This window comes from Mercurialis annua, linkage group LG6, assembly GCF_937616625.2.
Source record: "Mercurialis annua linkage group LG6, ddMerAnnu1.2, whole genome shotgun sequence".
Lineage (NCBI taxonomy): Eukaryota > Viridiplantae > Streptophyta > Magnoliopsida > Malpighiales > Euphorbiaceae > Mercurialis > Mercurialis annua.
Window position 1 is genome coordinate 12439527 of NC_065575.1, and position 143516 is coordinate 12583042.

At 33.9% G+C, this 143516-nt stretch overlaps 14 protein-coding genes across 18 annotated transcripts; 7 read left to right on the forward strand and 7 right to left on the reverse strand.

The window, feature by feature from the left end:
* Positions 1-14416: 14416 nt before the first annotated feature.
* On the reverse strand, positions 14417-19189 carry LOC126687393 (alpha-1,4 glucan phosphorylase L-2 isozyme, chloroplastic/amyloplastic-like). Its single transcript, XM_050381945.2, has 14 exons — positions 18632-19189; positions 18445-18546; positions 18032-18208; positions 17641-17916; positions 17248-17519; positions 17047-17164; positions 16564-16935; positions 16322-16474; positions 16105-16233; positions 15787-16023; positions 15621-15697; positions 15145-15331; positions 14855-15055; positions 14417-14713 (listed from the first exon to the last, which is right to left on the reverse strand). Exons 1-14 carry the CDS (start codon positions 19028-19030, stop codon positions 14597-14599), a joined length of 2817 nt encoding a protein of 938 aa, XP_050237902.1. The 5' UTR covers positions 19031-19189; the 3' UTR covers positions 14417-14596.
* Positions 19190-22292: 3103 nt separating this feature from the next.
* On the forward strand, positions 22293-24374 carry LOC126686300 (putative SNAP25 homologous protein SNAP30). 2 transcript variants are annotated; one of them, XM_050380339.2, is made up of 6 exons: positions 22293-22469; positions 22558-22973; positions 23285-23378; positions 23465-23592; positions 23849-23946; positions 24116-24374. In XM_050380339.2, the coding sequence occupies exons 2-6, from the start codon at positions 22593-22595 to the stop codon at positions 24213-24215; spliced, it is 801 nt and encodes a 266-aa protein (XP_050236296.1). In that variant the 5' UTR covers positions 22293-22469; positions 22558-22592; the 3' UTR covers positions 24216-24374. The 2 variants fall into 2 exon arrangements, with proteins under 2 accessions (XP_050236296.1, XP_050236297.1); XM_050380340.2 differs by lacking the exon at positions 22293-22469 and having other exon boundaries at positions 22505-22973.
* A 588-nt stretch (positions 24375-24962) lies between these two features.
* Positions 24963-27493, reverse strand: LOC126687247 (probable inactive purple acid phosphatase 2). Its single transcript, XM_050381729.2, has 2 exons — positions 26668-27493; positions 24963-26492 (listed from the first exon to the last, which is right to left on the reverse strand). The coding sequence occupies exons 1-2, from the start codon at positions 27352-27354 to the stop codon at positions 25224-25226; spliced, it is 1956 nt and encodes a 651-aa protein (XP_050237686.1). The 5' UTR covers positions 27355-27493; the 3' UTR covers positions 24963-25223.
* Positions 27494-34608: 7115 nt separating this feature from the next.
* LOC126688088 (CLAVATA3/ESR (CLE)-related protein 9) lies at positions 34609-35552 on the forward strand. The gene has a single exon (XM_050382661.2). It carries the CDS (start codon positions 34726-34728, stop codon positions 35101-35103), a length of 378 nt encoding a protein of 125 aa, XP_050238618.1. The 5' UTR covers positions 34609-34725; the 3' UTR covers positions 35104-35552.
* Positions 35553-53869: 18317 nt separating this feature from the next.
* On the reverse strand, positions 53870-72435 carry LOC126687596 (uncharacterized). The gene is made up of 6 exons (XM_050382153.1): positions 72359-72435; positions 72098-72272; positions 71471-72056; positions 71250-71410; positions 70442-70840; positions 53870-54217 (listed from the first exon to the last, which is right to left on the reverse strand). Exons 1-6 carry the CDS (start codon positions 72433-72435, stop codon positions 53870-53872), a joined length of 1746 nt encoding a protein of 581 aa, XP_050238110.1.
* A 1592-nt stretch (positions 72436-74027) lies between these two features.
* Positions 74028-77122, forward strand: LOC126687243 (probable leucine-rich repeat receptor-like protein kinase At1g35710). Its single transcript, XM_050381723.1, has 11 exons — positions 74028-74238; positions 74314-74461; positions 74539-74610; positions 74799-74870; positions 74972-75043; positions 75131-75274; positions 75363-75443; positions 75546-75617; positions 75806-75877; positions 76490-76561; positions 76651-77122. The coding sequence occupies exons 1-11, from the start codon at positions 74157-74159 to the stop codon at positions 76739-76741; spliced, it is 978 nt and encodes a 325-aa protein (XP_050237680.1). The 5' UTR covers positions 74028-74156; the 3' UTR covers positions 76742-77122.
* Positions 77123-77648: 526 nt separating this feature from the next.
* On the reverse strand, positions 77649-79346 carry LOC126687242 (pentatricopeptide repeat-containing protein At2g20540-like). Its single transcript, XM_050381722.2, has one exon. The coding sequence runs from the start codon at positions 79297-79299 to the stop codon at positions 77665-77667; it is 1635 nt and encodes a 544-aa protein (XP_050237679.1). The 5' UTR covers positions 79300-79346; the 3' UTR covers positions 77649-77664.
* A 1304-nt stretch (positions 79347-80650) lies between these two features.
* LOC126687597 (pentatricopeptide repeat-containing protein At1g08070, chloroplastic-like) lies at positions 80651-81321 on the reverse strand. Its single transcript, XM_050382154.2, has one exon. It carries the CDS (start codon positions 81263-81265, stop codon positions 80651-80653), a length of 615 nt encoding a protein of 204 aa, XP_050238111.1. The 5' UTR covers positions 81266-81321.
* Positions 81322-86904: 5583 nt separating this feature from the next.
* LOC126688247 (probable serine/threonine-protein kinase PBL24) lies at positions 86905-93354 on the forward strand. 2 transcript variants are annotated; one of them, XM_050382878.2, is made up of 10 exons: positions 86905-87553; positions 87666-87829; positions 87951-88048; positions 89333-89673; positions 90391-90846; positions 90965-91125; positions 91216-91286; positions 91596-91743; positions 91833-91982; positions 93182-93354. In XM_050382878.2, the coding sequence occupies exons 1-10, from the start codon at positions 87376-87378 to the stop codon at positions 93257-93259; spliced, it is 1845 nt and encodes a 614-aa protein (XP_050238835.1). In that variant the 5' UTR covers positions 86905-87375; the 3' UTR covers positions 93260-93354. The 2 variants fall into 2 exon arrangements, with proteins under 2 accessions (XP_050238835.1, XP_050238836.1); XM_050382879.2 differs by having other exon boundaries at positions 86906-87553; positions 87666-87799.
* A 12870-nt stretch (positions 93355-106224) lies between these two features.
* LOC126686236 (heparanase-like protein 2) lies at positions 106225-108728 on the forward strand. 2 transcript variants are annotated; one of them, XM_050380281.2, is made up of 6 exons: positions 106225-106461; positions 106546-106582; positions 106672-106861; positions 106983-107687; positions 107792-107891; positions 108292-108728. In XM_050380281.2, exons 1-6 carry the CDS (start codon positions 106249-106251, stop codon positions 108634-108636), a joined length of 1590 nt encoding a protein of 529 aa, XP_050236238.1. In that variant the 5' UTR covers positions 106225-106248; the 3' UTR covers positions 108637-108728. The 2 variants fall into 2 exon arrangements, with proteins under 2 accessions (XP_050236238.1, XP_050236239.1); XM_050380282.2 differs by having other exon boundaries at positions 108304-108728.
* A 662-nt stretch (positions 108729-109390) lies between these two features.
* LOC126687598 (heparanase-like protein 2) lies at positions 109391-111715 on the forward strand. The gene is made up of 7 exons (XM_050382156.2): positions 109391-109597; positions 109707-109743; positions 109941-110124; positions 110188-110579; positions 110672-110987; positions 111085-111184; positions 111369-111715. Exons 1-7 carry the CDS (start codon positions 109391-109393, stop codon positions 111672-111674), a joined length of 1542 nt encoding a protein of 513 aa, XP_050238113.1. The 3' UTR covers positions 111675-111715.
* Positions 111716-112187: 472 nt separating this feature from the next.
* LOC126653941 (remorin 1.4-like) lies at positions 112188-113985 on the forward strand. Of its 2 annotated transcripts, none has more exons than XM_050347946.2 (6): positions 112188-112315; positions 112392-112483; positions 112555-112776; positions 112854-113238; positions 113334-113415; positions 113573-113985. In XM_050347946.2, the coding sequence occupies exons 1-6, from the start codon at positions 112287-112289 to the stop codon at positions 113762-113764; spliced, it is 1002 nt and encodes a 333-aa protein (XP_050203903.1). In that variant the 5' UTR covers positions 112188-112286; the 3' UTR covers positions 113765-113985. The 2 variants fall into 2 exon arrangements, with proteins under 2 accessions (XP_050203903.1, XP_050203902.1); XM_050347945.2 differs by having other exon boundaries at positions 112191-112315; positions 112848-113238.
* Positions 113986-114033: 48 nt separating this feature from the next.
* On the reverse strand, positions 114034-114750 carry LOC126653943 (nodulin-related protein 1-like). Its single transcript, XM_050347947.2, has one exon. The coding sequence runs from the start codon at positions 114595-114597 to the stop codon at positions 114169-114171; it is 429 nt and encodes a 142-aa protein (XP_050203904.1). The 5' UTR covers positions 114598-114750; the 3' UTR covers positions 114034-114168.
* Positions 114751-129943: 15193 nt separating this feature from the next.
* Positions 129944-130657, reverse strand: LOC126685772 (nodulin-related protein 1-like). The gene has a single exon (XM_050379726.2). It carries the CDS (start codon positions 130492-130494, stop codon positions 130081-130083), a length of 414 nt encoding a protein of 137 aa, XP_050235683.1. The 5' UTR covers positions 130495-130657; the 3' UTR covers positions 129944-130080.
* Positions 130658-143516: the final 12859 nt, after the last annotated feature.

Genomic DNA, 143516 nt, shown 5'->3' on the forward strand with positions numbered 1-143516 from the left:
TTGTTGTGTTTAATGATCTTAATGCTTGGATTAAGTTAGCTCCTTAATTGATGATTTGTGTTTGATTAGTGAGGACGAGAGTTAAGCTAATTGAATAGACCTAGTTAAGCATAAGCTTAAGACCTAAATGCGCGAGAGTGATTTAGGGAATTAGCGGTTGTTTGAGTTTGCGGATTAATCGGATTGATTGTTGTAGTCGACATCCAATTGTGCGAGAGTGATTTGGATTTCGACTCATTAATCAATTGTCGGTTCGTCAACTTCCGGCTCGAGAGAGCGGATTTAGATACCTTAGAATGGCTCGACCCGAACCAATACCCGTATACCCGACCTATTACCTAGGAATCTCGTTGGCATGATTAGCAACCCTTAGGCGCTTTTAATTATTGTTTTTAATCCTTTAATCAATTAGTTGTTTAATTCTTAAATTGCTTCTTAGTCTAATCAGTGATTGCTTAATTTTAGTTTCGTTGTTATTAATTAAAAATCCAACTACTCTTTGCTTTCCGAATTGAATTTCAAGATCGATTTCGCTCACTTTAAACCTCTCATCCTTGTGGGTTCGACAACCCGGACTTAAAGTCCACTTTATTACGAGTTGGCATTTTTGCTAACAAATTTTTGGCGCCGTTGCCGGGGACTAGGTTGCGTTTAATTGATTGAAAGTATTTTGAAATTCGGTCGAGTTAGCGTTAATTTCTGTTTTTACTTTTATTGTTCGTTCTTGCGTTTTCGTGATTTACGCTCGGTTCGATTGTTGTTGTTTGTGTAGGAATTTACCCTTTGTGTATGCATAATACACGGCGTGCTAATCTCCCACTAGAACCTTTTCAAGAGGATCTCGGTAGTTACGAAAGAGGCGTGAGAAGAAGAGCCCGGATTCCTTTAGTTATGGAGGGTGACGGACATGATTATGAGGTAGAGGAAGGATTCCATCCTCTAGTGGATGAAGGGGAACAACAATATCCACCCCCTCCTCCACTTGAGAATGTGAATCAACAAAGGCAACAAGAGCGACCAAGGGAAGTTCGCCCTCGGGTGCAACCGCAAGTGCAAAATCAACCAAGGCAAACTTTGGGCGAATTCTTCTTGCCGGATGTGGATAATGCCACGTTTGGATGTTTTGCTATGCCGGTTCAAGCGGCGACTTTTGAGATCAAGCCGAGTACTATCCAACTCTTGGAGAACCGTTGTGCTTTCTTTGGGTTGAAGCATGAGGACCCAAATGCCCATATAGCCAAGTTCTTGGGGGTCCTTAACACGTTCAAGCTTCATGGGATAACCGCGGACCAAATCAAGCTCCGGATGTTCCCTTTTTCTTTGAGGGATAAAGCTAGTTTGTGGCTTCAATCTCTACCCAATGAATCGATCCATACTTGGCGGGAGTTGGCTCAAGCTTTCCTTAACAAGTACTTTCCACATGGCAAGACGACAAAGCTAACCAAAGACATTCTTGAGTTTGTGCAATTCGACGGGGAGTCGCTCTATGAAGCTTGGGAGCGTTTTAAGGATTTACAAAGGAGTGTTCCCCATCATAAGCTTAACAAGGAGCATGTGATTCAAATTTTCTATGATGCAACGAATGTCACCACTAGAGCCACTATTGATGCGGCTTCGGGGGGGTCTTTGATGCAAAAGACGTATGAAGAGGCTCTTGAGTTGGTAGAAAAGTTGGCCATGGTTAGTAGCACATGGGGGCCCACGGAAAGAAGGGCACCGGCTAGTCAAAAGTCGGTAATGACGCTTGACCAAGTTAGAGAGATGGAGGCCATCAAGGAAAAGAATGCTTCACTCCAAGCACAATTGGATGCTTTGAAAAAACAAGTTGCGCCTAGAAATGCTCCGGTGGCTTATGTTCAAGTCGGATGTGAGTTTTGTGGTGATTTCAACCATTCGGGGGGAGAATGTCTAGTTACGGGGCAAGCTTTGAGTGAGCAAGTAAACTATGTCGGGGGTCAAAGACAAGCAAATGATCCTTATTCCAACACCTACAATCCCGGGTGGAGGAATCATCCAAACTTCGGGTGGAGAAATCAAGAGGGGCAAGGCAATGCTCAAGGGTCTAATCAAGCGGGTTCAAGCTTTCAAAGCAATAATAGGCCTCCACAACAACAAGGTCACTATCAAGGAAACCCAAACCATGGGAACAATTACGGTGGTAGGCCACAACATCCTCCCGGTTTTCAACAACCACGGAATACGGATGAGGGAAATGTGTTTGCCAAGGTGCTTGAGAAATTAGAAAAAATGGAGCAAAGGGAGAAGAACCAAGCTTCCACTATTCACCATTTGGAAACTCAAATTTCTCAAATGGCTATCTCACTTCAAGGTAGAACTCAAGGAGGGTTGCCATCCACGACGGAAAATAATCCTAGAGAACATGTTAAGGCGGTAGAGCTCCGAAGTGGGAGAAACCTTGAGAAAGCAAATGGGAAGAAGCATGTTGTGGAGGAAGATGAACCCCAAATTGTGATTGATATAGCAAGCTCAAGCCAAGAAATACCAAAGGAGCGTGAGGAGGTGGCTATTGAGGTTGAAGAGCCATATGTGAGACCGCCACCGCCACCACCGTTTGTACCACCGGTTCCGTTTCCAAGCCGGTTAAGGAAAGCTCAAGGGAACGAAAAGTTTCATAAGTTCCTTGAGATTTTCAAGAAATTGCAAATTAACCTTAGCTTGGCGGATGCACTCCGAGAGATGCCGCAATATGCCAAATTCTTGAAGGATATCATTACCAACAAACGGAGTTGGGATAGTGGTGCAACGGTTCCCATTCCGGAAGTTTGTAGCTCAATCATTTTGAATGATCTACCGGCTAAGTTGAAGGACCCAGGGAGTTTTTCTATACCTTGCACTATTGGCACTATGAGTTCTATAAATTGCTTATGTGATCTTGGTGCTAGCATTAATCTTATGCCTCTAACTCTTTTCAGGGAATTATGTGGAGATCAAACCGTGAAGAGCACCTCGATGGTACTCCAACTAGCGGATCACTCATTGAAGAGGCCGTATGGGATTGTTGAGGATGTGCTTGTGAAAGTGGATAAGTTCATATTCCCGGTTGATTTTGTGATTTTGGATTATGCGGTGGATAAGGAATGCCCAATGATCTTAGGGCGGCCCTTTATGAACACCGGGAGAGCTTTGATTGATGTCCATGGTGGGAAATTGACCTTGCGAATCGATGAGGAAACGGTTGAGTTCGATATGAAGAAAGCAATGAGGAGTACCATCGAGGAAGAAGAGTGCATGAGGGTTGATTTGGTAGATGAAGTTGTGAGGGATCAAGTCGAGGAAAACGTGGAAGCATTCAACCGGGGAACGTTGGAAAAATTTGACAATTTCACCTATGCCCAGGAGCTTCTCGATCGAGAAGCACAATTACACCTTGCTTCTCGATCGAGAAGAAGAGGTGAAATTGGCAGAGTTTTCCAACCAAGAGCTTCTCGATCGAGAAGCAACTCCCAGTCCACTTCTCGATCGAGAAGCTCAGAAAGGGGGAAGATGACGCAAGTTTCAAAGGTTGTCTTCCATTCCGATGATCTTAGTGATGCATACACCGAAGATGATGAACCTAAGCCGGAGAATTTGAGCAAGAACGACGGTGTGACTCCTCCATCCTCCGAGTTACCACCAATTGTTGAAATGAAGCCACTTCCGGCTCATCTCCGGTATACTTTTGTGGGGGAGAATGAAACTTTACCGATAATCATCTCCAACAAGCTTTCTACGGAACAAGAGAAGAGGGTTGTGCAAGTAGTGAAAGAGCATGTGTTAGCCATGGGGTGGCAAATTTCCGACATTCGAGGCATAAGTCCTCAAGTGGTGATGCACAAGATCCACCTTGAGGATGAAGCCAAGAATTGTACTCAAAGGCAAAGAAGATTGAACCCTAATATGAAGGAGGTTGTGCACAAGGAAATAGTAAAGCTTCTAGATGCCGGGATCATTTATCCGATCTCCGATAGTGGTTGGGTTAGTCCGGTTCAATGTGTACCTAAGAAGGGAGGAATGACGGTAGTGGAGAACGAGAAAGGGGAACAAATCTCTACACGAACGGTTACCGGGTGGAGAGTTTGTATTGACTATCGAAGGTTGAACGCGGAGACTCGGAAGGACCACTACCCGCTACCATTCATCGATCAAATGCTTGAAAGGGTGGCGGGTCACAAGTACTATTGCTTTCTCGATGGATATTCCGGCTACAACCAAATCTTGATCTTTCCGGATGACCAAGAGAAAACAACGTTCACATGTCCCTATGGTACCTTTGCGTACCGACGAATGCCCTTCGGTTTATGCAACGCACCCGCCACATTTCAAAGATGCATGACCTCGATATTCAATGATATGGTGGAAGATATAATGGAGGTATTCATGGACGATTTTTCCGTTTTTGGTGACTCGTTTGATGGTTGTTTGGCAAATCTTGAGCGTGTTCTAGCACGGTGTGAGGAGACCAACTTGGTGCTTAATTGGGAGAAATGCCATTTCATGGTAGAAGAGGGAATTGTGCTCGGGCATAGAATCTCGGAAGCGGGTATTGAGGTAGATAGGGCAAAGACGGAGGTTATAGAGAAGTTGGTGGCTCCGGTGACGGTTAAAGGAGTCCGGGCATTTTTGGGCCATGCGGGTTTCTATCGCCGGTTCATCAAGGATTTCTCATCCATTGCGAGGCCATTAACGAGTTTGCTAGTAAAGGATGCCCCATTTGAGTTCACCAAGGAGTGTCAAGAGGCTTTTGAGAAATTGAAGGAGGCCCTTGTGACCGCTCCTATTATTTCATCTCCGGATTGGAACTTGCCTTTTGAGCTTATGTGTGATGCAAGCGATCAAGCCTTGGGATGTGTATTGGGTCAACGGAAGGACAAGAAAGTGCATGTGATCTATTATGCAAGCCGGACAATGGCGGGGGCCCAACTCAACTACACCACTACCGAAAAGGAAATGTTGGCGGTAGTTTTTGCTTTGGATAAATTTCGGCAATACTTGCTTGGGTCCAAGTGTATCATCTACACCGACCATGCCGCTTTGAAATACCTCTTTACCAAGCAAGATGCCAAGCCAAGACTAATCCGATGGATCCTCCTAATGCAAGAATTCGACATCGAGATTCGGGATAAAAAGGGCACGGAGAATGTGGTGGCGGACCATTTGTCAAGATTCGAAAATCCGGAGCCAATTCCTCTCGGTATGGAAATCAACGAGTGGTTTCCGGACGAAACGCTTATGGTGATCCGGGAAATGGAAACTCCATGGTATGCCGACATTGCTAACTTCCTTTCATCTAAGGTAATGCCTCCGGATTTGACGCACCATCAAAGGAAGAAGTTCCTTTCCGATGCTAAGAGGTTTCTTTGGGATGAGCCGTATTTGTTTAAGGAGTGTGGAGACGGAATGTTGCGGCGTTGTGTCGCTTTGAAGGAAATGATGCCCATCTTGGAGGCTTGTCATACATCCGATTACGCCGGTCATTATGGAGTGGCGAGGACCGCCGCCAAGGTGTTGGAGAGCGGATTCTTTTGGCCTACCTTATTCCGTGATGCTAAGGACTTTGTGAGCCATTGTGATAGGTGCCAACGGGTTGGGAACATTTCTAAAAGGGATGAGATGCCGTTGACTTCCGTGCAAGAAGTAGAGATCTTCGATGTTTGGGGGATTGACTTCATGGGTCCTTTTCCGATGTCGCATGGGAACTTATATATTTTAGTTGGCGTATGTTATGTATCGAAATGGGTGGAAGCGGAAGCTCTACCTACCAATGACGCCAAGGTAGTTTTGAAGTTCATCAAGAGGTTGATGAATCGGTTCGGCACCCCACGAGTTATTATTAGCGACGGTGGATCTCATTTTTGCAACCGGCAATTCGATGCATTAATGAAAAAGTACAATGTGTATCACCGGGTTGCTACCCCCTATCATCCGCAAACAAGTGGGCAAGTTGAGGTCTCTAACCGGGAGTTGAAGCGGATATTGGAGAAGACGGTGAATGGGACTCGCAAGGATTGGAGTTTGAAGCTTGACGATGCATTATGGGCATATCGCACGGCATTCAAAACGCCATTAGGTATGACCCCTTATCGCATTGTGTATGGGAAAGCATGTCATCTACCCTTGGAATTAGAGCACCGGGCCTATTGGGCGATTAAAAAGTTGAATTTTGATCTAAAAGCGGCGGGGGAAAAACGCTTGTTGCAATTGAATGAATTGGAGGAATTCCGGTTCTTGGCATATGAGAATGCGAAGCTTTACAAGGAGAAGACCAAGCGGTGGCACGATGCCCACATTTCCCCTAAAACTTTCGAAGTTGGAACGTATGTATTGGTGTATAATTCGAGGTTAAGATTGTTTCCGGGAAAGCTTAAGTCCCGATGGAGTGGACCATTTAAGATTCGGAGTGTGGCGAATCATGGTGCCATTGAGTTGGAGAATCAAGGAGATGAAACGTTTAAGGTCAACGGACACCGTTGCAAGCCTTACTTGGGGCCTTTAACGGATCAAAAGGGGGAACAATGTTATCTCGACCCCGCCTCATGAGTTCTACAAGCAAGAACGGTCGAGCTTTTGACTTAAAACAAGCGCACTTGGGAGGCATTCCCTAGCGGTTAGATTTTCTTTCTCTTCACTTATTTCTTTCGTTTTAGTTATTTACTTTGAGAAATTTTCATTTTTGAATTAGTTTAGTTTTGTTTATATCTTTTGTTCTCTTTAATGCCGGGGTGTTCATGTTGTTGATGTGTAGAAAATAGAAAAGCACGGAGCTCATTTGAGTTGGGAAGCATTGGACAAGACTTAATGAAGTTTTGAAAGAAGTTGTGCAGAAATCAGGGGCTTCTCGATCGAGAAGCCATTTTTGCCTATGCTTCTCGATCGAGAAGAGAAGGGAAAATTGGCAGGGAATTCCTTCAAGGAGCTTCTCGATCGAGAAGCCATTTTTGCCTATGCTTCTCGATCGAGAAGAGAAGGGAAAATTGGCAGGGAATTCCTTCAAGGAGCTTCTCGATCGAGAAGCCAGTTTAAATGGTGCTTCTCGATCGAGAAGCATGAAGAATCTGAATTTGAATTTCGAATTTTTTGCCAATTTTGTCTTCCCTAGGTCCAACATTTGCACATGGGGGTGTGAGGTGGGTCATTCTAGGCCCTTCGATACATCAAACACAAAGCACAAGAAAGGGAATGTCATTTTCAAGGAATATTCAAAATTCAAAGTTGAATTTCTATCTTTAAAAAAACCCAACACTTCATCTTCTTCCTTCATCTTTTCCATTTCAAGCAAAACACCATAACTTCTTCTCTCTTCAAGCAAAAATTCGGCCACCCCCTATCACCACCTAAACCACCACCAAACTTCAACCTAAACACATATTTACCCACCCTTTTGCCTATAGTTATCATGGCTGGAACCTCAAGGGCAAGCAAAGGAAAGTCCGCCGCCACCGCATCCGCCCCCGTTCCGAGACCTCTCTGAGGAAAGAAGAAGACCGCCTCCGGTGCATCAGTTGTGGGACCCAACACACCGGGTTCCCTCACAAGGAAATATGAAGCACCCTTCGAGATCCGCTCCGACGAGGAAGGCAAGCGTTTCCTAGAATTGAAGAGCCAAAAATTCGCCATTCCCTATCAAATTAATTGGGAAGATATGGGCCGTTTGGGGTTAATCGAAGAAGTGGAGCAATACTTGGAGCCGTTGGGTGTGCTCACACTCGCTAAAGCGCCGGAGGTAGGGTATGAGGAATTGACTTGGGAGTTTTTCACAAGTCTTAAAAAAGAGGAAGGGTACTCTAATTCGTTAATCGTAAGGTTGTTTGGAGTGGAATACGAATTAGGAGTATCCGCTCTAAAAAGGAAGCACGGAATGAAGGCGGATGGATTGCGCACCAACCCGAGGCAATTTGACTACAAAGGGGTGTGGAAAGAAGTATCGGATTTGGAGGGCTATCAAGCGAAGACGGCCAAGGTGAACGACATCAAGGACACCGCTCTTGTGGTGGCGGTGAAATGGCTTGGCCATACTTTTGGGGGGCGTCACGAGTACAACAAGGTGGGGGAAACCGAGGTTGTGATGTTGAATGCTATGATGCATCCCGAGGTGGCCGATTATCGGATTGACGTTGCCAACAGCCTAATTACCACTTTTCTCGATGTTCCGGAGGCGGGCACAAAGCTCGGTTTTGGATGGTTGGTCACCCGAATAGCCAAAGAATTTGGCGTCCCCAATGAGAAGTTCGAAGGACTCACACCGATACCGTCTCGCTCCATTGATATCAAGCATCTTGACAAGGCCGGGTATGTTCACAAAGGGCATGTTGTTCCCTATTTCAAAAGAGGCCCATGGCTAAAGGCGCACGGGCAAGAAGCGGCGAGACAAGCGGAATTTGGAGGTCAAGGTGGAGAAGAAGAGCATGACGAGGAGGGTGATCAAGAGCTTGATCAAGAACAACCGGCACCTAGAAGAGAAAAGGAGCCGGTAAGAAGAAGAGAGAAAGCACCGGAGGAACCGGAAGTTCAAGACGAAGGGGCCCAATGGGGCCAACCATGGGCCACTAGCTCACATGGGGGAAGTAGCTTTGAGGATGAACAACGCCAATTTATGGCGGAGCAAAGGAAAATTTGGAACGAAACTAGATATGAAATGAAGCGGCTCCGTCATAGGCAAAGAAGGGAAGCGGAAAAATTGCAAGCATACTTCAATGCCCAAGGAGGGCCCCACTACCCGTCACCTACTCCATCCCCCGAACCCCCGGCGTTCGACTAGCGAGATTTGCATTTTCTAACCCTATCTCTTACAATTTCTTGTTTTATTTTATTTCTTGCTTAAGGGACTAAGCTAGAAATAGTTTGAGGAGGGTAGTGAAATTGTATCTCGTTTCTATCTTTTATTGCTTTATGTTGTGTTTTATTTTTGTTAATTTTAGTTGCTAGAGTTTAGTTAGGTTGTTGTGTCGCCTCCACTAAAGCTCTTGTACTAAGCATGTGAAATGAATCGAAAATGAGAATTAGTCACTTGGCAACGTGTTGAACCATATCAATGAGTATTATCTCTTGTGCCTTATTGCCATAATGCATTTGTTTAGATTTAACAACTATGCTTAAATGCTTGCTTAATGGATGTAATTCGATATGACATGTGTGAAGGGATAGTGTTTAAATTGATCTTTAGTTATTAATCTTTGGATGTGATGGTTTAAACTTAATACGGTTGCATGATGTGCGAAATTGTGAAAAATTTGTGTGGCATAATTTGGGCATAATTGGCATGAAAACATAGGGATTGAACAATAGGCATAACACCACATTTTTCATATTGAGTTATTTCGAGCCTACTTGTCTTTGTGAGTGTTGCCTTGTCCGGAATTCCTAGAATTTGCTCGGTGTCCATTCAAAATTGCATTGTTGAGTGATTGATAATTAAATGACTATGGCATTAGGTGTAACCATTCTAGAGACCGCTTAAAAAGCCTACCTTTAACCTTTAGATAGCCAATTTTGAGCTTAGACCTTTGTTGATATTACCATGTTAACAACACAATCCCATTCTCAATCTTCCACTTTCATTCACCCAACTTGACTTGACAACTAGTGTGAGGAGGAGAGGGTAATAGCTTGATGAACATAAAGAAGAGTGAACTTGAACTAAAAGTGAAATTAGTGCCTAAGAAAAAAAAAATATAAAAATATGCAAGGGAAAGAAAAATCCAAAAAGAGAAAGATAGAAAAAAAAAAAAAATAAAGGCATGAGATTGAGTTAAGCGTTCAAAAAGAGTTCAAAAATGTAAAAAGTCCAAGCTAGCCCAAGTTCTTATTAATGTTTTAACTAGTTTCAAGTCAAGTTTTAGCCTAAAGTATCAACTTTGATCTACCCCGACCTTGGCCACGTTACAACCCGTGCAAGCCCATGAGATAATTGTTGATCACCGAGTTAAGTAGTGGAGTTTAGGACTATGAGCAAACCTATGGGAATTCCGTGTTTGTGTGCTTAATTTTCTTATCTAAACACTTGTGTGTTAGAGTGATACCTAGTGAGGATTTTGATGCCTAGGTTCAATTGTTTATGTTTGATTATTGCCATGACTTGCCCTACATTGTTGCTTAACCAAATAATTGCATGTCCCGTAAACGATGGTGATAGCTTGAGTGTCCAAGATTAATGTTAAATTAATGCAATTGTGTTCTCTTTGCCTTCGCATTATGTCATTACAAATTGCATTGCTCATTTGTTTGCATTGATTATAGTTGTTGACATTAGACATTTGCATTTGTACAATTTGGTAATAGGAGTATGAGTATTGATGTGTGTTCAACCTTGCCAATGTCACTAAGTTAGTTGTGGTTTAATGCATTTCTTGCTTGAGGACAAGCAAGGTTTAGTGTGAGGAGGTTTGATAGGAGTAAAATACTCCTATATTACGAGTCTCTTTCGCATCGCTTTGTATACTTTTGTTGCATGTTTCGAGTGATTATATCGCTTATTACGTGTTTTAGTGTTTCAGGATAAACGGAGCGTATGTGAAGGGTTTTGAGTCCAAAAGAGCAAAGAATCGATGATATGTGGAAGTCGAGAGATGGATTGAAGCGAGGGGTGAAGTAAAGATCAAAGAAGCCCTTCTCCTGCATGGTCTCGATCGAGAAGCACAATTACACCTTGCTTCTCGATCGAGAAGAAGAGCAAAAATCGGCAGAGTTTTTGGACATCAAGCTTCTCGATCGAGAAGCTGACTTTAATGAAGCTTCTCGATCGAGAAGGGCCAGAATTCAGCATTTCAAATCAGTTTTGGGTCTTGTGCTCTCTTGGCCCACTTCCACTTTTGGACAAACAAGCTTGTAATAGGATGTTTTTTATTTCCTTTTTTGGGCTTTACTATATTAGGACACCTTATGTCACATTTTAGGGTAAGCCTCTTTTTGGTAGCAACAATTATTACTCTAGCAATTATTCTCTTAGTTTTGTGTGACTTGTTCTTGGAGATTCCTCCATTGTTAAGGATTTGAAGCTTTTATTTCCAGATTTTGGGTTTTGAATTCATATTTAATACAAGCTTAGTTATTGAATCTTCATTATCTTGTTCATACTTTATTGTTCTTCATTGTTATTTGAGGTAAGCTTTCTCACTTTTATTATGTTGATTTACTATTGCTTAGTTGTTGTTTTTACTTTAATCATGAGTAGCTAAACTCCTAGTCTAGGGGTTGTTTATGATTGCTATGTATGGTTGTTAGATGATTGGTTAGGGTTGTATGGGTTAGGGTTTTGTTGTGTTTAATGATCTTAATGCTTGGATTAAGTTAGCTCCTTAATTGATGATTTGTGTTTGATTAGTGAGGACGAGAGTTAAGCTAATTGAATAGACCTAGTTAAGCATAAGCTTAAGACCTAAATGCGCGAGAGTGATTTAGGGAATTAGCGGTTGTTTGAGTTTGCGGATTAATCGGATTGATTGTTGTAGTCGACATCCAATTGTGCGAGAGTGATTTGGATTTCGACTCATTAATCAATTGTCGGTTCGTCAACTTCCGGCTCGAGAGAGCGGATTTAGATACCTTAGAATGGCTCGACCCGAACCAATACCCGTATACCCGACCTATTACCTAGGAATCTCGTTGGCATGATTAGCAACCCTTAGGCGCTTTTAATTATTGTTTTTAATCCTTTAATCAATTAGTTGTTTAATTCTTAAATTGCTTCTTAGTCTAATCAGTGATTGCTTAATTTTAGTTCCGTTGTTATTAATTAAAAATCCAACTACTCTTTGCTTTCCGAATTGAATTTCAAGATCGATTTCGCTCACTTTAAACCTCTCATCCTTGTGGGTTCGACAACCCGGACTTAAAGTCCACTTTATTACGAGTTGGCATTTTTGCTAACAATAAGTTACATAATAAAAGGTTAGGCTTAATTACTTAAAAAAACCTCCACCTTTAATCTTTATTTCGTTTATACCCTGACCTAGGAAAAATAACACATATACTATTGACGTTGTCTTTTTGTTTCACTTCTACCCCAAAATTCAAAAATAAGATGATTTATTCAAAACAACTAAATATAAAGATTATTTCATACTTTTTTCAATTTATAAGAATACAAACAAATCCTTCATCTTTAAAACGTTTAAATAAGTCCTAAAATTTCATTAATTTTTTTATTTAAAAAAAAACATCGAACCGCCATCCGACTTCTTCCGCCACCCGAATTTTTGAAACCCGCCGCCGGAATTTTTTAAAACCGCCGCCGCCGTCCTTCTTCCACGGAAGGAGGAAAATTTGTTTCTCCTTCCATGGAAGGAGGAACAGATCTGTTCCTCTTTTAGGAGGTCCTCCTTCCGTGAAGGAGGAACAACCTCCTTCCGGCGGTCGTCCGATAATTGAATTTTTTTTAATTTATTTTGTTTTGTTGAATAGCGGGTTTTTAAATCGGAGTATGGTGGTAGGTCGGAATTGAATTATGTTTTCAATTTTTTAACGGTTTTAAATTTTTTAAATTATTAATAATTAATATAAATTAAGTAAAAAGCATGAGGTGAATTTTTTTAAAGATGAAGGTGTTTTGGTATAGTTAATAAAATTAACTTGTAATTAGAATATATGTTGAAAATGAAGGATTATTTTACACTTTTTTTCAATAGAAAAAAGGTCAATTTAATACCTCGAAGGTAGAGGTGAAACAAAAAGACAGCATCGATAGTATATGTGTCATTTTTCCTAGGTCAGGATATAAATGAAATAAAGATTAAAGGTGAAGGTTTTTTAAGTAATTAAGCCAAAAAGTTAAAAGTATTATACAAATTTAAAAATGCCCAAAGCCTAAAATTGTGAAACTGTTTGCAAAAGAGGATTACAATCATTTAATCACACTTTACCATTGACTTCACTTTCTGCATGCTTGCCTGGAGTGGAAATTTTTTAAATGGAGTCGTACCTAACTTAGAACCAAAAACAAGAAATGAATGAATAAACTATATTGTTTAATCCATCTAACATCAAACAAGAAAAAATAATTAGAGTGGGACTAATACTATTATACTAATAGTCTAATAGTAATTACTTTTTATCTTTTTCAAAATAAAAAAAAATAATATTATCAATCAGGAACTGATTTGATTAAAAAATAGAGTATATCTAAAAACTTTTGAATCTTTAATGAATATAGAGTTTAAAAATCTATATTTTACGCTTTGAAATTCATATAACATTGTCTATTTTAATAGATTTATTGTCAATTTTATTTATTTAAAAAATCAATATAGGCCAGATTCTACAGAATTTACAAACTTAGTACAGTCTTTGTCCATTTTATAAATTTTTTTATAAATTTGGCACTGCTGATTGGTATTTTGGAGTAGCTACGATCATAATGTATCAAAAATAAATTAAAGTTGTTGTATTTATTCCAATTAAAAAGTTGTTAGGCCCGTTAATCACATTTCTTTTTATTCCATAAAGAGACTTTAGGGTGTAGGGTGAGTTCCCATATTCATGTCAATGTGACATTTGAGGAGATGGGATCGAAAGCAACTCGAATGAAAGGACTTATTTCAAATTTTGAAGTGAATGTTAGGCCCATTTCAATTCAGTTCAAAAATGATTAACTCAAATTCTAAATTCAAAAATTGTAAAAATAAGAGTTAAATGCAAATTAAGCTGAATCGTAAACTTTAGCGTTACTTACTATAAAACATGAATTTTAATACTTGATAATGTTTAGGCAAATTGAACCACTGAATTATTTTTGTTGGAAAAGGCTGGACACTAGAATGTACACCGTTCTAACAGTTATATCAACAATTTGTTTGTGTTTGAATTTTTTTTAAATAAAAGTTGGTGATTAATTTTATCAGATTTTAAAATTTGTGCTGTAATAACAAATTATGCTAAATGTAATGAATTTTCATTTTTTGCAATTAAGATATTAACTGTAATAAGGAAAGATACCCTTTAAATATTCAAATCTACAATGGTTCATAGGGGTGTATGCTAGTCTTTATGAAAAAGCAATCTTCTATTTCAGAATCATATTTATTAATTATAATTACTGGATTATTTAAACCAATCAATTCAGTGGAGTCTCTATCATGACTATTCTATCCCATAGATTCATTTTGATTATATAAAGTGAATTAATAGTTAAATCTATACAAAAAGTAAATCCTTATTATGAATAAAGAAAAACAAAAAGTAACTCGTTTATTAGCTAATTTGCTCACTAAGAGAGTAAATATTCATATCTTCAATGGTTCAGTTTTTATTGTTGTTGTTCTGAACTATTCGAGTTGTTAATTACTAAAATTTAACAATTGACAATAACTCTATCGGCAATTTTGTTATGGAGTTCTTCTACTTTAAAAGTTTAATTAGTTTTCAACAAAATATTACCAAACGAAAATGTGAATTGATTACTACCTTTTGGCATGCAGCTGGAGGATTTGAAAATCTAATAACAATGTGGTTAAATTTACTTAAAAGTACAATTTATTAAAATAATTGTGCTCAAAAGTAATAAAAAAATATGTATTTGAATATTACATTTTACACATGAACTAATATATAGGAATTTAATGTTGCATTTGCACCTCTTCCATGCATGTCGCATACACAGGCCAATTCAAGGCAGAATAAGAGGATCAATCTTCCATATGTCTTTTGCATATTCATGAATTGTTCTGTCACTGCTGAACTTGAACGATCCGGCCGTGTTCAAGATCGACATTCTTGTCCATCTCTGCTCCAATCAATAAAAATAAATAAATTATACGTTTCCGACGATCACTGAATCTACATATTAGTATATATAAATGTTGCATCTATGAAAAAGAATAAAAACTTAATGCCATGTTTGTTTAATCATATAATAAAGACTCACTTTCTGATCTTTATAAGCCTCATCAACCATCTCTTGGCATTCTAAGTAACTAGGAAAGTCTTTCCCAACTAGGAAATAATCCGCCCTGCCATACCCTTCGTTTCCTTCCAAAGATCCCATCAGTTCTTCGTAATTATACGGACCGAAAACACCACTTTTAACAAATGCCTTCACTTCTTCAAATCGCGGATCGGGCACAAACTGCACGTAAGATAAGAAAATGTGCATGCATTTGAGCTAATTTGCACTTTTTCGTGGAACGAAATTAAGATATAATGTGCGGGTTTAACCTTTCCCTCTGCTCTTTCCTTTCTAAGGCCAGCAATTTCATGAGCCTTGGCACCAAATAGAAAAAAGTTATCTTCTCCAACCTCTTCTCTGATTTCAACATTTGCACCATCTAAGGTTCCAATAATTAGGCAACCGTTCATTGCAAACTTCATGTTGCTTGTTCCACTTGCCTCCATTCCAGCAGTACTAATTTACCAGTTTAACAATGTTTGCCGATCAATTTCAATATGTAAAGAATGTAATATAAATTACGGTTATTTGCTATTAAATCCTAACCTTTTGTGTTTGTAGCGATTTAAACACATTGTTTAAAACGTTATATCACATATCTCATCCTTTTAAAAATTGGCATTTTATAGCATATTAACATTTTAAACTATGTGCTTAAATTGCTACAAACGCTAAGGGTCATGATTTAATATGCAAATAACCCTCTAAATTAAGCTGATCATATTGCAGATTTAAAACTAGATACCTGATATGCTGCGAAAGCTCACTTCCAGGAATTAGTACTTCTGCAACACTGACATTGTAATCAGGAACAAACACAACCTATAATAATAAGAACCAAAACAACAAATTAAAGAGATGAAATTAACAAATTAATTGATGATGAATATAAATGTATATGCATATGTTACCTTTAGAAGATCACCTATCTCTGGATCATGGTTAACAGTAGCTCCTACATCTGTTATAAATTTCACAATCCTCTTGGCTTGAACATATGTTGCAAATGCTTTGCCTCCAAATATACACACTCTGGGAACAAATTTTTCTTTTCTTTCCTCACTACTCATTTCTTTCATCTTCTTGTATCTGTAAACAATTCCCAGTATGTTCAACAACTGCCTCTTGTATTCGTGGATGCGCTTAATCTGGTAAACAGACAGAATATTATTCGTGAACGCGCTTAAGATGTCAATATTTTTTTAAGAAAGGAACCAAGTCCTAGATACCTGTACATCAAACATTGCATCTGGATTGACAGTGTACCCCGTTTTTTCCTTGAGGAAAGCGGCAACCTTCTTCTTGTTCGTTCTTTTTGCTTCCCTCCATTCAGTTTGGAGACCTTCATTATCTGCAAACTGTGTGAAACGATATATGTTTGTATCTGTTAAAAATGTGATTCATGCATAGTTGGTAATAATGGCAATTCAATTGTTTTAACACTACCTTTGTTAGGGTCTTGAGTTTCTCAGTGTTTAGCACCCAGTCATCTGTTCCAATCCATTTGGTTAGGATGTTACTCAGATCTGGATTGCAAAAGCGAATCCATCTCCTCGGTGTTACTCCATTCGTTTTATTCTGAAACTTCTCGGGCCATAACTGCACAAAAAGACTATGGATGTTATTGAAACAAAATCCCTCTGACATTTGCAAATATCAATATAAGAAGGCATTATATTAGTCATTACCTTATAAAAGTCATTGAAAACTTCATTTTTCACTATTTCACTATGAATCTCAGCTACACCATTTACTGCATGTCCACCAACAACACATAGATTTGCCATTCGGATGATCTTTGGCTGCGCTGGATCTACCTCAAATTTCACATCATTTTTCTCTTCTTCCTCTTCGGCAGTTGATTTAGTTTCTTTATCAGAATCTTCAGATTCAACATCTTCTACTACTGATTCAACAGCAGGACTTTCATCTGATTTAACTAGCAGTTGAGCAACCGAGTCTGGCAACTCAATATTATCAAGAATTCTCATTTCCTTCAGCTTTTGTTCCAACAAGTCAAGATTCTCCATGCCATACTCCGCAATTATGGTATGAATCAGCTGTTTAACATGTCTAATAGATGACATTAGAACTGCGTTGATGGCACAACAAATTCTGATATTACAGGACTGAGTCTGAAAATCTCAACAGTGATGGTTTCACAATCTTACCTCCTCATCTATCTTCTTAATGATCTCTATATGTCGTGGAAGAAGTTCCTGAAGTAAGTCCAAACTCCATTTTTCCAGAGCCTCAGGTAGGACAGTGTGGTTCGTGTAAGCGACAGTTCTGGCATGCATAAAACCGCAGAAGCAGAAACAATATCATTTCCTGCATGCAACTAATTCATTGCAATAACAATCATATTATACCTTCTAGTAATATTCCAAGCTTCATTCCAACTCAACCCCTTTACATCCATCAAAATTCTAATCAGTTCAGGTACGCAAAGAGTTGGGTGTGTATCATTCATTTGTACTGCAACTTTATCAGGAAAACTTTCCCAGTTAACAGGTTCCCCAGATCTTCTCTCGAAGTGAGTAATTATATCCTGTAGAGATGCAGAGCACAGAGTATATTGTTGCTTCAGCCTCAGTGTCTTGCCTTCTACTGATTCATCTCCAGGGTATAACACATAGCAAATCTGATCACAACAAAGCAACAGCAAAAACCACTACTTAGTTATCAGTGTTTGTACATGCAAAATTAACAGAATTCTAGGCATATTCCAACACTTTGACTAACTAGTACTGGAATTACCAGACCTTCTCAGCATTCTTTAGGGCAGCATATGCTTTGGCATGATCTCCAGCATTCAAAGCATTTAAATCAAATTCCTGAGGCGAAACTCTGGTGGACCATAACCGAAGGTTAATTGTAGTCTTTGTTTTATATCCTGGAATTGGGACATCATACGCAAACGCCGTTATATTTTCTCCTCCAGTCCATTCTTTACTTCCATCTGGCTTTAGAATAACTTTCCCATAGAATTTCACAGGATATGACACATCATTTCTTACAATTTCCCAAGGATTACCCATCTGCCATGAAATGTTCAATCAGTTAAGATAGATGAGTGCTTCTTAATCATGCATCAAAGCAGTTTAGTTGAGAGTTCTTGTCAGTCAAAGATTGTATTGAAGCATTATAGTGTACCTCCAGCCAACTTTCTGCAACTTCCTCCTGACCATCTTTAGTAATAAGCTGTTTGAATAAACCATATCTGTATCTAAGTCCATAACCCCATGCAGGGTAATTTAGTGTTGCCAAAGAATCAAGAAAGCAGGATGCTAGCCTCCCTAGGCCTCCATTTCCAAGTGCAGCATCTGGCTCCTGCCCATTTTAATATTGCAGATTTTAAACTAATATAAACGCAATATACGCAGAATCTTTCATTAATTAATCTAATACAATGCCTATATCGGACCATAAAACAAGACATTTTACAGCGAAACAGTGTTATTTTAATGTTTTCTCTGTATAATGAAGTTTCGTGTCCGAAATGTAACAGTTTGTGGAACGGAACATGTATGAAGTGTCTGTACTACCTAGGAAATATATAATCTGACCTGTCTAGCAATATCCTCTAAATTATGACCAAGCATTTTCAAGGCCTCTGCATATGCCCCTGTGAGCTCCAAGTTACCAATTGCATTTAGCAATGCTCTTCCCTGCAACAATATGAAAATAACAGTAAGTTTATTTGATTGCAGTAGTGATCAAACTTGATGGTAGAAACATAATTCCATAACTAACCTGTAGGAATTCCATTGAGAGATAATATGCCTGTTTAACATTCATCTTGGAGTAGTAGGCGTACGTAGCATTCCAGTTAATAATAAGCGAATCTCGAACACTCTCTGCAGTGGCCACATATGCTTTAGGGAGCTCAAAATGTTGCGGAGAGGAAGATGGAGTGTATTCTGCATGGTATTTGATGCTCGAAGCAATCGAGGCGGAGTCCGGAACGAATGTGTCCTGTAATTCCTGCCTTGAATAACTGGCAATGTTGTTTACAGACAGGTTTGTTCTACTTCTCGAGTGACTGTAACGCGGGATTGTAACAAAGAAAAGGTTTGAATGTGTGGTTCTGTAATTGAAAAATGTAATGAATTTGGAGTTTGATTGAGCTGTAGAGAATGGCAAAGCAGCCATTGTGTTATTGAGTGTGGATTTTTGAAGTGGAAGAAGATAAAATAAAAATGAGTGAATGAAAGGGACTGATTTTCTTATCTTCTTCTTTCATGTAACCTTCTCTTCTTCAATTATTTAATACTTCATGTTGAAAACCAGCTAATCGAATTTGTTTTTATTCTTATGAGGTTTTTTGAAACACAAATTCGAATATTTATGTATAAATATCTTGCTCAATGTTCATAATGGTCACATATGTTTGAAGGGAAAAAACAAACAGAACTGGGAATTTTGTTATTGCTGTTTTCAATACCTTCTTAAGATATTTTTCCATTAAAAAAATGTTAATTCTCCGAGCTCTTTCAACCACCAAGGCTCATATTCTATGTAGGGAAAACTATAGGATTAATTTACACGTTTTTCCAATTTAATTACTACTTTTAAATAGTCTTTTAAATATTTATGTACTACTTTCATGCCAGTTTATGCATTTCTATATTATTTTTAGTATTTATTTCCAGTTATTAATTATTTTAAGTTTTTCATATGGATTTGAGATCTATTGTGAGTGTATTGCATAATATGATGTGTAATAACGAGGTTATTATGATAACTTTTTTTTTTGATAATTTGGGAAGGGGGAGTGCTTGTGGGAGGAATCGAACCCACGACCTAGCAATTTTCTGCTTAGCGCTTATACCACTTGAGCTACCACTTAATAATAGCAAATTAAGAGCGAAACATGTTTCGGATTTAAAATATTTTAGTATGATATGATGTAAGCTATGTTAGGCTATCTCCAACAGCACACCAAATTGCCAATTTGGTGTGCAAATCCTCTCCAACAATACTCTATATCCAACTTTATTATAGTGTATCTTATTTTTTTACTCTATATATAGAATCACTCTATTATAGTGTACCTTAAAATAGAGTATTGTTGGAGAACTAAATAGAGTAACTCTATTTTATTTTTAGTTTTCTATTTTATTATAAATTTCATTATTAAATATTTGTTAGTTTTTGTTACAATATAGTCCAAATTAAGAATGTTCGATTTAATCGGAAATTTAAATATATAACATTAAGTAATTTTTTTGTATTAATTAATGGAACTCTTTATAAATAAAGTATATTTAATGTTTTTTATTATTTAATTAATATTTTTAAAATTAGCAAATATAATTAAAAATACATATATAAACATATTTAGTAAATATATTATTAAAATTAATAATATATTTTATTATAAATAAATATATAAATGTATTTTGTAAGTGTTGAATAGTTCATGGGTGTAAGTGTAAAATGTTTAAAATTTTATTATTTAGGAATATGCTGAGAATATTTTTTTAGAGTGAAAAATAGAGTTAATTGTTTGAGATGAAATACTGTAGCAGTGTAGTTTTAGTGTAAAAATCACACTATTTTGAGGGTTATTGTTGGAGATGCCCTTATGCATCAAAAATAAGGAATGATGTATATCGGTCATTATAAATAGTAGTCCTCGCACGATCAAATGACGCCTTCATCCCACTATAGGTTACCAGGTGCCGTAAGTCGGAGTGAACAAGCGGATTCCGACTGAGCGCCTCTTTTAGAAAAAATTAAAAAATAGAAAAACTTATAATTTTGATCTAAATTCGCGATCCTAATTATTCCTAAATTATTTTATTGGCTTTTTTAACATCAAATGTCAAGCTAAAATATTTAAAAAGATTACAAAAACGATATAAAAACAGTTAAATGTTGAATATGCACTTTTAAAAATAGTTCTCATTTTGCACCGGAAAGTTTCTCAATTTGCATTTAAAATATTTCATTTTGTGCGTTTTGTGTTAGAGATGTATCTTTAAACTATCTCATGTTTTTTTAGTTTGGAAGGTACTTTTATAATTTAAGTATTTCTTTTATGTTGACATATTTATGGCTTTCTCAAAATGTTTAACAATAGGTGCATTTCATGCTCATTTTTTTAGGATAGGGTACATGAAATGTTATGAACGAGTCTTAATTATGAACCCCATAACTATTGGTTCTTAACGGGTTATTTCTCAGTTTGTTCCTTATAGAAATAGTATTTTCCATTTTGTGCTTAATTTTTAACTAATTCCTACTTTATGCCTTTTTTATACCTGCTTGCCAAATGATTTGGCGAGCAGGTACAAAATTTAATGCTGCTCGCCAATTGGCGAGCAGCTCTTAATCACCACACATGTGGTGATTAAGAACAGATTAAGGCTGCTAGCCAAATCAGTCTTAATAAATGATTAAAAATTTAGTTGGTTGGTTTTTAATCGTTAGCTAATGATTTACAAATCATTAATATTTAATTATTATATTAAATATTTTAACCCATTCTAATTCTTACCTCTAAAACTTTAACCTCTAAATTGTAACTTAAAAATTTAACCACGAATTTCAAAGTTAAATTTCAAAATTAAATTTTTAAAGGTTATAATTTAGGAATTAAAATTTTAGAGGTTAAAATAAATAATATAATAATTAAATATTAACCATTATTTCAAAGTTAAATTTTTAAAGGTTAGAATTTTAAAGTCAAGTTATAACCCCTAAATTCTAACCTTAAATATTTAACTTTAAAATTCTAACCCTTAAAAATTTAATTTCAAAATTTAATTTTGGTTGGTTTTTAATCATTTGATTTTTTATTTATTTATTAAGGCTGCTAGCCAAATCATTTGTGGTGATTAAGAGCTGCTCGCCAAATGATTTGGCAAGCAGCATTAAATTTTGTACCTGCTAAAAAAAAGGCATAAAGTGGGAGTTAGTTAAAAATTGAGCAAAGGATCAACGCGCCCCCTAAACTTGTGACACGGGGTCATGTAACCCAATTTATACTTTTTTGAGCAACTAACCCCAAAACTCTTCATTTTTGGGTCAAATAACCCCATAATTTAAATTTTTATTTTAAAAAATAGATTTAGAATAATTATATCGCAACAATTAGGGAAATATCTAATTACCTTTTTGCATCCATCGCCTTCGATTTATATTTTACACATTTAAAAAATATAATTATGGGTTATTTGACCCAAAATTGAAGAGTTTTGGGGTTAGTTGCTCAAAAAAGTATAAATTGGGTTAGATGACCCCGTGTTACAAGTTTAGGGGGCGCGTTGACCCTTTGTTCGTTAAAAATTAGACATAAAATGGGAAATACTCTTCCTATAAGGAACAATCTGAGAAATAACCCGGTTCTTAACTCCAAACTTCTAGACCCATATATATGATCAGAAGTTCCGAACCCAACAACAAAAAAACCAAATTTACAAGAGAAAGGGGTGTCGTCTCGTCTCCTTTTCCGCGACACCTAACATCTGTTTGATTTCCTATTTCCTCTCTTCTCAAATTGCCTTCTACCCCTCTTCTTTCACTTTCCAAAAAAAAAACATTTCTTCCACATTCCAATACATCCCAACACCTACCCTTTTTTCTGGTATTATCATTTTACTCTACTCATGAATTATAATTAATCATTTCCTTTGTTTTTTATTGATTTCCTAATTGACATTGTTTATATTTAGGTACGCAATTGAAAGTTTCTTGAAAAATAATCAAAATGTTTGGTTTTTTGAGATCGCCCGGGAATAAACCAAATGATGAATCCAACGCCAAGCAAACGCATCAATCTACTGCGAAACGAGCTAATTCTGAACCCAATCTCAATATCCCCGATGACAATTTTGACGATTATGGTAGAGATAAATACAAGAATGGATTTCGTGACTCGGGAGGATTGGAAAACCAAAGTGTTCAAGAACTCGAGAATTATGCCAAGTATAAGGCGGAGGAGACGACAAGTTCTGTTAATAATTGTCTGAAAATTGCTGAAGATATCAGACAGGATGCTACCAAGACTCTGGATATGTTGCATAATCAGGGTGAGCAGATCAATAGAACCCACATGATGGCTGTCGATATGGAAAAGGATCTTACCAAGGTAAAGCTCGGTTTAAATATCATAGTATTCTTAAACTCTACGTTTCAGAAATGCTTTTAAAATTCCAAAACTTTATATTTTTAACCTATTCTCGGCGTTTCCTGTTTCGACGTTTCTATTTTCACGTTACATAGCAAGAAAGAATTTGTCCTGACAGAAGTTTGTGCCCTTGGATGACCACTAAAGAATTTGTCCTGACAAGAATTGTATCTGTCAGAAGTTTGTGCATTTTCCTGTTTCGGAGATTCCAATTATGTGATAAAATTTAAGGATACCTGACGAGTGCCGACTTTTATATTTATTAATATCAGGGAGAAAAGCTTTTAAACAATCTTGGAGGAATGTTCTCTAAGACTTGGAAACCTAAGAAGACCAAGCAAATAACAGGGCCAATGATTACAGCAGGTATTTTATCCTGACAGAAGTTTACTTTTTAATTTATTATATATACATATATCTTGAGTTACTGTAATGTACTCCGTTGGCTACAGATAATCCATCAAAGAAAAATGAAAAACACAAAGAACAAAGAGAGAAACTTGGTTTAGGAGGTAAACGGGGGCATTCAGCTCCAGTAACACCTCCTTCCGAACCAACATCTGCCATACAAATTGTAGAGGTTTGTTTTTGTCCTTAATTGGTGAATACTATGTTGCACGGAAACTTTTCAAGTCCATACTTTGGCATTCTATTTCCGTTTCCAAGAACTCTTATGAAACACCGAAACTCATTTATAACCTATTTTTATTAAAAAAATTGCTTCGGTGTTTTATGTTCTAGCGTTTTTGTTTCCGTACTACATATGCACATAGGAATTTGCACATTCTAGCAGTTTCAGTCTGTTGGTTGAACTTGAATATTTGCAAATTTTCCAGCAAGAGAAAGCAAAGCAGGACGATGCACTTTCAGATTTGAGTAATATACTGGGTGATTTGAAGGGTATGGCTGCTGACATGGGAAGTGAAATTGAAAGGTCAGTTATCTATCTTCTTATCAAATACAGTAAACTAAAATGATACAAATTCTGCATGTGTTCTTCATGCAATAGTTCATAAGTTGGCATTGTAGGAATATTAAACAGCATGGACTAGAAATCTAAATGCAGAACTCTCTTGTATTCTAATGAATTATGATAAATGCAGGCAAACCAAAGCCCTTGATTATCTTGGTGATGATGTGGATGAGCTGAACTCTCGAGTGAAAGGCGCCAATCAACGTGCACGCCATTTGGTTGGCAAGTGAGACTGTAAAGCTACGAATCACCAAAAATTTTCCCTCGTTGTCTATATAGACATACTATTATTTTGTCTGTTAACAGTATAATGCCTGTACAGTTGTGTAAAATTGGGCAAAGTTAGTTTACTCATTCTGAATTTACAATGGAATTTGTTTGCGTTGGAATTTACATTGAAACTAAAAGAAACAAAAAAACTAAAATGGTTTCTAGGTGTGTTGATGACGATGCCAGTTAGCGGTGTGCAAAAAAAAAAACTGAATCGATAAAACAGTTTGGTTCATTTGAAATTATAAATTTGATTCTTCAGTTTGATCTCAGAAAATAATTTCAGTTTACTTTTGATGCAAACCAAACAAATAAAATAGATCGAATAAAAAATTGAACGAGACAACCAGAACTAGAAGTTTGATGGCAAAACACACTGACAAATTCAGACATGAATCACTACAAAAGTGTGCAGACAAGCTGATTCAAATTAAAGAAAAATATTGAATTATTGTCCAAACATTAAAATATGGTCTAAAAGCTAAATTGCCTAATAGAAAGCAATGCTCGAGATGACAACAGTAGAATCTCAATATGCTGCAACTTCCTACTTAATTTATTTGCAAGAATGATTCTGCATTCTGCAAAGCACACCTGTTTCATCTATACTGAAAGGAAACACCGAAACGGAAAATACTGAAATAAAAAATGAAAACAAAATGCTCAAACGTAGGACTTGATAAGTTTTTGTGTAAAATAGATTACTATTAAGCAACAAAGAATTTCATTTTATTGTATTTTTTTTCCAACTATTTATACAAAGATTTGTTGTGGCTAAAAAGGGCAGAATCCAGTACACTTACAACTTCAACAAGATAAAGTACATTGAACTCATACTTTTTTAAGGTTCCTACTCGGCTTGCCCAAACAGGCAGGAACTTCGTGTAGAGTACAGAATCCATTATATCCATATGAACAGATTTTCAAATACATGGAAGAAAATTCTGAATCAATCACTAGTCCAAAGTTCAGACTGCTTCAACTTCATCACTTTTTACAGGACTCCAGTTGCCTCTTTCACCACTCTGCTTTCTGGCATGTGATATAAACCCCAGAATATAGCCTATGAAAGCCCCCAGCACCAAGACACTTGCACCCTTGACAAATGTCGAGAACGTCGAATCTGCAACCATCTCCAGTTTTGCACCCAAAACCTCATTACTACCACTACCACCACCGTTCCCACTATAAACTTCACCTGATGCAAACATCTCCACCATATCATGGACCTCCCCATCGTGGTTTCCGACATAAGAAAATGTCAGTTTATCCTTTGTGGCGACCAATCTAGTATATCCAAATTCACCTCCACGGTATATGGACCGCTCAGGTTGAGGAAAGATAGGATCATCTGGGTGGTCAACTCTTGGTTGCCATATAGGCTGCCAGTCTTGTCCTGCCATTCCAATTACAACATGGACTGGAAATCCCTTCCAAGTGCTTCCACATTTTAAGTTATTTACCGGACAAAACCTTTCGTATCTATGAACATGACCCCACAATGCAAGGGTGACATTATATTTAACCAATAAGGGTTCTAGGTGCTCAAGCATTTTGTTCCTCAGGGCAGTATCTCTGGTTTCATGGCTTGTGGTATACATTGGTCTGTGCCCTTGGACGACCACAAAAGGTGTCTTGCTTCGGTTTACCAATTCTAGATCTTGCTTTAGAAAGTTATGTTGGCTGCTCCCAACTAGGAAATTGGTTTCAGTTGATATGTACACAAAATGCACAGCCCCCATATCAAAAGAGTAGTAAAGGTTCCGAGTGGCAGGCGCTCGGGAACCAGTTGGCTCCGAAGAGTTTCCAGGCATATTAAATTTAAGACTGTAAGGAACCCCGCATTCCCCACCTCCATCAGTTCCATACGTAGCCCAATCAGGCTTCCAGGGTTGTAAAGGCCAATCATACTCATGGTTACCAATACACACATGGTAAGGTACTCTGGACGCAACTGGCTCAATCTGAGTAAAAAATTGATCCCAAATCCATGAGTAGCCTCTTGCATAGCTGATATCTCCTATATGTGAAACAAAAGAAGGCTTGTCACCAATAGCTTCCAAGTCACGAAGGATCCATTTCATTGTTGCTATGCTTTCGTCCTGTGTGCGAATAAAGGTGGAAAATGGAGTTGCAGTTCCCATATCTCCGAACAAGAACGCAACTGCTTCATCGGTGTCTCCATTCCGCGACACAAAGCTCCGAGTTAAACTCCAACCTCTAGAGTCACTTCCAACCTGTCATTAATAACAAAAGATTAACATAAAGGAACACAAGCATATAAGAAGGCTAATAGAGGTTTCGATTTCGAGTCTCAGTAGCGCCAGTTCTTTACGAATCTAACTACTAACAGCTAACATAATTAGATTCTACCAATGATATAAAAAAAGTTCAAATAGATTAAACTTTTACCTGATAATAATATCTAAAACCTTTCTTTAACTTATTCATTACAGCATCATGGATCCAACCAGGGTCTCTCCACCCAATACTTCCATTAGCAGGAGCATCACACATATCCTCTCGCTCATACCTAACCACACGTGCCACACTCACGTGACTCCACTCTCCATCAGCTTCTCCCCATTTCACAGCCCTCTCTTCTTTATCACCCGCCACATACATAACCCGCATCTCATCTTCAATATCCGTATACGTCAAATGGATCTGCTCCGGCCTATCCCCACCCGACACGAACCCGACCTCCTCCGATTCCGCCAACAAATGGGCCGTTCCCGGAAGCGGGTTGTGATCGTGGTCATGAAGTTTCGGGTTGATTTCTGATTCGGTCCAGCGGAAGATCCGGAAGGTGTAGTTGGATCTTAGATTGGTGATGGGTAGTGAAATGGAGCCCGACCCGGATTGCCAATTGGGCGATGAAGAGAGGAATTTGTAGCCGATGAAGTGATCGTGTGGTGAGTTAGGAGGTGAATAGAGACCCACCCAGTCGAGATTTGAAGGTAAATCGATGTTTGACCAGGTTATGGTGATAGTGTCACCGGAATTTTTGACGATGGCCGGAGTAACTGTGATTTTGGGTTTGGAGAAGCAAGGAGAAATTAAAAGACCAAAGAATAACAGAATAAAATGGATCTTCATGGTGATGGTAAGATTCTTGATAAAAATGGAGAATTTGGGTTCCCAATGTTATCATAGACATGCCATTGCTACTGATCTAAAGAGATCTAAGCATATTCTTTGCGGAAACCATACTAGTTCATCATTGTCAAAGAATAGGACTTATGAACGACAATAAGAAAAAAGGTGCAAAAATGAACCTAATGTTTTGCCCGTTCTCACCTGTGCCACTAATGTTTTTATTGGTCTCAAAGTGACCCTAACGTTATAAAAACGGAACAATTAAACACACCGTCTAACGGAAGCGTGTTGAACCGTTAACGTGACTTATGTGGCATTGAAAAAGCCAATTTAATTAATCTATGTGGCACTTAAACTTACCATATATCTTCACTAAAACCATTTAACTCTTCTTCATCTTCTCCAATAACTTTATTCTTCCTTAATTGCTATTTATACATAAATTAACTTATCTTATACTCCTCCGTCCCATTCTAATTGAGAAAATTTCAATTGCACATTATTTAAGAAATTTTAGTAACATTACTTTTATATGCTTATATTACATTAAATGCATCACAACTTTTCAAAAATATGCTTTCTAAATGCATTAATTGAAAAGGGTATAAAGAGAAAAGTAGTGTGAAAAGTACTCTATAAATAGAAAGTGTCAATTAGAATGAGACACCCAAAAAGGAAATAGTGTTCAATTAGAATGAGACGAGGGAGTATTTTCTTTCATGGCGGTTAACGTAACTATATATTTCAACAATAGCGGAGAAAACATCATCGGCTCGTATTTCAACAACGTCGGGGTCACTTTATGAAGATCTAGGGATTCATAATTAAGCTTAGATTTCTAATCACTAAGTTATATACAATTTTAATAAGTAAAATGAAAAGGGGCAATCGAAGAAGAGAAGTGGGTTATTTGAATTTCAGCGGTGGCAGTGTTGATGGTGATTACTGCTTTGTTTCATCCTCATCCAGGTTTGATTTCTAACACTCATCATTAAGGTTAGATTTCCTATCATTTATTTTATATACAATTTTTAATAATTATAGATAATTTTTACAATCATTAAGTCTATAAACCATCAAAAAATGAAGGGTCTTATAATGATTTAGGCATGCATAATTTAAGCAATTATTTACTTTTGCATACAAGAAACAAATTGCAATTTGCATCTATAAAAGAATTTGGGGGAAATGCAGAATATCACATAAATCAAACTATACATACATATTTTATTTTAACTTTAATATATTTTATTTTCTTTCTTTAGCAAGCAAATACTTATTTATATAAAACTTAGCGTGATTATATATCACATTATTGGCACTTTCCCTTTATAGCATCTTAAATGGAATTAGTTTTATTTAATATTTTATTTTATTACTTTTAAAAGTATATTTAAATAAATAAAGAGGTTTTAGTAATAAAAAGTGAAAATTAATTTTATTTAACATTTTTTAAATTTAATGATTATAATTTATAATTTTAAAATAAATAATTGAAAAAGTCATAAGAAAAAATATTTTTATTATATTTAAATAAAAAATTATTTCTAGTGTTTAAATAAAAATTTATTGACGCATCGTTTTATATTATATCTTTATATTAAAAAAAAATTATCTCATTAAAGACTCCATAATAGATGCTCTTAAAGGGTAAAGTTTATATATTTGGCAATATCTTTAATTTTAGATGGAATATGGAGTTATTCAACACCGAAAACAGGTACCTCAAAACATATGCTTAGTTAATTTGATTAATTCGTTGTGTTATAACTAATATAAAAAAGAAAATTCATATTTTATAAATATGGTATATATATCATGGTAGCATAATAGAATGTTTCAAGTGAATTGGTATTTATGGCAATAACATTATTTGATGGCTTTCTCTATGGTTTTTTTGTTGTATTTATTTTATTTATTTTTCTATTGGAAGAAAATTAGTAAAATTCATCCAATAGTCATAAATAAATTAAAATACCTTGTACAAACAAAGTAAACATAGACTTATATTTAATGGCTAATTTTATTTTATTTGGTTAATTTTTGGATTATTTAATTATGGCAAAGTTATCGAAATTTTAGACACCTATGAAAAAGTTGTTACTATAATATCATCTCATCTTTAAAGGAACAATCACATTTTTTCTTTATTGGTGCAGGGATTTGAAGTGATAATTAGTTTCAGTTTAATTTTTCGGTCACTTTATATATATATATATATTTGGGTGGCTCATTTTGTAGTTAAAAAGCCCTATTAAATGACTGTTTTACAGTATCATCATTTGATTTTGATATCACTCTCTTATTGTGATGAGGAGTTGTTATCTCTGTATATAAATACTTTCACTTCATTTATTGAAGTATAGCCTATGTTAAAAAAACTTACCTTATATTTTTCTTTTCTCTTCTTCTCTTAATCTCATGGAAAGGATCTAGCAGAAGAAAAAAATCTTCAAATAAGAAACGAACCAGAGCAGAACATAAAGTAATTATTTGTCTTCAATGTCATCCTCTTTCTTGAAAAAGTCATTTCTCATTTATAGAAATAAACGCACTAATCAACTAATCCATTCATCAGAAGAAGAAGAAAAAACACTTCTATAATTCCTTCCAACTGCTCAAAATCTTTAATCTTTTTACAATGTATGACGTCTTTATAGCCAACAAATTTCCATGATTACTTGTCTGTTGTGCCGAATCGGAAACTTTCTCAACAAGTTATGCAATGGGTCCAGTCCTTAGATGGATAAAGAAAAGGGATTGATCACTTTGAGAGCCTGAAAAGGAATTCAGCTGTGTTGGGTTTTGTAGAAATTGAATGTTGAGGATTTAAGGAGTATGGTAAAAGAAGATGATTTTGATAGGCATGGTGCTCTTAATCAAATGAAGTCTTGTGTTTTGATGTTTAGGTTGAGTCCTTAATTAATGAAGGAGTCTAGATTTCTGTTAGAGGAGGCTTTTCTTCAAGAGTTGAAGGATTGCTCTTATTGATCACTTTTTTTTAATTTGATGTAACAATTTTTAATGTTTATTTGATCATTCAAGTAATAGCATGGAATACTCGTACTGTGTGAAGCAAGATTGCATATGAATTCTAATTTTTCAATCAATAATTGGCTCGTTTACCTTAAATGACAAAAGTTATTTGATCGGTTGAATGACTAGTTCGATAATTTCAATTGTTGTTCATGTCAGCATACATGTGTTCTGTTTTCATATGAAACACTTGGGTTGTAAAAATTCCTAATTCTAAATTCAAGTCTCTAGCTTGTGTTGATCCAAAAGAAAACAGAATAGTCTAACATTATGTTTTTTTGGCAGATTTTAGACCTATTAATGTCATTTATAAATAGTGTCTAAATCTCTTGTTATTAGACTTAAAAGGGTCCTTGGTAGTTTGATTGATGTGTCTAAGAGTGCCTTTATTGAAGGAAGGCAAATTAATGATAGTGCCTTACTTGGGTTTAAATGTGTCCACCAAATAAAGAAGAGTAAAAAGAAAAAAGAATGCTCTATCAACTCTTGAGTTAGATATGTCTAAGGCTTTTCACATAGTTGAATGGGTTTTTATTGTAGTTATGATGATGAAATTTTGGTTTAATGATGGCCAGATTAGGAAAATTATGAACTGCGTTACTTCTGTGAGATTTTTTTTCTTCTATTGAATGGTTTTGTTAATGGGAACATTATTCCTAAGAGCTGAGACAAGGGACCCCCTATCCCTCTACATTTTCCTCATTTGTGGTAAGGGCCTCTCTATTTTAATCAACAAGGTTGTGGAGCTTAATAAAATCCAGGGTTTAATTTTTTGTGGAGAGTGTCTCCATATTTCTCACATATTTTTTGCAGATGATAGTCTTTTATTTGCAAGGGCTTCAGTGGAGAATTCTGTTGTATTAAAGAGATCCTGCAGGACTATGGTAGAGCCTCTAGCCAACTCATTAATTTTAGCAAATCAGCTCTAAGCTTTAGCAAATGTACTAATATGCCTACTCAACAAGCTATCCAGAATATTTGCAAATTCATGTTAAAGCTTGTCACGAAAAATATATGGATCTACCATCAACAGTGCGAAGAAGAAAATGAGCTAGGTTCAAATCCATTAAGGATAGAATGTAGCTAAAGCTTCAGATATGGAGGGAAGGAAGTGTTGATAAAGGCTATAATCCAATCAATTACAAATTATACAATGAACTATTTCATAATTCCTAAAGCCTTACTTTGTGAATTAGAGAGGCTATGCAACAGATTCCGGTGGGGAAGCATCGCAAGAAATAGAAACAAGATGGGAGTTGTTATGACAACCTAAAAAATTTAGTGGAATGGGATTCAAGGATTTTGAGTCTATTAACAAAAGTCTATTAGCAAAGAAATCTTGGAATATTCTAACCAAACCTCAAAGCCTTTTTAGTTAGGTTTGCAAGCACAAATACTTCATAAATTGTAGATTTATGAAAGTAGGGGTCCTTCGCATGGCTTCTTATACCTACAAGAGTATAATCGGAGCAAGGCATATCATTGCATTTGGAACCAGATGGAGAATAGGAAATGGCGAGAAAGTTAACATATATCAAGACATATGGATCCCTCGACAGCTCACCTTCAAAGTGTTGAGTCACAGAAACTCTCCTGTCATGATAGCATGCCTGGGAGCGGAGCGAGGTTTGGGAGCCGCTCGCCCAGACTTATGGCTGACTTTGGATATGGAAAGGTTTTGAAAAATGAAGTCGCCACCTAGCTAAGCTAGGAAATGGATTTTCTACCGACTAGACAACTCACGCTCTTATGGATGAGATCGTATTGCATCGGACCAAAAGACTGGGTTTGATGGACACTACCAAAACTCTTGTACTTGACTTATCGATTGCATTCATTTAATGGGCATATCTGGTATATCTCATCTTAATCATACATGTTGTCCATATAATACTGTAGACTGTCCTCGCTCTTCTCCCGAGAACAAGATGAACTCAAGGACTTTGTACCCCCTTGGAAAAGGATAAACTTAGCAACCCAACCGGGGTAGGCTTCATGTATAATGGCTAAGGCATCGGCCTGAGGTCTACACCCAACTTTTCCAATTCGTTGACCTGTTGCTCTCGGTTGTATATGTTTGGTTCACCCCCTCTATGGTTGTGTACTCGCCACAAGGAGTATTCTCATATAGGTTCTTAAAAGGCCCATTTGTCTGAGGTTTTTCTGCGCTCAGGGCCCCATTTTTGCCTTTGTTGATGGACACCCCTTCTGGCCTTGTCAATATCTTCACTGAGCTGTATGTGGATCCCATCTTGTTCGGCTTCTATACCTATTCGGCCGAACTTCCTTGATATATGAACCTATTCGGTGTCTGGTTTTGTTCGGCCCTTTTCTAACTTGCTCGACCGCGGAATGTCCGGCTAAGAGCTTGCCCATATTCTTCATCGCCGTATTCAAACTATCCAAATTGTTTCTAGTTTGTCTTTGGACCGTTGTTTTATCGGACATGGCATTCTTCATCACCTCAGACACCTGTTGCATCTCCATCAAACATTTACCGATTTTCTTGAGCAATTTCGTCTCTCATTGTCAAAAATCGGCTTGCGATAAAGATGGACGAGTCAACGGGAGATGGCGCGAATAGTTTTCTAATTCTTTCTCAATATCCAATTCGGTGTTCTTGGCCATGGAACTACTAACTACATCAACGGTGCGGCAGAGTCCCCTTTTGCAGCTGTTGTGTTTGTTTGTCTTTGGCCACGATTGTTGTGATATCTGAGTCTAAATCGTCCAAAACTTCGCCCTTCCTTCCCAGTTGAATTCGACGCCAAGACCGAGTTTGCCTCTAATCGTCTTTAGAAAGGTAGGTTTTTTTCTAACCATAAACAGATCCCCAGTGAAGTCGCCAAAAGATGTTCGCAGCGAAATAAATTCTTACTCGAATCTTTGAATTTATTAATGGGAACTGTTTAGGTTTGATGCTCTAACCGAACCGATGTTCAGATTCACACATGGCTTTGAGTTAACAAAAAATCTATAAGGATTAATCTGAAGGTTAAGAAAGCCAAGCGAGATTATATCAATTTACTCCTAAATTAAGAACAATCCAGGGATTGAGGGATTATGCTTTGATTTTTGATTGATTGATTGATATTGATTGAATGATAAAAAAAAAATAAAAAAAATGATGAGCTATTTATAGCCACCATAGTCTAAAGTCCTAATTCGATTTTAACTCCTATTATTAAGAAGAAAAACGACTCTGATAAGATTCAATCTCTTATTAAAATCTACACTAAAATAATGGCTTGCATGTGCCTTATTCTCTAAATAAACCCGTTTGATTTCTCTAGATTTCTGTTTTTGGACCGGTATAAACAATTTCAAATCAGTTTCTAACTCTCCCAACCTCTAAATCAAATTAGTCTGGTTTAAATTACTTTAAAAAGTTAATAACATGCTTAAGACATGAGTAATTACTATATTTAGATATTCAAAATTTCAAATTTAATCATGGTTTAATAATTTTTTTAAAAATTATTCAAATCTTTCAAAAGTTATATATTTATTCCACTACGGCCAGTTCGCTGAAAATCTATCTAAATTTTCAAGATCGATTGAATATTTTTTAAAATTGATTTATCCGAATTATATAACATCTCAATTGTCATCTTTTTTACTTTCCAAATTATTAAAAAAGTTCAATTACCAAATAGACATAATTAAATTAATTTTGAATTTTTTTTTTGATAATTTGGAGGGGGGGGATGAGGGGCGCTTGTGGGAAGAATCGAACCCACGACGTAGCAGTTTTCTATTTAATGCTTATACCATTTGCGTTAAAGCTCATTGGTAATTTTGAAAAATTAAATAGATTTTCAGCTAATTGTAAATCGATTGCTTTTGAAAGATTTCGATAAATTTCTAAAAAAATTGAAAAGGCTTGATTTTTTTGACAATGGTATTTTAGTTTATTTGAGAAAATTAACCTAACTGATATATTTAATTTTCTTTTGAGCAAAAAATAATGAATTAATGAAATAGAAATTGAAGATTTAAAAGAAAAAGCTATAAGTATGATGAAGTAGTGCATATGAATTGATGGCCATTCAGTTTTCATATTGTGCTATATCTTTAATTACATGTCGTTTAACGTCCCTACAAAAAATTAAATAGAAATGCACTTCTCTAACACCTACATATATTCGTGACTAATTTCATTATGACTTCAATTTTAATTATTTTTGAGGAAATTATATATATATATATTTGAAGTTCATGGGTCTCTTGCTTTGCATTTAAAACCCTTCTCTTCTATCTCCATCACCATCATCTTCACTCTCCAACTTACCATTTTTTCATCAAAAATTCATTTTCTTCTCAAAATCTTACACCATGAACGTTTCTTTTTCTTTAATCCTCATTTTTTTACTTCTCTGTTCATCACCCATCGCTGCTACACTTCCAAACCCTAACCCTAACCCTAACCCTACTGTTACAGCTTCTCTTGACGACGATCATAATCATGATCGTGATCTAATTGTTTCAAGAAACCGCCGCCGTTCTTTAACCCATAAACCACCTTCTTCTTGCAGTTCTTTCCCCCACAAGACTTCACGTTCTCTCTGCATTCAGTTTCAAAGAATGAATCCGCAGCAACAGTACCGCTTCATCACGCCTCCACCTCCGCCGTCGCCGCCGGGTCAGATTGATCCAAGATTCGGTGTAGAGAAGAGATTAGTCCCATCCGGACCAAACCCTCTTCATAATTAATCAAAATTTAGTGTTGAATACACATTTTCTTGCCTTTTAATGTCTTTAACTTAATATATTAACCAGTGTCCATATTACCATATATCTTCTTCTTCTTCTTTATTTGTTTACTGTTTCTTGATTAGCTTTCAAATCACGTCATGCTTTCTTCAGCAAATCTTCGATATGGAAGGGACAGTGACTACTACAACTACTGCTGCAAATTGGATAAAAACAGAAGCGATCGATCAATCTTTATTATACATTAATTAGTGAATTATATTGTGGTAGAAGCAATCAAGAAAATGAAGAAATTTCTATTTGCATGCTTGTTTTTGATTATATAAGCTATCAACTATAAATAGCATTATAATCTATATATGTAACGTGAAAGAGTAGAGAATTTTTTTCTGTTTAGTGTAGAAATGGAAAAAGAAATCTTAAACAAGCACGGAAATAGTTTGATATTATTGGGTTTGTTTTTCTTAAAATTTAACCATTTCTAGGCGGTGCTTTTAATTTTGATTCGATAGGTTGATGTTCAAGAGAAACCCATGAGTTTCATTAATTTCGAAACTGAAAAAAAAAAATGCTTTCAAGGGCAAAAAAGTCTTGAAATTTTGTAAGCTGATTTGTTGCGGCCTTGTGGGTAGGGGTGAGCACGGATCCTGGATATCTCCAAAACCGAACCGAAAACCGGACCGAAAATATCCAGGACCGAAAAATATCCGTTGACCATTGACTTTTCCCGAACCGAACCGTACCGAAAATTTTATTGGTACGGTTCTGGATCTTTTATAAATAACCGTACCGAGAACCGAACCGAACCGTACCGAACCGAAGTACCGAACTTATACCCGAAGAACCGAAATTATATACTCCCTCCGTCCCGTAAAGATAGAAAAAGTACATCTTTTACAAGAATTAAGAAAGTAGTTAATTATAGGTAATTTGTGATAATTTTCCTAAATTGTCCTTTTAATTTCTTGAAGTAAATCATAATAAATTAGTGATTCACAGAACTAACACTACTTTTTCTATCTCTGTGGACAAAAAAAGTAGCTATTTTTTCTGTTTTTACGGGACGAAGAGAGTATATATATATATATATATATATATATATATATATATATATATATATATATATATATATATATATATATAAAAATTATTAATTTACATAAAAATAAAATACTTATATATTTCAATGAAAATTATATGAATTTGTCAAGTATTTAATAATTATTAAAGTATTTTTTATAAATTAATATGAACAACACATATTCATTATTTTCTATCATTGACCAAATTACATAGTTTTAACAAAAATGATATAATTTTAGACTTGAGAATATTTAAAAGTACCCTTATCAAATAATCAAAAAATTAATATTAAATCGAACGATAATATACATGTTGTGCCTTTTTATATTATTGATGATTATTTACTTGTGATAGTTGAAAATATAAAAAATATGAATGAATGAGTAGCTAATTAATTTTAAAAGTCAAAATAATATATTATAATATAGTAGAGATCACATTTGAAATAAAATAATATCCGTGGTTTTAGTGATATCCGTACCGAACCGTACCGAACCATTAGGACCGAATCCCCGTACCGAACCGTACCGAAAAATAAAATCTCTGAACCGAACCGAACCGATTATTGGTACGGATCCGGATATCCAATTTTTGATATCCCCGACTTTTGGTTTGGTTCCGGAGATTTGTCAATCCCCGGATTCCCCCGAACCGTGCTCACCCCTACTTGTGGGTCTCTACTATTATTAACTGTATTCATGTAGACTATAGTATATCTTATGTGATTTATATTAAGGTTTCTATAATTGCTCCTCTATATTCTTGCTTGTGTTTTACTTTATTCTTAATTTGGTAGTTATTATAAAATATGTATACTATATATGCATAATATTTTTGATTTTGAAGAGTAACAAAGAAACAAATATTTGTTCATAAAAAGGACGAAATGGGTTTTTACATTCATAATTTTAACCATTTTGTCATCTATGTTCCTAAAACATAGTTTCGACATTTTAGTCCGCTAATTTAGCGAATAGAAAAAAATATATCAAACTATCAATCTAAACCTATTTTTAAGCACACAATTCTCATTCAAAATAAAAATAAAACTTTCTAAATATTGAAATAAAAATCAATTATATATAATAATAATTCATAGAATTAAAAATCCTAAAAATAATATAATTTGAGATTGAATATATATGTTTCAATTTATAAAATCACCGGATAAAAATATTAAAATTATACTTGATAAAATATAACTACTCCACTTTCTTATTTCTGAATTTTTCCCGAATTTCTTTTTCTCTCTTTTGTGGGTTCCGTGCGATTTTCTTCGTTTTCTCAATTTTTAAGTTCAAAGAACATCTGCAAGTAAGTCTCTATCTTAATTTATCTTTAAACTCGTATTTTTACATGTTGTTCTGCTTTTTAGGATATAGTTAATTTGATATTTGCTTTTCAATTTTGTGAATGCGTTAATCTGTCTTTTTTCTAGACTGTGTGCGTTTGTTTGATGAATTCTCATATTTGTTGGTTGAATAAGTTTCTCCAATTGAGAAAAATCTTCGATTGTAATTTTTTCAATATATTTTCCAATTTTGGATCATTTCTAGGTTATTCTTAGTGTTAAGGCTTAAGGTCTAAAAAACTACCGACCTTTTTCAAATTTTTTTCAATTGCATCCTCACCTTTTAATTTCTTCAATAGCACCCTATTTCGTATTTTTGGCTTTTAATAGCACTTCGACCTTGTAAAACAGTCAATTTTACCCTATTTTGTATTTTTGACTTTCAATAGCACCACAAATCATCAAATTAAACTCATTTATCGAGGACTTATTTGATTTTTTTTTAAAGTTAAAGGACTTGTTTAAAAGTGTCCAAGTAGAAAAAAGTATGATTTCACCTTTAAATTTAGTTTTTTTGAAAATTTTCATTTTTATAGTAATCAAATCATCTAATTTTTTTAATTTAGAGTGTTATTGAAAGCCGAAAATATAAAATACGGTGCTATTGAAATAATTAAAAGGTGAGGGTGCTATTGAAAAAAATTTAAAAAGTCGGTAGTTTTTCAGACCTTAAGCCTAGTGTTAACTATTAGTTCTTGGACTGTATAAATTCTCGATCGATGGCGTTTGCATTTTTTGTATTTTTTCTTTCGAGTTTCTTAGGTCTCTTCATGTTTTAGACCCGTTGATTTTCCCATGCTTGTCTTCTTTTTATGTCTTCCTTTTTCTTCTTTTGATCTCTTGAACTTGAAATTTCTACCGACAATCTTGTTTGTCCTTGGGTCCCATGTTTTGTACTATACACCTTTCTCATTTTCTTAGGTTTGTCGGAAGAGGACTCTTTGACTCAATAGGGCCTTGACTATGAGAACAAGTCAGGAGAGCGGAGTGAGGGGTTTGCCTCTAGGTCATCGGCTCATGAGGATGAACAGTCGACTTCTTCTATTCCTGAAAGTGAAACTTCTAAACCCATAACACGGGTGGACAAAAAATTAGACCACGATGTGATGAGTTGCCTCTCGCGAAGTTATCTCGGAGACAGAAAAACAAGAAGAAATTATCTGAGAAAACTTGGAATACGATTGAGGCTAATATTGTGGCCTCTCGGTGCACTCAAGGCTGCCTTGATACGGTCCGTGGGACTTTTGATATTCCTAAGGAATGTGGGCTCTTAATGGTCCCTAAAGATTCCCAGCTGAATGACATATCTCCGGATGGTCATATCATCATAACCCAGGAGAATCTCTAGCTCGGCCTTTGTTTTCATATCAACAAGGATTACGAGCGATTTAGCGAGTTCTACTTGATCCCTCTAGGACAATTTCACCCTAACGCTCTTCGACATTACAACTATTTCTTGGCTCAGTGTCGTAGTCTGGATATAGAACCTATGATGAAGCTTTTTCATGCTTGTACGGGATGTTTCTAGATGGGAGACATATGTGTGCTTCGGTTCGTTTCTGACCGGAGCAGTCAAAATATCATGTTGGGAGTTACCTTTTCCCTCAAATAATGGAAGTGGGATTACTTCTTGGTTTCACATCCTGAAGGCTTGAAGGATGTATACCATAACTGGGTATACACGGGTAAGACAATAACTGAATCCATTCGTACTCCAGCTCCCTCCCTGAGATTGAGGCCTTAGAAAAATTAGGGGTTGTAATTGCTGAATCGGGGGTGCCTCGTGCTGATGGCCTTAGCCCTTTGGTTCCTTTTGATTACTAGAAGAAGAACAAGTCGGTGAAGAAGCAGAGGGAGGTGGGAATAGCTCCACTAACAACTGGAGCTTTCCTCGGACTAAGTATTACAACATGTACAAGGGTGCAGTTCCCTTGCATTCAGATTATCAAGACAACGACCATTCCTGCCAAGCTGCGCAAGAGAGAAAACACCAAGAAATTCCACAACTCCAAGATTAAGTTCCCCTTAGTGTTCAAGAAGGCAACTATTCCAACAAAGATATGCAAGAGAGAGAGAGTGTTGAGTGCTTGAGTTTGGATGATGTTTGGGATTCTTTGAGCTTGTTTGGTCTTGTGTACCTAGCTGGAGACTTGTTTAGACTAGTATGTTCGAATATTTTTGTGGAATTCATTTTGTAATCATCTAGCGATATATTTTATATGTTACACTTGTTATCTTAATCTAATGTATCTTTTTCATTTTCTCTCGTATTTCATGATTTTTTAAAGTGTTTTGACTCATTTCCTTTTCTCATAGCTTTATACCTTGATTTGCTTCTACTTTTTTAAGGTTGCTTCTAGTTAATATCTGTTTTTGAAGAATGTTCTATGTTTAACCTTACTATGTGTCTTGTTTATTGTTTGACTTAAAATCTTACCTTTTGATTCAACTATGTTTTCAAGATCTCGATTATTCTGTATTATAAGTCGGCTTGATACCTTGTGTGGCATGACTGGATTCTGATTTGACTTGGCATGTAGCCCAGTGTAATCGCAAATTTTAACTTTGCTCTTTGCTTTCTTATCTCGTTTTTATATCTAGTAGTCTGGGTAGGAGCCATATATACTTCATTAGGTATTTATACTTGATCTGGTTTTTAACCTGGCTTAATGCCTTGTTTATCTCGGCATATTTGTTTGACTAACATGGATTATTGCCCTATTTAACCTGGCTTGTAGCCCTGTTTTAACTTGGCTTATTGCCTTGATTATCCTGACTTATTGTAACATTATTTTCCGGACAGATAAAAAGGTGATAAGGGACTGAAGCGTCCGATGATGATTTCCAGAGAAATTCGTTTGGGTGACGAGTTATCGATTCGTTTGTTTGAATTCAAATAGGCGTGATCAGTGCATAGCTGTGAACTTGAGAGATTTAAGCGTAATTAGTCGTATTAGCCTATAAAAAACCAAAAGTTTAAGTTTAGAAATTAGACTAATTATAATATCTTAGAAGTTTATGGGCCAATTTACAAGTTTGACGGACTAAAATTGACCATACTCAAACTTATAGGGTTTCAAAAGCCTTTTTTGATACTTCTAGACACCAAATAATACATTTAAACATAGTTATCACCTAATTAATTAATTAATTAATACGAATTTAACATGTAAAATACTCAAGTAAATGTATAAACGTAACTCTAATCCTAAAAGGTCATCACTTAACACTCTTTCACACTCCTAACTCTACCCTTCCACACTCTTTCAAAAACCTGACATAATTGAACCTCTTAAAAAACTCTAGGTCACCAACAACCTCTATAAATACACAATTAACACAACTTAGTTGGAGGTGGCACCATACGGTAATTAAATACCATAAACACATAACTGGATTCTAGAATTAGAGCTATAGCTGAATTATTGCATACCCACACACACAAAAATTAGTCGATTCCATTCCTGAAAATAAGCTTATACGCTTTAATTACTCAAGAACAAGCTATTACCACTAATCCGAAGTTGGATTTCACATCCGGATTACCGGAAAATGAGCCAAGGACTCAGAACGGTACTTCTGATGACCTAAAATTACCTCTCATCACTTTTTATGTCATCTTGATCATACTTCTTGTATTAGGATGCATGTTACTTTACTTTGTCGTTTTTTGCCACAATTGCTCTTTTAACATTTTTTCTATAATTGCCATGAAAAATTGATTAGGAGCATGTTTAGCGCTGTTTTATTATGTTTTATGCTATATATTCGAAATCCATTCAATTCCAATGTTTAGGATGCATATTAGGGTTAAATTGCCATATTATGTGTTCTTAATGTTCTTGCCATCTTACCTTCAAAATTACCTTAGAAAAAGCATGATTTAGGATGATTAATACATGTTTAATCCTCACATTTCAATTCTAGTATACTTTAGAATGTTTTTTTGTGCGTTTTGATATGTTTTGGAGTTGTTTTTGTATGTTCCCGATCCGAAAAAAGCTTCATGGACTCAGTAAGAACCGGCGTTGCCGTCGGTTCATAGTGGCGCAAAGATCATGGCTTCTACCTCCCACATAATCGATTTTAGATCCTTCCGGACATGGTGTTTCCGGGCTCTTTTCGGAATTAGGCACCATTTTGAACACACGTGTACTGTTTTAAATATAGTTTTATAATATCTGCTGTAAAGGGCATGTCCCTATTTAATTCGGGCGTCGAAGTCCAAACTTGTAACCCGTTAAGATAACCAGGCCCTAAAGCCCACGGTCGACGAAAAGCCAGCCAATTCCAGAAGGGATTTTTTGGTTCGTTTGAACTCGGAATCGACTTCGATTCAAACTATTGGAACCGTATCGACGAGACGAAGAACTTCTGTGTTCTACCTAATACCCAGTTCCAACCACTGTCGATTTATTTTGAATTGATAAATGAGAGATCTGAAATTTAATTGTAAATGTGAATTGCTGTCATGAAATCTGAAATTTCTAAATATTTTCTCAATTAGAACTAACTGTTGAAATGTTGACGGCAGCTGACGACGATGAAGGTGGCAAGACTGAAGCAGGGGAATAGGATAATTTTTAATTATATTTTTTGTATTTAGAATAGTTACTAAATTTTTAGTTAATATTAATAATTATTATTCAATTTTATATAGTTGATTGTGTGATAATATTATAACTGATTAATTAAAACAATAATTCATTATAATTTTGATTAATAAATTTATATATAAATAATTAATTTAATTTGTAATAATTTAATTTTTTATTTAATTATAAAATAATTAATTATTTTGAAACTAATTTGTCTAATTGTCATTTTATTTAAAAAAAATTGATGATTATGTTGAATCAATTTAAAAATTTAGGTATAAAAATTTTCAAAGAAAAAGTTTAAAGATTAATTTGCATCTTTTAATTAATGTTTGGCATACATGGCCAATAGGTAGTAGTCCACCTTAGCACCAAATCAGCTACAACACGTACCTTTTTCAATTTGGGACATTTTTGAGATAATGTAATGCGTTTTTGCACATTATTAAGACGTTTTAAAAGCTGGGACATAGTGCGAATTTTCGCTAAAAATTTAGCCTTTTTGAGTTATTAAGTCTAATACTTGTTTTAGTGCTACAATAAAGTCCTATATTGCTTCTAAAATAAAAATAATCAGGAGTGTGTAGAAAAGTTTAATTATTTTAGAAATCAATTAAAAAATTTCCTTAAATTAAACAATCCCTATTAAAATTACATTCAATTTTAAAATTTCCAACACTTTTCTATACAAAAACATACTTTGAATTTCTAATCATTTTTAAATATGGTGAATTTAATTTCTATAAATACACATAAATTGCATTAATAACTTAATAATTTGATTAACTTTCTCATTAGTTATTCTTTTCTAAATTCTCCTCTATAAGAGCTATAACTCAAACGGTATAAGCGCTTAACGGCAAACTGCTAGGTCGTGGGTTCGTTTTCTCCCACTAGCGCTCCCCCTTCCCTAATTATAAAAAAAATGAAAAATTATGAATCGCTCATTGGACTTCACCGTTTGCCGAACATTTGTTTGAAAGTAAGATTTTGAATATAAATTTATAGTTTTAATTTAAAATTAATTTAAATTGATTTATATAATGATGAATTAGTGTATGTAACAAACTATTATGTAAAGATCGTCAATATTTTAAAGAAAGGTCTAATTACTTAAAAAAAAACCATTTTATAACATTTTTTCATTTATACCTAGAACTAGGAAAAAGTTCATTTGTACCTTTTTTTTGAGTTTTCATTTTCATCTCTACCCTTTATTTAAAACATTTGACAATTTAATTAGTATAAGGATGAAAACGTTAAAAATAATTAAACAGAAGGGTTATATCATCTTTTTTTCTATTTGAAAAAATACAAATAAGTCCTTCAACTTTAAAAATGTTTAAATAAATCCTAAAAGTTAATTATATTTAAAACTTTATTAAAGAACTATATAAAATAAAAAATACTTCCGACCCATCATCGTATTCTTCAGTTTTATGAACCGCTACGAAATGGTTTTTAAAAAAAATAATTTTTTTTCGTCTTCCTCGAAAGGAGGAACCCGTGCTCCTCCTTCTGCAGGAGGAGCAGCAGGTAGGGGTGTGCACGGTTCGGGGGAATCCGGAGATCGACAAATCTCCGGAACCAAACCAAAAGTCGGGAATTTTAAAAATAGGATCTCCGGAACCGTACCAAAAATCGGTTCGGTTCGGTACGGGGATTTAATTTTTCGGTACGGTTCGGTACGGAGATTCGGTTCTAACAGTTCGGTACAGTTCGGTATGGATATCACTAGAACCATGGATATTTTTATTTTAGTTTTTATAACTGTTGATTTATTCAATTAAAATGTCATCCAAAGTATAACAATTAAAATTTATCAATTCTATTGCTTTTGGAATTTATCAATTCAGTGTCTAGTTATAAGCTTTATTTATAACTGTTGATTCATTCAACTAATATAATATTTTAACCAATTTAGTCTCATAAAGATATCAATTCTAACCAATCAATATTTTGAAATTGTTAAAGCTGAGAGTTAGAAAAAAATTGCTATTCAATCAAAACTGCAGTCTATGAATTTTCACTGTATCTTCAATTATTAATAGATAAAAACATCTTTACTGCAACAAGTAAATAAATATTGACGGTTAATAGAATTGAAGCATCAGAAAAGTGAAGCATTGACATCCAACCATTAACCAAATGTAATGAAACTATCAATTTTAGAACATGTACTCAGCTGAGTAGTGAAATACTTTGCTACATACAAACAAATGATGCTTCTGTTGATGTGATGCCTTATCAAAGATGGTATTCCATGACCTACAAAGAAATTGCAAGATATCAATTCAGGTTTGAAAAATTTATGATGGCTAAACTTCAATTATTTCAACTTAGAATGAAACCATATCAAAATTGACATAATTTTGCAAGATATTTACACTGAATTTAACAAAAATGCATGATCATTCATTTTTTTTAGTTTTTAATAACCTGATGTTCATTATTGGTATTCTAGCAACAAAAATTAATTACTCATTATATACAAATATTCATTATCAACTGATCTCATAAATTTGAAAATTATGTGAACAGTAGGGCTTCAAAAAAAGACACTAATATGAAAACACCAAAATCTATGCTCTCAGGACATGTACTCTCTAGGATATAAAAATAAATTAAAAAATGAAAAATATTGTTGGATGGATCAAAGCAAGATTACATGGCACTTTATCAACACAAGAATACGTGACACTATACCAACACATGTTGGATTTTGATTTTATTTTGACCAGATGTTAAAATTAAAAATAAAAACTCAAAGTACAAAGTTTAATTTTAAGGAACAATGGATATAATTGAATGTTCATGGTTATTCTCAGCATTTAGGCATAAAAAATGATGAGTTCATGTAGCTGAGAATGTGTTACCGCCCACAATCAAATGAAGTTTGATACATACCTTTTTTTCACTGAAGATGTGGCACATTATTTCAGCAATCCATTTTATAGTTTGGAAAAATGCTTTCCATAATTTCAGGGTCTCGAGTTATATCTAGAAAAAAAATCAGATTTAATAAAAAATATAAAATACTAACTAAAAATTATTAATGATATAATTACTGTAAAAAAATACATACCCAATTCTAAATTTTCAAGTTCTTCAATTATTTTCTCAATTTGAATCGGCTTCTTGGAACTCCTCAACCAATCTTGACAACAAATGAGAACTTCAGCTGTCGTAGGAGTTAAAGAACTCCTAAAACGATCCAAAGTACGACCTCCTGTACTAAATGCCGATTCTGAAGCTACAGTTGAAGATTGAATGGCCAAAACATCTTTTGCAATAAGGCTTAGGATTGGAAACCTTATAGAATTAACTTTCCACCAAGCCAATATATCAAAATCATGAGTATATTTTTCTGAAAATTCCTCTAAATACCTATCAAATTCTTCTTCAGCGGCCATCTTCTCTTAATTCTCCCCCTCTAAGAAAAACTCATCCATCTCTTCATCTTCATCCACTTCTATTACACGACCAATCCCATGACTTAGTGATTGACTCGAAGATTCAATCTTAGTCTCTACGTTGACCCTATAATCTTCAATTAAAACTCTCATTGATTTAGTTACCCTATGTACCAAATTATTTGCAATCATCTCTGAATAATGAATTTTGTATTTGGAACTAAGATATTTCATCTTGTACCTAGGATCTAAAACAACAGCAATAAAGAGCATGACATTCATTTTATCAATGGAACCCCACTACTTATCAAATTTCTCTCTCATTTGTTTTTCCATTTCCACCAAGCAAACATCATTACTATTTTGAAAAGTTTCCAAATCCTTCAAATTTTTTATTATTTCAGGAAAGTACAAACTGGAAGTGGAATATAAGCTGCCAGACAACTTACAAGTGACATCATAAAATCGTTTGAGAAATTTACAAAAGTGGGAAGCATACTTCCAATCTTTTTCATTTGGCAAATTATTTCCAAAATCACTTACAAATCTACAATCCACATCTTCAAACTTATCAAAACCACCTTGCAAAATTAAAGCAACGTCTAACATGAGATAAGTTGAGTTCCATCTAGTAGGACAGTCTAATTGTAAAGATGCCTTAGAAATAATCTTTGCATTCTCACAACATTTTTTGAAAGTAGCTAACCTTTGAGGACTACTCCTAACATACTTAACAACATCACGAATTTTTGCAATAGAAGAATTGGTAATTTCTAGACCATCTCTAACAATCAATTGCAAAATGTGTGCAAAACACCTCATATGAAATGCATCTCCACCTAATAACAAAAGCATTCTTTTTCAACAATTTTTTCTTTAATTGTTGAATCGCAGTATCATTTGATGAAGCATTGTCAACAGTAATGCACATCACTTTATTCAAACCCCATTCATCCATACAAGAATCAATTGCATTTCCAATATTCACACCCTTGTGACTATTAATGATACAAAAATTTAAAATTCGCTTATGCATATTCCAATTGGCATCAATAAAATGAGCCATCAAAACCAAATAATTAGCATTCTGAATACTTGTCCAAGTATCAGTAGTTAAAGACACCCTTTGACATCTAGATTGAAGTAATGCTTTTAACTTTTTCTTTTCTTTCGCAAATAGAGTAAAACAATCTCTAGCAATCGTATATCTAGACGGAATATGAAACATGGGAATGCTTACTTCAATAAATTCCCTAAACCCTTCTCCCTCGACAAATCTAAAAGCAAGTTCATCTTTAATTATCATTCTAACTAGAGTTGTCCTTATAGCTTCTTGATCAAATTGCCAACAATGTAATTTTCCTCCTTCTGAATCAGTCCCATTTTGAAAATTTAAATTTTTTTGGCCTTTCTCAGATTCTTTCTTATTGCGTGCTTCATTTAATTCTTTTCTAATTGGGCATTTTTTTACATGTTTCTCTTAAATGTTTCCATAGTCCTGAAGTGTCTTGCTCACTTTTACATTGATAACTATTACCACACCATATGCATTTAGCCCTCCCAATTTCATTTTATTTAGTATCTTTCAATTTCTCAAAATGTGCCCATACACTTGATCTATGTTTCTTATTTTTAGGTGAGATTGAAGTATCTTCTACAGTAGAAGGAGATTTTGCAGGTGGCATTGTTGTAGAAGCAGTAATAGAACCCTCCATAGAACCCATAGTTCGAGTAGGATCAACCGATAGAGTAGGCGTTACTGCTTCCGCACCATCGTTATTTCTGAAAATTATGGATTTCCGCTTATTTGCCACTGTAAAATAATCACATCAAATTCATGAAAAAATTAGAAAATTGTATACAAAATTAAAGAGCTCAGTACAAAAATAAATCTTGATAATTTTATAATTACCACTGTTGTCTATAGACTCCATGTATTTCGTTCAAAAAAAATGACGTCGACAGTAGCGAATGACAAACTTCAGAAACAGAAAAACCAAACAAAAAGATCACGTTGAAACAAAAAATGGAATGAAATACAAATGAAATGGGTGTAAGAGAAAGGAAGAGAACGGCGGAGAATATGAAAAAAGGAAAAAATGGTATTGATTGAACTGTGTGTATTAGGGTTGCATCAATTCATTTTGTTCAAGTTAAAACTGTGTAGTTTAGGCCAAAATTACATAGTTTTGGTCTAAGTTACACAATTTTTCCATAATAAAAAAACTAAATATATATTATTATAAACAACTTAAATTAAATTTTTTAGAAAATAAATTTATTAAAATTTAATTATTAATAATAAAGATATAATAAAATAATTTAACTAAATTAGAATAACATATATATATATATATATAATTTCAGTTCTTCGGTTATAGTTTCGGTTCTTCGGTTCGGTACGGTTCGGTTCTCGGTACGAATATCTATCTAAGATTTAGAACCGTACCAATTAAATTTTCGGTTCGGTTCGGTTCGGAGAAAGTCAATGCTCAACGAAAATTTTTCGGTTCTGGATATTTTCGGTTCGATTATCGGTTCGGGTTCGGAGATATCCAGGATCCGTGCACACCCCTAGCAGCAGGTCGCCGCTCCTCCTTCTGAATGAGGAGCAGCAGATCTGTTCCTCCTTCAGAAGGAGGAGCGACGACCTGTTGCTCCTCCTTCTAAGGGAGGATCGGCGACCTGTTGCTCTTCCTTCAAAAGGAGGAGCGGCGACCTGCGGCTCCTCCTTTTAAAGGAGGAGCAGATCTGCTACTCCTCCTTCGGAGAGAAATCGATTTTTTTAAATATTGCATAATTTTATGGTTTTTTATTTAAAAAATTATTGATATTTAGTATAGATTAATAATAATATTATAAGTTTAATTTTTTTAAAGAAGAAGGTATTTTTATAATATTAATAACATTAAAGTCTAATTAGAATATATGTTAAAAAACGAAGGACTAATTTAAACCTTTGTCCAAATAAAAAAAGTTGAATTTAATGTTCTACGGTTGAGACAAAAACGAAAATCAAAAAAATGGTACAAATAAACTTTTTCCGAGGTCAGGGTATAAACGAAAAAATGTTATAAGATGGGATTTTTTAAGTAATTAGATCTTAAAGAAAAATTAAACTGAACTTTAAAATAAATAAAAAAAATAAATTCCAAAATCAATTAGTAAATAGAATAATTAGTTAGTTTTCGGTGATTGGTAACAACTCCCGTCACCAATCTAATTTCGTTCATATTAGGAATTTCTAAATACTTATATTGTTACACTTGAAGGCTTGGCTCAGTTGGCCAAATTCTAATGATATGTGTATGGGGTTGAGGGTTTGATCCTCAACACTTACATACAGTGTGCCTATTTAAAAGATGTCTAACATTAACTCCCGCTAACCCCGCTAACAATTAGAGTAGGCTTGAAAAAAAAAATACTTGTATTGTTTGTTAAATGACAATTTTATTTATTAATTATAAATATTTTTTGTTGCCAGCCAAACCTGACTTGTGCATTATTGAATGCATAGTTAATTTTGATAATGGAAAAGTTAATGTTGTAAACTATCATTGTTAGTCCTTAAATTTCTATAACTTTCGAAACTGTTTCACAAAATTTTGGATTTTTAGTTTTAGTTTTGAAGTTTCAATCTAGATTTATTGTTTATACAATCAAGATTCCAACAAACATAAGTGGGGTTTCATTTTCTTGCACTCATTCCGAATCGTGCCTTATAGGTCTAGCATTTTCTATACAGAGTGAAGGACTTAAGCCCCCAAACCTCTATCTTTCTCTATACAAGAACATAAAAGCTTTCGAGTTTTGACATAATCTAATAACTTCTTGAATATAAAACTTATTTGTTCACGTTATTAATTTTTGGTCTAAATCTTCTAATTTACTAATTACCCACATAATTATAAGAGTTTCAGGCTTTTGACATAACTTAAAAATATCTTAAAACTAAATTTTGAAGATAACAAAATTAACATGAGCCCCAAATATATTTATGTTAATTGTTTTAGGCCTAAATCTCTCAATTGACAATAGACGATAAAATGTTAAGATAGAGGGTATTATAGTCTTTTCTTTTTCTAATTTAGCTTAGCCTATTTAAACTCTTCTTGTATTGTTTCAGGATTTTAAAGCGTTAATGCTATTGCTAGCCTCCATCTTCTTATATCTCTTTTCTCTATTTAATCAATGATATTTTGCTATTTTTTTCTAATTAATGTTATCATAAAAAACATAGCCATTCTAATTCTATAAACACAAAATTCTCCAAAAAGTAAAGTAAAATAATGAAATTGAACTTATGAACACAAATCATCATCGATGAGAATATAAAGAGTGGCAGTAGTAATAGCGATGGCAGTGGCTATTTGGATAGTGGTGAGAGGAGAAAATTTGAAGACGGCGTCGAATCAAACATAGAAGTGGCTGATAATTCTGTTTATCGGAAAAAACCGTATTTTCAAAGACAAATACTATAAAATTATAAAAAGAAGGCCTAATCGCTTAAAAATCCCTCACCTTTAACCTTTGTTTCAATTCCACCCCGACGTTAAAAAGTTGTCAATTTTATCCACTTTTAAATTTTCCGTCTTCAATTGAACTCCAATTTTCTTAATTTTTGTTAATTTTTTTACTTAAATGTTGAAATCATTCAATTAACTAAGTCTAAAGATGAAATTAACTCTTATTTATAAAAAAAAGTACAAATAAGTCCTTTATTTTTAAAAACTAACTAAAAAACATAATCAAATTAATATTAATTTAAATTTTTAATTAATTTAACTAAGTTTAAATAAATTTTAAAAATATAAAATTAATATATGCTAGACATGGAGAATGTTATGTTTAATTTCAAATAAAAAAGACGTTAATTTAATATTTTAGGGTACAATTGAAACATAAAAATGTAATAGGGTAAAATTGACAAGTTTTCAACGTTAGTATAGGATTGAAATTAGGCCTAAAAAGAAAGTTTTAGTATGAGACACGTCCAGCTTGGATCGTATATTTGCAAGAACGAGGGCCGGACCGTATAGATGGGATTAAAACGGGGTTTAACCATGCACACTCTAATTTCCTCAAGTTAATACTTGAGAGCCAGGTAGCACGGAAACGGAAACGGAAAGCGGAAATGGAAACGACACGAAACATACACGGGGAAACGACAAATATTTAAAATGAAGGACACGAAATGTGGGGGAAACGTGTAAATAATAAAAAATATAGGGATATATTTATAATATTAAAAAGGTTTTTTTCACCTAAAAATGCCAAACCTTTGCGTTTTGTTTAGGTTATAGCCAAACCTTTCCAACTCACCAGATATAACCCGTTTTCACATATTTAGTTTCTTTTATAGCCATTTATAAACCAAACCGGTTTTGTTGCCATCTTATCGTCCTTGTCAGCAGAAACTCCTCAATATGCCGTCGGATCGAAGATGACATGGCATATTTTTGACTCACAACCAAACTGATCCACCTTTCAAACCAAGCCCTCTCATTTAATTAAACACAGCGTTTTCATTAAAATTCAAAAACAGAAAACGCAGCGTTTCACATTGACTCTATCTTCCTCTACTCTTTTTAAGTGTTACATCGTCATTCAGGAAAACCCTAATATTTCTGTGAAAGAAAAAAAACCCACTAATAACCCTCTAACAGATCCACTAAAAATGTCGACGATTTTTGAATCATGGCGTCTAATGGATAATGCGACGGAAGAGTTCCTCAATTATCTTTCGACGAAAGTTCGTGGCAACTGTAAGCACGAAAGACTGTATCTTTACTCATCATGGACGAAAGTTAACCCTGGAAGGAAGTTTTGGAGATGCTCCAAGTATAATGTAAGTGAAAATACAAGGAAATTAAATTTTTGTTCAATTTTATTAGGGTTCTGGAAATTGAAGGATATTTTAGGGTTTTTCCAAAGTAGGGAAAAACTTGGGGTTATCATAAGATTCTGGATGTATTTTGTATTTGTGCTAGTAATTAGGGTATAAATTGGGTGTATCATATTTTTATGCATAGTGTTAGGGTATAAAATTGGTGTTTCTTTATTTGTGCTAATAGAATAGGTTTTGTAAATTTTTGTACTGCATTTGTGCTTCCCAATGAACTTGTATTCTAAATTTTTGTTTCATTGTCGTAGTCTGATGACTGCGGTGCGTTTCGTTGGTATGACGAAGATCTTACGGCTGATCAAATTGTCAAGATTGGCTATTTGCTGGATAAGATCACATTGCTGACTGAGCAGGTGCATAACCAGCGGATTCCGATTGCAGACAAAGATAAACAAATTATCACGTTGCAGGAGGCACACAAGTCTTCTGCAGCTATGTTTGAGAAGCTCATTCGTGAGCGAGATATGCTTCTTGAAGAGAATCAGAAGATGAAGGGCGACGATGAAGGTTCACAGAGTTGTGGCAGGTTTTGCAAGATGATGTTAATGTTAATTTTTTCCTATGCCCTTTATGTATTTGTATTTTCATAATCAAGTAATGTGAATGGGTTTTTGTGCTTGCCTTAGTGAAGGTTTTGGTTTCTATTTGTGTTGTAGGTGATCATATTGGAGTCCAAAGTGGGATGTAGGTAGTATGTACAAATTATGTAGGAACTATGTAGGAAGTCTGTAGGAACTCTATAAGAACTATGTAGGATGTATTATTTAACCTTTGTTTGTGCCATCAATGTAAAATCTTGTACTTTACAAGATGATGATATTAATATTTTACGAATTGACTGTGTCAATCTTGTAACAGACTTGTGACTTGCTCTATGTATTTTAATGTAACGAATGACTTATGTAATTTCCCTCTATTGTGTCATTCACTGTTTTTTGATGTCTTTTGAGCAATGATAATATATTTTGCTTTCAAATGGGCATATACATTTCGATATTCTAATACAAATGGACAGACTATAGCTTGTCCAAAATTCTGATTATATGAACATACATAAATAAGCTAATTGCCAAAAATTTGAGAAACACAAATATAGACATTCAGAATAAAATAATTTAGAGTATAACATCCATAAAAATATGTAGCTTGTTTCTATGTACAAGCATCTACCAAAACCCAAAATAGCTTGTTCTATGTACAAGCCTTTACCTAAATTAAAAGTAGCATTCACTCTAACATACTTGGTGTATGAGTTAGTGGTCCCAAAAATGACAATTCCATCATGGCTTGTCAGTGTTTAATCACAACCATTTACACAAAAGCAAAAAACAGAATTATATATTATTCAACGTCCCTTCGAAATATTACTTCTTGAACGTGGTGCACCCTTTGAGGTATTAATGCTACCTACTGGTCTTCCTCTACTTCTCTTAGGGACTGTAAGTGCAGCTTTTGTAGTACTAGATCTGTAAACATAGTTCACGTTGCCTTTATCAGACGGCTGCAAACACATAAACATAAGGGCCAACAATTACACACCAAGTTAACAATAACCTTAACAAAGAGTAGAGATTAACCATTCCAGAACAAGGCATCAAAATTCACAAATCAACTTACTCTAGTGTATATACTTCCAAATTCAGTTCTTACTATCATTCCTCCGCCTTCTCTGACCTGTTTTTGAAATGAGCCAAATCAATAAATTTAAATTTTACAAAACAATTAGTAGCTCAAGCCATTAATGAATTATTCAATCTAGTAAGACTGTTTTATATTTAAATAACATACTTTAATATAGTTGGAAAACTAACCTGGCGCATTTCGCTTACATTTGCAGCACTAGACGCATTACTTTGACTTGCATTAAAAGTTGTCTGAGAACTACTTCCTGGTGCTGTTGATGATTGAGTGTAAATGGTTGTATTGTTTGTTGTTGTTTTCCTCAAAGTTTGAGTATCAGGAGCAGCAGCACGGTTCTTTCCTTTGCCCTTTGAAGCAGCAGCATGGTTCTTTCCTTTGCCCTTTGAAGCAGCAGCATCGTTCTTTCCTTTGCCCTTGGAAGCAGCAGCGGGTTCCTTTCCTTTTCCCTTGGAAGCAGCAGCTCCATTCCCTTTGTTCTTTGTTGGCCTACCTAGTCGGCGCTTCAAAAAACACAATGTAAAAAAGCACAAGTACAACATTAGAAGTTGAACATATTGAGACATATTAACTAACCGAACATTAGTTTCAAAACAACATAAAAGTCAATAACTCCACAAAATACAAAAAAACAATAATGGCATACCTTTCGTGGCAATGGAGTTGGATTCTTGTCAATATTTGGACATCCCCTTACGTCGTGACCCTCAAAACGACAATGCGTGTAAGTCATTATCATTCCATTCCTGCGCTTTGGGTCCTCATCGGCATCTCTCTTTCAATTTTTCTTTGGTCGCCCCGACATTTTCCTATATGGAGGCGGTATTATAGGAAATCCTTGCGCATATGGCCACATGTTCGGTCCATTAATAGGCTGGAGAGAAAACTCATACGCCTTTAAGTACTGTGCTCTCTTATAACAGTTATCGACATAGTTCATGACATTGTGTCGCATGAAAGTGATGCAGGAAATTGCGTGACAACACGGTATGCCAGTTAATTGCCAAGCTCTACAGGAGCATGTTCTGTCTGTGAGGTGAACGAAAAACTGAAAATCAAAACATTTCACTTGAAATGAGTCCACTGCTGGTGTCACATTACAAAACCTTGTGCCTTCTATTCTTTTCTGTAATACCCCAAAATAATTAATTAGCTAATTGGACCACGTGTCCAATTTTGATTCGCCAGAGTGGCAATATTAGAAGAGTTTCTGAAAAGATAAAGTAAATAAGTTTCAAGTAGGTCGGTTTTGGGAAATTAGTTATGCGGAAATCAAGGTTATATTTCAATTCTAAAGTTAGAATTGGAATTAAAAGGAAAAATGTCAAGGAAAGCCCAAAATAAAGTGCAGGGACCAAAGTGGTAATTTAGCCACTTTATGTCGAAAATGGAAATTTATAAGTTTTGACGGGAAAATATTAATATTGGGATTCGTATTGTTTATCGGATATAAATAATACGTATAAGTTATGATTAAAGTATTAATTGATTTGGTTATGGACTAAATTGAACGAAAGAAAAGTTTAAAGGATAGATTGTATTCATTAAAGAAAACAAGGATGAAAAATAGAATTTAGCCATGATATATAAGGATTTCCTTTGAAATGAAGAAATCAGAAAGAAAGAAGAAGAAGGCTCCAGAAAGTGAAAGAAATCGCCGATCGATTTCGTTTCTTCGCCGTTTCGCCGTTCGGCGTCCGTTTCGAGCGATTTTCGTGGCAAACTCTTCGGAATTGAAAGCTCTATCAATCCTAAGCTTCAAATTAAGGTAAATATCTCGAAATTTGGTGTTAAACTCGAAGAATAGGGGCTGTTTCGTATAGGAAGTTTCGTTCGAATCGTACGGTTAGGAATCGAGTTGTTTTTGACGTTTTTGAGTTGTAAAATGATAAGATAAGTGTTTAAATGAATTGGGTATGAAGTGGTATGAGTTTTGGGAGTTTTGGAGCCCCGGAAATGGCTCAGAGGCGCCGGAAAAGACGCTTCACACGTCGGTGCACGACGTGCTGCACTTCAGCACGTCGTGCAGGCGCACGACGTGCACCACAAGGGTGCACGACGTGCACCACAAGGGTGCACGACGTGCACCAAGGGGGTGCACGACGTGCACCATGAAGGGCACGACGTGCCCTTCACAAAAATTGAAGGGCACGACGTGCCAAGGTGACACGACGTGCCCTAACTCGACCCGGATCTCCGTGGGACTTCCGGGAGTGAATAAGGACCTCCGATAGCTTGATTTGAGTGTGAAACTCAGTGAAATGTTTTGAAATAGATATAAAACATTATATAAATGAACATTAACATAATAAATAGTCAAGATAAGTACATCGATTAAGTAAGAATCCGATTAAGAAGTTATCAAAATCAAGAGAAACGAATACGAAACGAAAGGGGTGATAACTTAAATCTATAACCTAGGGTTTTAGGTTTTTAAGGTTCACGTTTATGTATTAAACGTGTATTTGATCTATATGTATCAGACGTGTCAGCAAACGGTGGGGTCAGCCGACGTGGTCTAGCACGGGCATATTATCATATTGACTTCGTTATTGATTGGATAGCGGTCACTGTGAGTTGCACTTTACTTTCGTGTATTATCGATTAATATTATTTTGACATCATATTATATATATATATACTGTTTATATGCATCGCACTATATATATATATGAATTGTTGATATGATACATGTTTTGATTAAGTTTTATGTACGAGAACCTGGTATACGATCCAACGAAACTAGCTACCTATTGGGTGTCAATAGGCTGTGTGATCACCAGTAATTGAGTCAGTCTAGCGTGTCTGACTATAAGATATGATTTGAGATGCATGCATGGTTTGATTATGAAAGCTATGATATGGATGCGATACGAGAGTGAACTCGGTTGCAGTGTAACCTGAGCCCCGTATCTAGTAGGTTGGACCTACCAGTGGGTTGGACCCACCTCTTTGGGATTAAGAGATATGTTTTGACTGACGTGGTTGAACGTGAACGCTCCCGGGTCAGACTATTGGAATTAGTATGATTTGAATAATAGTGAGTTACGTTATGTTTCAGGATTTTAGTTTCGAAAGGATCGAGTACTTGTTCATATGTATTTTTGTATTAATGTTGATTTAAAATGCGATGCTATATTTTTATAATAATACCGTTAGTAAATGCAAACTCACTCAGTATTTTCCCAAATACTGACCCCTCACCTTTGATGTCTTTCAGGTGCTTAGCTTGTGGACTTAGCTAGAGGCCAATTTTGAAGTCCAGAAGTCAGCTGTATATGTTAGTTTTTGACTTCTGTGAGTGCTGCAGTAGTGGTCCTGTGTCAGTAGTATAATAGCCTAGACAGCAGTTCATTTTGATTGTATATATTAACTGCTGTTATTGTTTTATATGCATTTTGATAGGCTACGTGTTTAGTATATGATCCACGGCCCCAGGTGCCGGTGAGATGTTTGAAACACTAACTGATGTATATAGTACCGCGAGGCCAGTTCGTACGGGGTACGGTAACTAGAGCCCGCGAGGTTTTGAAACAGTTAGTGTATATATTTGGGTATATGTTATGTATATGTATATCTGCTTCCGTTGTTTGTTGTTATTTGTTTATATTATATTTGCGAAAAATAAACTGTGATTTTAGGCTTGCTACGGGTTCCGGAGCTACCACTCCCGTTCCCTAGCGCCGGTTGCGGCTCAATAATTTTGGGTCGTGACAATGTTGGTATCAGAGCCTGGTTTGGTCCAGTTACCACTGCAAGGTTGTTTCAATGCTTGTTTGAGAGCAGTTTGGTCCAGTTACCACTGCAAGGTTGTTTCAATGCTTGTTTGAGAGCAGTTTGGTCCAGTTACCACTGCTAGAGTTGTCTGATTGCTTATACTAGGAAATAGAAAGTGGTTATGAATGATTGAGATGGTAAAGTATTTATTACTTGCGCTGAGGTTATTAAGTGGATATTTGTTGCGAATTACGTGCGACTGGATTAAATGCTAATTGTTTACAGCATTTATAAGCTGATTTTGGAATTTCGTGTGAAATGGGCTCAGATGGTCGCTTACGTTCGAAATTGTTTCTTTTCAGCATGTCTGGGCAAAACGGAGCTCAGTCGCATGCTGATGAAGAACGGGAGGAAGCGCCTCCTATATTTCAAAACGGGTTTCATAATGAGGTAGGCGAACCATCTGGGGTCCATCAGAATGGATTCCACACAGATACTAGAGTGTCGCCAGAGATATATCAAAATGGTTTTATGTCTGTGTCAGAGATAGGTAGTTCTTCCAGAAACAGAGTTAGAGAACATTCGCCGGAGATTGAATACAGCGAGGAAGAGGATCCTGAAGAAGATCCTGAAGAAGACCCTGAGGAGGATCCTGAGGAAGATCCAGAAGAAGAATTAGAAGAAGAAGTAGAAGAGGAAAATCCTCAGGAAGAAGAGTTTGAAGAAGAAGAAGAGTTAGATGAATTAGATGTCGAGGAATACAGAGGTGACTATTTTTGGTCAAGTGTGCGGAGATACCGCAATTTGAGGGAAGATGCGGACATAGCTAACGGTCAGGCGCAGATAGCCCTAAATCAGGTTAGGAGGCAGATGCGTTCTTTTTCTAGAGGGATGTTGACTGTAGGGGCGTACTCTACTGATTTTCTGCGGATGGCAGAGGGAGTCCCTAATCTGAACGAAGACAATAGGACCATTAATCGTAGGTATGTCAGGGGTTTAGGACCTCAGTTTGATGAGCTGTATGAGCATGTGGATGAACATTTCAGCACGCTTACTACAATGGCCCGTAGAATTGAAACAGAGCATGAATGGTCGGGTGATCCGATACGACCTTATTACTTTAGACGTGAGTACCACCCAGATTACGTCAGTACGTCCTCCAGAACTACAACCAACCCTTATTTTGTGCAAAGAGGTGGACGAAACTCAGGTAGAACAGTTAGGGGCCGACACACTGGCATAGTTATTAGGGAACCTAACGTTCCGCATCAGGCACCTCCAGGTATTAGTGATTTACGTGCTTTAAGTAATTGTGTTTATGTGTTTGCATTATTGTGTTTATATAATTGCTGCATTGCATAATAGAATAGGATATGCCTATAGGATAAAAACCTCAGAAAATGAGAACCTATAGGAAGCGCTGTTATTAAATACGTGCCTAATGAAAGAAAATATATATAAATATAACTTACAAAAACAATAATATGATAAACATCACATCATATAATTATCGCAAACGTAATTCCTATATTACGTTTTTGAATTGAAGAAAGAGATGGATTACTTACAGGAAGTCGATGTGAAACATCGGTATCTGCGTCTATATATGACGTAGTTTAGAGTGTTGCAGAAGTGGATGTGGTGATTACAGTAATAGAAAATTTTGAACTTAATTGAGTTATCAGGGATATGGAGAGAGAAGGAATGTAACAGAAGAACAGTCTGTAAATGACAGCAATAAAAAAATTTGAAATATACCCAATAAGTATAAAGAAAGCCGTTAATAGTCGCAGAGCGTATCATCTAGAGTAAGACTTACGATTTTATGAAAATTTTGAAAGTTTTTATGATTTTCAAAGTACAGTTGTGCTCAGATATCGCATATAACATTGCATAATCACGATAGAAATGCATAGAAGAATGATTTTCAAAATTTTAGATCATGCATCATATCTTTGTGATGGAAAAAGAAACTGCGATTTTGAGCAACTCCTTGGTGATGAGAGATGTCATCACTCTGAGCAACAATTGTACCAACGATTTTAAATGATTTATGAAAAGTGGTTTAGAAAGAGCTGCGCAGCCAAAAGAAGTTTTAAAGTCGTTTTGTTCAGTAAGTAAACTCAGATATAAAGCCCTGCGACGAAGAATAAAAAAATTCTTATTAAATAAGAATAAAAATTGTAAAAGAAACTCCAATAACAGAATAAAGCCATGTTAATAATTATTGCAACGAAACTAGTGAAGCTAAAGAAGAATGTGAATAAGGACTTGTCGCCGGAGAGCATATGCAGATAGGCTGCAATGCACTGGCAATACTTAAGGATACGATATTTATCCTTATAATAAAACGAATGATGAAATGACAGAGAGTTGTGTTAGGCGAAAGAAACGTACAAGTACGCAAGGATGAAGAAGATAATCCAGTAAGATGTGAAGGTTCGAAGTTGAATAGATTAAAAGAGATAATGATGCTATATGACTGATATTAAGTAAAGTTACTAATATCAGCACTAAGAATTATAAGTTGCGTTAACAGAAAGGAGAAAGGTACACGTATAGACATACGTATCAGTAAATGTAAGAATGGTGGATGATATGAAGAAAAGTGTAAGGGTAAAATTTAAATACCCTCAAAATTTAGTAAGGTGATTAGAGAAGTGAAAGTTCTAGAAATACGTCATAAGGAATGTCAGAATAGAACAGCAGCAATAGAACTGCTATAAACGAAGGAAAGACGTAACAAATATAACAAGTAAAAGACAAGACAAGAGTCGATACTAGTACAAAGAGATAAAGTTATTTAAAGACAATTAGAATCAAGATATAAGTGCTAAGGAAGCATAAAGCGTATAGGACGACAGTGAATTGAAATTGTTCCCTGACTTTGGGAATTACAAAGTAAGTACAATATAAATGTTAAGAACAATCGGAAAACCCTTCAAAAGAAGACGAGAGATAGAATAAGAATAAGTTAAGGAACGATTACAATCAGTATCAAGATTGTATTGTAAAAAGTGAAAATAAAAATTGACAGTAAGAAGCAGAAGTGTAAAATAGAAAGAAAGCTGATTATACAATAAGAAAGAATGACGATTAAGGAAATAAATAAGTTATTAAGGATCTAATGAATCCGTTGAGGATGAAAGTTAAAAATGAAGTTAGTTAAAGGTTAAAGATAAGAAAGAAGTTAAGCGAAAGCTGATTAATGAGAAAAGTTCTCGAAATAGTTAAATGCTAAAGAAGCATGTAAGATTCTTATGAGGTCATCTTGAATAAGGAACTGTGACGTAAAGGAAGAACATCATTGAATGAAAAGTCAATAAGAGATTTAAGGTAAACTCCAAAGAAACAATTAGGTGAAAGTGAAGGGGATAAGAATATGAGTAATATTAGTGAACAGGGGAGACTGTACAAGCCATACGATCAGAAGTAACGTGAATTACGTGTCTAAGATAATGATAAAGAACAAAGGATCACGACCAATAGAACGACATGAAGTTTATGATAGCTTAAAGAAGCGAAAGAATAAGAAATGGAAGATAGTGAAGGATGTATCAAGTTTAGCTATGTTAAGAGATAATAACTGTGCTAGACAGAGTACAAGTTGAAAGAGATTAGTTAATCAGGAGTGAGAAGTCAGATAACGGTAGAAAGAAGTAAGAAACGACGATAATCAGTAAGAAAGAAGGATGATATCGTTAGATGTAGTAAAGATTAAAAGTCGTAGATTGTGATTACGAAAGGAAAATACTCATAGGAGTATGAATAAAGTAAGTACGTTATTAAAGATGGAGCCAACACGTCGTGACTATTCATGTATAAAGAAGACAAGTAGCAACCCCATGGCTACTGGGAATGAAAGGATGGAACGAGAAAATGTTAGACATGGATTAGTAACAATCAGATAGCAATGACACAAGGACTACGACATCAAGGATACGTCCAAGGTTATTCTATCTCAGGGAAGACAACAAATGAAACGAAAGTAGCAATGAGAAGATTCTCAGTTATGCTACGACAAGGAACTATTATGAGCAAGATAGATAATCGATTAATGATGGGTACGAAGTCATAACTATTAGTGAGAGCTAAGATTTAAAGTAAAAGAAGAAACTACGTCTGACACGTAGTAATGGACGTCAAGGAAAGTATAAGGACGATTTTAAGATCCCAACAAGTTCTATGAAAATTCGAGGACGAATTTTTATAAGGGGGGAAGAATGTAATACCCCAAAATAATTAATTAGCTAATTGGACCACGTGTCCAATTTTGATTCGCCAGAGTGGCAATATTAGAAGAGTTTCTGAAAAGATAAAGTAAATAAGTTTCAAGTAGGTCGGTTTTGGGAAATTAGTTATGCGGAAATCAAGGTTATATTTCAATTCTAAAGTTAGAATTGGAATTAAAAGGAAAAATGTCAAGGAAAGCCCAAAATAAAGTGCAGGGACCAAAGTGGTAATTTAGCCACTTTATGTCGAAAATGGAAATTTATAAGTTTTGACGGGAAAATATTAATATTGGGATTCGTATTGTTTATCGGATATAAATAATACGTATAAGTTATGATTAAAGTATTAATTGATTTGGTTATGGACTAAATTAAACGAAAGAAAAGTTTAAAGGATAGATTGTATTCATTAAAGAAAACAAGGATGAAAAATAGAATTTAGCCATGATATATAAGGATTTCCTTTGAAATGAAGAAATCAGAAAGAAAGAAGAAGAAGGCTCCAGAAAGTGAAAGAAATCGCCGATCGATTTCGTTTCTTCGCCGTTTCGCCGTTCGGCGTCCGTTTCGAGCGATTTTCGCGGCAAACTCTTCGGAATTGAAAGCTCTATCAATCCTAAGCTTCAAATTAAGGTAAATATCTCGAAATTTGGTGTTAAACTCGAAGAATAGGGGCTGTTTCGTATAGGAAGTTTCGTTCGAATCGTACGGTTAGGAATCGAGTTGTTTTTGACGTTTTTGAGTTGTAAAATGATAAGATAAGTGTTTAAATGAATTGGGTATGAAGTGGTATGAGTTTTGGGAGTTTTGGAGCCCCGGAAATGGCTCAGAGGCGCCGGAAAAGACGCTTCACACGTCGGTGCACGACGTGCTGCACTTCAGCACGTCGTGCAGGCGCACGACGTGCACCACAAGGGTGCACGACGTGCACCACAAGGGTGCACGACGTGCACCAAGGGGGTGCACGACGTGCACCATGAAGGGCACGACGTGCCCTTCACAAAAATTGAAGGGCACGACGTGCCAAGGTGACACGACGTGCCCTAACTCGACCCGGATCTCCGTGGGACTTCCGGGAGTGAATAAGGACCTCCGATAGCTTGATTTGAGTGTGAAACTCAGTGAAATGTTTTGAAATAGATATAAAACATTATATAAATGAACATTAACATAATAAATAGTCAAGATAAGTACATCGATTAAGTAAGAATCCGATTAAGAAGTTATCAAAATCAAGAGAAACGAATACGAAACGAAAGGGGTGATAACTTAAATCTATAACCTAGGGTTTTAGGTTTTTAAGGTTCACGTTTATGTATTAAACGTGTATTTGATCTATATGTATCAGACGTGTCAGCAAACGGTGGGGTCAGCCGACGTGGTCTAGCACGGGCATATTATCATATTGACTTCGTTATTGATTGGATAGCGGTCACTGTGAGTTGCACTTTACTTTCGTGTATTATCGATTAATATTATTTTGACATCATATTATATATATATACTGTTTATATGCATCGCACTATATATATATATGAATTGTTGATATGCTACATGTTTTGATTAAGTTTTATGTACGAGAACCTGGTATACGATCCAACGAAACTAGCTACCTATTGGGTGTCAATAGGCTGTGTGATCACCAGTAATTGAGTCAGTCTAGCGTGTCTGACTATAAGATATGATTTGAGATGCATGCATGGTTTGATTATGAAAGCTATGATATGGATGCGATACGAGAGTGAACTCGGTTGCAGTGTAACCTGAGCCCCGTATCTAGTAGGTTGGACCTACCAGTGGGTTGGACCCACCTCTTTGGGATTAAGAGATATGTTCTGACTGACGTGGTTGAACGTGAACGCTCCCGGGTCAGACTATTGGAATTAGTATGATTTGAATAATAGTGAGTTACGTTATGTTTCAGGATTTTAGTTTCGAAAGGATCGAGTACTTGTTCATATGTATTTTTGTATTAATGTTGATTTAAAATGCGATGCTATATTTTTATAATAATACCGTTAGTAAATGCAAACTCACTCAGTATTTTCCCAAATACTGACCCCTCACCTTTGATGTCTTTCAGGTGCTTAGCTTGTGGACTTAGCTAGAGGCCAATTTTGAAGTCCAGAAGTCAGCTGTATATGTTAGTTTCTGACTTCTGTGAGTGCTGCAGTAGTGGTCCTGTGTCAGTAGTATAATAGCCTAGACAGCAGTTCATTTTGATTGTATATATTAACTGCTGTTATTGTTTTATATGCATTTTGATAGGCTACGTGTTTAGTATATGATCCACGGCCCCAGGTGCCGGTGAGATGTTTGAAACACTAACTGATGTATATAGTACCGCGAGGCCAGTTCGTACGGGGTACGGTAACTAGAGCCCGCGAGGTTTTGAAACAGTTAGTGTATATATTTGGGTATATGTTATGTATATGTATATCTGCTTCCGTTGTTTGTTGTTATTTGTTTATATTATATTTGCGAAAAATAAACTGTGATTTTAGGCTTGCTACGGGTTCCGGAGCTACCACTCCCGTTCCCTAGCGCCGGTTGCGGCTCAATAATTTTGGGTCGTGACAATGTTGGTATCAGAGCCTGGTTTGGTCCAGTTACCACTGCAAGGTTGTTTCAATGCTTGTTTGAGAGCAGTTTGGTCCAGTTACCACTGCAAGGTTGTTTCAATGCTTGTTTGAGAGCAGTTTGGTCCAGTTACCACTGCTAGAGTTGTCTGATTGCTTATACTAGGAAATAGAAAGTGGTTATGAATGATTGAGATGGTAAAGTATTTATTACTTGCGCTGAGGTTATTAAGTGGATATTTGTTGCGAATTGCGTGCGACTGGATTAAATGCTAATTGTTTACAGCATTTATAAGCTGATTTTGGAATTTCGTGTGAAATGGGCTCAGATGGTCGCTTACGTTCGAAATTGTTTCTTTTCAGCATGTCTGGGCAAAACGGAGCTCAGTCGCATGCTGATGAAGAACGGGAGGAAGCGCCTCCTATATTTCAAAACGGGTTTCATAATGAGGTAGGCGAACCATCTGGGGTCCATCAGAATGGATTCCACACAGATACTAGAGTGTCGCCAGAGATATATCAAAATGGTTTTATGTCTGTGTCAGAGATAGGTAGTTCTTCCAGAAACAGAGTTAGAGAACATTCGCCAGAGATTGAATACAGCGAGGAAGAGGATCCTGAAGAAGATCCTGAAGAAGACCCTGAGGAGGATCCTGAGGAAGATCCAGAAGAAGAATTAGAAGAAGAAGTAGAAGAGGAAAATCCTCAGGAAGAAGAGTTTGAAGAAGAAGAAGAGTTAGATGAATTAGATGTCGAGGAATACAGAGGTGACTATTTTTGGTCAAGTGTGCGGAGATACCGCAATTTGAGGGAAGATGCGGACATAGCTAACGGTCAGGCGCAGATAGCCCTAAATCAGGTTAGGAGGCAGATGCGTTCTTTTTCTAGAGGGATGTTGACTGTAGGGGCGTACTCTACTGATTTTCTGCGGATGGCAGAGGGAGTCCCTAATCTGAACGAAGACAATAGGACCATTAATCGTAGGTATGTCAGGGGTTTAGGACCTCAGTTTGATGAGCTGTATGAGCATGTGGATGAACATTTCAGCACGCTTACTACAATGGCCCGTAGAATTGAAACAGAGCATGAATGGTCGGGTGATCCGATACGACCTTATTACTTTAGACGTGAGTACCACCCAGATTACGTCAGTACGTCCTCCAGAACTACAACCAACCCTTATTTTGTGCAAAGAGGTGGACGAAACTCAGGTAGAACAGTTAGGGGCCGACACACTGGCATAGTTATTAGGGAACCTAACGTTCCGCATCAGGCACCTCCAGGTATTAGTGATTTACGTGCTTTAAGTAATTGTGTTTATGTGTTTGCATTATTGTGTTTATATAATTGCTGCATTGCATAATAGAATAGGATATGCCTATAGGATAAAAACCTCAGAAAATGAGAACCTATAGGAAGCGCTGTTATTAAATACGTGCCTAATGAAAGAAAATATATATAAATATAACTTACAAAAACAATAATATGATAAACATCACATCATATAATTATCGCAAACGTAATTCCTATATTACGTTTTTGAATTGAAGAAAGAGATGGATTACTTACAGGAAGTCGATGTGAAACATCGGTATCTGCGTCTGTATATGACGTAGTTTAGAGTGTTGCAGAAGTGGATGTGGTGATTACAGTAATAGAAAATTTTGAACTTAATTGAGTTATCAGGGATATGGAGAGAGAAGGAATGTAACAGAAGAACAGTCTGTAAATGACAGCAATAAAAAAATTTGAAATATACCCAATAAGTATAAAGAAAGCCGTTAATAGTCGCAGAGCGTATCATCTAGAGTAAGACTTACGATTTTATGAAAATTTTGAAAGTTTTTATGATTTTCAAAGTACAGTTGTGCTCAGATATCGCATATAACATTGCATAATCACGATAGAAATGCATAGAAGAATGATTTTCAAAATTTTAGATCATGCATCATATCTTTGTGATGGAAAAAGAAACTGCGATTTTGAGCAACTCCTTGGTGATGAGAGATGTCATCACTCTGAGCAACAATTGTACCAACGATTTTAAATGATTTATGAAAAGTGGTTTAGAAAGAGCTGCGCAGCCAAAAGAAGTTTTAAAGTCGTTTTGTTCAGTAAGTAAACTCAGATATAAAGCCCTGCGACGAAGAATAAAAAAATTCTTATTAAATAAGAATAAAAATTGTAAAAGAAACTCCAATAACAGAATAAAGCCATGTTAATAATTATTGCAACGAAACTAGTGAAGCTAAAGAAGAATGTGAATAAGGACTTGTCGCCGGAGAGCATATGCAGATAGGCTGCAATGCACTGGCAATACTTAAGGATACGATATTTATCCTTATAATAAAACGAATGATGAAATGACAGAGAGTTGTGTTAGGCGAAAGAAACGTACAAGTACGCAAGGATGAAGAAGATAATCCAGTAAGATGTGAAGGTTCGAAGTTGAATAGATTAAAAGAGATAATGATGCTATATGACTGATATTAAGTAAAGTTACTAATATCAGCACTAAGAATTATAAGTTGCGTTAACAGAAAGGAGAAAGGTACACGTATAGACATACGTATCAGTAAATGTAAGAATGGTGGATGATATGAAGAAAAGTGTAAGGGTAAAATTTAAATACCCTCAAAATTTAGTAAGGTGATTAGAGAAGTGAAAGTTCTAGAAATACGTCATAAGGAATGTCAGAATAGAACAGCAGCAATAGAACTGCTATAAACGAAGGAAAGACGTAACAAATATAACAAGTAAAAGACAAGACAAGAGTCGATACTAGTACAAAGAGATAAAGTTATTTAAAGACAATTAGAATCAAGATATAAGTGCTAAGGAAGCATAAAGCGTATAGGACGACAGTGAATTGAAATTGTTCCCTGACTTTGGGAATTACAAAGTAAGTACAATATAAATGTTAAGAACAATCGGAAAACCCTTCAAAAGAAGACGAGAGATAGAATAAGAATAAGTTAAGGAACGATTACAATCAGTATCAAGATTGTATTGTAAAAAGTGAAAATAAAAATTGACAGTAAGAAGCAGAAGTGTAAAATAGAAAGAAAGCTGATTATACAATAAGAAAGAATGACGATTAAGGAAATAAATAAGTTATTAAGGATCTAATGAATCCGTTGAGGATGAAAGTTAAAAATGAAGTTAGTTAAAGGTTAAAGATAAGAAAGAAGTTAAGCGAAAGCTGATTAATGAGAAAAGTTCTCGAAATAGTTAAATGCTAAAGAAGCATGTAAGATTCTTATGAGGTCATCTTGAATAAGGAACTGTGACGTAAAGGAAGAACATCATTGAATGAAAAGTCAATAAGAGATTTAAGGTAAACTCCAAAGAAACAATTAGGTGAAAGTGAAGGGGATAAGAATATGAGTAATATTAGTGAACATGGGAGACTGTACAAGCCATACGATCAGAAGTAACGTGAATTACGTGTCTAAGATAATGATAAAGAACAAAGGATCACGACCAATAGAACGACATGAAGTTTATGATAGCTTAAAGAAGCGAAAGAATAAGAAATGGAAGATAGTGAAGGATGTATCAAGTTTAGCTATGTTAAGAGATAATAACTGTGCTAGACAGAGTACAAGTTGAAAGAGATTAGTTAATCAGGAGTGAGAAGTCAGATAACGGTAGAAAGAAGTAAGAAACGACGATAATCAGTAAGAAAGAAGGATGATATCGTTAGATGTAGTAAAGATTAAAAGTCGTAGATTGTGATTACGAAAGGAAAATACTCATAGGAGTATGAATAAAGTAAGTACGTTATTAAAGATGGAGCCAACACGTCGTGACTATTCATGTATAAAGAAGACAAGTAGCAACCCCATGGCTACTGGGAATGAAAGGATGGAACGAGAAAATGTTAGACATGGATTAGTAACAATCAGATAGCAATGACACAAGGACTACGACATCAAGGATACGTCCAAGGTTATTCTATCTCAGGGAAGACAACAAATGAAACGAAAGTAGCAATGAGAAGATTCTCAGTTATGCTACGACAAGGAACTATTATGAGCAAGATAGATAATCGATTAATGATGGGTACGAAGTCATAACTATTAGTGAGAGCTAAGATTTAAAGTAAAAGAAGAAACTACGTCTGACACGTAGTAATGGACGTCAAGGAAAGTATAAGGACGATTTTAAGATCCCAACAAGTTCTATGAAAATTCGAGGACGAATTTTTATAAGGGGGGAAGAATGTAATACCCCAAAATAATTAATTAGCTAATTGGACCACGTGTCCAATTTTGATTCGCCAGAGTGGCAATATTAGAAGAGTTTCTGAAAAGATAAAGTAAATAAGTTTCAAGTAGGTCGGTTTTGGGAAATTAGTTATGCGGAAATCAAGGTTATATTTCAATTCTAAAGTTAGAATTGGAATTAAAAGGAAAAATGTCAAGGAAAGCCCAAAATAAAGTGCAGGGACCAAAGTGGTAATTTAGCCACTTTATGTCGAAAATGGAAATTTATAAGTTTTGACGGGAAAATATTAATATTGGGATTCGTATTGTTTATCGGATATAAATAATACGTATAAGTTATGATTAAAGTATTAATTGATTTGGTTATGGACTAAATTGAACGAAAGAAAAGTTTAAAGGATAGATTGTATTCATTAAAGAAAACAAGGATGAAAAATAGAATTTAGCCATGATATATAAGGATTTCCTTTGAAATGAAGAAATCAGAAAGAAAGAAGAAGAAGGCTCCAGAAAGTGAAAGAAATCGCCGATCGATTTCGTTTCTTCGCCGTTTCGCCGTTCGGCGTCCGTTTCGAGCGATTTTCGCGGCAAACTCTTCGGAATTGAAAGCTCTATCAATCCTAAGCTTCAAATTAAGGTAAATATCTCGAAATTTGGTGTTAAACTCGAAGAATAGGGGCTGTTTCGTATAGGAAGTTTCGTTCGAATCGTACGGTTAGGAATCGAGTTGTTTTTGACGTTTTTGAGTTGTAAAATGATAAGATAAGTGTTTAAATGAATTGGGTATGAAGTGGTATGAGTTTTGGGAGTTTTGGAGCCCCGGAAATGGCTCAGAGGCGCCGGAAAAGACGCTTCACACGTCGGTGCACGACGTGCTGCACTTCAGCACGTCGTGCAGGCGCACGACGTGCACCACAAGGGTGCACGACGTGCACCACAAGGGTGCACGACGTGCACCAAGGGGGTGCACGACGTGCACCATGAAGGGCACGACGTGCCCTTCACAAAAATTGAAGGGCACGACGTGCCAAGGTGACACGACGTGCCCTAACTCGACCCGGATCTCCGTGGGACTTCCGGGAGTGAATAAGGACCTCCGATAGCTTGATTTGAGTGTGAAACTCAGTGAAATGTTTTGAAATAGATATAAAACATTATATAAATGAACATTAACATAATAAATAGTCAAGATAAGTACATCGATTAAGTAAGAATCCGATTAAGAAGTTATCAAAATCAAGAGAAACGAATACGAAACGAAAGGGGTGATAACTTAAATCTATAACCTAGGGTTTTAGGTTTTTAAGGTTCACGTTTATGTATTAAACGTGTATTTGATCTATATGTATCAGACGTGTCAGCAAACGGTGGGGTCAGCCGACGTGGTCTAGCACGGGCATATTATCATATTGACTTCGTTATTGATTGGATAGCGGTCACTGTGAGTTGCACTTTACTTTCGTGTATTATCGATTAATATTATTTTGACATCATATTATATATATATATACTGTTTATATGCATCGCACTATATATATATATGAATTGTTGATATGCTACATGTTTTGATTAAGTTTTATGTACGAGAACCTGGTATACGATCCAACGAAACTAGCTACCTATTGGGTGTCAATAGGCTGTGTGATCACCAGTAATTGAGTCAGTCTAGCGTGTCTGACTATAAGATATGATTTGAGATGCATGCATGGTTTGATTATGAAAGCTATGATATGGATGCGATACGAGAGTGAACTCGGTTGCAGTGTAACCTGAGCCCCGTATCTAGTAGGTTGGACCTACCAGTGGGTTGGACCCACCTCTTTGGGATTAAGAGATATGTTCTGACTGACGTGGTTGAACGTGAACGCTCCCGGGTCAGACTATTGGAATTAGTATGATTTGAATAATAGTGAGTTACGTTATGTTTCAGGATTTTAGTTTCGAAAGGATCGAGTACTTGTTCATATGTATTTTTGTATTAATGTTGATTTAAAATGCGATGCTATATTTTTATAATAATACCGTTAGTAAATGCAAACTCACTCAGTATTTTCCCAAATACTGACCCCTCACCTTTGATGTCTTTCAGGTGCTTAGCTTGTGGACTTAGCTAGAGGCCAATTTTGAAGTCCAGAAGTCAGCTGTATATGTTAGTTTCTGACTTCTGTGAGTGCTGCAGTAGTGGTCCTGTGTCAGTAGTATAATAGCCTAGACAGCAGTTCATTTTGATTGTATATATTAACTGCTGTTATTGTTTTATATGCATTTTGATAGGCTACGTGTTTAGTATATGATCCACGGCACCAGGTGCCGGTGAGATGTTTGAAACACTAACTGATGTATATAGTACCGCGAGGCCAGTTCGTACGGGGTACGGTAACTAGAGCCCGCGAGGTTTTGAAACAGTTAGTGTATATATTTGGGTATATGTTATGTATATGTATATCTGCTTCCGTTGTTTGTTGTTATTTGTTTATATTATATTTGCGAAAAATAAACTGTGATTTTAGGCTTGCTACGGGTTCCGGAGCTACCACTCCCGTTCCCTAGCGCCGGTTGCGGCTCAATAATTTTGGGTCGTGACATTTTCAACCTTCTGTCTAATTCCAGGACAAAGATCCTCATGATGCTTCAACATTAATTCATTCTTTGTGTATATTCGTTCCATTAATGTTGTTCGAATCTCTTCAAGCATATGGACGACTTGCAACTGTCGAGCCTTGCAAATGTATCCATTAAAAGTCTCCACCAAATTACTGGTTATTACATCACACAATGGCCTCATTCTCACAAATGCCTTACAAAAAACAGTTGGTCTTTGCTTAATTAAATTTGTATGTCCCAATGGACTTTCTTTTTCTAACATTTTGAGGTGCGCCTCATACTCGAACTCATTTGTAGCATTCACAACATTCCAGAAAATCCTTTTCAGCTCGGGGCCCTTATGATTCTTCTTCCAATTGGCATAAATGTGGCGTGCACAGTTTTTGTGCTTCGCAAAAGGGACCCGTTTGTGAATAGCATTTGCCAACCCCAGCCAATAAAATTTTAGCACTGTTTATAGTATTGAATCAATACAAATAATCACAAATATTCCATTTGTAGTTCCTTATCTAATCAACAAGTCCTTACGTTCTTAACTAATTTATTGAGTGAGAAAAAGATGCAGTTAACTAATCAACAAATAATCTTTTGTTAACTTTATGACATACTATAACTTTATTCAGACAACATTACTGAATCAGATTAAGCTAACTTTATGACATACTATAACCTTTTGTTAAACAAATTACCTTATGTTAAAAGACTAAACTACTCATATTTCACAACGCAAGAATAATTAAACTACAATAAAAAAGATGTAGTTGAGTTAAACATATTACCTTTTGTTGATAACTAACCAATGACAACCCAAATCCATCATCATAGCCTAGATCATCCATTAATAGTTGTATAAACCAAGTCCACGTTTCTTTATTTTCAGCTTCAACTATGGCCCAGACAAATGGATACATATGGTTATTCCCGTCACGTGCAACCGCGCTAAGTAGCGCTCCAACAACTAGGGGTTTTAAAAAATAACCATTAACACACAGAATAGGTCTACACCCAGCCTAATAACCCTTCTTTAGGCCCGAAAATCCCACATAATATCTCTGAAATATGGGAGCCCCATTGTCTGGATTATGAATGAAATAAAACCTAAACAGTCCCTCCCTATCAACCCTTTTCAACTCAGTATCATACGATCTAAACGTTGCATAATGGCTTTCAAGAGACCCCCTAGTAATCTCCATGGCTATGTCCCTTGCTTTATAGCAGGTTAATCGTGAGACAATTAAGCCATTATATTTCTCCTTGATGTCAAGCATTATATCTTTGGGTGCATACATGGGATTTCTCCGAAACTTCTGAATAAAGTCTTTTGCAACCCATTCTGCCGTAGCTTGCCTATTAATCATGGCTCTTGGACAAGTATGGTAATCCTCCACGCTTCTTATCCGAAATGTTTTCTCACCACCTATCCTCGATGCGTAGAGCCACCAACTACAATCACCGCTACAAATAGCCTCTACCCTATCAGAAGCACTCCTACCCCACCCCATATTGTGTCCATTCAAGAGTGCCCACTGTTGTACAACATTCCTCACTTGATCTCTAGTAGTAAAATGAATACAAACTACAAATTTGAGATCCTCGTGATTGCTCTTAGGATTATAAAAAAAACACGCCTAGGTTTGCTTCTCACCCTAATCTTGAGGTCATCCTTGTCACTACTTGATGGTGTTACTAACCCATCGTCACTTTCGGCAAAATCACTTCCATTGTTTTCAGCTTCATTATTAATGTTGTCTCGGTTTACTGCCCAATATGTACCCCAATCCCCACATTCTTGGTCGTCATTAAAAATCCCCCCGGGACATCTAACATCTCATATAAACCTAACCCATTAATAGTATCAATGACCGACGTGCAAAATGTTTGATTACTCTCCCTAGCAACAATACACTCTTCGTCAGACTCATTTCCAACATTGATCTCATCGTCATCATCAGTTCCATCTTTACTGTCAGCCATGTACCTCATTTCATCGTCAACATTAGTTTCTGTCTAGGCAGCTGCATCATCCTCCACATATGCATCCTCCATATCTGCTTCTTCCTCACAACTACCATCAAACTCTACATTATCATCTGCCTGTACATGTCCATCATTTTCTTGTCCAGGCTGGGGGATCTTTACACTCTATGAACATTTTGGCAAACCCAAAGTAGGCTTCTTCGCTGAAAAACTGTTTCATCTCAGCATCGTTGTTCAACATGGTCAAAGCTTCCCAATCTCCTTTCGGTTTATAACAACCTATTCTGCTCACACTACTATAACCCATTTTTTTTAACCCTAACCACTATACCGCTATGGGTTAATCCTTCATCACAGTACCAAGACGGGGACAAGTACCGACCACTGTTGTATTTCCATGTCACGAGAACTGTGTCGGTCATATCGACATCGACCCATACTTCCACGGAATATCTGCAAATCGAATAATAACAAAATTAACCCAAGTGATAACTAACCGCATGGTGAAATCGATAACTGCAGAACACCAATTTTAAAATTCACACGTCAAAAAAATCCCTAATTATTGCTTAGCCAGGTTGACAAATTAAGGTTTTGCTTTGCTAATTATTTTAAAATCCCCAACTACAAAAGATACCAAAATTAGCACAAATCCTAATTTTGAAATCGTAACTGCAAAAAATCCCTAATTGCAAAATAACCATAATTATTTGAAACCAGAACTGACAATTGCTAAAAGTCTAATTTTTTTGTAGTCTTCGAACGACACAACCATGACTCAAGGTAAACAAAATAAATAACTTACCTAAAATTCTTTGCTCTTCCAATCGCCATCAATGTACACAAAAATGAGCCGCAACTATTTTAAACACGAGCAGACAAAGACCTTTCAGATGACATTTGCGATTCAAGGTGGGTTTTTTCTTACAAATATTCGGATTTTGAGGAATAGTATATGACATTTGCGATTTAAGATGGAGCCAATGTGAAACGCAGCGTTTTCTGTTTTTGAAATTAAATGAAAACGCTGCGTTTGATTAAATGAGAGGGCTTGGTTTGCAAGGTGGGTCAGTTGGGTTGGAGAGCTTCTGCTGACAAGGATGACAGGGTGGCAACAAATTCAGTTTGGTTTGTAAATGGCTATACAAGAAACAGATTATGTGAAAACGAGTTATATCTGTTGAGTTGGAAAGGTTTGGTTATAATTAAAACAAAACGCAAAGCTTTGGCATTTTTAGATGAAAAAGCCTATTAAAAATTATAAAAAAAATTATATATATTAAATTTTATTTATATATTTATGTCAATTAATAAAATAAATCAAATATAATTAAATTCAATAAAAATAAGAAAATAAATTTTATTGTAAATAAAGTAAATAATAAAAAGTGTGGGTAATTGATTTAAAAAGATTATTAGTTGATAATTTTTTAGGTTTTTATAATTTTTTTATTTACAGAAACGGCCTGAAATATTTTCTTATGAATTTCCGAAAATTTCTCAGAATTTTTGTTTTCCGGTTTCCAAAACATTTTCGAAATGGGACACATAAGTTCGTGGAAATTTTCGTGCTTCTTAGCTTAGCTTGAGAGTCTCAATAATAAATCCACCGACGACAGATTAAATCCGCGTTTCCAGAAAATGAAAATGAAGAGGTAAAATCAAAATAACCATATAAACGATCACTCGTTCAATCCCAACTCCCAACTCCCATTTCAACATATCAAATGGCGTCCAATCTCTTGATCTTCTTCTTCATTTTCCCTCTACTACTCAATTCCGCCCTCTGCAAAACCCTCAAGCGAGACGGTAATTAATTAATTCTGCATCTCCAAGTTTACATTTTTACTTGCACTATTCTGATTCACTTACAAAATTGGGCAGTTAAAGCTTTGAATGAGATAAAAGCGTCACTTGGATGGAGAGTAGTGTACGCCTGGGTGGGTGATGATCCTTGTGGTGATGGAGATCTGCCTCCTTGGTCCGGTGTTACTTGCTCTACCCAAGGAGATTATCGAGTTGTTACCGAGTTGTAAGTTTTTTCTTTTTTACCAAGATGAAATCTTTGGTGAATATTCGTTAATGGGTTGTTGTTTGTTTGTGTTGTAGGGAAGTTTATGCAGTTTCAATTGTCGGTCCTTTTCCTACTGCTGTTACCAATTTGTTGGATCTCACTAGACTGTAATATTTTCTTCATTTTTCTGATTTCAATTTTGTTTTTGTAATGATTCAAATTATATTATTTTGTTCATAGTTGCTAGAATTCAATTCTTTAACTCGAAAATCGGCAAGGTCTTTAGTTCACATTTCTAAACAAGTGACTTGATGAGTGCTATAATTGATGCTATATGAATGGTTTTGCATAACAGGGATCTGCATAACAACAAATTGACGGGGCCTATTCCTCCGCAAATTGGGCGGTTGAAGCGTCTTAAGATACTGTAAGCCCCCTTTTCTCCATTTTGCTTTGAAGTTTTTTATTTTTCATGTTTTGGTTTGGTTGTGAAATTTGAATTCTATCTGTTTTGTTGTTGTTTGTTAGTAATTTGAGGTGGAATAAATTACAAGATGTGATTCCTCCTGAAATTGGTGAACTCAAGAGCCTAACCCATCTGTGAGTATGTTGGATTTTCTCCAGCTATATATGGTGATGACACTGCTTATTGTTCTGGTTTAAGTTGATGTGGTAAAACCTTTGCAGTTATTTGAGCTTCAATACTTTTAAAGGTGAAATTCCCAAGGAGCTAGCTAATCTTCCAGAACTTCGGTATCTCTATCTACATGAGAATCGCTTCTCCGGCCGAATCCCTGCTGAGTTGGGGACATTGCAAAATCTGCGGCACTTGTAATATTTTGTTATCTCCTTAGAGTAGCTTCATTTTAGAGTAATGTTATCATTGGGTTTTTAATATATCTTATAAACACATGTTTAGGGATGTTGGTAACAATCATTTGGTGGGTACTATAAGGGAATTAATACGTTTCGAGGGTTGTTTCCCTGCACTTCGAAACATGTAAGCTGTTTGTTTTGCCAGATTCTCAATTTTATCACTGACATGATTTTTGCTGGATGAACAAACTGCTAATTTAATGTCTAATTCTGAAATGATATGCAGTTATCTAAACAATAATTACCTCACTGGAGGAATCCCCGCACAACTTGCAAATTTGACCAATATAGAAATATTGTAAGTCCTGTTTTTCGTTTTTGTTTTGTTATTATCATATTTTAAAAACTTATTATGTTCTTTTTCCTCCATTACATGAGGACCGTGCTCTATTAAATCTGGCCACTACATTAGTCAATCATTTTTTAGCTAGATCTCCATTTGTTATGACAATTGACTGTGTATATTTGTTTCTTTGTTGATTACAGGCATCTATCATATAATAAAATGTCAGGAATAATCCCTGCTGCAATTGCTCATATTCCTAAATTGACTCACTTGTAAGTTCATGTTTAGAAACTTATGCTTTTATATTTTTGGTATAAGAAGAAGGATCTGGCTTTTGTTTTTGGAGCTTTTCACTATACAATTTATTGGCTTACTGAAAGATGGTTTCTTATGATGTTAGTAAGTAAAATTGGATTGATCATAACATGCTACATCATTTGATGGAGAAAAATGTGCATTGTCTGAAAGTCTCAAAAATGTTTTTCTTTATCTTCGTATTTTCATAAGCGTACTCTTCTTCTACCAAGATTTGTAAGAGAAGACTATTTATTACCAATTACTTTGGATGCTACAATAGCACCTATCGTACTATTATCTTTTGACGCTTGACTGGTGATATTCACATAGTAAATTGATTAGCATGCTTGCCCATAATTTTGAGAAGACTCCGTATCAGCTTTCTTTCTGCTTGAGCAACCCAAAAAGCGAATCAGTCAACTCTACTACCAAGTTGGCAGGGTGTTTACTTTTTTAAACCCCTCGATTTTAAGAGCGTAGACATCACTGAATTATCTGCTTACTTGAGAATCACTCTAGAGTCTTCTCGAGTTTCTAAGTCATGTCTTTGCATAGACTTATGTTTTTTGACCTTGATTGCATTCCAGGTACTTGGATCACAATCAATTTTCAGGGAGAGTTCCTGAGGCCTTCTATAAACATCCTTTCTTAAAAGAAATGTAAGTTTTTTTTCATCAGTTGGACCCCGGAACATATCGGAAATTTTATGGTCATGGTCATTTACCAAATGATTTATTGCCATTTGCAGGTATATTGAAGGAAATTCATTCAAGCCAGGCGTAAACCCAATAGGTTTACACAAAGTTCTTGAAGTTTCTGATGCAGATTTCATAGTTTAGTAGACCACAATCCACTGCTAGGCTACATTTTGTTAGTTATGTGAATCAAATGTGAAAAACTCTGAAGCTCAGCTAGAAGTTTTGTCTATCAACTTCACCTTCCGTCTCCTCTCTCGCACAAACAAAAAGAAGACTGCAATACTTATAGAGCTTAAAAACAGTCCCTTGTCATTAATTTGGAGTAAGATAAGCCATGTTTTTCAACGCTAGTGTCTGAGAAGGTAGCAAGGAAGAAGGAAGATAAATTCTGGCGATGGAGAAGGCTTAGTATTAGATTTAGATCCATGTTTTTATTTTTTTGTCAAAGAGTTGTACTGCAATTGATGAATTGTTTTTTACTTTGCTGTTTTAAATTATATAAAGGTTAATCTCTTAGCTTAATACTTTTAGACATCAGAAGGGCATGAAAGCTCCTCTTACTTTTATTTCTTGTGCTAAGTAGGTGTATATTCAGTTTTGTGTTAACTAAAACTAACTAATTATAAAAGCATCCATTCTACAGATCTAATGGTAAAGCATTCAATTTATTACGCACAGCATAGACCTGGGAGCAACATCATCGCCAATATTCCAGCACACAGCTCTACCCTGACTCTGAGGAGGGTTGCAACTCAACTTCTTGAGATTCCAGCTGATGAGCTGAGCATGGATCAACTGTAACAATGTTGAGGACATGGAAGCAACTGACATGATAAATGCTCGCGAAAGTTGGAAACCTTACATTTATAAGATTTTATCGTTTTCCATTCTAATCAGTTTGCGTTCAGCATTGTTCACAGCAAAAGGCGGATTTCTGCAAATTTTCTCAAATTGTCATGCTAGGCCAAGTAATCAATCACTGATTAACAAGATGATTCTTGGTTAGTTGGCAGAAATTCCTCATGAGAACAAATTTATGGACATCACATATTCAAGAGAGCATGTCATGTATGGTCAACAAGAACTGGATTAGAATAACATTCAAGGAATCTCAATTCCTTGTTTATCTTTTGCAGAATAAATTCTATATCTTGTAATTGTTTGTGGGTTTTCTCTCCTGCAACAAATTCATGAATGATGCCATTAATCTTGATTGAACTACAGCCCGGTAACTTGTAAATCCCTCTGTTCCTCATCATCTTCTTTATTCTTTTGGCCTCGTCGTATCTCCCAGTAGTTGCATACAAATTTGAAAGCAAAGCATACACCCCACTGTGAACTTCCAACTGCAACAGTTTCTCAGCTGCAACCTCCGCCAGTTGGGCTTGTCCCTGATTGCAGCACCCACTTAGCAATGCTCTCCAAGCTACTGCTTCTTCAGAGGAACTGCTACCGACAGGCATTCTTTCAATTATTTCTTTCGCTTCTTCAAGGAGTCCCGCTCGGCTAAGAAGATCTACCATACATCCATAGTGTTCACTCTTAGGCTCAATACCATACACATTGCACATTTTAGCTAACACTCTTAAACCCTCATAAGCCATGCCGGAATAGCTACAAGCAGAAAAAATAGCTATAAATGTAACATCATCCGGCTTAAACCCAGCCTCCTCCATCTCCGTAAACAGCTTAAGCGCACCTTCTGCATCACCATGCATTGCCAAACCAGAAATCATGACATTCCAACAAACTACGTCTCTCTGAGGCATTTCATCAAACAGCTTCTTAGCTAAATCCACATTCCCACATTTCGCATACATATCGATTAAACCCGTAATCAAACGGATACTGCGATGCAATCCTAGCCTTTCCGTAAATCTATGAACCCAAATACCACTATCCAAAGCACCTAACTGAGCACAAGCACAAATTATACTTAACAAAATTCCCTCGTCGGGTACTATACTATCCAATTGCATCACATTAAACATGTACAAACACTCTTTAAAACAATTATTATGCAAATACCCAGAAATCATAGCACCCCATACACCTCTATCTTTCCTTAAAGCACGATCAAAAAACAATCTTGCAGACTCAACATCACCCACTTTAGCAAACCCAGAAATCATTAACGTCCACGACACAACACATGGACTCGGCATTTCATCAAACACATATCTAGCAGCTCTCATATCACTAAAAACCCCACTAGAATACATTAAAATCAAAGAATTAGCCACAATAATATCACCAAACCCTAGTTTCAAACAATACCCATGAACCAATTCACCAAGAAAACGAGACTCAAACTTGGCACAAGCTTTTAACACATAAGGCAACGTATAATTATCTGGGTACATGCCATTTTGTAACATGGTAACGTATAGATTAAAAACTTCAAAGATTTGGTCTCTGAGAAGAAAAGCTTTGATCATGGTGTTGTAAATGCAAATGGTGGGGTTTTGAATATGTTGGAAGAGTTTGCGAGCATGGTGAAGATTTCCGTGAGTTGGGTGTGAGCAAAAGGCTAAGATTCTGCTTAAGGTATAGGAATTGTTGGTTAGGGAACAAGTGAATGCTTGTGCATGAGCTTGCTTTAGGTGCTTCATGTTCTTGCATTTCTCCAAAAGATTGAGGCATCTTCTACTACAACTGGTTGGAGCTGATGACATGATAATCGGTTCGTTCGTGTGCATTTCTGTTTAATTTACAAAGATGAATTCTCAACAGATTTCAATGAACTATTATAAAGCAGTCATTTTTTTTTATTAAAAATAGAAAGAGTCAGTTGTTAGTTATCGAGTCGTGATTTGAATCCACAACCTCTCGATACACTTAAAGACGCCTTAACTATTTTTTAATATTACTACCTAATTTATTTATGTTTTTACTCCCTCTCTTTTATAACTTATTTTTATACTCTCAAAGCAGTTACTACTCCTCCTCCTCTTCTTCTTCTTCTTCTTTTTTTTCTTTTTCTTCTTTTTTTTTTCTTTTTCTTCTTTTTTTTCTCTATCTTTTTTTTTTCGCCGTTCTCCAATCCTTCACCGATCTGCCGTTGTTTCACCGTCAATCCGCCGCTCTTCTATATTAAATTTTAGCAATTTTTTTCTTATTATTACGAGTTATTTTAACGCTCAGATCTGAAAAAATTGCTTTTCAACTTTTTCTGTTTTAGATCTAAAAAATCTGCATAAATAACAATTTTATGATGAAAAAAATAATTTTCTGCAGAAATAACGATTTTTTTTGCAGAAAACAGCGTCTGATTATCATATCGTTATCACTATTATCATATCATTATTATAACACTGCAGCGAAAAACGATTTTTTATTAAGAAAAGTGCTTGATTATCATTTCGGTATCACTAACGTTAGCATATCTATATCATTAACGTTATCATATCAATATCATAATATTATACGGTTATGATAATAATATGATAAGATTATGATAATAGTATGATAAAGTTATGATAAAGTACGTCATGATAATGTTATGATAATATTTTTAGATACTGTTATGATAAAGTATATTGTGATAATGTTATGATAAGTTTATGATAAAAAATTACGATATAGTTATGATAAAAGTACGTCATGATAATATTATGATAATAGTATGATATAGTTATGATAAAAGATAAATAATGTTATGATAACAATATGATAAATTTGATGATAATAATATGATACCGTTGGATAATAATATGATACCGTTGGATAATAATATGATAAGGTTTAATAAAATGTTATGATAAAATACGTTATGATAATATTATGATAATATACTGTTATGATAAAGTAGGTCATGATAATGTTATAATAATATACTGTTATGATAAAGTACGTCATGATAATGTTATGACAAAGTACGTCATGATAATGTTATGATAGCAGTATGATAATCAAACATTATTTTCCATAGATTTTTTATTTATTTTCTGCAGTATTATGATAACGGCGTGATAACATAGTGATAATGATATGATAATCAGACACTGTTTTTCCACAGAAAATCGTTTTTTTGCAGAAAATTATTTTTTTTCAAATGAAAATTGTAACATCACCCACTTTAGCAAACCCAGAAATCATTAACGTCCACGACACAACACATGGACTCGGCATTTCATCAAACACATATCTAGCAGCTCTCATATCACTAAAAATCCCACTAGAATACATTAAAATCAAAGAATTAGCCACAATAATATCACCAAACCCTACTTTCAAACAATACCCATGAACCGATTCACCAAGAAAACAACACTCAAACTTGGCACAAGCTTTTAACACATAAGGCAACGTATAATTATCTGGGTACATGCCATTTTGTAACATGGTAACGTACAGATTAAAAACTTCAAAGATCTGGTCTCTGAGAAGAAAAGCTTTGATCATGGTGTTGTAAATGCAAATGGTGGGGTTTTGAATATGTTGGAAGAGTTTGCGAGCATGGTGAAGATTTCCGTGAGTTGGGTGTGAGCAAAAGGCTAAGATTCTGCTTAAAGTATTGGAATTGTTGGTTAGGGCACAAGTGAATGCTTGTGCATGAGCTTGTTTTAGGTGCTTCATGTTCTTGCATTTCTCCAAAAGATTGAGGCATCTTCTACTACAACTGGTTGGAGCTGATGACATGATAATAGGTTCGTTCGTGTGCATATCTGTTTAAATTACAAAGATGAATTCTCAACAGATTTCAATGAACTATTATAAAGCAGTCATTTTTTTTATTAAAAATGGAAAGAGTCTCAAGTTAGTTGTTAGTTATCGAGGCGTGATTTGAATCCACAACCTCTCGATACACTTACAGACGCCTTAACAATTTTTTAATATTACTACCTGGTTTATTTATGTTTTTACTCCCTCTCTTTTATAACTTATTTTTATACTCTCAGAGCAGTTACTGCTCCTCCTCCTCTTCTTCTTCTTTTTTTTTCCTCTTTTTCTTCTTTTTCTTCTTTTTCTTTTTTTTTCCGTCGTTCTCCAATCCTTCACCGATCTGCCGTCGTTTCGCCGCCAATCCGCCGCTCTTCTATATTAAATTTTAGCAATTTTTTTTCTTAACTCGTGGTGATTATTACGAGTTATTTTAGCGCTCAGATCTGAAAAAATTGCTTTTCAATTTTTTCTGTTTTAGATCTAAAAAAATATGCATAAATAACAATTTTATGATGAAAAAAATAATTTTCTGCAGAAATAATGATTTTTTTTGCAGGAAACAGCGTCTGATTATCATATCGTTATCACTATGACGTTATCATATCATTATCATAACACTGCAGCGAAAAATGATTTTTTAATAAGAAAAGTGCTTGATTATCATTTCGGTATCACTAACTTTAGCATATCTATATCATTAACGTTATCATATCAATATCATAATATTATACGGTTATGATAATAATATGATAAGATTATGATAATAGTATGATATAGTTATGATAAAGTACGTCATGATAATGTTACGATAATATTTTTAGATACTGTTATGATAAAGTATATTGTGATAATGTTATGATAAGTTTATGATAAAAAATTACGATATAGTTATGATAAAAGTACGTCATGATAATATTATGATAATAGTATGATATAGTTATGATAAAAGATAAATAATGTTATGATAACAATATGATAAATTTGATGATAATAATATGATACCGTTTGATAATAATATGATAAGGTTTAATAAAATGTTATGATAAAATACGTTATGATAATATTATGATAATATACTATTATGATAAAGTAGGTCATGATAATGTTATAATAATATACTGTTATGATAAAGTACGTCATGATAATGTTATGATAATATAGTGTTATGACAAAGTACGTCATAATAATGTTATGATAGCAGTATGATAATCAAACATTATTTTCCATAGATTTTTTTTTTTATTTTCTGCAGTATTATGATAACGGCGTGATAACGTAGTGATAATGATATGATAATCAGACACTGTTTTTCCACAGAAAATTGTTTTTTTGCAGAAAATTATTTTTTTTCAGATGAAAATTGTTTTTTTCTACAGATTTTTAGATCTGAAAACTGAAAAATTGTAAGATCGATATTTTTAGGTCTGTAAGTTAAAATAAACCATCAAAATTATAGAATAGATAATTTAAATCTCAAACAATAGTGGAACGATGGCGAAAGCGATGGCGGAGCGATGTCGGAGGCGATGGCGGAGAAATAATGAAGAAGGAGAGAATAAAAATGGAGAAAAGAGAACCAGAGAGAGAGAGAGAGTGAAAGTTATATGAGAGTAAAATTCTGAATATTTTGACACGCAGAGTATAAAAATAATTAGACAAAAATTATGAGATATTTTTAATATCTTTTCTACACTGAGGTAATATTTCATATTATTTTCTTATTTTAGGTAAACACCTAATAAGCCCATTAAGGTTTATCTATATTTAAATGGATTATCCAATATGGTTTAAGTATTGAAAGTACAAATTTTGTTTGTGATATAATTTTCTTTTCCTTTCTAATTTTTTCTCCCTATTAAATTCTGTCTCTTTCTTTATTTTCCGCTCTATCAATTTTTTTCTTTACTGATCGTTGCTTTCTCCTATTTCGCCATCACGCGTCTTTCAATAAAAAAAATTTCATGATTTTTTAAGTGGATTTTTATTGGCTTTTACTATTCGCCACCCCTTTTTACTTAACACCGCTTCCTATAAAAGACATTTTCGCCCTTCTAGCAAAACCAAAACCAAAAAATTCTCTCAACTCATTCGAACAAATACGTAAAAAGTCGATTAAAATGACGGACAAAGATTATAATTTGTCGGATAACGATTATCGACGTTCGAAACCGGCTTTTTCGAAATAAAAAATAATTTTTTTCTAAATTCTAGAGGGACGTCCCGGACGTTCCCTAGGGACGTCACGAACGTTCCCTAGGGACGTCCCTTCACAAAGATGGGAAGTCCCTCCAAAAGGAGGACGTCAACGTCCCTCCTTTAGAAGGGACTTCCCCCTCCTTGTGGAGGGATGTCCCTCGGGGACATCCCCCTTTTTGCCGGTTATATTTAAAAAAAAAAATTATAAATTGTTAAACGTAATTATCTATATTAAATGTAATTTTATAAATTGTTAAACATAATTATTTATGTTAAATATATTAAACGTAATTAGTTATGTTAAACGTAATTTTATAAATTGTTAAACGTAATTGATTACATCGATCGGTTTTTTTTTTCAGAACATGGATTTGATAATAATGTTGTACCAATTAGTTGGGTTAAGAATATTGCTATAGGGATTGGGTTTGAGTTAGTCATTTCGTCTCATAAGAACGGGAGAAAATGAAAGCTTTTGAGATGTGCTCGGGGTGAGCGTTACAAAGGTTCGGTCACAGATTCTGATTCAGCCGTACGAAAAAATATTAAGTCATACTACTAATATTCAATAAATATTAAATCGATTAAGTTTTTAAAATAACTAAAATTACAAAAAACATTAATTATATATATATATATATTTTTTTTTTAAAAAACCGGCTGCGACGTTTCCGGTCGCAGCCGGAAACAGCCCCTTGAAGGGGAACATGCACGTAGAATATTGTTTTAGTTTGAATGGATTGAGAGGTTTTAGTTTTGTATAGAAATAGGGAAAATGGTAAAGTGTAGGGGCGGTGGTTAGTAAAAAGGGGCGGTATTTAGTAATCCAGTTTTTATTGTCGCGATTCTTCCGATGCTTTTCTCGTTGCGGCGTTTCTTCCGATAAATTTCTCGACGTTTTCTTTAGATTTTTTTTGTGATAATTTAGATTTTCTGTAAATAAATTAATGTAAATCTACTATTTTTGTATTTATAAAATTCTTTTATTATTCATAAAGTTATTTTTATCTTTTTCTTGTTTATAAATTTATTCTTTTATTTTTGATATTACTAATTTTATAAACAACAAATTAATTTATGGTGTATTTGTAGTGTTTTTAAGGTATATCTATATTATAGTGTATTTTTTATTATATCTATAATGTATTTCTGGTGTATTTACTATAGTGTAATAGTAATGTTTTTCTGGTGTAATTCTGATATTTTTCTGGTGTAATGTTGGCGTTTTTCTGGTATAATGTTGGTATTTTTATTAAAAAAACACCAATAAACAGTAAGAGATATTATAATTACATTGAAAATAAACCATTTAAACAGTAAAAAAAAACAAAATTACACTATTTAAATGCTGAAAATATATATTATATTACACTAGACATACACAATTTAAACCTTATGAAACACCATAAAAGACCAGAAAATACACTAGAAAAATATAAAAATTGTAAAAAAGATTACAAATCATAAAAAAGTAATTTTATAATTAAAAAGTAAAAAATATATTTTTAGTAGAGAAAGATATAAGATGTAACTATATTCTAAAACAATATAAAATTAAAAATCACATACTGTAAAGCATTTCCTCAAAAAAAATTGGAGATCAAAAGTAATTTACCAATTGAAATAAAACGAAGCATCAATTCACCCCCTCAACTTGGCACGAAATATCAAATGAGTCATTCTCGTCGCTTTTAGTACAAATCAACCCGTAACTTGCATTTTTAGCTCAAATCAGCCTCCCGACACAAAAACAACCCAAAAAAGAGTGAGATTGCTAATTATACTAATTAATTCTAATTAACCCCAAATAAAACTTTAATTAAACACAATTAAAATAAAAGACTAAACTTAATTAGCCTAATTATTTTAATTAAACACCTAAATCTAAACCACCAGAAATCGCAGCCGTAAACCGCCTCCCGGACCCCATTCCACCACAAACCGCTGCTCCTCGCCTGAGATACGGGCAGATCTGCTACTCCTCAGGCGAGGAGCATCAACTCCTCGCCTGAGAAGGTGGAAGCTAAGCGCGGATGAGATGAGTGGAAGGATGGTGGTCGAAAAGAATGGAAGAAAGCGGAGAAAAGAAGAAGGAGAAAAAAAAGGAAAAGGGGGTTTTTTTTTATTAAAAATAAACTAATTATCAAATTTTTAAAAATTAAAAGATATAATTAGCTGTTACCTGGGACCTTTATTCGGCTAATCACGATGTTTCACCTGGACATCTATCCTTAGGAGAAAGCTATGAAGCTAGCGTAACCCAGCCTACTAATGCTCCAAAATGGGATTCAGATACAAGTTCTCGGACGAGGTTTTTGAACAGAACTTCGATAGGCGAGAGGTGTAAGCACCGCGAGGTGTGAAGCGATCGCGTACTAAACGAAACTACTTTCACTTTCCATAACCAAAATGAAAGAAAGTCAACTTATTCCTGCAATCGCGGTTAGTTTCGATATCTCTTTAGTTGCCGCCCCCTACTTGCTCATTCGCAATTACTACCACAATAAAGTAGCTCCTATCTCTAAAAGGGGGCTCATGCACTCCACGACTTCCTTATGTTATGGGGTCTCGAAGACTGAATTTAGCTGCCAACCCTAGTCAGCAAGCTGAAAAAGCCCTTTATATCATTTGGCCTGGCCGAGAAAGGCTTGGCATAATAGGTAGGAAAGGATAGAAGATAGAAGGGCGCTCCAGCTATGTGCCATTGTAAAATTGTAAGTCCATCACCCTGGTTGAAGATACCAAAGTTTTCTGCTACTTACCTAACCCTTAACTCGCTACTTTTATTCCGCTCGTTCCCTATGGTCGAGCACTTCGTTCATGGGTTGCTATCGCTTTAGCTGTAATAACTATAACTTAAGTTATCTTCTCAAGTGAAAACTGCTTTCCTTAGGACGAGCTTTTTGGGCAAAGTAGAAAGAGCTTATTTATTCGTCGATAACAAGCCTTTACTTCAAAAAAAAAGGAATAGAACCGGAAGCTTTGATGGTAGTAAAGTCAGTCCATATGCACTATAAAGACAGATTCTCTCTATTCTTTGTATCACCGCTTTATATAAGCTCCAGTGAAGCAAAGCAATGCAAGACAGATGGATAGAGGGATACTGATACTATAAGAGGACATACTCCTTCTATTCTCTTTTTCATTAAGCTATGCATGCTTACCTGAAAGTCCTTCTTTAAAGGCAGAATTCAATTCCGGTATTTTCCCTACAGAGGGGAAGCGGTCGGGTCATGGATCTTGCACTTCACTTGAAGGAGAAATATTTGTATAAACCTACTTCGCCACGTAAAATTATGAACCATCTATTTATTGTGTGACACGTTGCAACAATAATTGTATGAATCAATAAATAAATCTCACATTAATTGGATTGTCCATAATCTTACATGGCGAATTAGGTTCACTTAAAAATTTCTGGAATAGCTGGAGCCGTGAATAACATGCACCCAAAAAGAAGCACAGCATTTTGAAGAATGTGACGAATAAAATAACAATAAGATAAAGAAAGGAGAAGGCATTTCAACTATTTTTTTAATCTATAACAGGCGAAGAACACTTAAACTTGTCATCAACTGACGAACAATTTTTTCATTGTTACCATCTTGGACGGCTGATTATAAAGCATATACTTAAAGGCTTAAAGCATATCCTTAAATATTCTTAGAATCTACCCTTAACTCCCTAGATTGTTCCATGCATTACAATACCACTTTTGTAAAGACAAATCAATTTCATTTCCAATCAACGTAACACAACATTATTGGATAACCAATCCTAATCTCTAATGTCTGTTCCTACGTAATCAGCCTCTTTATAACGAACTACCAACAACCTTAAACAATAAATCCTCCTGTAATTAAACTTTTTCTCTTTTCTCGAGCTAATTAAGCCGTTTGAATACACTTTACTTAATGGATCAAAGTCCTGTTACTAATTCATCTCATGTTATTATTGTTTACGATGCGACTCGAGATCGCGGAGTGCATGAACTCAGGCGTACCATTGACGAAGTACGATTGAGAGGTGATATTCTTCGCAGAGGTGATACTCTTATTATTCTTGGCGTTCTTCATAAGGTGCCTAATCCTAGTAAGTGTAATTCATTTGAGTTGTATCGATTTTTTGTTTTATATTCTATTATGGTACTAAAATTATAATTTATATCAAATTGATACATAAATTTAATTATATATCTTAACAGTGGGATATATGAAAGCATGCCCTGAATCGTTTGGAGGAGCAAGTATTAAAGCAATGGAAGAGGAAGTTTTAAAGAAAATTGATGTGTATATAAAAATGCTGCTTAGAAGTGCCCAAGTTTGTGAAGATGAAGGGGTAATTAACACATCTTTTGCACACAAAGGGGTAATTTAGATACATATATATGCTCTAATTAATTGTCTTAACTGGTAATTAACACATATATTTAAATACTCATTAGTTATATATTTTGTTCTTTAATCACATAGTTTGCATTAAATTATAGGTGAGTATTGAAGTTAGAATTACAGCAGGATCTCCCATGAAGCATGTGATTATACAAGAAGTTGTATCTTATAAAGCAGCTTGTGTTGTACTTGATAGGTATACACCCATTCTTTTTTTCTTTTATTATTGGCTTAACCAATCAAGAAGCTAATTTAATTTTGATTTTTTATTTATGTAATGTCTCTTTAAAGTTGTATTATAAAGCTACGTGAGTGTGCTGTTTACCAGTGCGTCCTTAAATAATTAACAATTTTTACATAAAAATAATAAAAAGTCTTTCAACTCTCAATTTTTCATTTATTTGGTGCCTATTTCAATTTTTTTTAATTCAATAAGCTACAAACATTTTAATTTTTTATTTATCTAGTCTATTTTTAAATTTGATGGAGTGACTCATTTTGTCTGACATATCAAGTTAGGTGTAATTTAGTTTCAAGTATGTTTCATAATGAATGTAATATACATTCCTCTTCTGCCCAAAAAATTTATTTATTCAAAACAAATTAAACAAAAAAATTGAAAAATAGTAATCTTTATCATTTTCTTAAGGCCTAATCACTCAAAAACCTCTGACCTTTAATGTTTTTTTCAATTCTACCATGACGTTGCAAATTCGTCAATTTTACCCACTTTTGAATTTTCCGTTTTCAATTGTACCCCAATTTTTTAATTTTTGTTAATTTGTTTACTTAAATGATGAAATCATTCAATTAACTAAGTATAAAGATGAAATTAAATTCTTTTATATTCAAAAAAGTACAAATAAGTCCTTTATTTTTAAAAACTAATTAAAAACCATAATCAAATTAACACTAATTTAAATTCCTAATTAATTTAACGAAATTTAAATAAATTTTAAAAACATGCAATTAATATATATTAGACGTGGAGAATGTTTTTAAATTTTTTTCAAATAAAAAAGGCATTAATTTAATATTTTAGGGTACAATTGAAACACAAAAATGCAAAATAAGGTAAAATTGACAAATTTTCAACGTCAGGGTATGATTGAAAAGGGGCTAAAAGGTCGGGGTTTTTTAAGACATTAGGCCTTTTCTTAACTGGGTATGTATAGCATATCTGCTTTCTTTTTTGGAATAATTATACTGATGGTACATGTGACTTTAGTCCACCACGTTATCTTTATACTAATTTATCACACTATAGCACGTCATTAAAATGGTGACAATATTGTAGTTTTCTTTTTCATACATTTGAATAGTAACATTACAATAGTCGCACTATTTTAATGGCATGTCATAATGTGATAGGCGCAATCCACAGATAATTTAGTAAACCGAGTCTTCCTAAAAAATTCTCAATCACCTTATTTGAATTTATCAATATAATGTCCGAACTTCTTTTTTTTACTTGAAACAGGCATTTGAGAAGGGATTTGAAGTATTATCTAAAACAGATACCATGCAAAGTTGCACTGATCCAAGATAATTTATCAGTGGTACTGAAGAGACCTCATGCAACTGATGAAACAGATCCAATAGAAGTTGTTAGGTCTATTTATTCCATGTCCAAATCTGTTCCACCTTTGACTTCTCTAAAAGCTTTTACTGACAATGAAGGACAATTCAGCAGCACTGTCTCTTACAAAACCAACTTATTTTCTAGTACTTCCTATGATATTTCTGATACACCCAAGTCCACAAATAGCAGCTGGTTCCCTTCTTTGGATTTTGGACACTTTTCTAAGCCATATCCATCGGGTCAGTAATCTTCCTGTTTAATTATTTAGACAGATTAAGTAGCATTTCTGAATGGATATTATATTACATAAAATCATTATTAATGCATTTTTATAATTAATTTAGATGGATAAAATAATTTAACATATGCTAAACTTGTAAACCTTTTTTTAAATTTAGCTTATGCTTAATTTAACACAAGATATATCATTGAAATGAACATGTACATTGCATCTTCAATGTTAAATTTAGCGATGTGGAATTGATTTAGCATAATAAAAAGATGCTCAAATCTTTTTATAAATTTATCTAAACTTTTTTGAAGGCTCTTAATCTATTTTAATTTAATATTTTATTATAATTTTAGTTGATTTTTTCCGTCATTTGATTTTTTATTTTTTTAAACCGAACCAAAATTTTTGGTAAACTATATTTTTTCAATCCGAAACAAACCTTTAGATTTGGTATACATGTAGAACTTATTTATCAACGCATTTCAACCTTTTAGCGACGAAAATATCCGTTGTTAAAAGGTTGTTTTCTAGTAATGTAAATCGAATTTGTCGACTTGATTCAGTTTTTCGGTTTCGATCGTTTTCTGCATACGCCTATAGAGGAGGTTAAAAGTGAACTAGGGAGATTTTTTAAAAATATTTTTAAGAGTCATAGAAAATTTAATTATTTTGACTTAACTTGCGTTTTTTTTATTTAAATACACTAAATTATAGTGCTTTTCAGGCACTCCCAATATCAAAGCAGAAAACGAATATTGTTCATCAAATCAAATCCCCTCAAAAAACTATAAGAGTGCATCAAGATGGGAATCAACAGAAGCACCAATTTTGTGTTCTTCATGTGGAGCAAGGACTGAATTGTACATAAAAGATTCAATGCAATTCAGTTTCTCTGAGATACAAATTGCTACACAGAATTTTTCAAAGGATAATTTATTAGGTGAAGGTGGGTACGGACATGTATATAAAGGTGAACTTAAAGACGGACAATTAATTGCAGCAAAAGTACACAAAGAAGCAAGCACACAGGGTTTTACAGAGTTTCAGTCTGAGGTTTATGTTCTAAATTTCGCTCGCCATAAGAACATTGTCATGCTTCTGGGTTATTGCTGCAAGGAGAATCTTAATATCCTCGTTTATGAGTATATTTGTAATCAATCTCTCGATTGGCATTTATTTGGTAAGTTTATTCATCGACAATATTTATTCAATCAATGAGTTATAAGCGCTGTGCAGAAATCTGCTAGGTTGTGAGTTAATTTGATTATTGAATTTTATTGCATTGTTTTAAAATAAAGATACGGAAGCAAACACACTAGACTGGCACCAGAGATATTCGATTGCGATTGGAATTGCAAAAGGGTTGCGCTTTCTTCATGAAGAATGTCGCGGTGGTCCTATTATTCATCGGGACGTTAGGCCTGGCAATATATTGCTCACACATGACTTCGTCCCCATGGTTCATTTCTATACCATATTTTTTTTGTGTCGATATGACCGGTAGGATTTTTTTATTAAGTGATACTAATGAGCTTGATCTTCATCACAGCTTGGAGATTTTGGTCTTGCTAGATGGAAGACTACTGATGAGGTCCAGACAAGGATACTTGGCACTTTTGGGTAATTTGCATTTTACAAGTGATCCAAAAATAAAAATATTAATATCCTAAACTTTCCATTAAAAATTTCTAAAAGAAATCCGTTTCTTCTACTTCTAAAGTTGAGTATCTAAATTAAAGTTGCTTAATCAAAATGAAACAGCAAAAAACTATAACTCAAATGGTATAAGGGTTGGGCAGCAAACTGTTAGATTATACTCCCACAAGCACTCCCCGTTCTCAATTATCAAAACAAATTTAGCGCCCTCGAAAAGTATTACATGTGTTTGTATAAATGTGGCTAATTTTAGGGTTTGGCATGTGCATGTAGATATCTTGCTCCAGAATATGCAGAAAGTGGACTTGTTTCTGTAAGAACAGATGTGTATGCATATGGAATCATTCTCTTACAACTACTTTCAGGACAAAAAGTTGTCAATTCTAAAAGAGAAGAAGGACAACAATCACTTCGACAATGGGTATGTAAATTGCTGAAACACACTTAAAGTTTTTAAAATAGCTTAAATAAGTCCATCTGAATCCAATCTTTTTTAATGGACATTATTAGGCAGAGCCATTGATTGAGAATCTTGCATTACATGAGCTTATTGATCAACGTATAAGAGATTCATATGACACTTATGAACTGTACCTCGTGGCTAAAGCAGCATATTTATGTGTCCAAAGAAGCCCCGAAATGAGACCGTCCATCGGAGAGGTATATGCCCGTTATTTAGTTCCGAATAATTCAAAATTTATTTTATTTGGCTAAATAATATTTTATAGGATTAATTGCTTTAAAATTCATGCATTTTGACGTGTTTTGCAATTTTAACACAAATTTTCAATTTTAGCAATGAACTATTTTTTTTTCCAATTTGAAAATACCTAGCAATTTTCCGTCAAATAAACACTGATTCAACGTCCACATCATTATTTTTAACGAAAAATTGTTCGATATTTTTTAAATTTTAAAAATTCAAAAGTTGGGTGTCCCACATTACTCAAAACTAAAACTTGATGTTAAAATTGCAAACACACTAAAGTTCATAATTTTTTAAAACAATTAAGCCTTTTTTTTATATCTACAATTTTAATCGTTTTGTCAAAATAACTCTCTAAAATTAATTTGGACATTATGGTCCATCAATCTGCAAATTGGAGGAGCTATATCCAGTCGTCAATTTGAACCTATTTCTAGGACATAATCCACATTTTAAATTGATTTTTTTTATTGAACTGAAGATCAATTGTGTAAAGTAACAACTCATGAAATCAAAAGGTTATACAAATAAATTTCAAAAATAGATATAATTTGAAGTTCAAATATATTAGATTCAATTTATAAAATTAATAGACTAGAATGTCTAAATTATATTATAAAAATATATTTGGTTAAAATAATCAAAATTGTAAATATAAAAATATTTTTCCTAAATAAATTTGTTTTAACATTATTAAAATTAATTATTTTCAACTCTAACAAATTTAAAAAATCAATATTACTAAAATTAGTATTTTACTAATAAATTTTATTCACGGACAACCATCCGAGAATGGTTAACCAATTTTACATAGACAAAATAAATTTGTCTCTCAATAACTATTGTCCTGAAATCTAATTCAATATTTTTATAGGAAATCTAAAAAATTTATCTGATTTTTTTTGAAATCAACGCGTCACAATTTTATTTACGTAAGTTATAATAAACTTTCTATTCACGGATTTTTTTATTTGATCGACCACGCTCTAACAAGCGGTAAAATATATTTGAGAACAATCAAAAACATTTATTAAACTAAAATAATAAAATTTAAATAACATGATATATAAGGAAATGTGGTATGGATAAATTTATGTTTCCATGTCTTTAAGATGGAATGCTTTCTCTAGTAATGAATTCTTGGTTGGTGCAGGTAATTGGGCTTCTGGAGGGGGAAAATAACCATTTGAGGGATCATGTCTTACCTCATTATACAACAAGTTCAACATAATAATTGCGTTTTAATTTTACACATGTATCTCTCATTTTTCTCTTTTATTTTTAGCTCTATATACCTTCTTATACTACATAAAATTACCCTTATTTTTGCCATATGTTTTGCCTTTAGATGATGTAAACTAAATAAATTTTAGGCTAATAGTCTTAAAAATTACCGAATTCCTTTTCCAACAGCACTCTGATATTGTAAAACTCGTAATGTTATATTTTTTTTTTGTATTTTTAACTTTTTATAGCACTCTAAAATAGTAAATTGAACTTTTTTTATTTAGATAATATTCAAAATAATTTTTTTTCATATTTAACATATATTTTAAATAGTATTTAATGTTATAAATCCCCCAAATAAACCACCTTCTCCACTAATTTAAAAAGGCAAAAGGTACAAAAAAACCCTCGTAGTTTTCTAAAAGTACAAATCAGCCTTTCTACTTTTTTGGGGTATAATTAAGCCCTTTTTGTTTTCAAATAGAACAAATAACCCCTTTTATCCAACATCATTAGAAACACGTTAATAGCTGACATGTCTCTCATAATCATATAGGAAAAAGTTCAAAAATAATTTTAATATTTAAAATATTTACCAAAAATTGAGGGGGTAAGTTTTCCAAAAGTAAATTAAAAGGGTTTATTTGATCGATTTTAAAATAATAAGGGTTTAATTGTTCAATTTTAAAAACACGGGGGCTTAATTGTGCCCAGATAAAGTAAAAGGGCTGATTTGTACTTTTAAAAAAAACTCGAGGGCTTTTTTATACCTTCTGCCTTTAAAAAATTCATATTAATTTTTTTAATATAAACTAATGAAAAACCTCCAACTCCATCACTGCCTCCCTCGGATCCATCGCTACCTCCCTCAGACCCATCGCCGAGCTTGGCTTCTCCATGGAAGACCAGCTTTGAGCTCATCTAATGGGGAAGACGAGCCCAACAGCGGCGGTTGGTCGCTGTAGCGGGTTCGATGAAGGCGGTATGTGGAGTTGGAGGCGTTGAAAAATCGATTTTTTTATTTTATTTAATTTTTAATAAAATTTAAAAATTAATTATATACCTGTCACAACCCAATTCCATGGGACGAGACGGTGCTAGGGAATGATAATGATAGTTCCGAAACTCGTAGCAAGCCTATTAACCTCTATAAATATTTCGCGTTTTGAAAACATAAATTGGTCTCCACTTTTTTTATAAGTATTTGAAAACCTTTTCCTAAAAATATAACCAAAATATTGTAATTCTATCTCTAGAACTCAGGGCGTACGTGTAAACTCTATATAACATAATGCCCTATCCGAATACAATGTCAATAGTATAAAACCAGTTGACATCATAAACAAGTAGTTAAAATATTTTGTACAAACATAATTTTTTTTTTACCATAAATTCAGTTTTACTTTATAAGCAACTTGTAAAAGCCTTTTGTATAAACATGTAGCATACAAAATTGTCACGATCCAAAATCTCGAGTCGCGACCGGCGCTAGGGAATGGAAAAGTTTGTTCCGAAACCCGTAGCAAGCCTTAAAAACGAACAATTTTTTTTGCAAAACATCCATTAAATCAAATACAAAACCTTTTCAACATTTAACATATACAACGTCTTTTTAAAATCAATACAGAACGGTCTTTTGGAAACCAGGATCTTACAAAGCGATACTTCATCTCCAACACTGCCCTGTTTCGACTCATACAAATCATAATCATAACCAATTCCATTCATAGGCAATTGGTGGAGAATTCAAACGGTTAAAACATAGTTTTATAAACTATGTGATAACATAGCGATAATGATTGGTAGGGGCGAAGCAACCTCGCCAAAAACAAGTATCGCTAAGTCAAGCAATTCACCGACATGGTGTCCACAAAAGACACAGAGCTGCGATAAACACAGTAGCACCTCGCCCAAAGCTCGAATTCGAGAACATATGTATACACCTTCTCCGCCTATGATGTGAGGCATCATAGGTCGGATCTAGCACGACTAATTCACCGACCATGTGATCTAGGGGGTCACCAAGCTAAGTGTAAAAGATTGATATTCTAGATAAACACCACACGACGTCCATCATAAAACATAACCCGAGCTCCGTTATTGTCACGACCAAGAATCTCGAGTCGAGATCGACGCTATGAAATGGGAGTGGTAGCTCCGAAATCCGTAGTAAGCCTAAAACCACTATAAACGTTTTGTGATCTAATCAGATAAGCAATCATGCAAAACGTTTTTAGAAAGGCTTTTAAAACGATTCGATTGTGAACATCTATTCACATTCTGAAAACTATACATAGAAACTAGGGTCTTAATATGAGATGCCACATCAAGCATCGCCCTATTTCGCACATCAAAAGCAAATGGTTTAAGCGCAGATAAAACTATACAAGTTTACAAAATAGCAGATTATAGGCGATTGTTGGTAATTTAACTCACCAACTTGTAATAAAAGTGGACTATAAGTCCGGGTTGTCGAACCCACAGGGATAAGAGGTTTAATGAGAATGAAATATGATTTTGAACTCCAATTCGGATAGCAAACGAATGATTGGTTTTTCGATTAACAACTACGGAATTTAAACTTAAGCAATCAACTATTCAACTATAAAAGCAAACAACAATCAACAACTAAATGATAAAAGGATTAAAGACAATAATATTAAAGTGTTTGAGGGTTGATACTAGCTAATTAACATTGCAACAAACGGAAATGAACATCATGGCATTCAACAAGAACCGAGTTGTTTCTAAAGCATCGTTCCCGCTCTCTCGAGCCTTAAAGAACAACAAAACCACCTATCGAAAAACCAATTAAAGCTTAAATCACTCTCGTGATACTAAACCCAATCAATTAAACAACAAGCAATGATTAATCCAACTCAACGGCTACCTAATCCCTAACCCGCTCTCACAGTGTTATGACTTAGACTTCTAATCACATATGTCTATCTATTTAACCATCTCTCAATGCATTAAATAAACACTAATCATGCTTTAGGAGATCAATCTAAAATAAGCATTAAGAACAATGATTAAAACATGTTATTCAAGCCATACATACAAATCCATTCAAAGCAACATTTAAGAGTTCATATCAACCCCCAAACATGGGGGTTTAGCCAAACATGCTAAACATCACTAATAACTACTAAATAAAGAGAAATAAAAGATAAGCAATACTTACTTAGGAGAAGAAGATTCAAATTAAGCACTTGCATTCAAAAATAAATCTTGTTCTTACAATAAGTAAAGCTCCAAGCCACACAACAATGGTGGAAAAGATGGAGGCACAAAACCCTAAAACTATTCTACTCCTAAGAGAATAAAACTAAGCTAAAACTAAATTGTTGTAGAAAATGATTGATAACCTAAAATAGATATAAAAGGCCTTATATATGGCTCACAAAAGAGCAAATAAAGTTCCTAGTACCTAGGTGTGTTGGGCCAAATCCGGAATGGGTCCACCTTGTCTTTTAGCATGAAAAAGATCCAAATCCTATGTGTCTTCAGGGAGGGCTCGATCGAGCTCCTTCATTAATCAGCTCAGATCTCGATCGAGCTCCTTGTGCGAAGGGTTAGGGCTCAATCGAGCAAGGCAAGCTCGATCGAGCCCTCAGAACTCGAAGGAGGAAATATTTGCAGAACCGCTGACTTTAAATCTACATAACTCCTTGTAGACACCTCCAAATGAGCTGATTCTTGAACCGTTGGAAAGCTTAGGGTGTCTACTTTAACTTTCATGAAGAACACAAATTCATTTGAAGTTTATAGCTGGGTAAAATTCACCAATTAGTGCAGCGGGGTCGGATTTTCACATGCGTTCTTGCCATCTTTTTGGTTCACTACTTAGTCCTTCCTTGGATTTGTTGATTCTAACTTCATTTAGGCCTAAAAGAATCTGTTTTGCTCCATTTTACCTACAACACAAACACACGCAATAAGGCATACGAAATAGCCGAAAAGCGTGGCAAAACAAGTAGAAGCAATACGGAAAACACCTAGAAACATAGGAGTATTTTACTCCTATCAGCGATACATAAAACCGTTTGACAAAACCGCATAAACATCTAGGACTAGACTACTGCAGCGTTATCGATTGAAACTTCCTTTGCACATACTTCTAAACACAGATTTCTGAAGCAAGTATAGAAGTTCGTCATGTCATAAGACTATTCACCTGAAAGTGGTTAAAACAACGGGGTCATTCAAAACTGAGTGAGTTCGTAGTTTACAAGCGAGTATTCTATAAAACAAAACAATGCTACAAATCATTCATTTATATGCATCCGAATATAACTTCCGATTGAAACCCTAATCCTCGGTTTCTTGAATCTTCTTTGCAATCAAAACGATTAATGCAATCCTGATGGTAGGTTACGGGATAGTTCAACCAAGTCAACCAATACCATCTGGTACAGTCCCAGGATAGTTCAACCCAAGGTGAGTAGTACCATCACTCAAATCCAACGATCAATATGAGTCCCAGGATAGTTCAACGTAGGTGACTCATCATATACAGGTCGCGGGATATTTCCACCAAGCTGACCTTATATCTAAATATACAAAAGATGTCTCCAACATCAAACGAAGAAGCATACAGCTTGACTTAACTAGTGATCACGTAGTTCCTATTGCCGTCCCATAGGAAAACATGTTTTATCAGATCTATATTGGTTTCAAGAAAATGATGCGTGTATTTCATACAAAGCATTTTCAATAATAAATCATGTTATGCAATTCGTATAAATCAATTCGCATTTAGAAAGCAATGCATTTTAATACATCAAATATAAACACATATAAACTCACTGCTTGCTATTCCAAAAACTTTGATCACACGACCCCAGTCAAGTTTCACGATCTCCTTGTCCGGTAGCTGGTTGCCTCGTCGGATCTAGGAAACAGAAAAACATAACTCGAGTAAGAATCTATCTCTATAGACATTCTAGGCTCGAGATATAAACATATACGTAACTCGTCGAGTTCTAATCACGTCTAATCTTATTTCGTTCCATCTCTACTTATCGATCTTCGATACTATCTCTATATCGTTTTAGGTTTACGACTTAACCTTAAACCTAAACGTCTAACTCCTTATATCACAACCCTAATCATAAACTTCATATTTTATGTCCAAATTTCACATTTTCGGGGTTCGTAGGTCAAAATCAAGTTGAAATGCATTGTACGGGTCTCGGGATGTCATTCCGTGGCGAAACAGACTTGGCATGCCATGCCAGGCCTTCCTCACGTCGCGAGGGGTCCCCTCACGTCGTGAGGCATCAGATCACTATCAGGACGGCCGAGAGTCTATAGCTTCATTTCACGGGGGACGCACTCAGGCAGCCCGGGTTCAACGGCAACTGAGAAGACTACTTCTGGCCAGATGTGAAGTAGACTAGAACTAGAGGTGCATGAGGCCAGATTCATGCACCACGATGGGTAATGCTCAGGCTAGGGCATTAGCATAGCACTGGGTGAGTGAGCGCCTCTGACGGTGGGCAGTATCCTTGTCGCTTGTGTAGCTGCAAGTCTCTTCTTTCACAAAAATTGACCTACTTTGTCAATTCTCGTTAAAGAGGGGGAAAACTGTAGACACCTATTTTTCAGATAGGTAAAAAGTGACAAGGAACTGAAGCGTCCAACGATGATTTTCAGAGAAATCTGCCCGGGGGACGAGCTTTCGATTTGCTTGCTGGAATCAAAGCAGGTGTAATATGTGCACAGCTGCAAACTTGAAGGATTAAAACGCAATTAGGCATAAATAGCCCATAACAATTCTGCCGGCGCTTCATCCTGCCGGCGCCGCCTCTTCATCCTGCCGGCGCCGGTAGCTTAAGCTGGCGCCGTGTTCGTCGCTCCTCAGCATCACCAGAATTGCTTCCCAGATCCTCTAGACTCCGATCCGAACTTCAAAACGTGTTTCCAAGCTCATCCGGACTCCGAATCAGGCCCACTTCAAACCTAGACATAGATAATTTATGTACTTATATATTATGTATTGTAACGGGCCAGACCTGATGTAAAACGTACCCATAAGTTCAAATATGTAACATACTGTATAAACCGGGCCCACGAGCCCGAGGCCTAGCAAACCAGCAACTTCTAGAGCCGATTCCGGGTAAACCCAATCTCAGAATCCACTTCGGACCAAACCAGTGGAACCGGATCGACGAGACGCATAACCCTCGTGATCTAACCGGGAGCCAATTCCTACCAGACCGATGGTAAAAACTCGTGTGAGTGCCAGGCACTCAAAGTCAACAAGGTTAAAAAGTGTTCCTGATCGAGTCATATGCGCGTCAAACGTGTTTACTGCTTTCATCCCTATTTATTTACAGCTTTTATATCATGTGAACTGCATATACTGTTGAGATGAGATAAAAACGAATATGTCCAGTAAATAAAGCTGGTAACAAGAGTCTCTGGGGAACCCTAGTCTTTGGTGCACTATAATCTTACAAGAGGCGAGTAAGGTTATCTAGTCGGTTAAAAAGCATTTCCTAATTGAATTAGGTGGCGACTCTATTTTTCAAACCATTTCCAGATCGAGAAGTCAGCCATAAACTTTGGGCGAGCGGCCCCCGAACTCTGCTCTGCTCACAGAAGCCATCAGTTATTTTCAAAAAATCGGACTCATTTGACTCGTTTAGTTAATAGTTAAACTAATGGTTAGTTCAAGTTATCCAGTTAATATAAATAGTCTGATTTCACAAATGTTTTTTAATTTTTAAGTTAGTTAGACCAGACAGTTGTCGAGTTTTCAATTAGAACCGACCAATTTAATCCAGTTATTTAACAACTAGTTTTATATTCAATTTCTATTTCGGTTTGATTTATAAATTGATAAGATAAAAATAAAATTACAAGTTATATTTTTAATTGCTTAATTTTAAATTTATTTTAATTATCAGTTTTAACCAAAACTAAGTTAAATTTTGGTTTTGTTTAATTAACAGATTTACATTTGTTTTTTTCTTAGTCCGTAAGAGACATGCATATGCATAAGTCGGTTCGGTTCAATAATTAAAATATCAAAAGTGTTCAGTTTTTAAATAGAATAAATGAATTAAAGACGAGAAACTAATAAAAATAACTACTTTAGTGTGTATTTTTAAACTTTTTTACAAATTCTCCCTTATTTATTTTTATGAGACGTAAATATTGTATGTATAAAACAATTTCTAATATATAATATTAAAATTAAATTAAAATAGACCAATATATAATTTATTCTTATAGTACTTTACCATTGTTTTTCTAATTTAGTTGTGCATCTTTAATATTAAAAATTAAATTACTCAAGTGCTCTTCATAAAGTGCAATGAGCTACTTAAAAAGAAAAAACCGTGATATTCATAACTTGACCAAGTGGTTTTTGTAATATGAGAAGTTCTGCAGAGATACGAGTGCAACGCCTTCGTATATATATAACTAGGTCGATGCCCGCGTATTGCGCGGGTGCGATTGAATAATTTTATAATTTTTAAAAAAATTATTTTTTATTTATAAATTTCTCTGAATTTTTAATTTATATTAAATTAAATAATTTAACATTTTAAATTAATTAAATTCTTATAATTTTTAATATATAATTAGTTAATTTTAGTGACTAACCATTAAAAAATCATATTTATTAAATTATAAATATTATTTATAATATAATTCTTCATTTCTAGCCATAGATTGTTTTAAATTATATAAATTAAATTCTAATTGGTTTAAATTTAAATTAAATTTAAAAAATACATTTTGTTTTGTAACATATAAATATCAATTATATATTAAAACTCTTTAAATTTTATAACTTATTATTATAAGTTTAAATAAAACTTTTCAGATTTATAATATAAATTAATAATTAATTAATATTTTCATATTTTTATCATATAATAATATAAAATTATTTCATATCTCATAATTAAATTTCTAATCTTTATAGTATTATGTTTTATAGTTTTTTTTGTAATAAAGTTATTTTTATTCTTAATTTAATTTATTTATTAATTTAATATAATTATACCATAAAATTTAGAGAAAATAACAAGAAAACTCATAAATCACAATTGCTTTTCACCAATTGCCATCTTAAATAAAGATATTTCTTTGTTATCATTATTATTTCAATTAATAGCACAAAACTCATTTAGTTTTCATTTAATGCCATCTTTCTCAAACTTACATATGTCCAAACCTCCACACTCATTAACTGTTCCATCTTCTTACATATATATATATATATATATATATATAGCTTCTATTCCTTTTGTGAGGTGGAAGTCACATGGCCGGCCAACAATTCTTTTTTTTTTTTCCAACTCTGTACTACTTTTTGGATATTTCTATGATTTTTCATTTTAAAAATCAACCCCTCACAAGATATATTTTTTTATTCCCATAAAAAAGATGTAAACTATTTGTCATTTATTTTCACTTTTTTTATATTTATTTTCATTTAACTTTTTTTGCGAGCTAATTAAATTATAAATTGGATCCATTCACAGAGAAAAATTAGTGGCTTCATTTTCAGTTTGAAGATACTGAATTTAGGTACCGAGACTTGAAAATATTTAGAAAACTCAATTAAAAAAAATTAGATCTCTAATGTGTTAAGTGGACAAATATGAAAATATAACCAGGACCCATGGTATGCAGCTGCTGCCATTTTAGGAGTAGGATTTTTTCTAAAGCAAACACTTATTAATGTTTTTTTTATTATAATGTTACATTCTTATATTAAGAGCTTAATTAAAGGTTGATGTATTAGATACATGCATGATACATTTATTAAGAAATAATCAAATATAAAACAAGGTATTTGAAAAATATATTTAAATAGATCATTGTCAAATTTTATATAACGGATATATCTCCAATATATATTTGATACATATCTGATACATTTTACGATATATATTTAATACATATTTGACCGTTCGAACTCTCTTTCTTGTTTTTTATACGTCTTCTTTTTTGTAGTTTTATTACATATATTTTTTATATATTATTTAACACATCTCTAATATATATTTGATGCTCATGGAATGCATCTTTGCTCCTTGATATAAATACTTGATACATTTCCGATACATTATTTAATACAACTATGATACATAATTTATACATAATAGATACATTTTAAATGTAATTAATAGATACATCTTCAATACATAATTTATACATGATAAATACATTTCAAATGTAATTAATAGATACATGGTTGATACATAATTTATACATGATAGTAACATTTTTTATTTTATAATTTATACATGATAGATAAAAAAAATCACCTAATAGATACATAAATGATACATGATTTATACATGATTTATACATGATTTATACAATTTTTACAATTAAATAATATGTCGTTGATAAATAATTTAAATATAATATTTTTTTTATTATATTTAATAAATACACTCTGATACATAATATACATGGTAGATATAATATTTATACATTGAATCCGTATTCGATTTGTATTAACAATACATCTGATGCATAATTTATAAAATTATATCATTTGTGTATTTTTATATTTTTAAAATTAATATTTTAAAATTTAAATAAATATATAAAAAAATTATTTATTTTATTAAAAAAATAAAAAAAAATGAGTGGGTCAATTCATACACTGACCCGCGCGTCATGCATGCGCGGGTCAGTGTATTTTAATCTGGTGCACCTGCTCCAGCAGGTGCACCAGATTAAAATGCGTCAGCTGGCCTGATCAGGCCAGCTGGCGCGCTGACGTCAGTGTGCGTCAGACTGACGCGCACTAACGTCAGATTAATGGTACTGTTGAAATATTTTTGTAAAAAAATGGCACAGGTTAAATTTCTTATAATGACATGATATTATGTGAAAATAGAAACTATTTTTTGGCAATTTTGTTATTTTCTCTAAAATTTATTGATTGGTTTTAAAAAAATCATTTGTATAACTTAAAACAAATTAAATTATTAAACTTATTAAACTTATTAAATATTTAATTTATTAATATGATATAATATTACTATTAATTATTGATTAAATTCTACAAAAATTATACATATAAAATAACTAATAATTATTATTATTACATTAAAACTATAAACTTTGTCGTTACGTTTTTTAAAACTTATTACTAAAATTTTTAAAAGCTCTTTATAAATTAATAATGGTATGTATAACACATTATAATTTTTATATTTAATTTGTATGTTTAATCTTTAATATTTTTAAAACAATTGTATTTTGATAAAATCAAATATTCAGACTTTATCTCTTTAATTTGGATGTGTTTGTATTTTCTTATTATATTAGTTGGTTTTGACATTTTAACTATTACATCGAACACTCCTAGTAATCTATACTATAAGCTATCATTGTAGTACAACTACAAACAAAAACATAGTGTATACTCTTAATATATTTATATTTAAGATAAATTATTGTCATATATAATGCTAATAATATTTAATAAATTAATATAAAATTTGTTTTTATACTATTTTAGAGATAATGGTAGCATATTAATTGTTTATCTATAAAGACATCAAAAATTATATTTATATAAAATTTAATTATTCCTATATCTTTTATAGTTTATGATGAACATATATGTTATTTAATCATGATTAATAAAAAAAATTAAGGATCAATTTATATTCATACATTTATAAATAGACATACTCTTATCTTCTTCTTTTTAAGATCTAACACACGAATATTGGCCTCAATTCACATGATCTCTCTATATATTCAATTTCTATAAAAATGATAAATACAAAAAATAATAAAAAAAGGTATTAAAAATATGAGAATTAATGACATAACTTTTTACCACTATAATATATCAAATTCTATAAAAAAAAGTTATATCCATTTTGTATAGATATTAACGATCTTAATATAATAAAAAAACTTATGAAAAAATTGAACAATAGAGGATTACCGGAAACACATACCATGATAGTAGTCAACAAATCGCATCTTTCCGAAAGAAAAAATCATCTATGGCGTGGTCTATTACGTGAGCAAAGAGTAAGAGACACACATATATATAGTGGTTACTTATCATCTATTTAATGTGAAAACTCTTAAGATTTTATAACTTATAAACATAAATAAAAACTTTTTAAATTTCATAATCATTAAATTGTAATTAATTAAATTTAATTTTAATAACTTTTTCGTATTCTTAACATATAATAACATATTAACAAAATAAATTTCAAAATTTAAGTTTTAGTTTAAATAACATTATATTAGATAAATGTAATGTTCAATAAATGTATTCTAAAATTATTTATTAATTTAATATATTGATTGATTTAAAAGAAACTATTTCTATAACATGGAATAATTTAAATTATTAAACTTTTTAATATTATTAAAATATACAGTGTTGGTATTTTATATTTCATAACATATAATATTAATATTTTATGGATTAGAATTTTTAAAAACAACATCTAAACAATATAAATGTATTAAAACTTTTAAAAAATTTAAATCATAAATTTTTAAATATTGTTGGTTAATGTTTTTACAAAATTCTTTATATAATATTAATTATAAAAATTAATTATACATTTAAACTTTTCAATTCATAACTATTAGACTTTTAGAATTCTATAAGTTTTAACTTTTAATATTTTATAACTTCTAATTAATGAAATAATAAATAAACTTTAAATAAAAAATTATCACTTGGCAATTTATAGCCAATCCACTTTTTAAAGGCCTAATGTCTTAAAAAAACCCCGACCTTTTAGCCCTTTTTCAATCATACCCTGACGTTGAAAATTTGTCAATTCTACCCTATTTTGCATTTTTGTGTTTCAATTGTACCCTGAAAAATTAAATTAACATCTTTTGCGTTTGAAAATTTGTTTAAAACATTCTCCATGTCTCGCATATATTGATTGTATATTTTTAAAATTTATTTAAATTTAGTTAAATTAATTAAGAATTTAAATTAGTGTTAATTTGATTATAATTTTTAGTTAGTTTTTAAAAATAAAAGACTTATTTGTACATTTTTTAATAAAAAAGAATTTAATTTCATGTTTAGACTTAATTAATTGAATGATTTCATCATTTAAGTAAAAAAATTAACAAAAATTAAAATATTGGGGTACAATTGAAATTGGAAAATTCAAAAGTGGGTAAAATTGACAAATTTTCAACGTCAGGGTGAAATTGAAAAAAAGTTTAAAGGTGAGGGGTTTTTGAGTGATTAGGCCCTTTTTAAAATATACTTAATTTTTAAATTGAAGGTCAAGATTGTAATTTTTGATGATTAAATTTTATAAAATTATTTATATTATATTAATTATTAAATTAATTATATATTAAAACTTTTCAATTCATAACCATTAAACTTTTAAAATTCTATAATTTTAAACTTTTCATATTTTGTAACTTCTATATATTAATAGAACTTTTCAAATCATAACCATTAAACTTTTAAAATTCTATAAGTTTTAAATTTTCATATTTTATAACTTCTATATATTAATATTGATTAATGGAATAATTAAAATATTTAAATAAAAAATTGCCACTTGGCAAATTGTAGCTAATCCACTTGTCAAAATATGCTTAATGCTAATTTAAAATTCAAGATTATAATATAGTATAGATGCGCTTTAAAAAGAAAATAAGACAAGTATTTCAATTATCCATTCATTTATTATTAGTTTAAGTTTTTGTGACAAATAAATCCACTTGTTAACATTAAAGATCTACAGTATTTACTTCTTGATAATAATTTTTCTAATTTGAGGCAGTAAAGGATAAAAGTGAATCTTTTGTAGTTTTAGTTAGTGTTTGAAAGGGTTTAGTCATCCTCAAATATTTTAGCATAAATATAGTTGATGGCTGTTGAGATAGATTGTGTATTATCACATGTTAAAAATGTAATTATCCATCTATAAATACCCATCAAAAACCTCTACTATATACTTATTAATTTATAATAGTTTCTTTGGATTAATCATTATGGTTAAGCTTAAACAAATTTTAGTTGGTTTGGTATTTGTGTTATTTTTGATAAGCTGTGTTAAAGCAGATGATGTGGAGGTTACTGTAAGAGGACTAACCTCAATAGCAACTACTGATGAAAATTTCATATGTGCAACTTTGGACTGGTGGCCTCATACCAAGTGTGACTATGGACAGTGTCCATGGAATCAATCTGGAGTTCTTAATTTGGTACAATTTTTAATATCTTTTAGTACTTTTTTTTAATATTAATTATGAGATTACTAAATTACTTGAGTTAAATTTGTGTATCAGGATTTGGGAAACAAGATTTTGGCTAATGCTATGCAGGGTAAGGATGCATGCATGCAATAGTCCTTTTTCTAAATGTTTTGGTTTGAGTTAAAGAATGTGATAAATTAATGTTTTTTTTTTGTTTAGCTTTTGGTAATTTGAGAATAAGAGTGGGAGGATCATTGGAGGATCAAGTAGTGTATAAAGTTGGGAATTACATAAAGAAATTCCCTCACTTCAAAAGAAGAGATGGAGATGATTATTTATTTGGTTTTACTAGAGGCACTCTTCCTATGGAAAGATGGGATCAACTTAATGCATTCTTCAACCAAACTGGGTATCTTTTATTTAACGTTTATACTATTTGAGTTACAGCTCGTTAGAGCTCGTTAGTTATTTTATTTGTTGTTTTTGGTGATTAGTTTCGGTTTGGAGATATTAATTTGGTTTTTCGGCAGAGTGAAACTGACATTTAGCTTGAATGCTCTGATCGGAAAGAAAAAAGCGAATGACGGAACAATCAATTGGGTCGGAAAATGGGACTCGAACAATGCTCGTGATCTCATTAAATATACAATTTCCAAAGGGTACAATATTGATTCGTACGAATTAGGGAATGAGTTATGTGGGTCAGGAGTGTCTGCCAGGGTTGATCCGGTTGATTATGGGAGGGATATAGTTGTTCTTAGGAAATTAGTAAACCAATTGTACCCGGATCCAAATACCAGACCTGCAGTGTTGGGTCCAGGCGGGTTCTATGACCAACGATGGTTCGATACGTTCCTCATGACTATCGGACCTAATGTGGTTGATGGAGTCACCCACCATATCTACAACCTTGGAGCAGGTGTAGACAAGACTCTTATTGATAAGATTCAAGACCCCTATTTCTTGGACCAAGTAGCACAGACATTCAAAAATGTTCGGAACAGTGTGAGGCAATTCGGACCATGGTCCGGAGCCTGGGTTGGGGAATCTGGCGGTGCTTATAACAGCGGTGGCAAGGACGTTTCCCATACTTTTGCCGATGGCTTTTGGTACTTGGATCAATTGGGCATGACTTCTACTTACAACCATAAGGTTTACTGCAGACAAGCCTTCGTTGGTGGAAATTATGCTCTCCTTAATACCACTACTTTCATCCCAAATCCTGACTATTACGGGTACATCTGTCGAACTACTTTTTCAATTATTTTGTTGTTTTTCGTTTCCTCGTTTAAATTTTCGTACTATTTATTGATATGGAATTGATTTGTTTCGGTATCAGGGCGTTGTTGTGGCATCGCTTGATGGGAAAGCAAGTACTAGCTACTTCTCATAATGCATCTCCATATCTTAGAGCTTACACACATTGCTCCAAGACAAAGGTACAATACTATTGTATAATGTGAATAGCAAGCAAGTGACGGCTCTCTTCATAAATTCAAAATTTCAAAATATAATTTTATCGGGTAAAGGGTTAATCCGATAACTAAACTTGTAACTCGGGGTCAAATAATTCATGTTCATCCATTTTGATCCATTAAGTACAATATTTTTTATTTTTAAATCAATTAAGGACTAAATTGGATTATGTATATTGTATAATTTTATCCTTGATTAACTTAAATAGAGAGTATTGTCCTTTATTGATCAAAATGGCCGACAAAGAGTTATTTGATCCCGAGTCACAAGTTCAGAGGCTATGTTGACTCTTTTTTGTTATTTTATTTTAAAAAATTTATATGGAAAATCTATGTATAGCTAACATCTGTGCATGGATTGCAGCATGGATTGCAGCCTGGAGTGACTCTTCTTCTGATCAACATGTCAAACAAAACCAGCTACTCAGTTTCTTTGGTAAATGATGACAATTTCTACCCAAGCAATTCTCCAAATCAGTACACTAGTTCAGGATTTGAACAAAGAGAAGAGTATCATTTGACACCAAAAGATGCAAATATTCAAAGTGATGTCATGCTGCTCAATGGAACTCCATTGCAGCTTACTCAATCATTAGACATTCCTGAAATGCAACCGCGGCTTGTTGATCCGTCGTCTCCAATCACCGTCGCTCCTCATTCCTTCGTTTTTGTCACCATTAAAGATTTTAAGGCCCCTGCCTGTGTCTAGACTGAATCAGGCTTAGAGAAAACAATTGTACATATTGCGGTTACAGAGCTATAGCTCTAGTTATAGTACGACTAGTGACATTCAATTTGTTATATTTTGGTAATCTAGTTTTTATTTTATTATGATGAGAGGTTGCTATTAAAACTTATGTTACTAATTGCTTATTTGGCGACGGAAAACTACGTGACTAATCCAACTTTGTCGTCGTCATATAAGCAATTATTCGCATGGATTTTTGTAGTAACCTTCATTGTTGTAAAAATTAAAGTTCATTTACCAAAATGTAACAAATTGAATGACGATAACCGTTCTGTAAGGCATTAGGTTTTCTTTTCTTTTGGTTCTTCTAAGTTTTGGTTATGCACTTGTTAGTTTCTTTAAGTTGTAGGATCTGGATTTCTCTAAGCTATATTGCTTAATTAATCATTGTTTTCCTAATTACTATCCTTAGTTATATTATGTTTGAATTAATTTCCAAAAATTAATTATGTTAAGCAACTAAATCTCTCACCAACAACTTTAAGTTGAATTTATGCAAACAAGAAATTTTGATTGATTTATAATTTTCTAAAGACTTATGGCATGTGGTTCCAAAAGGTTCAGTAACACACAAAATATAAAATTCAACATTTCCAAATTTAGATTATTTGTTATATCTTCTTATAAAAGTTAAGGACTAAATATGTCTAATTTTAGCTAATTTAAAAGCTACATAGCATTACAAAGTAGAGAATCTTATTTGCTATATTTGAGAATGGGAAATATTAAAGTGGGGATTACTGTGTGGTATTTTTTTTGTTTTACATTTTGCATAGCAGCAGATGTGAAAGTGACAGTCAAAGGGTTGGCTCCCATTGCCACAATTTATGATGATTTTATATGTGCAACTTTGGATTGGTGGCCCACCTCTAAATGTAACTATGACCAATGTCCTTGGGGACATTCTGGTCTTTTCTCTTTGGTATTAATTTTTTTTTACATTTGAATCAAAACTTTTTTTCTTTTCATGTTTTTTTAGATGCATAAAATGTTGCACATTTGATAAAAGTTGTGTTTATCTTAATTTACAGGATTTGGACAATAAGATTTTGTTAAATGCTGTTAAGGGTATGTTAATTGAAAAGCAATTTCATAAGAATTAGTGTTATCCCTATAATGTAAAATAATCATAATTCATTTGAATATGGTTCTTTTCCAATGTTTAAAATGCAAAAAAAATAATTTCTCATGCAATTTTTATAACAAATTTTGAGTTTTGTGCGTATTTTAAGAGCCTAAAAGATATAGATTTATTGGAATTTCAGCATTCAATCCATTGAGAATAAGAATCGGAGGTTCATTGCAAGATCAGGTAGAATACCAAGTGCAAAATTCGTCGAAAAGATGCTTGCCTTTCCAAAAATCAGAAGCAGGCTTATTTGGATTTACTGCAGGTTGCCTCACCACACACAGATGGGATCAACTAAATCACTTCTTTAACCAAACAAGGTATAAATATAATATACATTTATCGAATCCGTTCCGGGTCGAGCTAAAATGATTGCACTGCAGGGCTAAAATCACATTGGGATTGAATGCACTTGTTGGAAGGAAAAAGTCAAGCCAAAAAGATTCAACTCTTTGGTTTGGTGATTGGGATTCAAAAAATGCTGGCAATCTGATGAAGTACACAGTCTCGAAAGGATACAAGATTGATTCCTACGAACTTGGTAATGAACTATGCTCAAATGGGGTAGCTGCAAGAGTGGAGGCAGAGCAGTATGGTAAAGACATGACTGTTCTTAAAAAACTTGTCCAACAAGTATACCCAAATCAGAATACGCAGCCGAAGGTGTTGGGTCCGGGTGGTTTCTTTGACGATAAATGGTTTAAGACGTTCCTTCAAGTTTCAGGACCAAATGTTGTCAATGGACTAACCCACCATATCTATAATCTTGGTGCTGGTATGCCTTTCTTTCCTTTTTTTTGCGATTCTAAAATATGTCGTAACGCTATATTGCACGAAAACTTATCGATTTTGACGTAAAAATGATAGGTTCTGATCCCACTCTTGCCAACAAGGTTCAAGACCCGTATTTCCTAGACCAAATAAGAAAGGTGTATAGCAATGTATCAGCAACAGTCAAGCAATTTGGGGCATGGACTGAAGCATGGGTGGGGGAATCAGGTGGAGCTTATAACAGTGGAAGCAAGAAAGTTTCATATAGTTTTTCTGATGGCTTCTGGTATTTGGACCAATTGGGAATGACATCAACCTTCAATCACAAGGTTTTCTGCAGACAGACCCTTATAGGAGGAAACTATGGACTTCTCAATACTACAACCTTTGTCCCAAATCCTGATTATTACGGGTTTGTACACATTCTTTCATTAAAACTACCATTTTGATTGTTGATTTTTGTTCACTTAATTGTGTTTAATCTCCTCGTGATGTTGGTATCGTACCAGTGCGCTTCTGTGGCATCGCCTCATGGGAAAGAATGTGCTTGCTGCCAATCATGTTGGGTCTCCATATTTGAGAGCATATTCTCATTGTTCCAAACAAAAGGTACTCTAATCTTTCACTTCAAATATAGTTTTATTTGGCTTGTTATCAGCTTAGTGATAGAGTTTCTTTCTTATCGAGTCCTACATTTCAGCGTTTTAATTCTGTTCCTGGAAATGCTTCTGAAATTCTGAAACATTATATTATGAACGTTTCTGTTTATGTGATGTTGATCTTTTGAATGCAGCCTGGAATTACAGTACTACTGATTAATATGTCAAACTCAACTACCTTCAATGTGTCAATTCAAAATGATGGAAATGCTTCTGGAAGTGGGGAAGTGCAGAGAGAGGAATACCATCTGACCCCTAAAGATAGAGATATATTTAGTGATGTGATATTGTTGAATGGAATTCCATTAGTGCTCACAAAATCATCGGATATTCCTGTCATGAATCCTAAGCTTGTTAACGCGTTTTTGCCTATTGTTGTTGCACCACATTCTATAGTTTTCGCCGTTGTAAGAGGCTTCAATGCACCTGCATGTTCATAGCACAACTTTTATACTAAATCTTTACATTACATCTCATATTGGAAGATTCTACTGCTTTCGTAATAAGTATGCTTGAAAACTTATTGAGATCTATATTTCGACATTTTATTTTCATTATCCAAAACGCTATGAAACTTTGAGAAACTTCAAAACTCTTTATTTATGATCTATTCTGCTGTTTTTCATTTCTGCATTTGGAAGATAGCTTTCGGGCAAGAAAAAAGATAGCTTTTCTTCATCTATATCAATGATTGGAAGAACATTTCCAAACAAGATTCTTATCCACTTCCTGTGGAAAGATTACGAAAAGGTTAGTATAACCTTTTTTTATGTATAAAGCATCAATCAAGAATATATTACTCAAGACAAAGAAAAGTATACTTTACTTGACAAATAGGTCACCAAGATACAAACCAGGCTTTGTATGCAAAGAAAGAATATCCAACTTTGCTTGCACCCTGTCCCTGTCCCCTATACGTTTAACCTACCTATGACTCTATAGCCAAATATAATAAACCTTAAGCTTCCCCTTCAAATAAGCACATCATCAATGGGTTTAATACAATTGTTCTGGAAATTGACATTTCAAAACTGTGTTTCTGTTCATACAAAATGGAGCAATTGATCAAGCAAACTAACAGGTAAATGTCGGACTAGAAGTTTCCGTGCAACATAGCATATGACCCTGTGTTTACGAATTCTGACTATTTCTGGCAGGGTGAGATTTTCTGCACAGCAAAGGGAAGAAGCACTGAGCAGCGCTAGAGAACGAAGAGTTCCACTCCAGAAAGCGCCATCTTTCAAAGAAGGTAATCTCTTCAATCTTCTGTATATTCTACTTTTCTTTTCGTTTCTCAGGACTACAATGGTGGATTTGCAGAAAAGAAGAGACCTCAAAACTGGTTCCGTAGACAGATATCTTGGAAAATGAATCAAGATTATGATTTCAATGAAATAGAACGGGCAACTGCTGTAGCAGCAGCTGCATGTGCTATTGCATCATTAGAAGAGTCCAGTAGTACTCAAGAACAAAAAAAGATCAGAACTGAACCTTCTCTGCCCCGAAATAAGAGCAGAAAGGAAGTTTCGAGACCAGAACCTGGTAAATTATGTTTCAGTGTATGATTTCATATTTTCAATTCTCCAGCATATTTTAACTAACTGCTCTATCAGCTAAAGATTTATCAAGGAATCAAGAAAGCAAAGTTCCAGAACCTTCTGCAACAGAAGAAAAATCACCAGTCAAGATTGTTGGTCCTGCTTCATTTAAGAAAAAGATTCAAACTGTTTCTGATAAGCCTGATATACCAATGAAAAAGATTCGAACTTTTGCTGAAGAGCAATTGAGCAGAAATGATGACAAACAGCCTAAAGGTCTAAACAAGAAAACGGATTTTCCTGCCGCTACATCTGAAATTGAAGCACCAAAACCTGACTGGAATGTTCCAGCTTATCCTGCTAGATCACCAGCTAAAGTTGACAGGCAGACTTCAACAAAACTTGGAATCGAAGGAACAGAAGCAGATGCTTGGGAGACAGCTAAACTTGCAAAGATCAAAGAGAAGTACTAGCTTTAAAATAATTAAAAAAAATAAGTATTTCACACAAGCAATTAGAGTCAATTTTTAAACCAAGTTATATATATACATTTCATTTCAGGCATGAGGCAGTGGAAGCCAGAATTCTTTCTTGGGAGAGCAAGAAGAAGACTAAATCCAGACATCAACTGGACAAATCAGAGGTTTGCTTCATTAATGTCTATGTTGCACCTAAACTTGTCGAATCTTTAAATTTATAATATATTCTTTGTATTCTGTTTCAGTTTGGAAAATTTCTGTTTCCGTGCATTCCTATACAATACTAGAAACTAATGATTCCCAATTTACTTGGATCTGCAGGGTGATCTGGAGAGGAAAAGGTTCAAGGCCTTGGAAAAATTCCGCAGCGAGGTGGAAGATATCAATCAGATTGCTGAAGGAGCAAGATTAAAGGCGAGGAAAGAACGAGAACATGAAGAGTTGAAGGCAAAGGAAAATGCAGAAAATATTAGGAAAACTGGAAAAGCTCCTACCACCTGTTTCTGCTTCTGAATCTAATTTTCTTCATCAGATAATCAATTCCTTGCACATCTCTGTGTGTTACGAGTCGCATTCATCACACAAACAATGTACAGACTGCAGAACAATTTGGAAATCTGTCCTACATATTGCAAAATATTTTAAGCCGCAAATTTAATTGAGAAAGTGTAATGTACAGTTTATGTAAACTTAATTTGGTAGTTCAATATTAAGCATTACAAACTACACCCTAATCGCGACTAAATAACGCAGTCACAGATATAAATGTATACACTTACACATAGTACTATAATTCGAGTACATTAAACAGAACAAACACACATACATAGTACTGAAATAGGCGGTCATAAAACATACACAGACGGATAGGAAAGCAAAACAAACATGAAGAAATTAAAGATTTGACATATACAGTTTTACTTCATGAAGCCTTGAGCCATTTTGAAGTAATCACCAACACCGCCGGAGCCAGAAGATTTCTCATGTTCACCGCTTGACTGAGTCGATGTAGAATGAGTTGTTGTGGAAGTATCTGAGCCAGTCTGGTGGCCAGCAGCGGCGGCGGTGGTGGTAGAATGAGAGGACTGATACTTATGAAGATAATCCTCAGCTTGTTCTACATACTTGCCGAAGCTTTTCTCTTCAAGCTTGCCGTACTGAGAAGCAGCACCCAGAATATTGGCAGCAGCACCAGCAGCCTTCCCCTCGTCTATTTTTTCATTGTTAAGTCTAGACTTGGCTGCATCAGCCACTATCTTAGCGCTGGAGAAAAGCTCGGAGGATGAGACTTGGTGATGCTTGTGGCCCGGCTTGGATGGTTGGTTGTTAGAAGATGGGAAATCCATGGGGACAAAGATTGGAGTTGGATGGAGAGTTTGAAGATATGTTAGTTTACTTTTATATGTGTCTGATCAATATTAAACATATGTGTGGTGTGGATTTGATTGGTTTGATAATGGATTCATTAATGAGATGTGCTGTGCTGTTGTGGCTTCTGACCCTGTCTGCAGGGAAAACCTTGAATACGTGTTCATGGCGTGTTCACTTCTAAACCGCATCACGCGTGAGAAATTCTTTATGTGATCCGGTTCATCACGTATTGCAGTGTTGAAATGAATCATGATAACGAACACAAATTGCCCTCTGCAAAAACATACGTTCCAATAAAAATGTTTATTTTCTTTTATATTTTTTGTCCTAGAATGTTTGTCTATTTTTATTAAATAATAAACTTTAAAAATATTTTTATTATATCATTTTTATTTAAAATCTACTAATGAACTATTATTTGTTGTTATCTATTGAAGATATAAAGAAACAAAAATTAGTGGATATATTAAATAAGGGTATAATAAAAAAAATAGGAAAAAATTGTAAAATATATAACACTATTATATTTTCTTAAAGGCCGAATGATCAAAAAAGATAAAATCTTTCATGAAAATTGTAATACCCCAAAATATTTAATTAGCTAATTGGATCACGTGTCCAGTTTGAATTCGACAGAGTGGCGATATTGGAAAGACTTCAGAGAAATTAAAGTAAATAAATTTCAAGTAGGTCGGTTTCGGGAAATTAATTATGCGGAAATTACGGTTATATTTCAATTCTAAAGTTAGAATTGGAATTAAAAGGAAAAGTGTCAAAAAAAAACTCAAAATAAAGTGCAGGGATTAAAATGGTAATTTAGCCACTACATGTCGAAAATGGAAATTTGTAGATTTTGACGGAAAAATTTTAATATCGAGCTTAGTATTATTTATTGGATATAAATAATACGTATAAGTTATAATTGAAGTGTTAAACGATTTAGTTATGTACTAAATCGTACAAAAAAAAGTTTAAAAGATAATTTGTAATAAAAAAAAGAAAAGAGGGATTAAAGTAAGCTTTTAGCCAGGATATAAAAGAATTGAAATATGAAAGAAATGATCACGAGAAGGAAAGGAGGAAGAGTCCAGAAGCTAAAACCACCGATCGATTACCTTTCGCCGCCGTTTCTCCGTTCGACGTCCGATTCGAGCGATTTTCGCGGCGATCTCTTCAGAATCGAGAGCTCTATCGATCCTAACCTTTGTTTCAAGGTAATATCTCGAGAATCGATGCTAAAATTCGAATATATGGCTGTTTTAGTTTATAATTAAGAATTTAATATTTTCGGATCGTTTTTAGCGTTTTAACAAAAATCGAGTTACGGGTTTGTGAGAAAATGAAGTGTTTGAGGTGTTTGGCGAGTGGTAGCACGAAGGGGCGCCCGGAAACGACGTTTTCGGGGCTGTGTGTGCGAACGCACACCGTGGTGTGCGATCACACACACAGGTGTGCGGACGCATAGGTGTGCGAACACATACTTGTAGTGTGCGAACGCTCACACTGAGGTGTGCGATCGCACACTGCACTGTGCGGATGCACAGTGCCTTTGTACGCCCGCACAGTGGGTCCATAGGGACCAAAATGGGCTTTTAGCCCTAATTGAGCGGGATTTTAATATTTTCGAATATTAGACCCTAAAAAAGATTAAGGACCCCGATAATTTAAAAAGAAAAGCTTTAGCTCGACGATTTCGATAATTAAAGATAACGAGAAACGTTAAGGGTATTATACGTTTCTCGAATACGAGAAATAGAGTTGGATATATCGTGAATACGATAAAGGAATATCGAGTTCACGAATAACACTAAGAATGAAATATAGCCCTAGAATTTAAAGTAATACACGTGTAAAAACACGAGGATAATATTTAACTGTTAAACGATTTGTCAGACGTGTCAGCGAGTAGTGGAGTCAGTAGACGTGGACTAGCGAGAGCATACTATCAGATCGACTACATCATTACTTGGATAGCGGTCATTGTGAGTTGCACTTTAATTTCGTGTATTATATATATTAAAGTTATTTTATATAGATATGTATATTGTTTATACGCATCGCATGTTATATGATTTGATTAAATATTATATGTTTTTATCAAGTTTATATACGAGGAACTAGTATGCGATCCGAAGAAACTAGCTACCTATTGGGTGTCAATAGGCTGTGTGATCACCAGTATCGAGTCAGTCTAGTGTGTTTGCATATAATACATGATTGATACATGCATGATATGATATGACCTGATTATGATTACGAATTTTGAAGTTGGATAATTCGATACGAGTGAGAACTCGGTTACTGTGTAACCTGAGCCCCGTATCTAGTGAGTTGGACTCACACTTTGGGATTAAGAGATAGGTCGCGATCGACTAGGTAGAGTGTGAGCACTCCCGGGTCGGACTATCTGGATTAGTATGATTTGATTATTCGAGAGTTGTGTCGCATGCTAGGATATTAGTTTCGTACGGATCAAATACATGTTTATATGTTTTACTTTTATAATATTGTTTCTTTAAAATGTGATGCTATGTTTTTATAATAATACCGTTAGTAAATGCAAACTCACTCAGTATTTTCCCAAATACTGACCCCTCACCTTTGATGTCTTTCAGGTGCTTAGTGTGTGGACTTAGCTATAAGCCAGTTTTGAAGTCCAGAATTCAGCCGTGTATGTATAGTTTCTGACTTCTGTGAGTGCTGCAGTAGTGGTCCCGCGTTGACAGAGTCATAGCCTAGATAGCAGTACATTTTGAGTATACATATTACTTTATGTCATGTTTATATGTTTTTGATAGGCTACGGGTAATATGTTTTGTTCACGGCCCCAGATGTCGGTGATATGTTTTAATACACTAACTTTTGGCATATATGGGCAAGGCCAGTTCGTACAGGGTACGGTAACTAGAACCCGCGAGGTTAACAGAACAGTTAGTGTAAATATTTGTGTATATATGTTATGTATAGTTGCTTCTGTTGTGTTGTGTATTTGTTTATTATTTGAGAAAAAATTAACTGTGATTTGAGGCTTGCTACGGGTTCCGGAGCTACCACTCCCGTTCCCTGGCGCCGGTTGCGGCTCAATATTTTGGGTCGTGACAATTTTTTTACAAAAGTTCAAACATTTTAATTTTATCTGGATCGTCTTGAAACGCAGGCTTTCGTTTCAATAATGTTCAACTACGCAATTTTACTGATGTGGCGCCTACGGAACGCTGATGTGGCACACATTAGCATCACATAAGTAAACTCGCGTAGTTGAAATAAAATCCTGCGTTTCAGGACAAATTGGATAAAATTAAAAGGTTTACACTTTTGTAAAACTTTCATGTAAGATTTAACCTTTTTTAGTCATTTGACCTTTCTTAAATGGTGTGATAATAACAAAGTGAAACAAAGACGAGAGTAACAAATTTAAATTGAAGATCAACTTATTTGTGTCATAAACAAGTGAATATATACATGATGAGGCTTCAAACATATTGTCGTGTACAGATTGGTGTCTCAATTCAATCCAATATGTTATTAATAAATATATAAATATGGCTGTGAACGGAGCGGAGTCTAACTCACCTAAGCTTATGGCAATTTCGGTGGTTTAGTTTGAAAAATGGAGTTACCATCTAATTTATCAAGGAAATACCTTTTATACCGACTAGACAATCTCAAGCGCTTATGGATGAGATGTCGTGCATCAGACAAAAAGAGTTGGATTTGTGGATACAATTTACTCTTGTACTTGGCTTATTGATTTTATCAATTTCCTACAAGAAATCATGCTTTACGCAACGAATTTTTCCGTTGTCAAAAGCATGAAATTTGTCGCTAATTGGATTTAGGGACGGATTGAATCTGTTGGTAAATCTCTCGCTGCTGAATCCAACTGCGACAGATAATACTGAGTGAGTTCGTAATATTTTAATTAATCATTAAGTGAAAACATAACATTAAAACCATTTAAAATAATATGTTAAACCATTATAAAAATATATGAAACTCTATACTACAATCCGAGTAACCACAATATAAATAATTCTCAAATCAATCATTTATTCAAAAGGTCTTGGTCCCGAGAGCAGAGCTTCAACCGAATTACCACCGACCACACTTAAACAACAAATGAGAGCAGTGACGGATCCAGAAATCTTTTATGATGGGGTATGTTGGTCATTTACCTCAAGTATACCGTATCGCAACTAGTAATAAATTGGACTAAAGATCGGTATCGAACCACAAGGAATGAGAAGCAATGATGAAATAAAATTAAAATGATACTCAATTCGTTTAGCAAACTAACATTCAAAGTGATTTAAAAAATTACGAAACACAACCAAATAAGTAAACAACTAGCCACTAACAAACGACTAGCAATTACAGGTTTAAAACAAGAATTAAAAGGGGCTAGAGGTTGCTAATTGTTAGCAAAAATGCCAACTCGTAATAAAGTGGACTTTAAGTCCGGGTTGTCGAACCCACAAGGATGAGAGGTTTAAAGTGAGCGAAATCAATCTTGAAATTCAATTCGGATAGCAAACGAGTGATTGGTTTTGATTAATACTACGCAAATAAACTCAAGCAATAATAAATAAACTAAAAGCAACAACAATTCAACAACTAATTGATTAACGGATTAAAAACGATAATTAAAAGCGCCTAAGGGTTGCTAATCATGCCAAAGCAATTCCTAGGTAGATAGGTCGGGTATACGGGTATTGGTTTGGGTCAAGCCATTCTAAGGTATCCAAATCCGCTCTCTCGAGCCGGAAGTCGAAGAACCGAAAATTGATTAATAAGTCGAAATCCAACTCACTCTCGCGCAATTGAATGTCGACTACACCAATCAATCCGATTAATCCGCAAACTCAAACAACCGCTAAATCCCTAAATCACTCTCGTGCATCTAGGTCTTAAGCTTATGCTTAACTAGGTCTATTTAATTAGTTTAACTCTCGCCCTCACTAATCAAACACTAATCAAAGATTAAGAGGCCAACTTAATCAAGGCATTAAGACTAATAAACACAACAAAACCCTAACCCATACTACCCTAACCAATCATCTAGCAATTAAACATGGCAATCATAACAATCTCTAGACTAGGAGTTTAGCTACTCATGATTAAAGTTAAAGCAACAACTAAGCAATAATTAATTAACATAACAAAAGTGAGAATGATTACCTTAAATGAAGAACAATAAATCATAAAGAAGATAATGAAGAATCAAAGATAAAAGCTTGTATTCAATAGGTAAATCTTGTTCTTACAAAGCAATAAAAGCTTCCAAGCACCAACAATGGTGGAAACTATGGAGGCACAAAACCCTAAGCTATTCTACTCCTAAAAGATGACTAAAAGTGTTGCTACATAATAAGTGATACCTTAAAGTTGAGGGATAAGGTGCCTTATATAGGCAAAAGTAAAAGAGGAAATATAAAACATTCTAGTACAAACTTTGTTGGGCTTAATAAGGAAATGTTCCAAGCAAAGCTCTAAACTCAAAATTTGGTCTTTTTCTGAGTTTTCTTCACTTCTCGATCGAGAAGCTTCATTAAAGTCAGCTTCTCGATCGAGAAGCAAGATTTCACAATTCTCTGCCATTTTTTGCCTTGCTTCTCGATCGAGAAGGTGAGGTTCTCGATCGAGACATGCACAAAAGTTTGTCTCGAAAGAGACACTATTTCTGCTGCACAACCACTGACTTCAAAACTTCATAACTCGATGTAGAAACCTCCAAATGAGTTGGTTCTTGAACCTCTGGAAAGCTTAAGATATCTACTTTATTTATTATGAAGAACACAATTTCATTGGAAGCCTTGAACTGGTCCATATTTGTAAATTAGTGCAGCGGGGTCAGATTTTCAGGCTTGCAAATGTGCTTTCGACGTCTCTTTGCTTCGGAAACCTTCGGAATGCTCAAATTAAACCCAAAACTCATTGATTTCCATGTATTTAACCTGAAATACTAAAACACACAATAAGACCCAAAATAGCTCAATTATAGCAATAAAAGCATATTAGAAGACCCAAAACCGACATAGAAAATAGGAGTATTTCTACTCCTATCAAACCTCCTCACACTAAACCCTTGCTTGTCCCCAAGCAAGAAATGAATCTTACTTAAGAACACATGCTAACTAATAAACTCATACTTGAACATGTATCAAACATTGCATTTCAACCAATGAATACTCAACCAAATGCTTCAAGAACCGACAAATAAGAGTGATGCAAACAAATGAGGAATGCAATTATAATGACATGATCCGATGACATTAAGACTACAATCACGCAAGCACTTTAACAAAACAATTTACATCTCGAGGTTGCTATCATATGCGGGACATGTACACAAATTTATCACAAGCTAACTTGGGCAAAACATGGCATAGTTCTTAAGTATTAAGCAATGGAATAATCCTCTCTAGATTTCACTCACTCAAAAGATCAAGGTGTAAAAGAACACATGCAAAGTCACCATAGGCTTGCTCATAGTCCGGACTCCACTACTTAGTTCGGTTTCCGACAATTATCATATGGACTTTATTGGGTTGTAATGAGGCTAAGGGTTAGGGTAGGTAGAAAGGTAAAATTTTTGGTTAAACAAATAACTTGATGACTAACTCACAAAATATATCAAATTGATCTAACTTGTAATTTTGCACAATGTGAACATTTTTTTTTCCATGCCTCTATTTATTCTTTTGCATTCAACTTCTTTTTCTTTCTTTTTCTCTTTTTTTTCTAAACTTTCTTTATTCTTTCTTTGTTTTGATTTTCTTTCTCTTCTACTAAGATATTTTGTTCACTTTTCTTTTTCTTTTCATCAAGTTAGGATCAAGTGTTTCTTACATTAAAGTCAATCAAGTCAAATGTGGTGTTTAAAGAGGTAAATTTTTGAAAGGTTAAATGTGTGAAAATGTGGTTTAAAAACAAGAAAGGTCTTAGGCTCAAGTTTGTGTTATCTAGGGGTAAAAGGGTAGGCTTTTTAAGTGGTTTAAAGAAATGTGTAATCCTAATTGCCATACTCATCTAATTGCCAAAAACTCAACAATGCAATCTTGAACGGACACCGAGCAAGTTCTAGGACTAAGCATACAAAACACAACAAGAAATGTAGGCTCAAAATATTCAATCAATGAAAAATGTGTGTTTTTGCCATGTACTAGAAACTACATCAACTATGCCAAGCATTACCCAAATTTTGAAAATTACACAATTTTATGACATACATATCATGAATCCGCATCAAGCTAAATCAAGCATGCATCGAGGGTAAAAATTGCTCACAAGTGAGTTCACCCTAATCCTATCGAATCATGTCATACGATTGGCGTTTCATTAGGCAAGCATCACCAAAAATTGTTTACTCGAGAAGCATCATTCTAAGCATTCATTAACCGAAAAATCGACAATTAATACGGTTCAAACATTTTATTCAACTTAGATAACATGCTTACAAAATTAAGCAAAGGCTTCATGCATTAAAGGCACCAAAATCCCAACCTAAAACAACACTAACATCCTAAAACATTTAAACTAAATAAACACATAAAAGCATAAACACATAAAAACAACCTAAAACAATCTAAACACAAACGAGATTCAATTTTCCAACCCTCCTCACACTATTTCTAAGCAATGCCCTTAATGCTAAGAAATAAAACATATATGAAAATTGCATGAGTTTGGGTTAGAGAATCAAATCTTTTTTCAATCAAACGCAAAATAACATATATGAAACACTAAAAATAAATAACAAAAGATAAATGACAAGAAAAGAAATCGAACCTCTCGGGATTGCCTCCCGAGTGCGCTTTAGTTAGAGTCCAAAGCTAGACTCTTTGCGTAAGGTTGTTAAAAATACAACCTAACATGTGGAAGCCGTCTTGGTAGCATCTTCTCCCTTTTTTTCCGTGTTGGCTCTTTCAAATAAAGCTCATGTGATATGAAGTATGCTTGTACTCTAAAATAATGAACATGAGGAGTATGGAGCATCTTCATATACTTGGTATTATTTCCATCATACTCGGAATCAAACCCCTCTAAGAATGGATCTTTATAATCAAAGGATTTGTTGAATTCCTCGTAGGGTACCGTAATACCAAATTTCTCCTTACTTTCATCATTTACACTCTTGGGACAAGTAAGTGGCTTGGAAATCGGAGCTTCAAGTTCAACATCCTCACACCTTTCTCTTTCGATCTCTATGTGAACTTTTGTGGGAGGATGTTCTACTAAAGAATCATCATCTTTCAACTCTATGGCCATAGCATGTTGTGTTGAAGGAGCTTCAATTTCGGCTAGTAATCCTTCTTGGTTTGTCTCTTGCAAATCACTAGCTAACCGAGTAACTTGTATCTCTAGGTTATGGAGATGTGTAGATTGAATTTCATGTTGTACCTCCATTCTATCTAACAACTCCATGATCTTGTCGATTTTGCTAGATTCATCAAACATTTTATCTTGTTGAAAACCATGTGATTGTTGTGGTTCATTGCCAAAATTGGAATTGAGGTCACATTGGTTTTGATATGGGTGATAGCTTGAATCGAAGTTCAAGTTTTCATTGAAGTTCTCCCAATTGTTTCTCCAACCATAGTTCGGAGGGTTGTGCCACCCCGGATCATACACGTCGGAATAAGGGTCACTAGCTTGCCATTGATCACCCACATAGTCAACATGCTCATTCCACTCCGGATAGAGTTCGGGACACTCATCTCCGGTATGACTAAAATTCTCACAAATATCACAATTGTAGTTAATGTTTTGGTACGGCAAATAACTTTGATTCCATGCCATTACTCCTTTCCGACCATAATTCGCCATAAAAAGAATATTTGAAGATAAACCAATGAAGTCCAAAATTTCCTACGCAACCACAAACAAGAACACCAAGCATAATTCACGAAAACACAAACTAACTAAAGAAAAGTAAAAATAGAAAATAAGGCTAACTCGACCGAATTTCAAAATACTTTCAATCAATTAAACGCAACCTCATCCCCGGCAACGGCGCCAAAAACTTGTTAGCAAAAATGCCAACTCGTAATAAAGTGGACTTTAAGTCCGGGTTGTCGAACCCACAAGGATGAGAGGTTTAAAGTGAGCGAAATCGATCTTGAAATTCAATTCGGATAGCAAACGAGTGATTGGTTTTGATTAATACTACGCAAATAAACTCAAGCAATAATAAATAAACTAAAAGCAACAACAATTCAACAACTAATTGATTAACGGATTAAAAACGATAATTAAAAGCGCCTAAGGGTTGCTAATCATGCCAAAGCAATTCCTAGGTAGATAGGTCGGGTATACGGGTATTGGTTTGGGTCAAGCCATTCTAAGGTATCCAAATCCGCTCTCTCGAGCCGGAAGTCGAAGAACCGAAAATTGATTAATAAGTCGAAATCCAACTCACTCTCGCGCAATTGAATGTCGACTACACCAATCAATCCAATTAATCCGCAAACTCAAACAACCGCTAAATCCCTAAATCACTCTCGTGCATCTAGGTCTTAAGCTTATGCTTAACTAGGTCTATTTAATTAGTTTAACTCTCGCCCTCACTAATCAAACACTAATCAAAGATTAAGAGGCCAACTTAATCAAGGCATTAAGACTAATAAACACAACAAAACCCTAACCCATACTACCCTAACCAATCATCTAGCAATTAAACATGGCAATCATAACAATCCCTAGACTAGGAGTTTAGCTACTCATGATTATAGTTAAAGCAACAACTAAGCAATAATTAATTAACATAACAAAAGTGAGAATGATTACCTTAAATGAAGAACAATAAATCATAAAGAAGATAATGAAGAATCAAAGATAAAAGCTTGTATTCAATAGGTAAATCTTGTTCTTACAAAGCAATAAAAGCTTCCAAGCACCAACAATGGTGGAAACTATGGAGGCACAAAACCCTAAGCTATTCTACTCCTAAAAGATGACTAAAAGTGTTGCTACATAATAAGTGATACCTTAAAGTTGAGGGATAAGGTGCCTTATATAGGCAAAAGTAAAAGAGGAAATATAAAACATTCTAGTACAAACTTTGTTGGGCTTAATAAGGAAATGTTCCAAGCAAAGCTCTAAACTCAAAATTTGGTCTTTTTCTGAGTTTTCTTCACTTCTCGATCGAGAAGCTTCATTAAAGTCAGCTTCTCGATCGAGAAGCAAGATTTCACAATTCTCTGCCATTTATTGCCTTGCTTCTCGATCGATAAGGTGAGGTTCTCGATCGAGACATGCACAAAAGTTTGTCTCGAAAGAGACACTATTTCTGCTGCACAACCACTGACTTCAAAACTTCATAACTCGATGTAGAAACCTCCAAATGAGTTGGTTCTTGAACCTCTGGAAAGCTTAAGATGTCTACTTTAATTCTTATGAAGAACACAATTTCATTGGAATCCTTGAACTGGTCCATATTTGTAAATTAGTGCAGCGGGGTCAGATTTTCAGGCTTGCAAATGTGTTTTCGACGTCTCTTTGCTTCGGAAACCTTCGGAATGCTCAAATTAAACCCAAAACTCATTGATTTCCATGTATTTAACCTGAAATACTAAAACACACAATAAGACCCAAAATAGCTCAATTATAGCAATAAAAGCATATTAGAAGACCCAAAACCGACATAGAAAATAGGAGTATTTCTACTCCTATCACTAATCATGCCAAGCATTTCCTAGGTAATTCGGGTAGGAATAAGGTATTGATTTGGGTCAAGTTATTCAAATGTATCAATTCCGCTCTCTCGAGTCTAAAATTGAAAGAATCGCAACTTAACTAATACACCGAAATCTAAATCGCTCTCGCATAATTAGATTTCGACAATACCAATCAACTACAATTAATTTTGCAAACTTAAACAACCGCCTAAATCATAAACCGCTCTCGCGTGGATAATTCTTAATCTTGGGCTTAACTAGGTCCGTCTAATTAAATAACTCTCGTTCAGTTAATTATACAAAGATCATAAATTAAGAGATCAATTCAATCTAAGCATTAGGCCCCATAAACACAACAAACCATAATCCAAATCCTAACCTAATCACCTAATCAACAACAAGGCAATCATAAGCAACCCCTAAACTAGGGGGTTTAGCTACACATAATCAACACCACACAACTAATTAAACAAGAATAAAAAGTAAGCATTAAGTAGAGATTAAATACCTTTGGGTAATTGTTAAAAGCTAAGAGCAATAATTACATAATGAAACTTCAATAATGGAACTACTACTTGTATTAAATGAGTAATCAAGAACCAAAATCTAGAAATAAAATGATGAACACCAACATTCAAAATCTCTACACAATTGGAAGAACAAAAGGAATAAAACTATAACTACTTGATTGATGTCTTACAAAGTGATGGATAAAATGACCTAAAAAGATAAGGTGACTTATATAGTCAAAAAAAGTAAGAAAACTAGAGATGTCCTAGTACAAGAGTGTTGGGTTAAAAGAAAAAGTGGGCCAAGCAAAGCTCACTTATCAAAAGTGATTCTATTTCTGAGATTAAGCCATGTCTTGATCGAGAAGTTCATTAAAGGGGAACTTCTCGATCGAGAACCTCTTTTGAAAACCATTCATGCAAAACTATTCTTCATGTCTTGATCGAAAAGTTATTCTTGCCTCTACTTTTCGATCGAGACATATGTTAAAATATACATGTCTCTTTTACTTTTAAGCTTATCTTCCAAGACATACTTTGCAACTTGTTTTCTCTTTAACTCATCGTTCGTATTCCCGACTTCGCTAGTTCTTCGAATCTTCACTCTTTTTAGCCTAAATAGTCCCGTAAACGCTCTGTATTACCTGAAACACCAACACACGTAATAAGGTACAAAAATACTTACAAACGTATGCTAAAGCACGATAAATAGATGCGAAAACTATCTAAATACTTGGAGTATTCTACTCCTATCAGGGTCCATATATATATATATATATATATATATATATATATAGTTAATCGCATTAAAATAACAAACGTTTGCAGATTTTGTCAGTTATAGCCAAACCTTTTAAAACTGTCAGAATTAGCCAATTTTAGCATATTCGGTATCTTTTATAGCCATTTTTTAAATCGAACCAGATTTTTACCAACTTAACATCCACATCACTGACAAGTCAGCAAATTACTGATGTGGCAACGCCCACTCATTTAATTAAATCTATGATGACCAATTAAACCAAACTTAAATAAAAAAAATTCCAACCAAACCACATGCCAAAAAAATCAAAGACTCAACCATTAAATTAAATTAATATAAAATTTATGTATATTTTAAAATAAATAATTTCAATAAATTTCAATTTAATAAATTTATTTTTAAAATAAAAATTACAAAAGTTTTGGTCCCGCCGTCGCCGGCCTCCGCTATGCTTCCCCACTCTGGCTGGCTGGCCACCGGAAAACTCATGTTCTCCGTCAGTGGAGGAGATCTCAAATCTATTTTCTCCATTAATGGAGAAGACAGATCTGAGCATATCTTCTCCATTTGTTGAGAAGACATGAAAAAGACAAGCTGTCTGCTCCATTTATGGAGAAGACCGAGCTGCTGTCTTCTCCATTTTGGAGTAGACGAGCTCGTCTTCTCCATAAATGGAGAAAACCGAGCTACTGTCTTCTCCATTCATGGAGAAGACGAGCAGGTCTTCTCCATGAATGGAGAGGTCAGCATGTCTTCTCCATTCATGGGGAAGACATTCTCAGATATGTCTTCTCCATTAATGGAGAAGACAGATCTGAGGTCTTCTCCATTGACGGGGAAGACGTGTTTTCTGGCAGCCGACCAGAGTGGGGAGGACGGCGGTGGCCGATGATTGGCTACGGCAGGGTTAAATTTTTAGAATTTTATAATAAATATAAAGTTTGAAGATATTACGGTTTAATTAATTTATTTGTCATGTGATTTGGTTAGAAACTTTTTATTTGAATTTGGTTTGGTCATTATGGGTTTGATTAAATGAGTGGGCGTTGCCATATCAGCTATTTGCTAACTTGGCAGTGATGTGGATGTCAAGTTGGCAAAAATCTGATTCAATTTAAAATAAACGGCTATAAAATACCGAATATGCTAAAATTGGCTAATTCAGACAATTTTAAAAGATTTAGCTATAATTGATAAAATCCACAAACGTTTGGTATTTTAATAAGATTAACTCTATATATATAATAAATGTTAAAATACTAAGATAAATTTGTTAGTTTTATTCTCGATAAATTTCCTAAAAATATTTCATAATGACATCGTTAGTCCTCTATGTTAAATATATCATTTTTATTGTATGTTTTTAAATAGTCATTCAGTCACTATTTACTCATTTGATTACATGTAAATCAAGTTAAATAAATAATAAATTGAAAATTATTATATTCAACTGCATACAAATTGTTTTTTTTATATAATATCTCAATATGATTTATTGAACAAAAAATATGTAAATCAATTAACTTATAAATTATCAAATATAGTTGAAAGAAATAATTAGATATTTTTAGAATATTATTATTCTTAGTAAAAAACATATGCATATACTTTATTATTTTTTTAGTTAAATAATTTTAAATTCTATTATATAAATTATTATTTGAAGTCTAATACTTATGAATATTTTTTACAGCACTACTGCTCTACATAATCCATCCCTTTGCATTTGTCAAATTGTAATTTTACTTATGAATATGGGTGTGGCAACTCAAGATTTTAAGACTAAGAATCTAAGAGGCTCTTATCATCATTTATAAGCTTATATGTTTCCTTTTCCCTCATAAAAGGTAGGTCCATAGACCCCACTAACACTTGGGTCCGCCTCTGAATGAGAGTCTCGAGAACTAAATTCTACTGAGTTACTCATTCAATACGGGTTTCAAAAGTGAAACTACAACCGAGTTACTTTAATCACATATAGATCCAATATCAATAATATACCTCATAGATCATAAATGGTGCGCGCACAGCACTCAATAGGAAAACACGTTCTAATAAGTGCATAACGGTTTTTGAAAATCATTTAAAAGCAATAAAATAAACTCACGATATGCTAAATCCCCAAAAATACTCTGAATAGCTCTACTAGTGTTGGTCCGACTCTGATGCATAACGATGGGTCGAGGAACAATATACAAATCACATTGATTTTAAAAAAGTTTTTGGATAAGTCCCTGAGTTTAGACGCGCTCCGAAAGTGAATTTTGGCGATTTTTATGAAAAATGTGAATTTCGTGCTTTATGCCGAAATCGATTTAAAGTTGGAACTCGTTTTTAAAATGGAAGTAAGATGGTACATTTCTTGAGAACTTGAATTTAGTTATGTTTTTTAGATGCTTTTATTATGTTAACGGAAATATGAGTTTTAGGCTTGGAAACGAGGTTTCAGCTGAAATGAGCGTGTCGACGCCCTAGAAAAAAATTGTTTTATAAATTAAAGTTTTTTTAATTTTGGAATGATGATTTTGAACCTGAGCGTAGTCAAGATTCAGAAATCCTTTAAGTTTGGCAATTTTATTGTTGTACTTAATTTTCGTGTTTCAACGTGTTTTGGTTTAATCGAGTGTTTGCCTTGTGTTGTTTGTCTCGATGTGTTTGGTTGATTAGAATTCTAGAGTTAGGCGTGGTTATTGTCGTATCGTTGTTAATTTAATTGATTTGTGTTTGACCCGCCTGCTCCGGGGAGTTCGGTGTTGAAAGAGTTGTTGCAGTGCGGCTTGCTCTGTCCGGCTAGGATTCATGCGTTCGGCAAGGGCTGTGAGTTTATTTTGTTATATTTATATTCTTATGTAAAAAGTATTTTAATATGCAAAGTATGTTCTTCCTGTTTTTGAAGTGGATAACTTTTTATTTGTTTTGATTATTTTATTTTAATATTTAAAATTACTGAATATTTTAGATGATTAATTAATTTTTGGAATAATTTAATTTTCTGATATTGATATTGAATAATTTTTATATTTTTTTTTCAAATGTTTCATAAATAAAATAAAAATATTAAAATATTTATATTAAAATAATATGAAAATGTGGGGATTTCCATGAGAATGGAAATGGAGATGGATTAATTTCCATTAAATAAATGAGGATGGAAATGAGGATTTTCTATAGAAACGAGAACGAGGATGGGGATAGCTTTTCCACTCCCGCCCCGCTCCATTGCCATCCCTATGTGGGATATTACAAATTGTGAAGGAAATTAAAATGTGCATAACTTGTAGTAACTTTTATGCCCGTTAGTTACCTCAAATTTTACAAAGTAACATGAAATTAAAAAGAAATTTAGCTATAAAAGATGGAAACACACAAGATATTAGTAGAATTTTAGTACATTAAAGAGAGTTACAGACAAGATAAGAAAATATCACAAGCTTAGAATGCAAGACGATACAACATACACAGAAGGAAAACAAACAACAAAAAGTCATGACATTTGACATTATATCAGTTTCACTTCATGAAGCCTTGAGCCATTTTGAAGTAATCACCAACGCCAGAAGATTTGCCATCTTCACCACTTGATTGAGTTGGCGTGGACTGAGTTATGGGCGTATCGGGGCCGGACTGGTGGCCAGCAGTGGTGGCGGCGGCGGTTGAATGAGAAGACTGCTGACGAAGATAGTCCTCAGCTTTTTCTACATACTTTCCATAACTCTTCTCTTCAAGCTTGCCATATTGAGAAGCCCCACCCAGAAGATTTGCAGCAGCACCGGCGGCCTGTCCCTGATCAACTTTTTGGTGGCTAAGTGAAGATTTGGCTGCATCAGCGACTTGCTTAGCGCTTGAGAAAAGCTCGGAGGATGAGACTTGTTGATGCTTGTGGCCCGTCTTGGATGGTTGGTCGTTAGAAGATGGGAAATCCATGGGAACAAAGATTGGAATTGGATTGAGATTTTAGAGATGTGTTTGTTAGCTTTATAGGCGTATGATCAATAATTGAAGATGAAGATATTGATTGGTTTCAATATGTATTTGTTTTTGTGGGCCTTGTTCCATCTGACTCAGACACAGTCTGCAGGGAAAAGCTTCAATACCGTGTTAATGGCGTGTTCAGTTTTAGACCATGCAAGTGTCACAAAAGAGATATTTTGTGTTTAAGTTCACCTACAGGTGTTAATGTCTTAAAATGTTGTTTATGATGCACGGAAATCTTGAATTTATGGATTTCAAAAATAATAAAATATTTCAGAGTCATTTTCATAACTAATAAAAATAAATAATTATTTATTTTCATATAGTATTTAAAGAGTATAAATGAAAAAATATTAATAAATTTTTCATACAAATTTATAATTCAGTTTGTTCAAACAATAACCTTTTTCGGTAAAAAAAAAACAGTAATCCTTTTTAACAATGAAATACACCTCAAATGTTATAATCGATAAACAGTAACTCTGGAATCTATTTGCGGCCACAAAAGCTCTCCCGTTTCAAATTATTAAAAACACGAATTCTTTTTTTTCTCTAAAATACACTCTCTATAATGTATTTATTATTTATTATAAATATAAAAATTAATTATATTTAAATTTATATTTTTAATTATCATAAATAGTTAATAATTTATGAGTGAATTTTCTATAGTACATTATTTTCTATTTTATTTACAATTTTTTTTTGTCTTTATTTTTCTAACTTTTTTTTTACGAAAATACCTTTTTTCTTTTTAATTTCACAAATATTTTTTTCAATTTTTGATAATTTATTCTCTTTTTTATAACTTTTTTTTGTATTCTTTTTACTTTTATATCCTGTTTTTTAGTGTAACTATGGTCTATTGTAGTGTATTCATTGTGTTTTTTTAGTGTAATTATGGTGTTTTTATAGTGTAACATCAGTATATATAGTATATTTATAGCATTTTTGTAATGTTTTTATGGTGTATACCATAAAACCATTGCAAATACACCATAAATATTGCAAATACATCGTAAAGAAATACACCATAAAAACATAGATAGACTGAGAAACACCAGAAATACGCTAAAAATACACTATAATGTAAATACATAATAAAAATATTGTAAATATACCATAAATCAATTTGTTCTTTACAAAATCAGTAGCATTAAAATAAATAAACAAATCTATGAATAAGAGAAAGACAAGATAATTATATGAATAATAGAATAATTTTATAAAAAAAATATAAATCTACAATAATTTATCTGCAAAATATTTAAATCATTATAAAAAAAAAACCTAAAAAAATACAAAAAAAATCTAAAAACGATGTCGAAAACTCAAAGCGTGAACAGAAAAGCGTGAACAGAAGAGACGAACGGAGTAGCGACCGGATGAGACGAGAAACTCATCGGAAGCAGACGAACGGAAGCGCGAACGGAAGCACAAACGGAAAAACAAACGGAAGAGGCGAATGGAAAAAAAACAAAAGAGACAAATATAAATCAAATGGAAAATAAAAAAAAGAGAATTTTGAGAGAAAAAGAGAGAAAAAAAGGAAAAAGTGTGTGGCTACGTAAAATTTTAACTTATAAATTTTCTCTCTATATTTATAGCGGATATTTTTGTAAATATACTTTTTACTAGTGTAGATTGGAAAATTATGAAAAGATAGCTAAATTTGTTGTAAATATATTTAAAAATAAAGTATTTTGAAAATAACCCCATAATTTATTTGCATGAAAATATATTTTTTATAAATAATACTACTATATATAAAATTTTATAATTTTAAGTATTCATACATACCTCTATATTTTTTTTATTTTGACAAAAAATATATTTTTATATTATTTGCATGTCTTTTTTATATTTTTATTTCTTATATTTAGAAAAAGAAAATGTATGTTTCGACATTTCTGTTTGTCTATTCTCATTTTCATTAATTTCTGCTTCTATGCAATATATATATATGAATAAAAAATTTCTCCAACCTTAGTTATAGGAAACTCCTACAACCATTGACATGGCACTTTTTAAATGGCCTCTTTAATGTCATCTACTATATTTAAAAAGTTATAACTTTAGTTTCCATATTTTGTTGAAAGTTATATTTTACTTATCTAGAGTTTTTTTTCTTCCAAATAATAATCCTAAAACTATAATTCTTATTAAAAGTTGTGATGTTTTCTATTCATTTGGATCACTTAAAAATGTCAAGTTTTTTTAATAGTACGGATAAAACTAGAACATATAATTGGCTGTCTGGTTTTGAATTTGCAAAGGTTCTTTAAACAGTTTTTAATTTTTCTTTGAATTTTGAAAAATGATATTTGAAAAAAAAAAACTATAAAAATCTATTTAGAAAATTTAAAAAAAATCACAATATCCTTGAATTTGCTATATAAAGTCCTCCACTCATTGCCATCTTTATTCTCTACAAGAAAAAGGAAAAAAGGTAGTATAAAAAGAACCTGAAACTGGAATCTGATTTGATTTTATTTGAGTTACTATCAATCAAAGTATGAAACTATGAGGCTCACATTTTGCATTCAATGTGGTAAAGATGACAACATGTTTTCTAGGACCAGTGTCCTCAAAATGTGCACATAATGGGATTGGGATTTCTGCAATTTTGGTGCTATAAAATCTGAGGACTGTGTGTTGCTAAATTCAGCATTCCATACATACAACAGATGCATTGTGTTCTCATGTCATCAGAAGACTTTCATTTTTGATTCATTGATCCCGACTGGTTTGAACTCGAGACCTATCTTTACTAAAGATGTTCAAAATCATTTGAAATACAACAACTAATATATAGGTATTTTATTTTATTTTTTTAAATTTGTACGTTCCATTTTTATTTATTTTGGAAATGACTCAACTCTCTTATTTCTCATTGAGTTTACATTACGATATTATTTGTTCTTTTATACGCTAAAGTTCTTTTCATTTCTAAATAAATTTTAAAATAAAATGCATTCAAAAATAAATTTTTATATTGGATAACTCTAAGAAGAATAGTATAGAATCATTTCAAATAGATTGAAATAAATTAAAATTATGTTTTTAGATTCTAACTTAACTAAATACATTATTTTTAAAATATATATTTTATTTGACTTATACTTATCATTTTTTTTTTATATAAATTACTTATCATTTTCTGGTTTAATTAATAAGGATAATTTTGTTGTTTTCAAAAGAACGTCAATTTCATTTTCAAATTCTGTCAATTTTATTAGAAATTGAAGAAACTATTAACGGATTTATTAGAATTAAAAGATAGGATTCCAAATGAATTTCAAAATAAATCAAATACAAACGTTATGAATTTACAAATTATGGAATTCATTTATACTTCCTATGCATAATGCAAATAATGAAAAAGCTGTCTATTTTTAGCACTACCTAGTATTTACCGGTGAGAAACCAATTTAGCTATGTAGATTAACTTGAAATTATTATATTTTAATATAAATTAAATATCAAAAAAATGTTTATTATATTTCAAAAATTTACTGAATATAATTTTACATACTTTAAAGTACTAATAAGATCTCGAGTTCGAACTCCAGTCGGAGTCAATTAACAAAAACATACCAGTATAGCAGGGGCAGAGTCCGAATATGTGACGAGATTGCTTGCCAACTTTTTTTTTCATGCCTTCAAAATGATGTTGTTTGCGGCGTTAATATTTTTAGAAATAAAAGGGGCCAAAATAACTTTATGGTGCCAGCGTTTTGCCAAAACGGCGTCGATTTGACATTAAGTCAATTTAAAAATTGCTACATCAAAATGTTGACGTTTTGATTTAATTCAAAACGACATCGTTTTAATGCGGCGATTTAAAGAAAAAAACTAAAGTTCAATAGCAAAACTAGAAAGTATATTCAGAGGTGGGCAATTTATTTGGTCGGTTATTTTTAAATTTGTTAAAAAAGGCATATTGTTTAGCCTATTGTTTTTTTTAATAATAATTTAGCTCCTAAAAAATCAAAAGATATATATAATTTGTGTATTGTTATGACTAAAAAGATAATATATATATATATATATATATATATATATATATATTATCGGATAGCATAATATAATTATTTATTGAAAGACTTGAAAATTGATCATATTAAATATAAAAAAATCTTTAAAAACTGTATTTAATTTGGAAAAATGTCAAATATAAAAGGAACAAGTGTCATATTTGGATTTAGGATCATTTATGCTCTAAGGTTTGAAGTGCGTATATACAGTTTATACATGGTTTATTTAGACATTCACATTTAACAAAGTTAGGAACATATATGACTATTTAAAAAAAAAAACATTAGTAGCGTAAATATATCCATTTAAAAATATTAGGAACATATATGCATTTTTCCGAACCATTGACGTCTAGATTCATGAGATCAAAACGTTAATGGTATATATATATATATGATCCTGTTTTTAGTATAAAAACAAAAATGTATGACAAATAAATAAATAATTGATTATTTTTAGATTTGTAAAACAAATTTTTAGATTAATTTTCCATGTGAAATTTTTAATCGTTCAAACTCTCAAAAATGGCCAAGTAAATAAAGCCCATAAATCTTGTTTTTATTTTCCTTTTCTGCATTCTTCTCCAATTTCATTTACAGGTAATATATCTTGCTTCAATGCTGGACGGAACAAAACTAAGACTAGGGATGCACTGATCTAAGGGTTCTCCCTGAGGTAGGGTGACTGCCACATCTCGCCCCACCATACCTCGATCTTTACAACATAGACCATACTGTTTAAAATAAAACAAATGACATATTATTAGTATTTAGTAGTAATTATTTTTATAAAAAATAATAATAATATTGATATAGATGTTAGAAGAATATATATTATCCGTGTTTAAATTGATATTTATTTATCAGAATATTATTTGGGATATGAATTTTTAAAATTTAATAGTTCATATTTGACATTAGTAAGATTTAAATTACGGGATATAATTATAAAACATGCTAAATTTTTTAATTTATTGACAATTAACCATAAATTTTAATATTCTTTTAAAATAGTATCAAGTATTATAATTTTCAAATTTAGCAATTAATTTGAAATTTGAAATTTAAAATTGTAGTAAGAAAAGGAGTTAAATTGTTTGGACGCAAGTAAGGCCTGGCCTAGATGGCTAGGCTCTCTTTCGGATGTTGGGAGTTTGACCCAATTTTTGTAGCATGTTGGTTTTGGTCCCGACTCACTAACAACTAGCCATATCAGATATGAAAAGAGAGTTCAATTGTTGCGAAAAAATGAATTATAAAATAAAATTTTAACAACTCTTCGAATATATAAATGAGACCAAATAATCAATTCTCCCCATCAATTTGGCATAAATAAATTGATAGGAGTGAAATACTCCTAGTATTTAGATAGTTTTTTCATCGCTTTATCATGTTTTAGCATGTGTTTGTAGGTGTTTTTATACCATATAACGTGTGTTAGCGTTTCAGATGATACGGAGCGTTTGCGGAACTATTTGGGCTAAAAAGAGTGAAGATTCAAAGAATTAGCTATGTTGGAAATAAGAGTAAAGAGTTAAAGAGAAAACAAGTTTTAGAGCATGTCTTGGAAGAAAAGCTGATAAGCAAAAGAGACATGTGTAATTTAACACATCTCTTGATCGAGAAGCATAAGTCAGAAGAGCTTCTCGATCAAGACATGAAGGAACATTTTGCACGAAGGCTCTCCAAAGAATGGCCTTGATCGAGAAGCATGTTTTAAATGAGCTTCTCGATCAAGACATGAGTTAAATTCTGAAACGAAATTTATTTTGAAAATAGAGCGTTACTTGACCAATTTCCTCTTTTAACCCAACACTCTTGTACTAGGATGTCTCTACTTTCCTTATTTGTCTTGGCTATATAAGTCACCTTATCTTTTAGGTCATTTTTAATGATTCACTTTTGTAAACAACAATCAATCAAGTAGTAGTTATTCCTTTTTGTTCTTCTAAAAAAATAGAGTAGAGATTTGAATGTTCTTGGTGTTCTTGGTGTTCTTGGTGTTTATTTCCAGATTTTAGATTTTGGGTATTAAAATCCCTTTGAATACAAGTATTATTAATGGGTCTTCATTATTTTATTTATGTTTGATTGCTCTTCATTTCTCTTTAAGATAATCATCTTCACTTTAGTTATGTTAATTAGTTATTGCTTAGTTATTGCTTTAAGTTTCATTATGAGTAGCTAAAATCCTAGTCTAGGGGTTGTTGTGATTGCTTTATTGTGATTGCTAGATGATTGGTTAGGGTTGTATGGGTTAGAGTTTGTTGTGCTTATTAATCTTATTGCCTAGATTGATTTGATCATTTAATCTTTAATTAGTATTCGATTAGTGAGGGCGAGAGTTAAACTAATCGGATAGACCTAGTTAAGCATAAGCTTAAGACCTAGATGCACGAGAGTGATTTAGGGATTTAGCGGTTATATGAGTTTGCAGATTAATCGGATTGATTGGTGTAGTCGACATCCAATTGTGCGAGAGTGAGTTGAATTTTGACTTATCAATCAATTGTCGATTCTTCTTCTTCCGGCTTGAGAAAGCGGATTTGGATATTTTAATATGACTTGACCCGAGCCAATACCAGTACACCTGACCTACCCTTCTAGAAATTGCTTTAGCTTGATTAGCAGCCCGTAGGCGCTTTTTATCTATTGTTAATCCGTTTTAATTAATCTTTGCATAAGTTAGTCTTTAATTCTAGTTTAATTGTTGTTCAATTTAGTCCCTTTGCTCTTTTGATAATCAAACAATTGCCTTCCTATCGCTAGACGAATCAGGAGTCAAAAGAAAATTCATTCTCGCTCAACCACTATCTTCGTGGGATCGATCTCGTACTTACCGAGTATTATGAGTTGGCATTTTTGTCAACAAATATCAAAATAGTTATTTTGGAGGGTTTTTGGTCAAACTAACCAGGCCATAACTTGTATTTAAGTGTTTAAATAAAATAATTAGACTAATTAGGTTTGATTAGAATTTTAATTGTGTTGAATTAAGATTGTAATTGTGATTAATAAGAATTAATTAGTTTAATTAGCGACCTCACTCTTTTTTTGGAGTGTTTTTATGTTAGAGGAGTAAATTTTGAGCGAAAAACGCAAGTTGCGGTTCTCATTGACCCGAAAACGTTCAAAGTGGCTCATTTGATATCTCGTGCCAAGTTGAAGGGGTGAATTGATTCTTTGTTCATAAATTTATCCATCTTTTAAAAAAAAATCACTTTACACTAATAACAAAACATATTTACAAAAATACCTACTATATGTAGAAGGCTTATCTCATTTTAATATAAAATTTTAGGCAAAATCCATGGAAAGACCCCTGTACTTTATCTCTTTTGTTCGAGAGATCCCTATGTCAAAGTTTGTCGCGCTGAACTCCCTATACTTGTCATTTTTGCCATATGGAGGCCCTTTTGTGGACGGAATTTGGCAAGTGTATCTCACTTGCCGTTAAAGAGAGTACAAATAAATAATCAAACTATTTTTGTAGCCACGTCAGCACATGGATCCTAATCATATGATATATGGCGGGCCATAACAAAAAGTAGAGACAAAAATTGAATGAAGGATCAGTTTTGCTATTTTTTTCTAATTAATCTAACTAAACCTAATTAAAGTATAATTAAGCTAATCCTCATATGCAGTGTTTTAAAAACCGGATCGGACCGGCCGGTTCGACCGGTAACCGGAGTTCAGTCCGGTTTTTTATTTCTTAAAAACCGGATTTACGGTTCAACCGTTTTGAACCGGTAAAAACCGTAAAACCGGGATATAATTGAACGAATTGAACCGGAAAAACCGTCCGGTTCAACACCAATTAACCATATGGTGACAAATCTGAGTTTCTTTTTGATCAAATATAAAATTGAGTTTTTATAGTCAGAATGAAAAATTAGATAAAGAAAATAGAAACACAATTCTAAAGAAAGTATGCAATTATAAAAAGAGATTGAGGTTTTGAGAAGGTTAATTGAAATGGATTTATTGAGAGTAATAATGCTATATCAGAATTTGTGGCATCCGCATGGTTACGATTTTAAAAAAAAAATGGAGAAAACAAATGAAGATGAAGTTGAATGATGGAAAGCTATCATTAAATGGAGTTTTCTGCTTCATTTTAACTTCTTTTCCTTTAGTGTATTATAATTGCTTGTAGATTTGAGAGAAAATTAGTAAAAATAGAAAGAAAGAGAGAACGGAAGGTTAAGAAAGAAGAAGAAAATGAGAGTTAGTGGGTTTACATAGGAAAAGTAAGGTGTCTTGGGAAAGAAAAAAATAGAAATTAAAATTTGAATGTGTATTGGGAATATGGAAAAGCAAAATGAGAAATTAAAGCTTAATAGTGGATGACAGTTATGAAAAAATTTGACAGGCGGATGAGATGTAACACGATAGCAGCAGCCTGCTTGCTTTCTTAATGTAACCGGTTGAACCGGTAATGGAACCGGTTGAACCGGTTAAACCGTGAATCGGTGACTATACCGGTTCTGTCACCGGTTCGGTTTTTAAAACACTGCTCATATGTGAACATAAGTCACTGCCTCTACCATTAGAAGCCACCAACTTCGGCCTTCTTCTTCATTCCCTTTTTGTTTCAAGCACAAACAAATTAAACAAATCCAACAGCAGAAAAATTAAAGAAATTCAAACAAGACCATTGTTGTTTCCATTTGGCATCATTTTTTCTAAACAAACTAAATTTAAACAAATTAAACAGTACAAAAACTTAACAATTATCAGTGAATCAAAATAAATAGCCGATGCCAACCGTTCGTACTACTTCCGCCTTTTTCCTCCTTTTTTCACGATGAACCGTTTCTGCTGTTTGTTCCATTGTTCGTCGACGTTGCTTCGCCGTTCGTCGCTTCTGCGGGAGTTGAAAACTGCCGATGATGATGCTTGTTTAACCGGCAGGCGACGATGGATCAGTAAGAAAGGACAGGCGGCGGCGGAGGTAAGAGAAGATAAAAGGATTATTGAACAAATTAGGGTTCCAAAAATTAGAGGAAGAGATTTTAAAAGGAAAAGTGATGTGGCAATTTGCTACCTCAAATTTTCCAGCCATTGATGCACGTGGGAGAAGTTGTGAAGAATTGGAGATTAGTGGGTCACTAATTGCCTCTGATTTTTCTTAATATATCTTTTTTTAATTAGTACTACGCTTTAATTCATGGCAATTGGAGAAGATGGTAAAATATCAATTTACTCCCTCAAATTTTCTTATTTCATTTAAAGGGAATGGGGATGTGGCAATTTGATGTGGCATTATATAATTTTTAATTTAAAAATTAACGGCAGTTTTAATAGTTAACGGCAAGTGAGATGCACTTGCCAAATTCCATCCACAAAAGGGCCTCCATATGGCAAAAATGACAAGTACAGGGAGTTCAGCGCGACAAACTTTGGCACAGGGACCTCTCGAACAAAACAGATAAAGTACAGGGGCTTCCGCATGGATTTTGCCAAAATTTTACATAGACACTCTCTTTTTTCTCTCTTTCTCTCAAAATTCTCTTTTGTGTTCTTCTTATTTTCTGTTTTTTTCTTCCGGTTGTTTTTCCGTTTGTCTCTTCCGTTCGCTTTTCCGTTCGTTTACTTCATATGGATTTTTTGTTCTTTCGATCGCTTTTCCGTTCGTCACTTCCGTTCGCACTATGGATTTCTCGACATCGTTTTTAGATTTTTTGTAATTTTCAGGTTTTTGTAATGATTTAAACATTTTGTAAATTAATTATTGTATATTTATGATTTTTTTGTTTATAAAACTGTTCTATTATTCATATAATTATTTTGTCTTTCTCTTATTCATAGATTTGTTTATTTATTTTATTGTTACTGATTTTGTAAAAAACAATTGATTTATCGTGTATTTGCAGTGTTTTTATAATGTATTTACGTTAAAGCGTATTTTTGGTGTATTTCTAGTGTTTTTCGGTGTATCAGTGTTTCTTTGATCCGTTTTTCTAGTATATCTATGGTACATTTGCAGTGTTTTTATGGTATACACCATAAAATCACTACACAAATACCATAAATACACTATATATACAACATTGCTACACTATAAAAACACCATAATCACACTAAAAACATAATAGATACAGTATAATACATCATAGTTACATTAAAAACATGATAAAAAAATTAAAAAACACTTGAAAAAAAATCTATAAAAAAAAAAGAGAATAAATTATTGAAAAGTGAAAAAGATATTTGTGAAAATTAAAAAAAAAAGGTAGTTTTTGTAAAAAAAAATTTAAAAAATAAGGACAAGAAAAGCAATATAAAGTTGTTAATAAAATAAAAAATAGTATGATATAAATAATTTCGTCTTTTTTATATTGTTTCAACAAAAACTCTTTTAGCTTTAATCGAGAAAAAATACATCAACATTCTCTTTACTATGATTTGTATGTTTTGACAAAGTTGTTTATAATTAAAATGTTAGAAACTCCAAAACGCAGGTGGGTTGATACGCTCTCATGACTTAAATGAAGTCGAGAGTATATAGGCGTTTAAAATTTGGGCTTAGCATCTGTTTTCTGCAAGGGACCTACAGTATTTGAACGGGGATTAGTCTGAATGTTGAAGGTTTAAAGAAGTCGTCTCATATTTGAATTCTGTTCAAAAAACCTCATGAAACATGTACCAAAGAAAATGTTAATTATTATATTTTAATATAATTGTAAGTTTTAAATTATAAAAACTATTATTTTCTTTAATATTTAATTAATTTTATTGAAATTTATGATTTTAATTTAACATTAAAAAGTTGGAAGGAAATAATAAATTTTCGGAATAAAATAATTTTCTAATCATAAATTAATAGCAGTTAACCCTAAAAACTCAAAATGAAAAGAAAATTTGTTAAAATACTCTATTATCAACTTTATTTGTAAAAAGTGTTGTAGTTTTTGAAGTTTTATTTTTTACTATTTAATTTTACTATTTGTCCATATTTTCTAAATTATATAAAAATATTCTTTTACAATTTTTTCTAAAAATTATTTAAAACTGTTAAAAGGAATTTTATAAAAAAGTTATCAAAATTATTTTTAGAACAAATATAAACTGCGTTTGTAAATTTTTTTTTTAAAAAAAACTGTATTTTTAAAAACGGTTGTAACCTATATCTTTAAACACCATTTAATATATTTTAAGTCTTGTTTTAAGAAACACGTTGAAACCGAATTTTGGAATAAAAATTCAAAGCGTAAAAATAAAAAAGTAACTCTAATACGTATCAGGCCAAGTTATAAAATGGTGGCTAATTTTTATTAAAAATTTTATTTTTAATTTTATTTAAAAACATCCCAAATTAAAATTGGTTGGGAGAAGGTGCAAAAATGATCCTAATGTTGCCACTTGAGATCAAATATGACCTTAATGATTGTTGAGGCTAAAAAATGACCTCCATGTTACCAAAATCTTAAATTCATGCCCTTCATTTAAATGGGGTTAAATTGAAACACTAGTCTTCTAACATGGAATTCAAACGACCAACTATATGTGTTGATAGGCCATGAGTTGCATTTCTTCTGTATTTTAATGGTTCCTCTTTTGGTTTTATTGAACCTTTGAGAGGCCTTCGGCAAGGCAATCCCCTTTCTCCTTTTTTGTTTGTGCAAAATGTTTCTCTTCTTTATTGAGCAATGCGGAAGCTAGAGGGCTCATTGATGGAGTCAGTAATTCTAGACGAAGCGCCACTGTCTCCCATCTTTTATTTGCGGATGATTCGCTCCTCTTCTTTCAAGCTTCGGTTCAACAAGCAAATAGGGTCCGCAACATTTTGCAGCTCTACTCAGCGGCGTCGGGGCAGGAAGTAAATTTAAACAAATCTTCACTATTGTTCCGTCGTAATACCCCAAGTACAGTTTGTACTCAACTAGCAGCTCTTTTAAGTGTTTACTAGAATTGGAAGCAAAGACAAATACCTTGGTATTCCGGATTTTGTTTCGAAGTCTAAAGTTGAAACATTTAAAGAAATTAGCTTGAAAGTGAAGCAAAAAGTGGCAAATTGGAAAGGTAGTTTACTATCTCACGGAGGAAGAGAAGTTTTGATAAAGAGTGTAGCGATAGCCGTTCCGATTTTTTCGATGTCTTGTTTTATGCTTCCTAAGAGTATTCATAAGGATATTAACAAGACCATTTCAAACTTTTGGCGGGGAAGGAAAAATACAGAAAGAAAGTTGCATTGGGTTTCATGGCGAAAGATGTGCCTTCCTAAGGAAGCAGGAGGGCTTGGTTTTAGAGATTTAGAGCACTTCAATTTTGCTTTGCTCGTAAAACAAGGGTGGCGGATATTATCCAATCCAAATTCTATGTTGGCTAGAGTGTTAAAGGGAAATCATTGCTCTTTTATGGATGATGTGAGCCATTCGAATAGCTCTTGGGCGTGGCGTAGTCCCATTCAAGGAACGCACGTTCTTAGGCTAGGCGCTCGTTGGCAAATTAGAAGTGGGAATTATGTTCCTATTAAAGGTGCGTCGTGGCTGCCAATAGAGGCTCCCTTTGTGATTCAGTCCGAAACAATATTGCCGAGTAATGTTTTTACAGGGTCAGACCTCTTGAGTAGTGATCGACGGAGGTGGAATAAGCCTTTAATTGAGTCCTTATTCACTGAGGAGGAGACGAAATAGTGTAACTTGTCTACTATGAAAACATAGCTTATTCTTAAAAACAACGTAGCTTCACTTCAAAAGAAACTCGGATTTAAAGTCAGCCAACCATTCATCCATATGAGCAAATATAAGAGCGATTTGCTTGTTATCCTTCATACCTATACATGATATGAAGTGGGAGTGAATAAAACAAAGTCATTAAATGCATTTTAAAATACTTTTTCTGGTAATGATAATGCTGAAAGCTGAAGTTTAGTTTTGACCATTGTAGGATAAGAGTTTGTGCTTGTGAAACTCTGTTTCTTTAACTCAT

What these genes read in the sequence shown, in the direction of transcription:
- LOC126687393 (XM_050381945.2), bottom strand. Translation starts at nt 19,030, where the DNA reads ATGGCTGCTTTGCCATTCTCTACAGCTCAATCAAACTCCAAATTCATT. An exon ending in TTTTCAATGACTTTTATAAG is followed by an intron (nt 16,475 to 16,563) that starts GTAATGACTAAT and finishes CTTTTTGTGCAG; the next exon opens with TTATGGCCCGAGAAGTTTCA. An exon ending in ATGCAATGTTTGATGTACAG is followed by an intron (nt 16,024 to 16,104) that starts GTATCTAGGACT and finishes TCTGTTTACCAG; the next exon opens with ATTAAGCGCATCCACGAATA.
- LOC126686300 (XM_050380339.2), top strand. Translation starts at nt 22,593, where the DNA reads ATGTTTGGTTTTTTGAGATCGCCCGGGAATAAACCAAATGATGAATCC. An exon ending in CTGCCATACAAATTGTAGAG is followed by an intron (nt 23,593 to 23,848) that starts GTTTGTTTTTGT and finishes CAAATTTTCCAG; the next exon opens with CAAGAGAAAGCAAAGCAGGA. An exon ending in ATGGGAAGTGAAATTGAAAG is followed by an intron (nt 23,947 to 24,115) that starts GTCAGTTATCTA and finishes TGATAAATGCAG; the next exon opens with GCAAACCAAAGCCCTTGATT.
- LOC126687247 (XM_050381729.2), bottom strand. Translation starts at nt 27,354, where the DNA reads ATGAAGATCCATTTTATTCTGTTATTCTTTGGTCTTTTAATTTCTCCT. An exon ending in GTTTTAGATATTATTATCAG is followed by an intron (nt 26,493 to 26,667) that starts GTAAAAGTTTAA and finishes TATTAATGACAG; the next exon opens with GTTGGAAGTGACTCTAGAGG.
- LOC126688088 (XM_050382661.2), top strand. Translation starts at nt 34,726, where the DNA reads ATGAACGTTTCTTTTTCTTTAATCCTCATTTTTTTACTTCTCTGTTCA.
- LOC126687596 (XM_050382153.1), bottom strand. Translation starts at nt 72,435, where the DNA reads ATGAGGTACATGGCTGACAGTAAAGATGGAACTGATGATGACGATGAG. An exon ending in GGAAATGAGTCTGACGAAGA is followed by an intron (nt 72,273 to 72,358) that starts GTGTATTGTTGC and finishes ATGAGATGTTAG; the next exon opens with ATGTCCCGGGGGGATTTTTA. An exon ending in AGGATGACCTCAAGATTAGG is followed by an intron (nt 72,057 to 72,097) that starts GTGAGAAGCAAA and finishes TATAATCCTAAG; the next exon opens with AGCAATCACGAGGATCTCAA.
- LOC126687243 (XM_050381723.1), top strand. Translation starts at nt 74,157, where the DNA reads ATGGCGTCCAATCTCTTGATCTTCTTCTTCATTTTCCCTCTACTACTC. An exon ending in TTGAAGCGTCTTAAGATACT is followed by an intron (nt 74,871 to 74,971) that starts GTAAGCCCCCTT and finishes GTTGTTTGTTAG; the next exon opens with TAATTTGAGGTGGAATAAAT. An exon ending in CTCAAGAGCCTAACCCATCT is followed by an intron (nt 75,044 to 75,130) that starts GTGAGTATGTTG and finishes AAACCTTTGCAG; the next exon opens with TTATTTGAGCTTCAATACTT.
- LOC126687242 (XM_050381722.2), bottom strand. Translation starts at nt 79,299, where the DNA reads ATGCACACGAACGAACCGATTATCATGTCATCAGCTCCAACCAGTTGT.
- LOC126687597 (XM_050382154.2), bottom strand. Translation starts at nt 81,265, where the DNA reads ATGCACACGAACGAACCTATTATCATGTCATCAGCTCCAACCAGTTGT.
- LOC126688247 (XM_050382878.2), top strand. Translation starts at nt 87,376, where the DNA reads ATGGATCAAAGTCCTGTTACTAATTCATCTCATGTTATTATTGTTTAC. An exon ending in GCTTGTGTTGTACTTGATAG is followed by an intron (nt 88,049 to 89,332) that starts GTATACACCCAT and finishes TACTTGAAACAG; the next exon opens with GCATTTGAGAAGGGATTTGA. An exon ending in AGGATACTTGGCACTTTTGG is followed by an intron (nt 91,287 to 91,595) that starts GTAATTTGCATT and finishes ATGTGCATGTAG; the next exon opens with ATATCTTGCTCCAGAATATG.
- LOC126686236 (XM_050380281.2), top strand. Translation starts at nt 106,249, where the DNA reads ATGGTTAAGCTTAAACAAATTTTAGTTGGTTTGGTATTTGTGTTATTT. An exon ending in AATCTGGAGTTCTTAATTTG is followed by an intron (nt 106,462 to 106,545) that starts GTACAATTTTTA and finishes TTTGTGTATCAG; the next exon opens with GATTTGGGAAACAAGATTTT. An exon ending in CCAAATCCTGACTATTACGG is followed by an intron (nt 107,688 to 107,791) that starts GTACATCTGTCG and finishes TTTCGGTATCAG; the next exon opens with GGCGTTGTTGTGGCATCGCT.
- LOC126687598 (XM_050382156.2), top strand. Translation starts at nt 109,391, where the DNA reads ATGGGAAATATTAAAGTGGGGATTACTGTGTGGTATTTTTTTTGTTTT. An exon ending in TTTGTTAAATGCTGTTAAGG is followed by an intron (nt 109,744 to 109,940) that starts GTATGTTAATTG and finishes TTGGAATTTCAG; the next exon opens with CATTCAATCCATTGAGAATA. An exon ending in CCAAATCCTGATTATTACGG is followed by an intron (nt 110,988 to 111,084) that starts GTTTGTACACAT and finishes GTATCGTACCAG; the next exon opens with TGCGCTTCTGTGGCATCGCC.
- LOC126653941 (XM_050347945.2), top strand. Translation starts at nt 112,287, where the DNA reads ATGGAGCAATTGATCAAGCAAACTAACAG. An exon ending in AGCGCCATCTTTCAAAGAAG is followed by an intron (nt 112,484 to 112,554) that starts GTAATCTCTTCA and finishes GTGGATTTGCAG; the next exon opens with AAAAGAAGAGACCTCAAAAC. An exon ending in CTTGCAAAGATCAAAGAGAA is followed by an intron (nt 113,239 to 113,333) that starts GTACTAGCTTTA and finishes ATTTCATTTCAG; the next exon opens with GCATGAGGCAGTGGAAGCCA.
- LOC126653943 (XM_050347947.2), bottom strand. Translation starts at nt 114,597, where the DNA reads ATGGATTTCCCATCTTCTAACAACCAACCATCCAAGCCGGGCCACAAG.
- LOC126685772 (XM_050379726.2), bottom strand. Translation starts at nt 130,494, where the DNA reads ATGGATTTCCCATCTTCTAACGACCAACCATCCAAGACGGGCCACAAG.